The 121,896-nt window shown below is 39.1% G+C and overlaps 7 protein-coding genes across 13 annotated transcripts; 3 read left to right on the forward strand and 4 right to left on the reverse strand.

Moving 5' to 3' along the window:
• Nucleotides 1-5,053: 5,053 nt before the first annotated feature.
• On the reverse strand, nt 5,054-30,350 carry LOC112574420. Of its 3 annotated transcripts, none has more exons than XM_025255489.1 (3): nt 28,710-30,350; nt 27,786-28,291; nt 5,054-7,694 (listed from the first exon to the last, which is right to left on the reverse strand). In XM_025255489.1, exons 2-3 carry the CDS (start codon nt 27,821-27,823, stop codon nt 6,986-6,988), a joined length of 747 nt encoding a protein of 248 aa, XP_025111274.1. In that variant the 5' UTR covers nt 27,824-28,291; nt 28,710-30,350; the 3' UTR covers nt 5,054-6,985. The 3 variants fall into 3 exon arrangements, with proteins under 3 accessions (XP_025111274.1, XP_025111275.1, XP_025111273.1); XM_025255490.1 differs by lacking the exon at nt 28,710-30,350 and adding an exon at nt 8,744-8,907 and having other exon boundaries at nt 27,786-28,640; XM_025255488.1 differs by lacking the exons at nt 27,786-28,291; nt 28,710-30,350 and adding an exon at nt 10,632-11,987.
• Nucleotides 30,351-38,186: 7,836 nt separating this feature from the next.
• On the forward strand, nt 38,187-47,666 carry LOC112573242 (leucine-rich repeat-containing protein 40-like). The gene is given in 15 exon segments (XM_025253436.1): nt 38,187-38,526; nt 39,025-39,206; nt 40,565-40,638; nt 40,881-41,010; nt 42,431-42,554; nt 42,718-42,860; nt 43,110-43,282; nt 43,622-43,712; nt 44,008-44,168; nt 44,504-44,611; nt 46,169-46,279; nt 46,659-46,672; nt 46,675-46,735; nt 47,007-47,192; nt 47,527-47,666. Coding segments are annotated over 15 exon segments (1,815 nt in total). The 5' UTR covers nt 38,187-38,375; the 3' UTR covers nt 47,633-47,666.
• On the reverse strand, nt 47,197-56,026 carry LOC112573241 (amyloid protein-binding protein 2-like). Of its 4 annotated transcripts, none has more exons than XM_025253435.1 (11): nt 55,902-56,026; nt 54,450-55,106; nt 52,788-53,262; nt 52,209-52,442; nt 51,820-51,944; nt 51,258-51,363; nt 50,623-50,830; nt 49,134-49,314; nt 48,632-48,804; nt 48,340-48,448; nt 47,197-48,195 (listed from the first exon to the last, which is right to left on the reverse strand). In XM_025253435.1, exons 2-10 carry the CDS (start codon nt 54,896-54,898, stop codon nt 48,432-48,434), a joined length of 1,968 nt encoding a protein of 655 aa, XP_025109220.1. In that variant the 5' UTR covers nt 54,899-55,106; nt 55,902-56,026; the 3' UTR covers nt 47,197-48,195; nt 48,340-48,431. The 4 variants fall into 4 exon arrangements, with proteins under 4 accessions (XP_025109220.1, XP_025109219.1, XP_025109218.1 ...); XM_025253434.1 differs by having other exon boundaries at nt 55,881-56,019; XM_025253433.1 differs by having other exon boundaries at nt 55,859-55,984.
• LOC112573246 (ATP-dependent Clp protease proteolytic subunit-like) lies at nt 55,511-58,686 on the forward strand. The gene is made up of 6 exons (XM_025253441.1): nt 55,511-55,684; nt 55,924-56,106; nt 56,735-56,831; nt 56,997-57,184; nt 57,831-57,936; nt 58,419-58,686. The coding sequence occupies exons 1-6, from the start codon at nt 55,664-55,666 to the stop codon at nt 58,577-58,579; spliced, it is 756 nt and encodes a 251-aa protein (XP_025109226.1). The 5' UTR covers nt 55,511-55,663; the 3' UTR covers nt 58,580-58,686.
• Nucleotides 56,113-66,286, reverse strand: LOC112573243 (kynurenine/alpha-aminoadipate aminotransferase, mitochondrial-like). Of its 2 annotated transcripts, XR_003101192.1 has the most exons (13): nt 66,186-66,286; nt 64,727-64,804; nt 63,989-64,087; nt 63,447-63,515; nt 62,932-63,064; nt 62,259-62,333; nt 61,744-62,019; nt 61,005-61,087; nt 60,638-60,734; nt 60,011-60,137; nt 59,690-59,898; nt 59,188-59,293; nt 56,113-56,786 (listed from the first exon to the last, which is right to left on the reverse strand). XR_003101192.1 is itself a non-coding variant. In XM_025253438.1 (12 exons), exons 2-12 carry the CDS (start codon nt 64,750-64,752, stop codon nt 59,246-59,248), a joined length of 1,242 nt encoding a protein of 413 aa, XP_025109223.1. In that variant the 5' UTR covers nt 64,753-64,804; nt 66,186-66,286; the 3' UTR covers nt 58,890-59,245. The 2 variants fall into 2 exon arrangements, 1 of the variants encoding a protein (XP_025109223.1); XM_025253438.1 differs by lacking the exon at nt 56,113-56,786 and having other exon boundaries at nt 58,890-59,293.
• On the forward strand, nt 66,200-69,779 carry LOC112573244. The gene is made up of 4 exons (XM_025253439.1): nt 66,200-66,327; nt 66,778-66,923; nt 67,418-67,461; nt 67,865-69,779. Exons 1-4 carry the CDS (start codon nt 66,203-66,205, stop codon nt 68,771-68,773), a joined length of 1,224 nt encoding a protein of 407 aa, XP_025109224.1. The 5' UTR covers nt 66,200-66,202; the 3' UTR covers nt 68,774-69,779.
• Nucleotides 69,780-70,051: 272 nt separating this feature from the next.
• Nucleotides 70,052-121,352, reverse strand: LOC112573675 (contactin-associated protein-like 5). The gene is given in 36 exon segments (XM_025254245.1): nt 70,052-75,445; nt 77,264-77,368; nt 78,049-78,134; nt 78,419-78,539; nt 80,466-80,518; nt 80,730-80,960; nt 81,154-81,325; nt 82,354-82,538; nt 82,968-83,103; nt 85,461-85,493; nt 88,153-88,238; nt 88,622-88,698; nt 89,497-89,674; nt 89,908-90,045; nt 90,210-90,389; nt 90,729-90,884; nt 91,351-91,602; nt 91,818-91,960; nt 92,943-93,047; nt 93,326-93,554; nt 93,888-94,070; nt 94,400-94,537; nt 94,736-94,866; nt 95,156-95,248; nt 95,761-95,995; nt 97,023-97,259; nt 98,918-99,027; nt 99,290-99,426; nt 99,667-99,992; nt 103,474-103,628; nt 107,829-107,986; nt 109,646-109,755; nt 117,986-118,237; nt 118,502-118,675; nt 120,939-121,095; nt 121,098-121,352. Coding segments are annotated over 36 exon segments (5,820 nt in total). The 3' UTR covers nt 70,052-75,142.
• Nucleotides 121,353-121,896: the final 544 nt, after the last annotated feature.

Genomic DNA, 121,896 nt, shown 5'->3' on the forward strand with positions numbered 1-121,896 from the left:
TGTGCAGGACTCAAAAGCACCTGAAGTAATTTGAAGCCGCGAGACACCCTGGGTGGAGCTTTACTCGCGGGTTATTTTTCTTCTATCCGTGTATTGGAGTCAATGACTGCAAATATTGTTGGAAGCAATGGTTGACTCGGCTATACTGTGATGTACGTGGGAGGAGGTGCAGGCGGGGTGCTCCATCATGCACTCGAATGACACCCAGGCATTACTTGTCAAGGTCGACAGAATACAAACATTGGGTAGATAATGTGAATATTACTGGTACGCCAACTGCTTCACTCTGCTACATAGTTATGTAGAAAACAGTTATGTACACACGGTAATATGAAATCTACTTTAGGGTGATGGCTAACTGGGTGGATGTTGCGCTTCATTTGAAACTGAAATAAAGCTTCAACAAGAACGTGCAGATCCACACACACACTACATACAATACGTGGACACCAACCAAACGAATCATGCAAGGACGAGCACAAAAACGCACGCGCGAGCACACACACACACATGCTTTTTGAATAGGTCAAGGCTGGCGGGTGCTAAGTAGCTCTTGATGAGCAAAGCAACACTTTCCGGTCTCAACGTTGTGGCTGTCACGTGCAGACTGGAACAGCTGCGTAGAGACCGCTAGTTCTCTCAATCTTAGGAATTATCGGTATCATCGACCCACAGCTCACAAGGCATTTCGACATTGCCGTCTGCTGCGCCCGTTCAATCTCCATTCCGAGATGTCCTTGTCTCCCCATTCACAGCCTCGCTTTCCTCATGAACATGCTGCTGCTGGAGAGACGTGCGGAAGTGTCCAAACAGAAAGACAAACAAAAATGTGGCGGGCGTGCAAGGAGATGGAGATGTAGACAGGGAGTGTTGGTTCCGAGAGATAGAGGTGTAGACAGGAAGTGCAGAGAGGGCAATCAGCCAGGAAGAGGGCAAGTGTAGACAGAATAAAAGCCTTACAAGCAGATGATGGAGTGCCGACAGGCGTAGAGTGTAGACAGGCTTACAAATGAAAAGGGCAATCTGAAATGCCTGCAACGGTACACGTGCAGACAGTTGCTGACAGTGATGCCCTCCAGCGAGGTGGTTGCGGATGAAAGGTGGGTAAGGATGTTGCTAGCACCATCCCTCTAGTCAGGCAAGCAAGAGGCATCTTCCAGCTATCGCTATTAATAGGCAGAGGATATGGTCAGAGCAGGCAAAGAAGAAGGAGGAGAAAAAAAAAACATGACTAGGAGAGAAAGAAAAAAAAAGACAATGTTAAGAAGATCTTATCGAGAAGAGAGAAAGGATTAAAAGACAGATTTAAACAGAAGATACTGATACAAAACGATACAAAAATGTATTCGGCAAACAAATATAGCGATCACGTCAACGCCTCTCCGGTCTTCTCTCTCTCCCCCCTCCTCGCTACCCTCGTTTGTTCAGCTCGAGCTTGCTGTTCTCTCCTTTCACAAGATGTCAAGATGTAGTCGGATGCAGGTGATCTCTTGCAGGATTTTGGATCGTGTGAGAACATGATCGCTGGTAAAGAAACTGGCGTTTATCTTTCCTTGACCTCAGTAGGGTGAAGGACTTAACCTTCTTCGCAAAAGGCCACTTGTGTCAACACACCACTTCAAGAAGGGTTGTTAGATTCTTTTGGCAAGAAAACGACAAAAAGAAATCGTATAGAAGACACTTCATTCGTGTGTCGCAAGGAAACATGAAAACCTACACGTTTGACCCACACTGTTGAAAACATTCCCACAGAATTCCCACCTGCCCGGAGAATCTTTTTTTAATCGTACCGACATACTTCATGTATTGAAATCATAACTCCATCTTATCCAAGGCTAGTCCAACTAGAGTTTGAAATTATCGATTCGTAAATGTCTGTAAAAGTTTTTAGATAAAAAACCTTCAAACGTGGTCAAAGTTTTGTCCATATTTATCCGGTAAAGAACGGTTCTTTTTCGTTGTTTTCGAGTTTTATTTTGTAAATCAACCTTTGACCTACTTTTTCTTTAGCTATTGGACCACGCTCTGTATTGAAGATTTTTTTAATTAATTTTTTTAGCACAGATAACATTGTTTGAAAGTGTGTTTGTCTGTGAAAATCTATAAATATATCACTTAAAACTAAAATTAAATGAAAGTGAGAAGAGTGGAATGAGATTTTAAGACATTTGTGGATAAGGAATATCACAAAGCGCCGCTACTCTACACTCCACCTTATAAAAGCTGTTCATATGAACCCACTGGCTTATGGTAACGGCTGTGTAAATCTGTTTCAGAACCTGTATATAATGGTTTGAAACAGGATGTTTCCGGATATAATAGAAATCCCTGTTCTTTGTTTATAGCGACACCAGTGTCAAGAGCCCATAATTGCGATTACTCACTGTCAAATAGAATTATGTCCCTTGTGTTATTCTCTTTCCTGCCTTGCCTTAACTACAAATGATATTAGTATAAAAAAAATTGTCAATGTACAACTATTCTGAAAAAGCACAGTGCTGTGTAAGGTATTGTAAATTGCTTTCACTAAATTTATAAGCTTCGAGACAAAAATGTGTACCAGACAATTTTTATGAAGATTGCTTTTAAAGTGTGTCTCCTAGTATCCTATTTCCTGGGGCTAATTTAATATTCCTCAACAGAAAACACACACACAGCTCATAAGAGGACGATCACGATGGAGTCGATATTTAGGTAAAAAGGATCTCATTATTCTCCGACTGCAGAGTTGTTTTTTTCTAACCAGCTGCACGTATTGCCCACAAAACTAATGAAATTCAAAGCATCCTCTAATGCCAGCGGCCTAAGACGATTTCATTTTTTTCTTTTTTGGCAGTATTTAAAAATGAGTTTAATTTCTCCTCTTCGACATTTCCTCCCAAAAAATAGATTGCAAATGAGTTTCTTCTTCTAACAGCCGAAAATAGCTCTATCTCTCTCTCTTTCTTTTCCCCAATACCCGCCATGCCATCTTGTCTCTGCGCCGCTACTATTTTCTCATTTGTTTTGCGTTGCAATAAGGTATGAAGGGATCACGTTAAAATATTGCTCACGTGACCTCATACTTCCATGAGCTTTACCGGAAGGCTCGCGCAGTTTGTTCTCTGCAGCGCGGATTTGTTGACCTAAAACCGTAGAAAGATAATGCGGTCATGCCGTTGCTGCAGCTTCAGCTAAGGAAAAAAAGAAACAAAGGAAAAAATAAATAAATAAAACATGTCTACAGATTTTCTGCTGAAATACTTTCTTTTTTTTTCATTTTCATCCTCGTCTCCTTACTTCGATCTTAAGGCTTCATCTCAATACCAGCATTTTCTTTTTGTTCAGTTTTTTTGTGGAGTTGTTTGTGGGGTGCGGGTTGGTGGGAGGGGTGCGTGTCAAAATGTATTTGATCATCACTGAGTACAATAAAGCATGCTGACCTTGCCGAAAGAATGCGTAAACAAAATGTTTGTTTATTTGTTTGAATATCTGTCTCTTGTCTTTTCGTCTCGTTTGTTGTTCCTATTTTGTGTTCTTTTCCTGTGTCTTCGGTTTACTTTGTAAAGCTTCAGTCTGCGTAAGCCACCTCCCGGTGCAACAGGCATCGTGCAGAATTCAGCTAATGCCACTCAATCAGCGGCTACTTGCTAGAGAAAAAAGCTGATCAAACAGCAAATTTTTCTTTAGTCCTTCACACTGATTTGTCATCGTCAGCTTGTCAGCATCTCTACTGTTAGTGCCTATTAGTGTCGAATGAAAGGAAAGGTCAAGAGCTGAAACAAATATGAATTTTTAATCATTTTTAATCAGTAGAGTAAGAATTTGTAACATTGTTCCTGTTGGACTATAGAACATTGAACTCCACAGTTGTATGCATTGGGGTGCTTAATGTTTGTTCATACCATGAATGTCATCGGTCTGTTTCTTTTAACAACATTATTTTTTTTATTCCTTCGCTTGATTATTCTTGGAAACATAAATATTTGGATCACTTCAGTATCCACATATTTTCCCCTCGCAGTTCACTGTTATCCACTTTCTGAAATAATCTATTTTGAGGTTTTCCCTTCCACCATGGCCCCAAATATTTTTTAGCACACACGAGAAAATCATTATTTAAATCATTATGGATTTTCCATCTCCTTCTAGGCCAGGCAAAGTATCTTTGAAGCTCGGAATATTTTCTCCTTTTTTTTCTTTGAATTCCGCTGTCCTTCTGTCGATTTCGTGTTGTTCCTCTTTTTATCATGGCTGCGAGCTTGTTGACACGAGAAGTATTGCCGGTTCTCAGCCATCTACTACAGATCGACTTTCCATTTCTGTCTGTTGCCCTGTTGAAGCATCAACGTACGAGTTGTTGTCATAGTAACGTCAGGTGTCAAGACTTTCAATCGGTCTGTCTGTTGTTTGGCCGCCGTTGGTAAAGGGGAGAATTAATTGGAAATGGCGACCGCTGTCAGCTACTTCCTTTTGGTGACAAATGTGGATCATAACTGGAGGAGAAGGAGGTTCTTGCAGATGACTTAGCTAGCCAATGTAGTCAGAGTCAATGTACGAGGTCTGAAATTGTAATGATGACAGATGTTTTCCCTGTTGGGTATTTTGATTTTTTTGTTCCATTTTACAATTTTTGTATTAAGACACTCCACTTTCTGAGCTGCAAACCTCAGCGAAAGGTCAAAACATTCAGAAGAGGAAAAACAAATTGCAAGAAAAACATCCTTGTTATCCTTGCCAGCAGAGAAGCTGTGATGCGGACAGATTGTTTTACATCTCGGGATGCGCGCAGGGGAAACAGACATTATCTTGAGGGTGGATGACAAAATTTCCGAAATTTTTTTTTTTTAATAAATGGGAAGGGTTCGAAAAATTGATGGCTAGCCAAGTCAACTGTTTTGCCTTCTTATGTTGTTGCAAACTTTTTCAGATATTAATGCATGCAAGTGTGTATGTATGTGTGTATGCAAGTTGTGATAGAAATGCGAACACAGAAATAAAAACAATCTCCTCCAACCAACCATTCACCACCAACACCACGTGTCGATAGGTTCATTTCACACGAAAAAAATCACATGATGAATGCCAATAAAGACAGTAATATTTACGACATGTATTTATTCAAGTTGGACTCTACTTTGACAAGTTTGTGAACACGCCACTTGTCATAGAGTATGATGTGATCAGTTCCCATCAATGGCCTTATCGAGACCAAGTTTCGGCTTCACTTTGATAAAACCGCCTTAGGAAGCAAAGTTCACTTGGCCTTCACACGGAAGAAACTCTCTGGGGCACTTTTGGACTATATGGTACTGATCTTGTATTGCCTAGCCGAGTTTGTCACAGAAAACATGCCGAATGATGATGATGATGAGGAGGAGGAGGAGGATGAGGATGGAGAGAATGGAGGATGGATTAATGGTGGGTGGATGGATGGATGATGGGTGGATGGATGGTCGATGGATGGATGGTGGGTGGATGGTGGGTGGATCATGATTGGATGATGGATGATAATGAATGGATGATGATGGATGATTGATGATGAAGATTTGAACAAGATTAAGAACAAAAACCATGATCAAGCCGAGGAGCAAGAACACGAACAAGAATAAGAGGAAGAAAAAAAAAAAAAAAAGTTGACATCCCATCTCTCACACAAAATCTCTCTTGTCCTCTTGTTTCTTGTTGTAAGTGGTTATACGCTTATAGCGTTCTTTTTTTATTTTTTGACACATTTAAATTCACTTCTGTTAGCATCAGACTATTCAAATTGTAAGGATATTATTTTACATGTGCCGTTTATTCAAAGAGCAAGTGGTATTCGATTAAAAAAAAACTAACCACTGTCATTCGTTATTTCCTATTAAGCCTGTAGTTAAGAAAAACAAGCTAAGAAGACAGCAAACTCACTATCAAACTCACAGGATTCAAGTTGGGTATTTTGTTGGATTTTTTAAAAGTTTTGTGGTTTTCACCAACACTTTTCGACTTCTGGTCACTCTTGGAGAGAAGTGTGACAGTGGCATGACATCATGGGCTATACCTTAAAATTTTGTGGACTGCAAGTCAAAATGGTGGACCATACAAAACTTGTCCCGTTTCGATTACAGATGAGAGTTGTTGCTGCTGTTTTGAATAGTCTTTATTAGTGATAACTCTATATAAACCTATTTTTCTGAGATTCATTGTTTATTTTATGCCAACTATAAGATAATAAATATTTGTCATTTACTTGACCAGATCAAGCGTGGGCAAAGCAACACACAGTGCAAAAAGCTGTGAAAAGCCGTGCGACACAAACATGGACACGATCTGACTTCTGACACACAAATATATGGTCGCAAGCTTTGTGGAAAGTCGCAATCGCACATGATGGCCTGACACTCACATCTTGCGGGAAGCAAAAATGTCTCAAAGGCTGTCTCTCCTGTGGCAAGACTGGCGGTGGCGCCAAACTTTGTCAAAGCAGTCTCGCGTCACCATGGTGTCACGTGCCATGACCCAGCTGTCGGAAAGGCAGCTGCAGGGGTTGACGACTGCGTCGCTGGGGATGACCTCTGACATAACGAGCAGACGGTTCATTGTAACAGGTACCCCATGCCAACAGGCCAAAGAAAAACAATTAAGCAGAAATCAATTTTGTTTCCATTCTTCGCGAGGACACAAAACTGGAGTAGCTGTAGAACTTTTAATATTCCGAGAGCAAACTCCACTTTGAAAATCACAAACTCATTTCTTGTCGACATACGGTCAAAAGTCACCAGAACACCCTCTCTTTACACCTCGTAAAACGATGATACTGTTTTGTCGAGGTTTCCCGTGCACCAGAAGGACGGGGGACAGTGACGGGGGTTAGGGTAATCTTCCTTGGTAATCCCCTTGTAGCTGTGATTCGGTCTGCTTGGCATCACTCCTCAAAGCACTGAGCACACGCCTCGCACTGTGCCGAAAAGAATGATCAAACACAAAAAGCGATTTTCTCCACCAAAACATTTGGACAAGTTCGTCATAAGATGTCTCCCTCATCCACAAAGCAGATCCTTGTCTTCATTTTCACGTTGTGGCGAGCGGGAGGTGAGGGGGTAGCGGAAGGCGTTGTCATGGGCGTCGCCATGGGAGTCAGACGGTTCATCTCCATTGCAAAGTCCACAGGCAGAAAAACTGAGTCAGTTCCGCCCTCCTCCTCCGTTCTCGCACCGTCGTCGTCGTCGCCCAAACCTTTCTTCAAGAGCTGCAGCGAGCGACTGTCGTCTGAGGTGTTGCCGCCCACGCTCCGCGCGCTGGCGGGGCGCGCCGAGTGCTTCGTCGAGCCAACTTTGGGCTCGATCCGCGGGGTGCCTTTTGAACCCGACCGCACCAAACCTTCTGTCTCTTCCTTGGAGTCGTCGTTCTTGGGCGGCGCCTTGAACTTGTTGGCGTTGGCCAGCGTGGAGATGCGGCCCATCAGCTTCTCGCGCCGGTCGGCCTTGCGCAGGATGGCCATCTCCTTCAGGTAGGCCCGCAGCTGGCAGTCCTGCTTGTTCTTGCGAATGTGTGAGGCGATCATCATGACGATGGATAGGCCGTAGATGAAGATGACGGCGATGACGTAGTACAGCGCTCCGATGTCGTCGTTTTCGTTGTAACGTCGTCGGTCCTCGATGTAGCCCAGCCATGTGTCATTCCCCATGTCATGGAGACGCAGGTGCAGGCGGCCATGGACATCGAGAGCCGTCCTACAAACAGAGAGATGATTAGAAGATAGAGAGATGGTGAGAAAATACTGGTTATGTAAATTTACCTCATCATCTGTCATTCCCTATAAACATTTTATCATGATGCATTCAAAGTGATATCAACATCCAGGTTGTAAGGGTAAATGTATGAGGAATGAAAGAAGGAAACCAACAAACAAGTAAAAATTGTAATGAAGGGAAGTAAGACAAAGAATGTTCCGGTTCCACGAGGATGACTAGACGATCTCAGTTGTCGATGTCCTTAAACAGTCTTTTCCTGTCTTACCTTCCACCTACCCTGTATATAAACTAAGTAACAGAAACAAGTAAAACCTTACTTTTGTGCTTATCAGCGCCAAGTAATGACAAACGAATGACAACGAAAAGGAAGAGGAGGACGGCGATGACGTTTTTGGCGATGATGATGACAGTTATATCCCCATCCTATCACTAGCTGTACGATTAATTCTTGCATCTGCCTCTAGCTCTTCGCCAGGAGATATTTAGCGGTATCCTATTTTCAGTTGCTGATTTTTGAAGCAACCTTTGTGTTAAACTTTCGAAATCAGACGAAATAGCTTTTAACATGCATGCAAAATATTGCATTTTTCACAGAGTATATTGAACACATCAGACGACACCTGCGCGTCAGCCAGCATCAAAAGTGTGTCACGTGGTCGGAACTGCTTCCCTTTGATGATACTCTTCCAGATACCGTCTCTGCTTGCTGGTAATGAAGTTTCACAGAATTATACTATTTTACTTCGTGCTCACGTTTTCTGACAAAACTACAGCGGGTGGCCTCAGAAATTTTGAAAATTCGCGAAAGGAGACTTAACAAATGTCTTTGTGAATTCATCACAGCTGACTGATCATAGTTATCGGACCGCGACTTGAAATAAACCGTTCTATGAAACTTTGTTTTTCACGAAAGAGAGGGATGGGGTGTCATTTTTGTCAGACATGTGCATGGAAACATCTCAATAAAACCACACACGCCAGCACACTGATGGTCATGACTCTCGGGTAAAACAATATTGGATTCGCACCCTTTCTTCATGCTGTCGCCCCCGCTTGCGCTGCGTCCTGTCCTGTCCAGGGTGAGCCTGTCGTCGCTGTCGCTGAGATGAAGCACAACACCTGCTTCTTCCTCTCAGGTGGCGATGAACGAAATGTTACCGATTCTGAGCTTGCCCACGTACACACAGCCTGTCTGGATGACAAATGGAGTGTAAATAAAAGCATGTGATCTGCCGTTCAGCTTTATACCATTTTTTTTTTCTAGGCCATCGATTGAGACTTAAAGTTCACGTGAAAATGCATCACTCGCCTCGGGCAATTACGAGCGCCACCACCGGGGTCTCGGGTGCAAGTGACATTCTTAGCAGCCTGCACGTCAGGGTAGGTGATTCTTGGAGACAAGACTGTCTCACGTGCGCACAGGATCACAGTAGTTTTTTTAATTACAGAAAAAAAGGGAATATTGCATTGCGCCCGCAACGGGAAAGATTCCTGCTACTTGTGGATTGGATTTTTTTTTTGAAGTCGTCACGGCGTTGGAGGTCGATAGGAATGATGGGAAATGCTTTTGTACCCGCCGACACCCGGCAGCTGGCGGTACCCGTGACGTAAATTCTGTTTACGTTCAGTCGAATGCGGTTAAACGTTTATAACGGCTCTCGCACGTCAGCCCTGAATATAGTCTTTCATGGCGAGGTGGGAGGGAGGTTCATTGTCCCTGTGCGTGTGTTTGTGTATGCGCCTCCGCGAGTTCACGAGTGAATGCGTTTATCGCTCGGGCTTGGTGAAGCGAAACCGAGAGAGATAGTTTGTCCTTTGTTGCTCGCTAGGACAGAAGATATGGCTCATTTCGCAACAGAAGGGGAGAATATAATGGTTGCCTGTGATGTCGTTAGCGTGGCAGACGAGGGCTTTCACGAGAATACAAGAGCATAAAGGGCACGTGATGCATAAACAGCGAGTTTCATTAACAGTCTGTGATAATTAGTTAACACCTATTTCCAAGTAGGAATGTTAATCCAATATGATGCACTTTTTGCTGTCCTTTGTTGCATCCTCTATAGGCACACACCATATATTATTGTTTTCCATTGTTTGACACGGCATAGAAATTACGGAAGAGCAGAGCTTAGCTCCCATAATGGATTTTAAAACTAGCTATAGCTTACAGAACTAGAAATGAAATTATTTTCTAGCCATAGCTGTAGTAGGTACAAGAATTCTGAAAATTCATACAATTATAATAGCAGAACTTTATTTCTCTTGCAATAAATTTTAATCATGATCATTAACTACAATCACAGCCATCACATTGTCACTCATAGAGAAGGTTTTTTGTCATGAGGTCAAAGGGTCTTTCTGATATAGTGCAAGGTTTCGTAGAAAACTAAGAATATCATATTCCCGAAAAATCATTGGAAACAGATTCGTCAGCACATAGGCAGACAATAGTTCGGAAACTATTCTAAATGCGACAAGAAAACTAGCCGAGGCATGTGCAATATTAGTCTTACTAATTAAGCTGTGCCTCGTGCATCAACTTCACTGCCAAATAATCTTGGAAAATACGAGCTTTGGATCTGTCTCCATCTTTTCACTGGTATTTTTCTCGCATGTTGGTGTGTGTACTCACGTGGAAAGGGCCAAGAAAAGGGGGAGTTTAGCATGTCTGAGATGATTCACGAGCTTCCAAAAACGAAAATAATAACGAGGGTGAATACAATACTGGCCATCCGTAAAATAAGACATAGAGTAACTTCACTGATTTATATTTTGATAGAAAGCATTTAGAAAAAGTCTTTACCTTACTTTAGCAACAGGAAACGCCATTCTGACACTTAAATCATCACTTTCTAAACCACAAGTTACTTTTCCTTTGTCAGATTACTGACCAGGATTATTTTCTGAAACTCTGACCTTTGTTTCTTAGAAATGTGTCCTCTCAAGTTATTGTGACTGAAGGTCGGACTGCTGACAAGCATACAGAGACCAGAGGGTATGACAGGTCTGTTGCTAGTCCTGCCTGTTGCGCAGTCTGTCGGCCAAAGTCCTTTGTGACCTGAAGTGTTTTTGACGCAGAAGTCATGCGTGACCTTATCGCGCCATGACTGTGGCAGGCTTCCAGAATCAATAGCACGTGATAGGACGTGTACACGAAGCCTTGCGCAATGATTCGGAAATAAAATCAACCTCTGGGGCTACTCTCCCTTTCCTCCCTCAGCAAAATGTTGCTGACACCACAGCGGGTTCCACTGAACACTAAAGACGTAGAATGGACGTAAATGTCAACGTGCGGTAACGTGGCGAAAGTCAAAAGGGCAGAAAAACGCAACAGGAAGTCGATTTCACAAGGTTTGTGAAAGTCAGAAAGTCTTGGTATCACAGTTCAATGAGAACAAAACATTTTCCAATATTTTATGTTCCTCGCGGTGGTCTCATCTTGCCATAAACTCTCAAAGTACAACGCTGACGTAACTGCGGCACGGAGAGAGATCATGTGACCAAACCAGGAAGTGGGCTGTTCACTAAACATCTAGGTATTTTCTTCTTTATCAGCTCTGGGTTCAGACATTTTGACCATAAAGTCTCATATCACAACATTTCTGACAATAACAGCAGTTTTATTTTTTTATTTTATTTTTATTTTTATTTATTTATTTATTTTGCGTCCGTATGCTCCTCAAGGGAGCAACAAAAAATAAACTACTATTCTTTTTTCCGTTTATGGCAAATACTAATTTTAGAGGCCAATTATTTCTAAAGACATTATGCAGACATAATTAGAACATCATTGCACAGGCGATCTCTTTTTTGTCAATTAAAAATCGCGAGGTTTTTAAAAAATTGTTCCCGTTAATGTATTCATTATTAAGTCCATCAGTATTTTCTGCAGAGGGAAATGATAAGACATGATAGTGCACTTGTGTCGAGTTTCTTTCTCCCATGAACACATCTGATAACTGTAGTCCGGGGAAAGCTCGGGACACATAGCAAGTAATATAGCCGGTACTTAGGGAAGATAAATAATTTATTACCTGGAGTATAAACATGTAATGTAGTCTGTGTGGACACTACAGTCACATGATACATCTTCAGGAAGGGAGAATCTCTTCATGTAATTACTAAACAAAACCACTTTAGATGATTAGTCTGCATAAGCAATTTGCAATCAGAACATGCAATCAGATGACTGGTCTACATTTTGTTATCGATAGGTGACCTAGGACTGGAGGTAGCGATTTCGTTCTATCTGATAAATGTATTCTTGGTGCTGTATTTATTGTCAGATGTTTTGCAAAGTTATATGTAGAAACATTGTCACCAAGCTTGTCTGTATTTTAGATATTCAGATATTATTTTGGAGCACAGTGTCGCAATTCCTGTGAAATGTGGTGCTACAGGTGAGTCTTTTAGGTCAGGTATGATAAAGATTTTTTTTTTAAAAAAGGCTGTAAGGGAGACAATCATGCAATAATCTTTTTTGCCGTGTTCAGCGTGATTGCTATCCCCTGAAAAAGAATCCATTGCAGGCAGAAAAATCGAACAGATGTATCAGACATGCAGGAGAAAAAAATTTCGTTACTTTCTCCCTTTGCATGTACGTGACATCAGAGACATCAGACAAAGCTTTGGTGTCACGTGCTTCTGTCATTCCCTTTACAATGTTGCACCTGATCTCGATAAACCTTTCTGTGGCACCTGCATTTGCTTGATGAGAAGGTTGCATGACAGGAGCACTGACGGCAAGCTGGTGCTAATGTCAGTCGATGAGCGTGGACAAAGGTCTTGATTCCATTCACCATTCCCTTCAGGCGGATGGACCTCACGAAGAAATGTCTTCAATCAACTCACTTCGTCACCTGTGTCTCAAGGCTTGCCTCCAAATGTCATGCAGAATATTACCTGACATTCGAGCTGACATTTCATGTGGGGAAGGAAGGGAGAGAGGCAGAGATGTGTATGTGTGCGTGCTCGCTCGCTGGTTTGTATGAATCCACATTCCCTTTTTTCTGCTTGTACCCAGCATTCCTCTAAACTGTAATGGTATAATTATTCTTGTCGTCAGGGAACTCTTAATGCCTGTTTTGTTTAAATGGTTTAAATCGACCCCTCGGCGTAAACAAACATGTTTTTGACCACAAACCTCTTTCGACAGTTTGTCCTTGAGTTGCAGACAAAGGGACACAACAAATATCGTCTAATTCAGACTTGGAATAATGTTTTTTTCTTCTCTGTAATCGGCGATAAAAATAACAGATGGTTTACAAGTGCATCTCCCACTCGACAAGTCTTTGAGCTGTAAAGTACACATATATGTGCAGCCGTTATACCACGTGCTAATCGTATTATTTGACAAGGTCTAAAAAATACCCTCGACAATCAAACCACCTTATCTCACTGGCAAACAATCTGTTGCTGAAAGAAACATTCCACATTCTCCTAAGCGCTGTTGCCTGTAAATCTCGTTGTGTGCTCAAAAGCAGGAAGTCTCCGGGTTCTTGAAGTGGTTTTTCTCCCCCACGTGAAATATTTACTTCATTGCCGAGTTCTCAGAGAGTATTATGTTGCCTTCCTATTTATGTTTGTGACACTTTGTTTACTTCTCACAATGCTTTTTTAACTTGCTGTAGAGAGCGACCTTGTAAGTAGACAATATGTGGGTGGTATGGTCAGCATGGTTGCTTCTGTCAACTAGGGCTGTTGGTCGAAAGGTAGATATTGCTTAAAAAGTCAAAAGTACCCTCCCGCTAGACAGATGATCTTTCATTTTTTTCCCCCCATGCCAGTACATTTTTATTCAAGAAATTTGTAAAAGAATTAATGCATGCGTGTTGTAGAACTTGAGCAGAAAATGAAAAACACAAATGAAAGTAATGAAAACAGACGACAAGATGGCTCCCATGTGTCACGCATGGTTATTTTGGGAAATAGCTTTCGATTGTTTTTCGATTGTTTGCCTCAGATACAAGTCAAGGTCTATGCAAATATTTTTGTCTACGACACTAGTGCCCTTTGGGCGATTTCAGATTGTGGGGACTTACTTCCACAGACAGATACATTTCCCTGTTTCCAGACTATGTGCCCACAGGGAGAAATGTGATGCTGTGTCGATGTACTCCGCCAAGAAAACGCCTTAAGACCGTTGTTGGGAGACAAACATGAAGGAAGGTTTGACCATGTTTGCTAAAGTTCAAGGGTCAAATAAACTATTGACAAACTTGGTCAAACGCTCGTTCATATTTGTCTCCCAACAACGGCGTTGAGATGTGAGTCCGTGTGTGCGTGTGTCCATGGAATGGTGAGTACCCAGTGTGGTGAGTGAGGTGAGCAGCAGCTGCTTGCAGATTGTGTCACGTGACTGGCGTGCTGTCTCTCAGTGTGTGCTCGAGCTGCTGCAGACTCCAACGACTGGCCTAGCTCTCGTTAACACAAGTTTCAAAACACAGCGAAACTTCAATAAAAATACTAAAAGTATTTACAGATATACAGGTTATAAAGGTGGTAATAAAAAAAACCTGAAGCATAGTATAGTACGAAATAGATTATAATTTACATAATATAAAGGACACATTGAACACTGACGGGATAAAAAGAAAATAGCACTTCATCGAGCTTTCAAGGAGAAATGTTGAGCTCTTGAACTTTTTAAATTTTCTGACAGAATAATAAATGTGTAAGGAACATATAAAGCTATTTAAAGTCTTCATCCAGTGGATTAGTGCGCCAACTAGGAAGAAGAACGCATTATTTTTCCTTTCAAAAAAAACAAAACAACAACATAAGAATAGCTAAATGGAAGGTTTCGAGAAAGTTGTGTGTGGTTTTTTTTTTTAACCGAGTGCGTGTTCGCTATTCTAAGAAAAAAGAAAACCTGGCTTCTCCTCGCTTGTTTCAGTGAGTCAGCCATGTTCTGGTTTCCCAGAGAACATTGAGAAATCAGCACCAACAACAAACATTAAATGTTAGTGGCTGGTGTCGCGGTTGTCCCAAGCAGCATTCATTCGTGAAGAGGAAAGGTACAGCTTGTGTGTGAGGAACTACAAGTGCGGATGAATCAAGAGCTTGACGACCGTGCTACCTGAAGACGTTGGCCGCCATCATTGCCCACCCACGGCAGCCCTGCAGCAGTCGGCCCGCCGGAAGGGAAGGGCGGTCTTTATCAGACTTCACACTCTCTTCGCCAGCTCCTTGAGGAAATGAATGATCCCGCAACAGTTCAAAAGTGTAGCCGTCCTTCCATTCCCCTTCTCTTTCATCTCTTTCTCCTCTGCCCCCTCCCTCTCCCATCGGATTTATTTGATTCCCCTGTCCGCCATCCCCTCTCGGCTTTTTTCTCTTTACTCTGTTAGCTTGTGTAAGCAGTGGGTTTGCTGTTTCCATTTTTTCCTCATGTAATAGATGTATTTCCAGAGAAGGACATTGTGTTTTGGATGCTTGCTTTTCACTTCTACTTTCTCCTCACTAAATATCATGGTAAGGATTGCGAAAGTGCACTCCAAGCCAAAGTAAATAAATAAGGATGAGTTATACAGAACAACAGCACACTTAGAAACAAGTATGCTCACCGGGATTTAACCCTACCAATACCCATATCGAAGATGGAAAACATACACAGAAAATAACAGAAGCAAGTTCGGCTTACTTACCATTTGTCTGAGCTGGTTCACTCGTACTGTGTATGAAAATACTGCTCTGGGCGTGCGGGGAATTGTGGTTAGGAAAATTAATTTATTTGTGTTCACTGCAACCGCACCCACAGAACCACTCGTTGGCTTGAACGAACTTCCCTGGAGACAGGGAAATCCTACCACGACACAATTGACGACAACATGAGAGCCACAAGAGAAAAATGTTATCTTAATCCTCGAAAAGCTCCTCAGAAACGAGTCCTTTTCTACGATGAAGGAAATATGACCAGCTTTATTACAGAGGTGTGTGTACTCGGGGTGAAGGCGGGTAGGGAGCGTGCTTTTACAGAGCAAGACTGATGTATGATGAACTGGGTAAGATGCAGGTAGGCCTGTAGATAACCGCTCAGAAAAACGAGAAAAAAAGAGACATTAATGTACACAAGAATTTAACCTAAACTAACCCCTATCCTTCATTCAGTTTCTGTTGTTGTGTCTTTGATTCCTCTCACATCAACCAGAGTAAATCATGAAAACACTGTGATAGTACCTCCCATTCCCCCCAACATCCAACGACTATTCCACTCATGCGTATTAATGGGTGAAAGCCAATCCGTCTGCTCCACAGCAGCCCTTGCCTCCGCAGCATGGCGCTCAGACCGGCGGGAGGATTAATCGCCACCAGCCACCGACCGGCCGCCACACTTTTCGGGGAAAGCCAAATGCCAAAGGTTTGTTTCATCTTCAATCAATGGAAAATGCAGCACGAGAAAAACAGAAAAATAAACAAAAATCGACATGGGCAGGGAGGACGTGGACAGGGGAGATGAGCGGTGTTGCGACAGAGGCTATTTTTCCTCCTTGACATGGTCTTGGGTGTACAAACAGCGCCGAGGGTATTAATCATAATTTGCATATCATGTCATCGCTTTTCGACTTCCGTGATGTTTGTCTCGTGTAACCAGTTGGCATTACCACACTTGTTGTCAGCAACAAATTTGTTACTCGTTTTGTAATATGGAATGTTGATGAATGGTTATCGACGATGTTTACGAATTGTCCTCCATTTTCCTCTTCCTCTTATCCAGTGGCGTAGGAACCACGCACATTTGTGGCCCCCAGACCTTTAGCATCAGTCTGGCTCGTGCACACAGCTAGCCCACTCCCTTGTCCAAACCCAGTCTTTGTTTATGTAAAGATTTAGTGCTAAAAACCCTCGACATAATGCCACTAACGTCTGGATGTTCACTACTACAGACACGTAGGATCCTTTAAAAAACGGAATTTTTGATGAATGTTCAGAAGTTCAGAAATTTTATTTGCAGAGGTGACCTAGCAGGTATTAGTTTTTCTGTAATCGCTTTTACAGTCTTTGTTTCTTTAATGATTGTGTTTCTTCTTTTTTCTTCCATTTTCCCATGCTATGAATGTTATTTTCAAAACAACACTGATGGATTCAATTCACTTATCTCGAGTCATTTCAAGCATTTTGTGGATACTCTTGTACTTTTCTTTCATTCATTGTTTTCTTCCTGCCTAATTTCATTTGTGGAAGCTGTTGCAATTTTCATTTATCCATTTCCTCATTTATTTCAATTTTTCTCGCCTTATTTTTTTATGCCTGATTTGTTTTTTTTTGTCCCCTTTCAAACTGTGTACAAGTGACTGACTGAATACCGGAGTATTTGACCAATCCGGTTAGCAATCATGAGCCGGGCGGGCGAGTGTCACTTCTGTGATAAACGCGCCCATTACCTTCCTCATTATTAAAAAGTTAATTCAGTGGCATCAGTTAGCCGCCCCTGTCAGTTCTGTCGCGCCTCAAGTTGAATGCAAAGATGGCCTGCGGCTAAAATATCATTGCCTCCGTCTTGGCCTCAGCCTCTGCCATTGAGTCATATCGACATCCGAGGCAAATATTGTCACGTGGGCCTCTGCCGCCGTGTTGCAGGTATCGTTAAGGTCTACAGGGAGCAGTTTTTTTTTACAAATGAGTAGACTGATCTCTGTAAAAGATACAATGTCCTAAACTCTGAATGACTTATCCACAACTTTTTTCCAAATCTCTGACATCGCGAAGGTATAAGAATACATTGATCTTGTTCCGGCAACAGCCAATGGGATAGCTCGGATCATATCTTAATTAATTCTCTGGATGAATACAATCCACAATCCTTTCATTGTCATACAATGGTCTTCATGCACAGAAAGAGGTGAAAATCGTGACTCCACATAAATGTACATAAATGCGACTGATTTCAGTTCTCCCATTGGCTGAAATCTTCACAAAGAAAATGTATCCACATACAGTCCTAATATTTGTGTTGCTGACCTCTTTCTGTGTATGGTGATATTTTTAGACGTGGATCTCGAGAACAGAAAGGTGGTGTGGGGTATCCACCCAGAATGGAGAAAATAGCATCTTGCACCGAACTGTACCCGTACAATGAGAAGAAAAACTGCACCAATAAACCTTTACTGGTGCACCAAACGAGGTAGATAAATCTGGAAATAAATGGCTGGAAGCTCGAATGACAAAATAATACTTCCTTTGACAGCAAGGTGATAATTTTGGACAGGGTGGAGGAGAAGGCGCCATTAACCCGCAGTATTATCCGCCCTTGATAGATAACCCTTCATTTGTCAAAACTGCGGGCCACAAACACATTCATCATCATACTTGTTCACTACAATCCCTGCAGCCGGAGACATTTCTCTTCAAAAATATTTCTCTATTCTTATTCAGTCTTGCCTTTTTCAGTGTGAGCGCCATGGCCTGAGGCGCAAGTAAGATTAGAAGTCAAAAGTTTAATGAGATTTTCCTAAAAATAACATATTTTCAACTCCCGCAGGTTTTGTCTTATCCTTTTTTATCCTTTCTCTCCAGCAAATCAGCAGACAATGTTTGCGTAGTTCAGCTGTTTAATTTGTTCTGTTACTAAAGACTGTTTGTTGTAATCAAGCTTACTCCACAAGGCTTCCCGCTAGTGCGTGTTGAGGTTACCAAGGTGACTTGAAAACCGACTTGCACTGAGAGGATGAAAAGTGCATAGCTGTGGTGTTGCTCGGATGTTGTCGGAAGATGTTCGGCTTAGGGGTGGGGTGTGTGTGGACTCTAAATGTTAATAATCACACGAGTGTGTGTGTATGTGTGTGTGATAGAGACAGGAGACGCTGGGAGGATACTTTTGTCAAATCGACTAGTTAAAGCTGTTATAGATATGTCTGTCATGACTGAGTATAGACGGAGAATAGAGACCCCAAACAACAAGTACAGTAGAATGAGATATTTCGCGGCGTGGTAGGGAATTCTGTTTCTTTGAAAATGGTTGAGGGATGGAAGTGTGACAGCTAGGATGTTTATAGCGCACGTGATGACCGGAGACTGGGGGAAGACAGCAAAAAAAAAGGTGACCGACCTCCATGACATGAGCATTCCCTGGCAGGTCACGTAAACCAAAGCCAGGAGGGGATTACCAGCGACCCCTCTCACATTCTCAACCTCAACTGATTCCAGTTTCTCTCTCTCTCTCTTCCCATTCGTTTTACCTCTCTCTTCTTCTCTGACAATTTGTATTTTGTGAAGAACGACAACTCAAACGTGGGGTGGGGTGAGGGAAAAGTATGGAGTGGGGTATTTTTGAGCATCTTTTTTGAGAAACGGCTGTCCTCCTTGCCCTTCTGGTTCCTACGCCATTGCGTTGTCAAGGCTTCAGCCAATAGGAAAGCTGAAGCCATCTGTTCTGTAGAGGTAACCATGGAGATTCTGGACGTCGCTGTTTTTACGTCTTTCTTGGCTTGCAGCTGGAGGACGTAAAGGGTATTTCTCTCTCGTATTTCGAGGAGTAGTGCCGTGTAATGAACTCAGTCTGTTTAAAGGAAAAAAATGATCTCTGGTATTTTTGAAGGATTGATGTAGTGATGAAAGCGGTCATACAAATTTTGTTAGCAACAAATAAGTGGGTTTTATTTCCCTTGGCATTTTGTCCGAGCGCAGCCTTTCCCGTCCTTTCGTCACTCCATTATCCGATCATGAGGAGGAGAAGCCTGCCGCAAACCAAAAACCTTTCACGAGACAGTTGATGCTGTATCCCCTTCCTTCACTTTTTCAATGGCATCTGTTGTCGCTCTCTCGCCGCAGCAGACCCAGCTGCTATCTCCTTGATTTTCTTCACCTTTTCTCTTCTCATGCTGACGATCCACTTGCTTTGATGACTCCACCATGTGATTGTCATTCTAAATTTTGGAAAGGGAAACCTTGGAAAACGTAGCATTTGTGGTGAGGGGAATTTCATTGACCTGGGAGATGGTGTTTTGCTTTAGCCTGGACCTTTCTGTTGGAAAGTGTTTGGTTCCAGATTATCTGCGAGGATCGGCATTGAGTGGAAGGACAGCGACAGATAGGTGTGAGGTCAGGTTACACGAGACATAGATAGACAGTGCTTTCAAGATACACAAACACAAGTAAAGCGATAAGTATTGTTGCCCTTAAATAGCTTGCCACTTTTAAGAAAAATAGTCATGTTTGTGTCGGCTACAGTTTCCTATATTACATTTCTGGGTCTATGTTTTTTTAAAATATTTCCATTTATATTTGCAATAACGTGTTATGTCCATAGTTACCATAGTTACGTCTGATTAACATTGTTTCCAGCTCTCTATTGTTTGTTGAAGCCTAAGAAAGGTTGACATTCATGTCCTGCCCTGTTGTAAACCCCATGAAAGATGACATCTTGCGTAAGAAACTGAACTGAATTATCTGCAAAGATTTTTGGAATTAACACCTTACACAGAATCAAAACTATTACTCTGGAAAACGGTTATACACAATACATCAGGTAGATGACTATGCTATACTATTCTGATAAATTTGTCTTTGCACCTGAAGCCTGTAATTACCTCTAATTTTGTCTGCACAGTCAATAATAATGGTTACATGGTTAAGAATTTAGAGCAGCTTCGTGCTTGCTTATCTTTATTACATTTTTAAAAAAAACTTACACGTGACAACCTCATGCAAGTACAGAAAAAAAGGTGTGAACTGTAGAAAGACCGGGTATTGGAGATCACAGGTCACGTGCTCTGCCTGAGACTCACGCTGGCTGCCTGCCCTGCAGCAAGCACGCATCTGATGGAGCGATTTAAAAGGGTATCGTCAGAAAGCTAATTTTGGGTTTTGCTGGCCCCTGTCGGCAAAAAAAGGGGAAGAAAAGAAGAACGACGGCAGCCTGACCTGCTCCACGCATAGTACTGGACATCAACGTGTCTGTAAACATTAACCGGGTGCCATTTTGAGACAACAGGTAACTCGGGTGCGCAGAGTACAGTGACACACCACAGACACGTGACTGAAGCAGCACGGTGCGCGGTACTTACTTGGTCAGACGCCGTGTGTCCGCCATAAACCGCTCGGGAGCCATGCTGGAGTCGGGTCACGCTGCTAACCCGTATGGTTGCTGGGTGCAGAGGTCATTCAGCCAGAAATCACCAAGCCCACCATGCAGCGAGACCTGCAGCACAAGTGGATATTGGCTCTGTTGGTGTGGCACCCATCTGTAGGACAGAGCCTTAAATGTCTTAGAGAATAATTGCCACTGACATCTACTTTCTTCCCGTCAGATGAGAAAGTTCCTGTGAAAGGGAGTCTACCATAAAATTTGTTTGCCTTAAGCTATGTCGTTTCCTCACTTATTTCCTATTTTTGGACAAAAAAGAACATCCTCTGGAACTTGGAATGTTAGCACAGGACACCAGAGCAGCAAGGAGAAAGAGTGCATCTTCAGAAAGACTTTTTCAAACTGGACAAAAGGTTAGAATTAGGGTGAAGGTTAGGTTTAGGGTTAAGGGGCTGGGTTAGGTCTTGGATAAGGAGTTTGATGATCGTTGGTGTTTTTTCTGTTTTGAAATGCATGTTAGTGTGTCCGTACCAACCAGCATCGATTCTTCGGGTCCTCCAAGTTTTTCCGGTGAGAAAACTCATCAGACAGAACAATACTAGCTGGACGTTCTATGGTCTTTTAAAACTTCGAAGTAATTATGTATTTAATTTTTTAATTAAATTCCTCTGTTTCTTGTATAGATCATGCCGACATTATTTGACGGAATAGATGAATGGACAATCGCTGACAGTTTAATGCAGAATTAGTCCATGTCTAGACAGTGATAGTCTTCAAGATTAAACACTGCTAATTTCCTACTTTTTCATCGCTGTATTTCAAGGGTAGCTAACAGTGGTTCATTCATTCGTTCCTTACACCAAACACTGAAGCAGGAAACAATAATAATAAAACTAGACCGTGAATGCGCGCGCCAGTTAGGTTGTAGAGGACTCCATCTCGACCAAAAGCTTTTACGGGAATAGCACTTGTGGAATCAAGAGAATGTTCGAGAGCACCCGAGGGCTTTTAACGTGCCACGTTGATTAAAGTAGCAAATGAAATAATTGGCAATGCTCGTCACATTCAATAAAAGTTGCATGAAAGACGTCTGCTTCCTTCAGAAAGGACGAAGTAGTTTCATTTTGCGAACGAGTTAACTCCGACCGACCTGGCGAACCATAGCAAGCTGCAAAAACCTGTCAGGTCTGTTTGACCCTCGATGTTCGTGCTGCCTTTGTGCTATTATCGTGGTCATTCAAGCCCGAAAAGAGATTTTTAATGGTTTTATCTTTTTTTTTCCGTGAGAAATTTTTACGCTCCGTCTTTTGATCAATCCACCCCACGAGTGGACCCTCGGCAGAAGAACGGTATGAGCGGAACATAGGAAGAAAAAAAGAGGACGATCAACTACCACTTCTAAAATGTTGGTCCTTACAAAGGTCACATCGATGCCAATGCACAAAGGTCAGAAGAACGGAAGCGATTGAAAGAAGCTTGCTGAGGCGCCCCCTGGACTTGGTAAAGCTCTGGAAACATGAAAAACGTGGTTTGGTCAAATCCTGTGGAGGCTGCACGCATTTGATGTCAGATTCCTCCACTGCAATGACAGTTCCCATGGCAACCTTAAAATGGTAGTTACCGCCATGGCTTTGTTCCTGCGCGTGCAGTTGGTGTCAAACGATTTCGTTCCTCTCGCGGGAGAGAGCCTGATGTAGCAAATAAAACAAAAGAGAAACTAACTCTCAAAGCATTTGGACCTGAAGCTGATGAAGGTGGAGAGGCATACTGTAACACCAAATGCTTGATTCTTTATTTCCAAGGCGGGGAAAGAGAGAGCAATTCTCGCAGCAGTTGCTTCTGTGCGGCCAGCTCTCTTGACAAGGGTCCTCGACGACAATCTCCCGGTCCTCGATGTCAACCCTTACCTCAACCAGCTCGCGCCACTAACCTTTAATTGACATTCTTGCTGACAAATCTGCCGAGTGTTGGCTTTGACGAAAATTTGTTGAAGAAGGGAAATTTAACGGCTGACTGGAGAGGCAAAAATGCTCAGTGAAAAAGATCATTTTGTGAAAATTTACTTTGTCTGCTTTTATTCTACATCCATCCCTCTAAAAAGGAGAGTGGCTAATCGAGAAAGGTTTGTTGACAGGTCTTCGAGTGTTTTCTTACAAAAGTTGTCAAGTGAGTCGCTTCTGCTCTTGTTGGAAACACAGAAGAAAAAGGACCATAACCCTTGACAAGAGGGAGTAAATGGATAATGTTGCAATTTTTTTGTTAAGATTGACGACATTTCTGGTAAAGAAATAAATTATAAATCTGCAAGTCATCTGGATGGATGGGTGGAGTATTTCAAAAGGTTTGCAGTTAACCACACCTGCACCAGACTGCAAAGACTTTGTTACTTGTGGACTTTGCTACACAGCTTCGTGTGTGTGTGTTGTTACTTTCACTGTTGAAAGGAGGCACAACAACAACAACAACAACAACAACAACAACAACAGAAGTCTGAACCAGATGCCAAAGGTGGTCAAGCAGAGATTGTGTCATGTTATTTTCAACCGGCATACATGATGGATGGAGTGGTGGTGATGATGATGATGCCACATGAGTATTCGTTCACAACACACAGCGAAAACAGGTTTTGTTTTGTGGGGGCTTCCCCGTCCAGAGCAGAAATAGAATATTTTTGACAAAAGAAAAATGTGTAAGTTTCGAAACACAAAGCAAGTAAACATCTAATATATATGTAACAAGATTCACAAAATATCTTCAGCCGACAGTCAAATGTTCTTCACCTTAGTCATCAAGATATAAGTTTTTCATGACAGAAAAAAAAAAACAATAACCAAAAACATTGGTTTAAGTATCAGTCATCTGTAACAGGCCGCTCAGTGGCTGGGATAGACCTTTCACTCCATCCATGTTATCACTAAAAAACATATGTTCTCGTAATTTGCTAGTTTTCAAAGTCTCTCGCCCGTAATGAGGGCTCTAATGCTGGTTCAGGTGTTAGTCGGTGACAAAACTCCTCACAGCAAGTTGACGCAACTGCCCCCAGGTGGCGGTCCTTGTATCTTGTCCTGTTCTCAAACATGCTTCTAATTCCACCCGACCCCGATGGCTGCCCAATGTCTCGATAGAGGTGCTAGTAGCTTTCGCACATGTCGCACATGTGGGTGCTCTCGCAACAATAATTAGCCAGACCCCAGGCTGTAAATTCCACCCGGTTACACTTGACACAGGGTGAGCTGCACACCTCTTGCACCACTAAGAAATCATGCGAGCCCTCACCTGTCCAACGTCTCGTCCAGGGCAAAAGTGGTGAGGGGGATGAACACGTTTACTGAAACGACCACCACCCCCATCTATACTCTGAACGTGACAATGATGATGATGTGCTTTAATATTTGGATGACATTCCTAACAGTACGAAAAAAAGTATCCGGTTTTAGCCTCTGTTTCACTCTATCATCTCTGTGCTGATGACATCGCAGCATGTGGCAATGGAGATGCAATGAGCGGATCAATGAACTGGTTGTCACTGTTCTTCGCCTGACCCAGTCAATTAGCAGCAGACAACGGCGAGAAACAAATGAGCTCATTACTGGAGATAATATTAGAAGAAGTCTGTCATGAATTTGGAATGCAGGAGTCAAAGACGATCTTAGCCTGGTTCAGAAATGATTGTGGCTACTAGACAGACACTGCCTGTAATTATGGTGGCTGTCGTCCAGCTTGGCCAGGCCGTGACAGATTGAAGGGAGAGAAATGGATATTGAATGCAGAGAATGAATGAGATATTTGTTCAGCAATGCACAAAACAATGAAGGAGGAAGTACAGACAGTACATCATTGTCATTGCTTTAATTTTTTTAGATGAACATTGCACACGTCGCTCTTACTCCAACACAAATATTTAAAAGATGTAATCTGTTGTAGTAGTTGTAATAATCATCGTGTGTCTTCAAACCCAGAAAATAAGTTTTTCAAGGCAAAAATTATCTATTGACAAAGTGTAGTCAGAAGTCTGGAAATGATTTGGCTCTGTAAGCATATTTCACCGCTTCCTGTCATGCTTAGCTTGTCTGGCTTATGGCGCGACAAGTTCACTTACAACTCGACTTTTCAACATTCAACAGTGCAAGCTCACTCCCTCATCTTTGGCATTTTGTCTCCCAATCGAAGTTTGCGCCAGTGTCTCACGGCCATATGGCGAGGCCTGACGTCGAGGGCTTGCCCACGTCACACGGGAAATGTCAGGCCAATAAACACACCCGTTTCAGCCCTCGGCAGTGTGCGAGGCGTACCCTGTGCTTACTTTCCTTTATCAAACCGATATAGCGTAGTGGCTATCGAATTATTTACTCCACAACCCCACCCTTTTTTTCTCTTGTGCTCCCTTTTTAGGTCAGATCTGAGTGGTTTTGGCTCAACTCCGTCCACCCCCGCCGCCCTGTTGTGTCGGGCCGGCACTGGCGCCTCTCCTGTGGTCCAGGCGCTGGGTGGACGTGCTGCGACCAGTGTAGTCTTCAGGGGGGAATAACCTCAATCTCGTTATTGAGTAAACAAGGCTTCAGACAAAATCAACACACAAGCAGTCGACCACTCCTGATGGAAGGTCGTAGTTGGTTCAGTGTAGCTGCGAGCAAAAACGTCTCTAAGAAATGTGTCTTGTTGTTTGCAATCTTTTACTTCACTCTTTATTTCAAATAACTGCGAAAACAAGATATTTGTTTAGCCTACACGAATGCGGTTTAAAAAATCAAACTTGTTGCTCTAACACGCTCAATGTTACTCTTTATGGGAACAGGTTGTAATGGCCGTTGTGTAGGATAACTAATGAACTACAACTAAATCTGAAATAAAAGGACATGTGAATGAAGGGATAGCTGAAATAAGTTATCATGGACAATAAAAGAGGGGAAAATGTTTAATTATTAAGGCTACGACCATATGGGCGCGCTCGCAAACTCACACGTAAAACAAAGCCAAATGGACAAACAAGAAAGCAGACAGGACCAGAGACATCTGTAGGTTCCAACCACTACTCAAGCTGCCATCAAGTTCTAAAACTCACGGAACCAACCTACAGATTCTCTACAATGTCAGGTGACCCTACAAGCCCAAAATTACATCTTAGTCGCCTGCCAAACGAGGAACAATAATTGGCCTGGTGGTTCGAACCTTCTGAAGACGCCGAGCAGACCATACTTGTCCGAATGCCCGAAACATGTGAGGAGAAAACATTCCACTTAACTTTATAATGTGGTTAAAAATAAGCTCAATCGTCTGTCGTTGGTGTCGTTTATTATTAAATTAATCGAGTTTCTTATTAAACACATACGTGTGTTGATCAACAAGACGACTGTCATTTAGCTTTGTTGCACAGACGACAACAGCAGACACATCCGTTACTAGTGGTCCTTATCTTGTCTTTGACATGAACGGCGCGAACGTTGGATGGAGCCAAAACGCTTCTCAGCTCATAAGGCTAGTCTGTCTTGTTACACCTTCAGTCACTGTTATGCGGAGGGTTTGTCTCCAAACCATGTCTGATACTCTCAGCATCCTCCATACCCCCCGTTACAACCCCACCCAGTGCCGCAGTCTGAGATAGAGACAGACGGCCTAGGGAAATAGGTCCCTCGGTCGTGTGGTACTCTGGGACTAGCTCCATTGCTATCTGGCTATGCCATACTGACACAGTTCTTTGCACACAGCCCTTCTGCACCACGTGACACAACGTGCAGATAGCTACATCTATGAAGAAAATTAATATGTGGTTACTAGTAAAATTAAAACCAGCGTTAGTATAGTGCTGTCTGCCTTTGCCTACAACTAAACAAATAAGTCAAGAGAAAAACCGCCATTAGCATCTTTCTTGCCATCAGCGTATCATAAAGAGCTTATGGAGTGAATCCTGGGATTAGAGACACTGCAGTATTTCACCCTAAAGTATGATTCCTGTTGCAACACCCTCAACCCACGTTGTTGACGTCCTCACGTGACGCAGCCCTCCTCCCAACCCCTAGAGACCGCGCGGACACCTTGTTTACCCACCACAGGGCGCGAACTCCCCCTCGCCAAATCCCCCGAGAGAAGCATCGAGGCTGACATGGTATCTGGCTGATCCTAACGTGTGCAGGCTACCATACTTGTCACTGCAGGGGTCGCGATGGCGATGATAACGTGTAGATGAAAGTTGTAATGAAGCTTCTCACAAAAAAATGCTTTCTTTGATCATTGATATTGAAAGGAAGCAAATATACGAGTTTTCCTCCTCCGCTTCAAGCGCTCACTCCTCCCCCTCCTCTCTCTATAACACACACATGGAATATAGATGTATTGACACACTTTTAGAGTTTTATGTTGTTGTGTCAAGTATTTACTAATCCTGCTACGGACTGACACAGGTCATCTGCAATGTAAACAAGTCACTGTGTAATATAAACAAACATCTGTGTAAAGCCAACAAGTGTAAACAGATCTTTGTGTAAACTAAACATATCTCTGTGACATGTCAATCTGTAGGTTCTCCATGCACGTGGACAGATGACTGAACTCAACAGCAGCTTCTGAAAGGCGCTCGGGACTTGTGTCTTGTGACTTTATTCCCGGCACCCTTCATGCACTTGTCCTCCATCATCAGCAGCTTGTTAACATCAACCAAAGCCGACACTCCTCGGCCTCTCGCGTGACTCACACAACCTCACGCGCTCTGCTAATCCAACAGGACACGAGGACATTGCCGAGGGTTTCAATTCCAGCCTCGTCAACATTGTCATTCTCGGAGACTGCGTTGTATGGCAGATGTTTGGAGAAAGCAAGTTTTGTGAAACAACAAAAAAAGGAAGGAAATTGCATTGAATTCATGTAAGGAGAAGAAAATAAGCCTGATAAATAGAGATGTATGGAAGGTTGCTTCATTAACAGAAGTTTTTTCTTAATTGTTTGAATATATGTGGATGCGTGAATACATTATCAACCGTTTCTCCAGACAGCTGCCAGCTTCGTGCGGGAATGACAAAGCACGCTTTGCGCACACAGTGAAAACGTCTTACCTGTTTCTCTCAGCAGGTTGCAGCACGTTGTCGTTCATGGTTCATGGTCCCGGGGCTGGAGAAGTTAAGCTGCACGACACGAGACACACGGTTAGCATCATCCGTCCACCACCAGCGGCGCCACCGACAGACGCACTCGTCGCGCACACGCACGCGCTCCTCGATAGACTGCAGACACAAGTGCAGACGACACAGCAACAAGCTTGCGACAGACCCTCGACAAGTCTCGTGTAATGCAACAGCAACAACAGCAGCAGCGGAAGCTGCGGCGAGACACAGCAGTTTACTTGCTGTTGACAGACATCCGCCTGTACGTGCTCGCGCGGGCCCCCGGTGTCGCAGCAGCCTCACGACAGGAGTCGTTGTGGAGGACAGCAAAGTGCGGCAGAAGCTGTCCTTTCGTACTACAGCAGTCGATGAGCGTCTCATCAGAAGCCAGAGTATGTCATCGTCAGATTGTCGTCGTTTGTCGACATCATGTCAACTTCTCACTTGTCTGTGAACACCTGTTGCAGGGGGACATTTATTTAATGAAGATTTGGATTCAAGGAACTTCTTGTATTTTGCTCTCTCTCTCTCCTTGCATTTTATGTCTTTTATGCTCCAGTTTCCTTGTAACCTGTTTATCCTTTCCTACCTCTTCCTACTCCTCCCTCCGTACCTCTGTTTTCAGGTAAAAAAAATACAAATATGATCATGTTATTTTATCCAGCAGTTAACAATAAAAACACGATCAGATTATTCTGTTAATTTGCGCCGTTTGCACAGCGGACGTTAATTTTTTTCATCCATGCCTAAACATCTCTCTGGTGGTCAAAATCCTGGAATTTAAAAAAACCAGAGACAAAACAGTTTTTCTTTAAATAACTAAAAAAAAAAAAAACACTTAGGGGGTGAAACGGGAAGAATACAAAGAGCATTTACCTGACAAACGACTGTAGCTCCTGCTTTCGACACTAATGAGACACAGCCTGTTTTTATGTTCTGACTTCCCTGTTTTTGCGCTTTTTGTGTCAGGGGTGAAAGGTGGGGGCAGGGGAGAACCCCGATGATGCTAAGCCCTCGCTGTGGTCGTCTGCATACCTAGAGTTGTTCAACCACTGCGTAGTTTTCAATCAAGCGGCGCTTCGTGGAGAGAAAAAATTTCCATTTCCGGGCTTTTAGCATGGAAAGGCGTGAGAATCTCTGCGGACAAAGGGTGATCTCCCCTGTCGTGACCATTCGCAGTCCGCCTGACGGTCAGAGGAGCCGTTGTCTTTATAATCATCGCCGACACGTACGCCAGAGGTTGTTCTATTCCAGTGTCGACTATGACCACCCTCGCCACTCCTCCAGTAGTTCTGTCCACGTTTCATCGACAAAGGTCGCTGCTTAAGGCAAAGTCCATGGTGAGTCTGCGGCAAAGTGGTGACCAGATTAGGACAAATCATACTTTTATTTTAAGACAAGGTTGTGTAAAGTTTCATGTCTCAGTGACAATCTCCCTGTCGCCATCAGGACTGAGACCCTTACAGCCAGGCGCCAGCATCGAGTGGATTCCTACCTCGTTTTATTTTCATGTTCTCGAAGCATCCCTGGGTCGTGTATTGCTTGAGTACATGGTTCTCGTATTTTATTCTGCAACTTTTTTTCTGGCCTTGTAAATATCTTGGCAAAAAATTTTAATTCGGGTGTGCTTTTGTGAGTACCCAAAATTTGCATTGGGGTTGGTTTTGCGAATCTTCTTCTATCCTCAGGTGATTCGACAGTCTTCCATGCATCATCGGTGAACCTTCCCTAAGAGGTTTTTAAATGGAATTCTTACATTCTCAAATATGTTATCATGTTAGGCACATTTTTGTATTACCATCATGTAAAACATTCGCTAGAAACACATTCGGACAATGTGAAGGCCCTCTGGTGGCGGCCCTTTAATCATCGCATAGAGAGGATTTGTACTGCATTCCCTTATTTTTTTAGTTTTTCGCCCTGAATTTTGTTTTTGATTTTTGAAGCGTTTTCATGATATCGAACTGTGCTTAGCTGCTTGGCACTGGCCATTGTCGTAAATCTCTTCAAGCTCATGGCTGATATTTTTTTCAATACATTTTCTGATCTGCAAGTGGGCATCTGACAGGGGGGAGGACAGGGGTGGTGCAAGGGGATTGATTTAAACAGGACAAATATATCCCACTCCTCCCCGCACGCCGTTGATTATCGACCTTTCAAGACCAGAAGGATCTGCTACTTGCAAGGCTGGATGACATCTTTGTGCCATAAACCAAACGAGAGACAAGTCCCGTGCTGCGCCTCCTGTCGTGTCGTGACCTCAGGTCTTCAGTTCTTGCGACTGGCGGTCGGGGTGACTTTCTTTTTCTGACCTCGTTGGTCTGTTGTTACTGGGAAGCAGTGCAAGCCTGTATGAGCGAGTGTGGTCTCGTCGAGCTGGCGACAGCAAAAATACTTCAATGGTTTCGCATATGCTCTCGTGTTACGTGCGCGCACCCACACGCGGTCACGAGCTCACAAAGAAACACAGACACACGCTGGAGTTTTTGATGATGTCTTGTTTTTGCTGGTGTTGTTTGATGATGATGATGATGATGAATTTGATGGTGGTGGTGATGTGGTGCTGTCAATGAGATCTCATGTTGATTTTTTTCTGTGGATTTTTATTATTATGAAACTACCAAAAACACAGTCAACTTTAATGTCGCACTTCTTCGTCATCTGTGAAGACAGGCTTCGCTCTTGTATTCTCGCTTCATTTCTCTAACCAACGGACAGGCACATCTATTTAATTGATGTCTGCGTTAAGACCAGCCAGCCTCCCATGTCCCCCGCCTACCACACCAACCACATCTCTCTCCTCCTCCTCCTCCTCCTCCCCTCCACCCTCACTTTGTCTACTTTCCCTCCATGACCTCCATGACACCCCTCTCGCTGTCTCTCCCATCTGACATTTTCTCCAGCAGAATGGACGTGATCTGTCCGCAGAGGACCCTATAAAGGGAAATCACTGTCGTCTGCGTCCCAGCATTACCTCGATAACTAGCTTCATTAGCGCAACCATCCTAGCAAGACTTAATGGCGGTCTATGCGTCCTTTCATCGTCATTTCGTCGCGGTCCTTGTGCGCTTCCTTTTCATGTTCTTTTTTTTTGAAAGCGGCATTGCAAAGAGCTGTCGTCACTACCTGTCACATGATCTGTTTTCAGGCATCGTCACTATGCCAGGATTATCGTCATTAACATTTCTCATTCAGTAGTCCATGTTCTTTCACTAACTGAGGATTTTATTTCTTTGCCTATAAAGCTTTTACAGTCGTGAGTAGCTCTCAGTCACATGTGAAATACTGTTTGGTTATATTCGATAAGTATATATATACACATATGTTGTCTTGACACTCAGACTCGTCCTCGTAAAGAGATGTAATATTCAGGTAGTATTTACTTCATAGACACTTCTGGCTCTTACTAGCAACAGTAAAGTGTTTAAGGTTTGTAGGTTCATCCAACCAATGAAGAGGATGAATGATCTGTTTGTATGAAGGTTGATAATTTCAACATGTAGAAAGCCAAGCATCCATTCATGAACAAATCTCAGGACAGAAGAACGAAATGCGCAGAAGACACAAATCTGTAAAATTCGATGCTTATCGCGAAACTGTCACATCCTGGACAACATGACATTTACAGAAAGACAGAAGAAAATAAACAGAAAAAGAAAGATAATAGAAAAAAAAACAGACAGATTAAAACAGAGAGACACAATAGGTTGGAGAGGGCCAGGTGTGAGGGGAGAGGAATTTGCGTAAGAACAGGAAGGTGTGACTATGAAAGTCACGCATGTTGACAAGTTCAGTATTTCTTGTATGGCTTGTCTTGCTCATTACTTTTTGCACGGTCTGTTCAATATCGTGTCGAGATCTCCAAGAAAATAAGAGGGCTTAACTAGCTAGGACCCGTTGGCATTGACAACAGCGCGTGTTCTTCCATTATCTTCACGACTTATTTCGTCCTCGCCTTCATCTGCTGCTGCACAGCAGTCAGAATTAGCAGGCGGTCGATGTCTAAAATGAAAATGTCTGAGATAAGAATGTCCAGTCGATAATTGTCTTCTTACCGTTAAGTTCCTAAATCTGTGAGTATGAGAGAGAGAGAGAGGGTTGGGGATAGGGTGAGGGGAGGTAGGATTTTTTTTTCATCAGGGTTGGCTCTCCTGCTTTTCGGCAGTTTTTTTTTTTTTTTCAGTCTAGTCCACTATTACTCCGGTCAATAAAATGGTCTCAGCAATCCTTCCCCTCCAACCCCACCCCTTCTCTCCGACATAACCTCCTTTTTTAAAATTACCTCCCCTCTTCACACGATAACTCAGCTGGACGGGAAGAGAACCCTGAGAGAATCTCAACCTGGGATTACGACGAACTCCACCAGCTCTACCATCTTGATTATCGACCAGAACTGACTTATCGGCGGGTTAAGGTGAGAGATATTCTTGTCTCAGGCTTTCCTCGTATTTCCTTTTCCCGTCATCCCTAGCTGTACCTGCCAGATTTATCTCCCCTTGACGGAAACTTCGAAAATCGCACGCAAGACGAAGTAAGTCCGCCAGGCTCCGTACGTCATCGCAAGAGCCGTGCGCCAACTGCCATTATCTACTGATGATCCAAGGCCGTCAGCTTCGTGTGCAAGTCTATATTTAGTAGTCGGGTGGCCTCTCTCTTTGTGACGTGGTACGGGAATCAACGCTCACCAAAGCCTTGGCCTCCCTGACGAGCAGAAAGGATGTCGCACTCAGTTTTCACCAAAGAAAATCAGAGAGACAGGGACACGTGTCCTTAGTGTGGCTGATCGAATAGCTAGTCATACTTTCCTTCTCTTTGTCGATTAAAGGCTGAGTCTTGACAGAGAGTCCTTGGGTCGCTTTTTATACATTAAACCCCATAACTGTGAAGGTCTGGAATTTTGAGAGGCATCAGGTTCAGAGAGCTGGCGCAACACACCGTGAAAGGTCATCTATGGGTTCGAAAGAGGATCGTAGAATGGGAATCAGAGGCTATAAAAAATTCATATGAAGTTTCTTATATGTAGTTATTTACTTTTTTCTTGCAAGTTTTGCAAAACCTTTTCTCTTGGTTTTGATTATATACGTAAATTCAATATTTTGTTTTAGAAGAGGGCCTTAAATAAATATGTTATCGAAAAAAGTAAGGGGGATGGGAAATGTGTTCTTTGATGTGCAACAACAATATTGTTTCACGCATCGTCTGATTTGTGTGCGGTGTCAGACTTGTCCCAGTCACCTGCCGACTGCACAGGAATGACTGCGAAGTCTACCTCTGCCATCATGTTATCGTCGATTTGTGATGTCTGCATGCGCCTTAGCAAATCTGATAACATGCATTAAATGTCAGAGGAAAAGCACACTTCATTTTCCAAAAAATATATAGAAAAAATTTTAGTTTACAAAAAAGTATATTCACTGCTGGAAGTCGATCAACGTTAAGGAAAATGCAGTACATGACATGCGCAAACCCAAATGGAAGCGAGCTGGATCTCTCGCGCCAGAACCTTCTGGATACGTGACCTGAGTATATATATATAAAACAACAGGAAAGCTCGTGCAACACACGAGCATCGTGCACATTTGCGTGCTGGCATTTTCATCTGGTAGAAACCTTCGATCAGGAAGCTGCTGATAATTTACTTAAACGAATCAGCGATCGCTTTCTGAAGAACTGGAGATATTATCAAAGGTGGGGGTGAGGGAGGGGTAGTTTAGGAACTAAAGGGAGTATTATCATACCTGCTGCCCAAATGGCTGACATAAAGATCACATCTGTAATTCTAATTGCTAGCAAGAGATGGAGTAGCCTGCATGTGGCGTCTGCTTGCGTGATCAGCACACGTGTCCAGCCGGACAAATGGACTCTCGGCTTACCAATGAGCTTGTCATCCCTCTAACCACCCTATGGCCGTGGCTGTTTCCAAGAAAGAAAGATCTGGGTATGTGCTTCAATTGCATTATGAACAAATGCTGAAGGATACGACTTCGGATATTCTAAATGGAACACAAACCCAATTACAGAACACGGTCGTAACCCTCGTGGGACACCGGGAACTGCTTCTTCCAACAGTCAAGCGGCTCGACCATGTGACTTCAAGGTACCTTGGGGGTAAAATCAACCCCGAGGTAGACAGGAAGAACTAGTTGCAAAGTGGACGAGTCGTCCCATGCAACAAGACCAACCTCAGTGACGAACCTTGTCAACGCCACGTTTATCCACTTGTTCTCGCCGACGACCTGTACCGGCGGACCAGCATGACAGTTTGTCAATGGGTTGTAGTTGATGAATGAATGAGTGATCTTCCCAAGTCTTGGTGAAAAATTGCTTTAAGGCCATTCTTAACTGGCAAAAATGCCGATGTGACAAACATTTGAAGTGCCTTGAAGTCCCATTGTATTGACAAAGGTATTGGTAATGTAGTGGCTCAGCATTTTCATCAAAGATCAAATGTCACGAAGGTTTGCTCAAAAACCGTTAGCTCCTGTGACTTTCACAAACAACTTTGCCAGACTTGGTCGCGTTCGATGACACTTTCTCGGTGATGAAAAGACTTTATCGCTGCACCGACCGACATCCACTGCAGGCAACTCCGTGTAATCGTCTCTATTTTCTACTATAAAAGAGTGTACCTGTCTTTACAAATAAATCTTTGTCCAGTACGACAATTCACTCGTACATCGTCCTCGGCAATGGCTGTTATACTAATGTGCTTGGTTTCCCAGCAAGAGCAAGAATGGAAAAAAATGTTTTGTCTCAACATCATGAATGAATTTGTTTTCTGCTATTTCTTCTTGCACTTTTCTTTTTTAAGCCTCAGTGTCTCACTAGGGCACTGTTCAAACAAGAATGTTCATAGAGTGCAGTGTATCGAGGGCGTGTCCCTGTGCCGTCAATCAATGGACACCCGACCGTTACAAGACAGTTTGCCTCGCGTCTGTGATTCCTTAAAGGGGACGGCAAGTGAACTATTTATCGGGGTGGCGGGGGTTGGGGGGAGTTTTAATTTCCAATCTGCTAGAAGCATGGAAAGCTTGCAATCTGCGGAACGGCAAAGCACACGTTATCAGTGATGTGTATTAGATGCGATCGTTATTTTGAAGATTATTTTAAAATTTAATTTGTAATTTTCAGTTCAAGCTATTCAGGACCTTGGTTTTAATCCGTTTAGTGCAACTTGCTAATGATTGGAGCGTTCTAATCCGTGAGTCTAATCGTGGGTCCATGTAGAAGTTTTCTTAGTTGATATCGATCACAGTCGTGCGGCAATCCTATTGCACGTGGTGTGGTGAGCTTTTGAGTGAAGGCGGTAACATCAAACGCTTGATCGTCGGGTGCACGTGCTGTCATATCACGACGAGTTGTCACTCGCCAAGTCTCTCTCGTATCATTTGTTCAGTGAACACACAATGTCTTAGCCCACACCTTGCGGCAATGTGGGAAGTCCAAACATCCGTTCCTCCTGCTAATTATTTGTAGAAATATTTATGGTCGGCGTCGCTGGTATTGATCTTCTACATTGTGTTTTTCTTCTGACTCTGACGCTTGTCATTAATCTGTCACATTATCTTGATCGAGTGAGTACTTTGTATGATGACATCGTTTGGGAAGCATCAGCATGTAAAGAGACATTCACATGCTTGTCCACATAATTTAATATAATTTAACATCTAGTGGTATTTAATGTAATGCTAAAAATCCGTGATATTGAGTCTATGTGTGTCGCTCTTACTCTTTTGACCCTATTGGCTGCCATCCTCTTCCCCACCCCAACCACCATAATGGTTTGCAGATTGATCATCGCCCAATGCATCTCCTTTAGGTGCGCTTCAATAGTATGATTGATCAAGAATGAAATAAACAAAAAATTCCTTTATTGTTACTGTTTTTTGCGCAATTAATTTTCTTCAAGCTTGCATTCCAGCATCTCCATCTCAAGATTCCATTTCTCTCCTTCCTACCAGTTGTGGGTCTAGTAGACTTGGCTTCTGCTCCATCATGATCTGATCGAATCTAGATTATCGGTTGCAATTCGTTCTGCCTCTAGGCGGTCAGGTGGCGCAACTGTTAGCACCAATACAGTGAAGCTTGGCTGTCCTGGGTTCAGTTCTCGTCTCGGGCACGCTGATCTTTCTCTACACGTGTTTCCGTGATATAGCCTTAGTTGCTGGTTCGGCGTAAAAGCACAAATATCTCCCTCCTCCCCCGTTCTGCTTCTTTATGAAGCCCTCGTCCAACTGAAGTGAACTTTTTTTTTCAGCTAAGCAGGCTCGGCTCATCACAATATACCAAACTATACCAAGTGCCAAATTTTGAGCATATAACCCCATTCGGTTTGCAAATACCAGCAGAACCTTCAATCATTCAACCATCAACATGTGGGACGTTTATGTTTGCCTAGCATTCAGGCACACCGACAAACACAAATAATCCCATTAATGAATAATATGATACTGAGCTGCCATTTGTTCTAGAATGGAAGGGGAGTACTTTTTGCGGCAGCTAATACATGCATAATGTAACAGCAGACACCGCGATGGCTACGGCAAAAGCAGTTATCTGACCACAGCGTGATATTTAACGGCTTACAGCATCGGATATTTCTGTTTAACGACCGGTTGCGGAAAGGGACGATGATGAAACTTGTCAAATGATTTCTTGTACTCGGCAGCATGTTGCTAGAATACGGTGTGTGCAGCAAGCAACAGCTTGCCTGATAGAAGGGAGTTAGTGAAACTCTGGCTGGAATATCATTCGCTTCAGAGAATATTCCTAAGCTTCTTGACTCCCACGGCTCTAGCAGCCACACCGTGAATGACTTGGTATCAAGAATTTAAAAAAAAAAACAGCATTGACACTTGTTGTGAGAGGAACATTGCAACGAACACGGCAGGTGGCATTATATCTATAAGGAACAATGGAATCACTGTGTATTGTAGGGGAGGCGGAGATTTTATTTGGAACAAATGGATTTGTTACTCTGGCGACATGCAATGCCATGAGCCTTACTTGCCACTTAAATTTAACCGATGCAAAACAAACAAAAAAAAAAACAACACAAAAAAAACACAAAAAAAAAAACAACAACAAAACAATCCACCGGTTTATGAAGGTCAGTTCATTAATAGCACACAACTCCACATTCTTCTCAACCGCCATCTCCCTTTCAATCATATGTTCACTCCACTTGGCTGAATTTGTTCAAACACCTTCATACTGTGTCTCGCGTGTCACCCAAATAAATATATTTTTGTGAATGGAAAGAAAAGGTTTTCAACGAGAACTAGTAACAGCTGCAGACACAGCGAGTTCAATCAGTCGTCAAACAGTGAAGACGTCAATGAATAAGTTTAGTTGCTTAGCAACCGCAGTTATGTGTAGGATACAGGAAATTAGTGTTTTACACCGAACCAGCAAGAAAGCCCTTACCACGGCTGCATGCAGTTTACAGAACTAAAAAAACAAACAAACAAACAAACAAAACTCTATCAGCTGTACATATCACCAAAGATACAAAAAAAAAAATCTCTGAACACCTGAAGGATGCCCTTTAATTGCACGTATGTCTGTCATGTGAATGTCTTTGTTTTTCACCTAATAGTGTATGTCACATACCGTGTCGCTGACCCAGTTCCTGAGTACGAAGAACGCACAGGAATGGAAATCGGGCAGAATGTGACCTGCAAGTGAGAATGAGGTGCGACAGAGTGAGTAATAGATTAAAAGAAAGTATCCCCTGCTGCTAGTGAGAGAAAAAGCGTGTAAAAATAACAGTATTTTGAGAGTGTTGTCTGCGTCGGTTGCATGTTTGTGTTCTTCGTAGAACTTATGCTTTTCATTAAAGAACAATTATTTCTATATGTATCCGATCAGTTTATTAAAGAATTGGTATTGTTGAAAGATACTGCCGGCTTCTTTTCAACAGTTGGAAATTCAACTTTGATGCAGATCGAGTTGGAAAAATGTTAAAACGGGACTTCTCTCAGGGTACGAGCAATTAAGTGACAGACATCCCAGTGAAGAAGTAAGATGCTCTATCAGCTTTGTGAGTGAGTGGGTAGGAGAGACTCTATTCTGACAGTAAACGAGATTCACATTCGTGTCCCCTCAGTATCTTTTTTGAGGAGGCGGCTGCCCCTGTGCCCCCTAGTTCCTAGTACTGTACTATTGTCGCTGTCTGCAACACGACTGTACTGTTATAGCAATAATGTTGTATCACCAAGAATGATAACGGATTTACGTGAGCTGCGTGAAGCGATAAGGAAACATATCTAAGATAAACATAACTCGATACAGCAGTGCAAAACGGCAGGCTAGGTACATGGATGTAAACAGATGCAGGTAAGTAGCCACAAGGGGCGGTCACTTCGCAGCCTATCGCGTTCAAGGGAAATAACTCCATACGCTTGATGGTCAAGCTGTGCGAACGACTTATTAGTTTCATTTTTCTGGTTAAATCATGCGCTCACCAGCCTGTTGCAGCTTCTGAATTTAGTACACCAAGATAATATAATTATAAGCTGAAAAATCTACATCTTTGCGAAGATGGCGTCCAGAGGAAAAGGGGTTCCGCGAGGTGGTGCGAAGTTTGGTATTCAAAAACCGCTAGAAAACTCCAACAAAATACACGATTCCATTTTGAAACAAGCTCGTCAAAGCGGCCAACTGAATCTTTCTGGCCGCAACCTGACAGAAGGTGACTTAAACCAACGTATAATAAGTCTGGTATCTCTTTGTAGTTTCTTATCCAATCCCTCCCTCTACCCCAGAGTGTTACCTAGTCAACGGTTGCTTATTGTGATTTACCAGGGTAAATTGGAGTGACGTCGTTATCTTTAAATTTACATTAGTAGGTGTAGTTTTAATAAAAGATTTTTAAAAGTTATCCTTCCGTCATTTTACCCGTACCTCCACACACGCGCACAACACCTCCAACACAGACGTGCAGACAAATAATTTCGAAACTGCTGACAAGACGAATCAGAAAAAGGTTAATAAGATTTATTATTGTATGGCAAAAAAAAATTTACATACAATAAATATTTCCACAAACCAGTGCACACAAATTATTTAATGCTCCTTAACTGCCTTTTGAAAGTTTATCTGCATTACACACTTGGACGCTATATATAATGTTGCTTTTCAAAAGTTTGTTCTCTGATCTTATGCATACAGTGCTTTCTAATGTTTCAAGTACCTGAGAATGTGTGGCGAATCAACACTGATATACCAGAAGAGACACGCAGTGTGTCCCTTGATAATACCGAAGAACGTTGGTGGGAGCAGACAGAGCTTACAAAACTGATCTTGGCATCCAACATGCTCAAAGGACTAGGAGAAGGGCTATCTCAGCTTTCAGCTCTTACTGTTCTTGATGTGAGTCTTATATATTTTTCTGTCATACTGTCTATTGACTATACTTTTGTTATACTGTTGCACTTGCGCTATTTTGTATACTCAGATATTTTCTGGCTTCTGGTTTGCTTCACTTGACTCTGCTAAAGAGAAGTAATGAATTTCATAATCAAAAAGTAATACCTTTGTTACTTAAATATTCTTCATCTTTTTCCCTAAACGTCTTAAAGTAAAAATAGAAAAACTGTATGTCTGACAAGACCAGTTAAATTTGTTAATCCCAGACTATATATACTCTTTCACTCCTCCTCTCTTTGATCTGTTCTTTCATTCTTTTAGACCAGTGATGCCCAACCTTTTTCGGCCTGCGGGCCATATCCATTTCGGAATGCCGTGTCGCGGGCCGTATCCATTTCAGACAGCCGTGTCGCGGGCCACTTCACCGCAAAAATACAAAAAAGAAAAAAAAAATAGAGCAGATAACATTTTTTTATTAGAAACAAGTTGTACTTACCATTAATTATGTAGTAATTAGTGGGATATTTGAAGTTGTTTTCCCGAAACCAACTTCTGAATGTCCGGCTGCATCATAGAGACACAAAGTCGGAGCACTGAATCGAAATGTTCGTCCATCGAAAAAAAAAGATTGAGAAGCGCCCCTACGTAGGGATAAATACTTCTTCTTCCCTTTTTTCTTTTTTTTCGTGTTTTTTTTTTTTATATTACTAACATGCTGATTTCCTGTACTGTAGGCAGAAGTTTCGCGGGCCGGATGGCACCGCGTCGCGGGCCAGATATGGCCCGCGGGCCGTAGGTTGGGCATCCCTGTTTTAGACCCTTCAACCTCGTGTTCCTAAATTTTGGGTTTTCTCATAAAAATTTATTTTTAAATTATAGTATTGAAAATCAATGCAAACTGTTGTTTTAACTTTAGCTGAACTTTAGTGTTCTTTCTTGCCTGTATTTCACTCCTTAGTGTCTTTTAGTTGGATACATTAAGTGAAAAAAAAAATTGCACAGCCAGTGCAGATTTGCTTATGAAAACTGTCCAGATGTTAAACTCATGATTTATATAGCACATATGCTCGTATGGAGGACAGAAAGATAAACAAAAGTACTGATGACTGATAAAAGAGGATCAATAAAAGACAAACATAGAAAACAAAAAGAGGAATTGAGAACAGGAACTTAATATATCTTAACATATCTTAATCTTTAGTAGAATGAGAATGAGTAGCTTTCAGAATTAACTATGTTTCTAAACCGAGCAGCTCAGCTCATTACAGACATTAATGAAAGTGGGCCTGTATTGTAAGTGTAAGATGCCGATTTACTCCCATGATTTATTTATGCTATGTTAATATTTTGCCTCTTCTCAGGTTCATGACAACCAGTTGACATTGCTGCCAGATGCACTGGGCACCCTAGAGAATCTACAAAAACTCAATGTAAGGTAGGGTCACTGTACAATTGAGAGTCAAGTCAGTTTCTCACTGGCTTGAACATCTGAAGGTTGGACAAGGTAAATAAAATCTGTGCTATTTATGTGGGTATTTTGCCTACAGAAACAACCTGCCTGTAATTTCTTTTCTTGTTGAGAGGTACGCTTTCTGTAAGTTACTAGATTTTAAATTGGCTTCATGTTGTAATTATGGGTGTTTATCATTTTGTTTGTATTAACAATTTTTTGTGCAGTCGCAACCAGCTTCAGGAACTTCCAGCATGTTTGGGTTATCTTCACAGTTTAGTCAGTCTTCATGTAGAGCAGAATAAACTGCAGCAGCTTTGTCCTGAGATAGCTCATCTTACAAAACTGGAAGAACTGGTAAGTATGAGTTTAACTCTACTCCATCACAGACTGCATCATGATGTATGTATGTAAAGATCTTTCCATGTATTTTTACTAATAAATAAACACACTAGAATGTAAAATCTCTTTAATAAGATTTTCCCAATTATGACCCCCCTCTTAGTTATGAGCCAAAATATTTTCATGGACATATTTTGCTATGTAAACGTCATCTCTATTATGACTACCTCCCCAACCCAACCTAAGAGAGACAGTTTGCACTCTATTTCAACTTTTTGTGCAAAATTTGCATGTTAAGAAAATTAAGAACATAGACTGCTTCTGGCTTGCTCTATCTTTGTTAAGATTTGCTGCAGAAATCTTACAAAAATAAATTAAGCATATGTTGAAAGAAACTTCTTCTGTGGGTCAGTTGTCATTCAACCCAAGCCATATCACAGCAGTCGTAGTCATCCCATGTTGTTCCAACATTGAAAGTCAGATCTATCCAGACCCAGAAGACAAGTCAATCTCCTATGACAGGAGTAAATATTAACCTCAAATATTATCAACATAGCCATTAATTGTTCAAACAAGTTCAACATAAACAAAAATGGCTGCTTGGCAGAAGACTCTCTTTGCTAGGATATATATAGTCATGGCGGGGTTGATTTTACTCAGGCTTGGAAAATCTATTTAGCTGGTGCAATATTGTTTTTTGTTGAAATGACCAGTTCCCATTCATTGTTGTCTCTTTACCAGCACACATCAATTGCGCTTTATTAACGACCTTTTGCAGAAGTCACATGTTTATAAAAAATAAAATTATTATGACCAACTGTTTGTGATTAATTGTGACTTTTTGCAGAAATCATATTCAAAAATATGAATAGGGAATTTTAAGAAAGCATCTTTGTCTACCACAGTGCCTGTGCATTAATTGATTGCTCTTACCTGAAGAACTAGTTCTCCAAAGACTCAAGTCAAGTATAATAATGGCTTAATAAGCATGACCACAAGAAAGTGAAAGTGACCCTAAAATGGCATTATGATATGGATTTTAAGAGCTCTCTTTCAACATTTAAATAAATGAACTTGCATTTATAGGTGTCATGGTTTATGGAAAGAAAGCAGACTAGTTGATCTCCCTATTAAGCCCCTCTTATGAATCAAATTTTGTTGGATTGTTGGGAGTTTTTAATAGGGAGGTTTTACTTTACTGTCAAACTCTTGCTTGTTGAAGAACTGTTTACCTTTCCTCATTTAGAGGGCAATCCCACCACACTATAGTGTATTAAAAGAAGTATCTAAAAAGCCAGATTTAGGGGGAGATCTGTTCACATGGCACATTGTCATTGGCCATGAAAGTTTTTAAAATTGTATTTGTCTTTAACTTTTTTTATTATGTTGCATATAAATTTTAAATAATGCTGTTCAATTTGTATTTTGCTGCAAGGATGTGTCTCACAATGCTATTCAAGCATTGCCCCAAAATATTGGCCATCTGTCTCATCTTGTGCGACTGAATGTATCCTACAATCAGCTGTCTGTTCTGCCTGCAGAGATAGGAAGTATAGATGGTGAGACTGCTTCATTAACTAGCTTAACAAAAAAATTCCACAGGAGAGCTATTGACTTACTTCTTTGTACAAACATTAACAAAAACTTGTTAATTAGCTGTTCTTCGGTACTTGTATTGCATGATGTAGTGTTTGAGTTTTTTTTTTTCTTTTCTTTCCCCAGGTTTGCATTACTTTGATGCCACCCACAACGAGCTTGTGAGGCTTCCAGAAGAATTTGGCTGTCTCAGAAAACTGGAACAGTTGTACTTAAGGCACAATTGTTTAGCTTACCTTCCTGTTCTACACAGCTGCATCAGTCTGAAGGTGAAGTAAAATTGTCAACATGTGAAAAGAACAACCTGGCATTCCCAGAACCACCGGAATATTTTCTGTCTTGTGTCTGTAGTGTGTGGAGAGCTTGATTTGGCTGAGATACTGTGCCATAAAAGCTGACACTATTTTTATTACTAAGTTGCATAACAATTGTTGTATGGGTAATCACAGAAACACCTGATTGATTTTTATTCATTTTACTGTTACGCTTTCCTCATTCAGTCTTGCTTGTGTACACAGGAGCTTCACTTGGGCAACAATTCCATCATGGGCATCAGTCCTGAACACTTACAACACTTGACCTCAATCACATTCCTGGACCTGCGTGACAACAAGATAGCTAAACTGCCTGATGAGATCAGTTTGCTGCAAGGTCTAGAGAGGCTAGATCTCAGCAACAATGACCTTTCTGCGTACGTCATGTTCTCACAGTAGAGCTGATAGCAGTCAACAAGTTAAAAAACTGCAACAGAAAAATCTGCATAATTGAATTATTTGCTAGCAGTTGATTGACACTACTGCATGATGGGAAATTGTTGCTAGCATTGAGAATGGCATGAAATTTGTTAGCCATGTCTGATTCAGATTTAACTCTTCCTATACAGTGCATATCCATAAATGCAAGTGTTTTCATAGCTATAACTCAATTGCATCAATTACCCATATTAAATGAGTTGATTTCCATCGTGGGGAGTCATATAGCATCCTCTTGCATTGCCTTGAAGTGCCAATGTTTCATTTTGAACTTTCAGGTTGCCTTATTCTTTGGGAACAATCTCCTCCCTGAAGTCAGTCGTCTTAGATGGAAATCCCCTCAGGTCAATTCGAAGGGACATCATAATGGTAAGAAGATTTAAAGAGTAGAAGTTTGCAACAGCCTTGTTTTAAAAATAAATTTGAATTGCAACAATTGCCATTTTGAAACTACTGATGTAGTCCAACCTATTGCTGCTCCTTGGATGGATCTGACTTGGTGTCATTGCAATAGTTTTGATCTAGACAAGATGAGTTTTTCTCATCCTTTTGTTAGTAGGAATGCAAAGTAATACTTCTCCTCATTACTTTTTACCATTATTATAGAAGGGGACAGCTGAGACATTTTGCTTTTCATCTTTTTTCCATTGTTAACACTTTACAGCGTGGTACTGTAGAGCTCAAGAAGTATCTAAAAAGCCGGATTGAAGAACATGAGGTTCCCTCTTCGACCAGATCATCAGCTAGAGAATCCATACTCCCCATGGCCTCTGGGGACAGTGCACTAAGTCATGAGATGCAGCAGTCCAAAATATTAGACTTCAGGTGTGTGAAGAAGCATTGTGTCAGGCACTAGCCATTTTAAAAATTTCTGACTAGACTTGAATATTTTATAGCTACAGAAGTGCTTTGCTACTTCCAATCTCTTATGGATTTTTATTAATGGGTGATTCCCTTTTTTCTATTGTCTATTCTCATGAAATAACTTTCACAAAAGAATTACTAGGAAACTTACTGAGCCCCTGTAAGATTAGGGCTGCCTCTCTAAGATAAGAATGTTCATTAATATATAACATTTCTTAATGTTAAGAAATGCTAGCTTGACTTATTGTTCAGATCTTGCATCAAGTTCAATTGACAAAGGAAAAAATATTTTCCAGCAACCAGAAAGCAAATGATGTACCGTCTGACATGTGGGACAAAGCAAAGCAAGCTGCAGTGACTGTGGTTAACCTGAGCAAGAACCAACTGACGGAGCTGCCAAGCAAGTGGGTACTAAATGCTAAAATAAAACCTTTTTATAATTTTTTTGCAGACACAAATGTATCAGTTTAACATGCAGTAGCGATAGACGGTTCCAAAGGGGATTCCCTTTATTCCCCAGTGTGCATCAACAAATTGATATTAAATAAAAATAGTTATTTCAAAACTCTTAGTTCGCCTAATTCTGCCTGCTATTTAAGCATCCTTTAAATTCTGTTATAAGGATGTTCTTTCAGTGTTAGCATAGTTTGTAAATATTAATTGGGCCCAGCAGCCCCAGCTCCTCATGGGATGGATACAAGCCTTTTTGGCTGGGTGACTGAGCTAGCCCACTCCTTTATCTTTTGCTTTTTGTTTTCTCTAACTTGCTGGTCCCTTCCCATATGTTCTTTTCTGAAAAACCCTCTCCCTACTCAGTTGCTTTTTCATCTTTTCTATCCTGTCTTTACTGGCTTTTCTCCTCTCCTCTTTTCCCCCAGTAGCCTTAGTTGCTGACACGAGGTAAAACACTAAAAAACAACAAACATTTTTCAAATGAAATCTTTTCCTTTGGTTTTCTCTTCTCTGTTGTATGCTTTACGTCCCTTGTGTTTACCATACAGGCCAATCCATGTTTGAGGAGAATAGGATCCTAGAGTTGAGGTCCTGGGTTGCAGTCCATTATACCAACACACCTCTTAGACTTGGACTTTTCCTAGATGGGAGGTTGGTGTGGCCCATGCCAATATGCTGGTCCTTTTATTCCCTAGCTTTGCTAGAAGGCTGCATCTTGGTCAATCTGGTCTCTATATCTGTAGGCCAGAGTAACTTCTTCTGAAGCCCTTCGTAGATGGTATGGAAAACAGTTCATTGATCGACCCATTAAAGGTCAATAGGTCCCTTAGCTCCTCTAGTTGAGGATGAGGTGAGAGGAGTGATTGGTTGTCCTGACCTTGCTGGAATCTCACAGCTCAATGTTAAGTCCTTGGGATTTACAACTGTCCATAATCCACCTCAAAAAGAGATTGAAAATCTGTACCCACAGACACTCTTTGTCTTAATTTATTTTTTCAAAATTCAGGTCATGTATCTGCAAGTCGGTGTCTCTTTTCATCAATTCTCCATTGCCTTACTTTAACTGTCAGCATTAGGCCACATCACTAGCTTCTGTGAGTTCCTGTCTTGCAACTTTTGATGTGTTGGGACTGACCATGGTGTAGCTGATTGTTCTCTAATCAGAAACTGTGACAACTCACAGCCATTTCAAAAGTTGCCCAAAGTGGAAGGAAGAACCAGACATCCAATGTATACATGTGAAATCTGCTGTGTGTAAGACAAGATGTTTACCATCATGTAGTTGGCGGCAGAAAAATAGAACGCTCCTGCCAAAGTTGGCCAGGATCAGACAGTTGAAGCTTTGCATAGATACCACGCCCTCTGTACAGTCGCACACACATTGTCACATGTATAATGCATATACTTACATTTTTCCACACACATGCCATGGAATGAATGACTCCTGGACTGATGATAATATAAACTGTGTCACAATCACAATATTAATATTCATGATTTTTTTTCAGTTTGACAGTTTTGAAAGCATCTGTCACTGAGCTGAATTTGGGCTTCAACAAGATTGCCTCCCTGAAACCAGACATTGGCCTTTTCCTCAAACTGGTTTTCTTGGACTTGAGGTATGGCATAGGAATAATATGGCCAAGTACCCCTTCACATGAATCTTTTTATCTCCTTTCCCTGTAGTCTTGGGATCTATTCCAAAGTTTGCTTATACGACTACAACTCTCATGCATCATGTAATTGATTTTTACATCATTCATGTTTGCCTCTACCCTTTGCTTAGCCTTTATGACAAAAGAATGCACCAATACCTTTAGGTAAATCACAAGATGTACTGAATGCAGACAAATGTATGAACAAGTAAAATCATGAAAGGATTTTAAGACTATCATTAATTTAGGGAGAAAAAAATTGTTCCAAAAAATAATAAACTATAACATCACAATTATTGGACACATTTTGGAAAAAAAGCCAAAAGACTTTTTAACTTTCCAGGAATAATGGTCTGTCTACACTCCATCAGAAATCAGCCTGCTGCAAGCATTGAGGGAAGTCACTTTATCCTATAACAGGTGAGATAAAAATAATCAAAATTGATAAAGTACATCTATTGCTAAACTGCTGTCTTTGCTTGCATTGAGTCTAATCCAAGGCAATATATAAGAGCATTGTCATCATGTAAACTAAAGTCAGTTTATTTTTGCTATGATGTCAAATTCATTTTAAAAAAAAGACATGCTAATGAAATTAATACAAATGATGCCTTTTGTAAAAATTATGCATGGTTGCAAGGTTAGCTGCTAAAATGTAACGAAAAATAAATTTAGTCTATTGTATGCATAGGTTCACAGAAATTCCTCCTGTACTGTACCCGCTCAAGAAACTGGAGATTCTGTTCCTGAATGACAACAAGATTAATGATATTGATGCTGTGGGGTTACAGCAAATGCCAGTTTTGGCCACACTTGATTTGCAGAACAATAATATAAGCCAAGTACCTCCAGAGCTTGGAAAATGCGCTTCCCTCAGGTAACCACCAACTTGTGTATAATTCGTAACTGCTAGGAATGCAGTTATCCTTCAGTAGGTTAGGTAAGGACAAAACAGCCCAAAAGTTTTTATGTCTACCCAGTTGTAACGTTTAAAATATTAAACTATCAAGGACTTAGTTCTGATAAAAACAGTATATCTTGTGGGTAAATGTGATCTTTTGCACAGTTTTGCAATGTCAAGGAATGGGGCTGATTTTTGTGCATGTGATTTTGGTGAACGGCTGTACTTAGCAAAGCCACATTGTTGCATGGTCTTTTGCTTTGTTAGATTGAATTGTCCAGGCTGAGACCTTTCATTCCTTCTCTTTCAGGAGTTTGCAAATAAGTGGAAACCCCTTCCGCAATCCACGACCAGCCATCCTTGCTAAGGGAACACAAGCACTTTTAGAGTATCTCCGAAGTCGGATTGTAAACTAGCTTCAAGTGCAGAGTGAAATATTGGAAATCTGGGATATCCCGACATTTCAGAACAATTATGTTGTGCTTGTCAATGAGCAGAGAAAATCTAACTGTTAAAAAGTTTTATCGTTATTCATAGTTTGAGGGAACTTTTGTATTGTAGCTCTATATTATCACTATGTACATGTATTACAGATGTTATGTGTGCTGTCATCAGTATCATTTTACCATCAACTTGACTTGGTTCTGGAAAGAAATACTGAAGATTTCTACCCTCTTTTTAGCAATTGAAAATAGAGTAGAAAATTCTACGGTGAAGATGTGCCAGTTGATGTATGTTATGGTTTTATTAAATTGCCAGCAGTTGTCCACATATACAATCAATCTGTTTGTGAAGGAGGCTGAGGAATCAAAGTGGAGTTGGTATCTTTAAGTCTGTGCACTTTGTGAAATGCTGTCACCCAGGAGTCGAACTTTTCTCGGAAATCTTGAAAAGAGGGTGGACTACTGGTCAGCAAAGTTGTGTTGACAGGTCTGTCATCATCCTTGGGGTTGTCTGCAAGCCACAGGGACAGCTGTTCCTACAACACAGTACAGAACACCATTTTGCACTGTAATTTAACCTCCAAAGTTGGCATTGTAAATTCAAGCACAATGCAAAGTATAGGTGAGTGGATGTCTGTACATAACTCATTATAGGACATTTATAAGTATGGAACAGCTACCTGAAGTCTGTTTATGTTGGAGGAAGCTTCTGCAGTCTTGTCCTCTGACTGTAGCAACTCGATCAGTGTCTCGAAGCAAATGTGCACCCACTTCAGATACCACATGGCTCTGAAAACAGTGTATTAAATTTGTTTGCATTTGCGGAAAAAGTTGTAAATAATGGGAAAATGGGGCTTTTTACAAAGGTACTAAAGTAAAACTTAAACTGTCCTGACTTTTGCATATATGGGATATGGATTGGGACTGGCAGTTCTCTTGCACTTTTACAAAGAAAAAAAAGCAGATAACCACCTATTAGCATGACAACTTGTTTCAGGTGAAACACAGCCTTGTCAAATTTTCCCGTCACTTTAAAGAAGGTCCCTAGCGTGGCATGAGCCAGTAGCAAATAGTTGCTGGTTGGTGGCTGACAAAGCGTGAGATAGTCAACACTCTGAATAAGATATTTCTCTGCCTCCTCTAATCTGGAACCAGAAAAAGACTGAATACAGCACATTATACATGTATCTGATATGTTTGAGAGGTGTGTGAAGTATGTCAGTATTAGCAATACATATAAAATAGGATGGCATTAAGTACTTTGTTTAACAAAGTGAACAGCTTATATGCAAGTCCATGTTTGTGAAAGCTCACTTTGATTTGAATGAACAAATAATTTACAGAGTGCCTTTTGCAACCTCTTTCTGACCTTTCAAGAAGACTTTTGGTCCTAAAAATTTAGCAGTTAGAACTACTTGTCACTGTGTTTAAATGCAATAGTGATCAGTGTCAAGGAATGTTTTGGAAAACTCACTTGTTCATCTTAGACAGGATCTGCCCCAGCAGGATGTAAATTTGAGCAGCTCGAAGACTTATCTCCCCATGATGCATTGAAACTATCATGAGAGCTTGTTTGGCCTCAGTTTCTGCCCAGCTAAGTGTGGACTCTCTGACTTCTTCAGGACAGCTTAGTGACTTCCACTGTAAAGCCATTGCTGCAAGATGTAAAATGAAAAAATAAAAAGTTGTAAATCTTGCAGTTTATGCAGAAAACTCTTCAAGATTTTATCCAGTGAACTTTGTTCATGTCTCATCCTTAACCCTTCAGAATGCAAACTTTTACTGCCATCTAAATGTGATTCTTGCTGAAGTCTGCATCGGCGATTCTGTGGGTGTTTTTTGTCCATAGTCTTCTTTTAGGAGTCTTCATAATTCTAATTTATTAGTAATAATTCATGATACAGTGTGTTACTGCGTATTCCTATCGCGAATGAGTAGTTGACCATCCAGTAGCTTCTCATATTATTATTTTTTTTCCAAAGGACAAATCAAAAGAAAACATCTTGGTCAAACAACAAGGCTTCTGCAACTCAAAGAATATTACCATTCTCAACATTTCCCTAATGAACTCGCTGAATGTATGCAAAGCATACAAACAAACACCAAAGGTCCTGACATTTCCAACAAAATATGAAACTCAGCACTGGTCACTGCAGAAATACTGACCTACAGATATAAACTAAGTATTAATAAATCACACTTTCCAACCACACTAAATTGAACAAAAGTTATTTGATTCATAAATCGGCTGACATAAACAATGCCACAAACTATTGACCTCTCGATTCTTTCATCACTCTCCAAGCCCTTGGAAAAACACTTGCCTCCAAAGACACCTAATGAAAAATAAGCTTACCCATACCAATCAATCTGGATTTAGACCCACAAACACTTTTGCCACACAGCACCAATATCTATAGCAAAACAATGGTTAAGCAATACAAACGATAATATACTGCAGCTTGTTAGTAGATATAATTGATCCTAACTATCGGAAACTGTTCTATGCAGCCTATATTCAGTCGACCATCAATTATGCTTCCACTTCTGCTAGTGGTCTTTTGATGAGGCCTCTTGTTAGCTAGCATTCAAAGAAGAGCTATCAAATTGGTGCTTCCCCCTCATGGTTTCTTGTCTCTAGGGGTTCTGCCTCTAATATGCAGGCTAAAATACAATATAAGTATGCTCGTTTATAAAATAACAGGTTAAATATCGGTAGACCTGATACATTTTGCTCATTCTGTTACCCTCGTAAAGTTATGTCTCTATACCTATATCTAGTACAACCTATAAAGCTGGCTTGTACATTGGGGAGATGTGTTACATACATTGGCTATTATAATAATACCAAGACTGCATGATTTCCATTAAGAAAGTTAAAACACATGCATAGGAATGCCACATCACTGTCCCAACGTTGATGACCAAACATTAAAAAGGTAGTCAAAGGTATTTTGACTAACCAAAATTAGAGAGGAAAGGATGCAGCATGGGGTGCCCCGGTGACAGCAGACTCCGGGCAATACGGATTGCCTCCATGGCATGATGGTAGAAGCTGTTGCTGTTGTAGAAATCCTGCTGAGCCATTATGGCTTTGCTGAGGACTCGATGAGCTTGTGCAAGGTGTAGTGTCTCACATTTGTATGTCTTTCTTGTCAGCTCTACCAGTTCCTTATCACAGAGTTTGTGAACAAATAAACTTTCAGCATGATTATCCAAGTCAGACACCACAAGTTTGCACATAAACTAATCTTCTATTCTGTATTTTTAAAAGTCACAAATATTTCATTACACTCTCTTAGTATGTACTAGTTTTTCTAATGGGGATTTTTTTTTTCTTTGAGGGACAAAATAAATCTGGTTTTTACTCCTTTAACCTACAATACCAATCATTACAATGAAATGTGTAATGCAACACAATATTCAGTATACTGTACCAGCTAAACCTGGTAGAGAAGTTTACTTCTCCTTTTAGTTTCAGGTTAGATATATTCTCCTATTCTTATCAAAGCAAGCTTACTCATACAAGATTCGTCACAAATATATTTTCCTCAATGCAGAATACAATATAAGCTAGCAAATAGAGTTGTCTACTTACCTTAGCTAGTTCAACTCCTGTGGAATCCTGCTTGAACTCATTACAGAAATGACACAAACTGTGCAGAGCCTTTAAGTACAGAGGATGCAGCTTCCCATACTTTTCTCTACAAAAAAAGTTGTTCAATACTCTTTCAAAGCCATAATGGGTAGCAAGATGATGTGTGCAATTTTTCTTACATTTTTTTAAAACATGGGTCATTAACTTCTGCATGAAAATTGTCAAAGAAAATGCATGTATTCAAATGTTTGTATCATTAGGCATAAATTAACATAAAATGTAGTAGACTGCTCCTTCACTTCTAACCCATTTTTCAGTCCCAGGATTGTTGTGCTTGGTTTGAAGAAATAATACAAGCATGACAATTTGTGCTATGTACATGGGCAATGGCAACAGGCCTATTGTTGAAAAACAATACATATCTCCACATTAAGTGTAGAGATTTGTCAGCCAGCATACAATGTGAATGAAAGTGGATGTGCTTGTAACCCACATCTCTTGTTGGATTATGTGACCAGTCAGTGGTCTAGACACTGTAAATTCATGTTATGACAAATCTCACCTGGCCAACTGAACAGCAAACACTGCCAATTCCTCAGCCTTTTTCACCTGCCAGGAAGCACAGTGAGCCAAGACAGCATGACTGACAACTTCAATCACTGACTCATGGTCATTAGGATCCACCTCCTGTGCAAGACAAAACTGAACAGTAACTGTCTGAAATGATAGGAGGATGGGGGGGGAACTTCCATGGAACAGTGGCTTTTCATCTTGAATGATATTTTGCTATTATTATCTTCAATTAAGATCATGTTAGGGCAGCACAATACAAGACACATTAAGGTTGTGATATTCTAGGGGAAATTATCCTCAAACATATGCATGCATCAATCCAGCTACATGCAGGTCAGAAACACATTCACTCAACTTCAAATATAAACACATGCATACCTGTAAAGCTTGTCTTGCCCATCCCAGTGAAGAGTTGATTGAACCATTCTCCAAGAGCATTGCACTAATTTCTTTATGCAGACGACCCTCAAAGACTAAGCGCTGACCAAAGGAAACCAGCTGAATCTGGTAGGTCAGCTGTGTCGCAGAGAAATATGAACTCTGGGCCTCATTTAGTTCACACATGTCATTATGGAGACCCATCATCCGAACATGAGCATTGTATTCACTCATCTGGAACAAAAAATAGTTGAATGCTTTAGCTATTGTCATTCACCTTTTATTTTTTTAGTCAGAATTGCTATGTTATGCTTTGAGTACAATCCAAAAAAATAGAGTAATTAATGTTGCTATTGATGGAACAAATGCTGTGTGATTTTCATTATGGCAGATATGCTTAGTTTTTGTTTTCATTTTGTTTATATTTTTTGGCATTTTGCTTTTTGGAAGGATGGATCAGGAGTGAGGGTAGGAATTAAGTTTTGCATATTGGATGTTGATTTGACACTTTAAGTTACTCTGTTTCACACAGATCGGTAACAGAGCAAACATTAGAATGTGAACTGAGTGTGCACTTACCCAAGTCTCCAATCCAGGGTTAACGTTCAGGAAGTTAATGATGGCAACAAGCATCTCCTTTGCCTGGGGAAGCATCTCAAGAGCGGCCAGCAGGTCAACCAGACGAAACCCTGTGGCCACTGTTTGCCGATTTATTTCAGAGGCTGGGTCCGCCGCCAACACCCCCAGTACCGACTGGTAACTGGCACAGATCTCTTTGGCGACATCTATGTCCGCCTCCTGCAGGGTTCGCACGTGTTTGAGGTACAGGTGAAAGGCGTCGCGGTCGCTCAGCATCTCCTGAACGGCGTCGCACGTGCAGAGTTCAAAGCCTGGCGGCAGCTGGCGGCGACGCGCCAAGGCCAGAGTGACTTCGATTTTTCGGAGAATGGTGACAGCGCGTCTCTCTCGTTGAAGCTGTTCTTGGACGTCGTGTGGGTTTGCTTCTTCTGTAATATTCTGTGCAGGTTCAGTGGGAAGGTCACCAAGAAGGGATCTGCATAAACGAAATCGAGTCTGAAAAGATACAAAAACTAACAAACAAACAAACAAATATATAATTCATGACTGAGAATAACTAAAAAAAAAAAATCAAATCTTCAGAATAACAGGCTTGTCTTGTCAAGAAATTTCTTTTTTCTTCTTCCATCGGGCCGCCGATTCTGTGTATCTGCGTGCAGGACCAACAGAATGAGGCTGTCCTTCGTGGTTTCGGGCGTGCGACTTGTGAACGACTGAATGCTATTACTGTGTGCGAATGAATGTCGCTCCTAAGCACTCCTGAATCCAAATGTATGATCGACAGTTATGTTGTGGTATTGTTGTTTTGTGTAATTGTTTCTACACAGAGCCTTCACAGCTTCACTAATTACTCTTTGGGAAAAATCTAGTCTTTATCAAAAACTAAATGAATGAATGATCTAAAGGAAAACAAGACAAAATCGGAAATTAAATACCGTATCAATCTACTAGGCATACTTCGGTGAGGAATAAATTATATACTCGGCGACTGTGTATGGTTACTGGAGAGTATTTTTTCTTCCATTTTCCCGTGGATGAATTAACAGCTTTTCTGACAATTTCCGGTCTTTTTTTTTTTTTAAAGGAAAAAACGTGTTTCTCACAAGGCATTTGTTTCATCTTATTTACAAGCCTATATCTGAGGAGAATCAATGAAAAAAGTTCACGTACGCTGAACAACTCCAACGCAGAAGCGGGAGTTTTCATTGTTGCACGTGCAGCACTGTCAGGATCACGGGAAAACAATGACCAAACATGCTGGTACAATGTATGTCCCGACACAGAACAGTACCACTAATTTCTGCCACAGTTATCACTGACAACAGGCACAGACTTTTTATAAGTTACTTGAACGGCAAGCACTTGGCTACCAAAGCTCAACGGTCTCTATAGTATATGGTTGAAATGCGCACTATTGTGAACAATGTTTATAACGGGGTATTCGGTTTAGACACCACCAATGGCATCAGAAATACTCACAACCAATACATCATGAACAATGGTACCTCCCATTGTAATCATGAGTTAAATCATATAAAACCATAATGGTTATAGTTATATGTGAAAACAAATCATTTGCAGAGCAAGTAAACAATTTTGGTGTTCTTTTAAATCTTATCCTAATATTACAAATCAGTGACATCAAATTTTCAGAGTGCCTACCTGAAGTTATTTGGAACTGGAATCCACTGGTGGAAGAGGCCCTTAATTAGCACCATAGGTCTATGGCTATCTTTCTTTAGGCTTATTGAAGAGTTTATAGTATCCACTTCTTTGGTGAATTCCGATTCAGAGCTGGGCGGTTTGATGAAAATGGATTCATCCTTCTCTTTTTCCACATTTAATACATCAACTGGATGCTTCTGTATATCTGATATATTTGGCAGAGGGTCAAATCGGGGATATTTCGTTTGCTGATCATGATTCCGTGCTTCGGAGAGCCTGTCACCCTGAGAACTTGGTCGGTGGATCAAAGTATTGTCCAAGAACTCTACGAGAAATCTGTACCGTTGCTTCGTAACATTCCCACCTTGAGGATTCAACAGAGCGCCTCTAAAGTTTTTATACCAGTCCGTAATGTTGGTCTTGGTGGGAAGAATATCTAACAACATGCGAGCCCTGTCCTGGTCAGTTCGGCCGCGGTCAATCGCACATAAGTCGCTGTCAGTTAGCACTCCGGCCACTTTCAGATGATCAATGATGTGCTCCACACGCAGCTGTTGCACTAGGGCTATTCGATTGACTTTAAGCCGCACGAGGTTCTGGCGATCTTTGTTCGATACGTGTCTCCTGTTCAAGTTCAGAGGAGCCGGTGGGATGCTGCAAACAATACACGCAGTTATCTTACCATTTAATCAAAAGGAATTCTTTATAAGCAAAAAATTACGTTTTATCTATACTCATCAATAAATCAGCTGTAAATGCATGACATGAACAATCTAGTTTTGCGATATGAGGTATATTAATATTGACTATATATATATTGCGCGTGCGAGCATGCAAACACGAGATCGAAGTGTCGTCAGCTTGGAGAACGAAAAAAAAATATTGCTATCAAATGCCACTTACTCTGAGACTACAAATGTATTCTGCCTAATGTTTGCAGCCATTTTAGCAAAAATTATTCGCTGTTTTTCATTCAGGTCCAACCAACAGAGTAATCACGAATCCATGGGGTAATGTTTACAGGCGCCATAATCTGGTTGCCGGTAGAAACGGGAAGTCACGCGCCGGTGTGACGTCTAGCAAAGGGAAACCACTCGTATTGGTTTCCGTATTACTATCTGCAGACGAAACTTAAATTTGCGAAAAGCTTTACAGGACGTCTGAGGCATCAACAGTCTAAATTAAGTCTGTATCGAAGACTTTTATGCACAATGAGAACATCACTTCTTAGGGTAAGTTGTATTGCTAATAAAAGTTGGGCATGACGCTGCGTGTAATTAATCCACAAGAAAACAATTCATATTTTGCAATAATGAACAATGTGCGTTATTATTATTAACCGATATTTGTTCGCGAAGAACATGTCATGTATCAGGGGTTTTTGGTTCTTTTTTTGTGAATAGTACCATTTTAAAAAAATGACGTAACTCTGAAACACTGTTCAGTTACACGATTATGATTTCCTCTTCAGCCTTTGCAGTGTTTCACAAGACTACGAAGGTCAAGTCCAAACCATCCTCGTCATTTTCACCGATCGCCATGGCAGCACCATCCCTTAGTTCCTATTGTAATTGAGCAAACGGGACGAGGTGAAAGAGCATACGATATATATTCACGATTATTAAAAGAAAGAATCATCTGCGTCATGGGCCCGGTAAGTTTCTATACTTCTTCAACGACGATTTTAGTTTTGGTTTTAGCACACCGTTAAGTTTCAGTATGAGCCCTCCGTTGTTCCGTTATATAGAACTGAAATGTAAGGTCTCAGACATTTTCTACTAAATAAATGTATATTTTTGTAGTATGCAACACTATTTATCATTCCTTACGAAACGCTACTCAAAATAAGCAATATGTAAATGCTCTTTTAAGGAAGGCAAGAAGAAAAAGAGACTGAATAAAACTTGTAGAGGGATGACTTTTTTTTTGTTTGTTTTTGTTTTAATGACTAGGTAAAGCTCAGTACAAGATACTATTTTCACTGAAAGAGGTTGAATTCATAACATCACATTTGTACGCAGCTATGCCACAGTAGCAGATTGTCCATTTTCTCATTCGCAGCATAAATGGATCCATGTAGAGTCCTGACATATGTATTGTTGACCTCTTTCTATGCTTGGTGATGTTTACATGTAGCTCAAGAACACAAAGAGGAAGTATTCACACACATTTGGGAAATAGTAACTTACACTGAGCTTTACCCAGTCATTTAACCAAAAAACTGTTCCCCACTAAATCTTTATTACAGAAAAATTAACTTTTTTTTATGTTACTCTCCTTAGATTTCTGACGATCTGTCAAGTCTGGTGGTGGCCCAGCTCTTGTTTCTTCAATCTGAAAGTAGTAAGAAAGCCATCCACATGTACATCAACAGTCCTGGTCAGTACAGAATCTACCATAATGTATATTGAAAGTTGATGTCTGCTTTTAGTGTTAATAACAGTTGAAAAATTCATGTTTACTAGGTATACATATGACATGCTTAAAATATGTTTATGGCTTGTTCTAAAAGTAGATGCATTTTTTTTTTTAAAATCTTCTCAGGAGGGTCTGTGACAGCTGGCCTTGGGATCTATGACACAATGCAGTATGTTCAGCCTCCTATTGCTACATGGTGTGTGGGCCAAGCATGCAGCATGGCATCATTGTTGCTGTGTGCAGGAGAACAAGGGATGCGTCATTCCTTGCCAAACTCTCGTGTCATGATACATCAGCCCTCTGGCCAGGCAGCAGTGAGTAGAATTGTAGTTGTCAAATTATTTTTGGTATTGACAGTAGACTTTTGTAATTATAACATAACTGTGTTTGAGAGAGAAAAAGAATGTGAAATTCTTGTTCTAATTTTCTTAACCTATCTAAGCAATAACAGCAGGACAAGCTTTTGTGATAGCTATGGGTTTTGTACTCGCTATTCTTCTGCCCTCCTAAGTAACAGTTGTACACTTTGCAAAAATAGCCTGCCAAAAATCACAATGACCCTTTTAAACTGAGTTGGTATACAATTTTTAGTACACATGATAGCCTTTAAGTAACAGCTGTAACTTATTAGCTTGAACAAAAAAAAAAAAAAAAAAGAAAGGAAAGGGGGGGGGGAGATTAATAAATTTTGGTGGGTGGTGGTGATTGTTTTAGATGATAGCACTTGGGAAAGTGGACTGTCAAATGGTTATAGTGCTGGTATCCAAACTGAGAGGCACACAGATTCAATACTCGTGTAGTGCAGCAAAATTCCCTTAGTTGACCCAGTTGGCAGAAGAGATGGGCACTGCCCTCATATAAAGCTGGCGCCTGAGAAAAGTGAGGTTGCTAACATCTCACTCCCTAACAAACTGAAAAGGTCAGGGGATGACCTTTACCTTACTCTGATGTTTTGTTCAGGGTCAGGCCACAGATATCCAGATCCAAGCAGAGGAAATCATAAAGCTGAAGCAGCAAATCAATCGGATCTATGTCAAGCATACAGGCCAACTACTAAGTGTCATAGGTAGGTTTTTCCCTTCACATGGTCGGGTTGATCTTTTCCTCATCACTTGCTAAATATATTGACTTCAACATAAATCCTTACTGACAACAACTAAAACAAAAAAACAAAAAAATGAATATTTGTGTTTCCACTTGTGAGCTGGTAAGTAACAAAGTAATTCAACTGAAGATCGGTGTAATCTAGCTAGATCTTATTCTCTTAAAACACTCTGCATAAAAAGAATGTGTGATGATTTACATTACTAGTAGCATAATAATTATTGTTGAAATAAATTCCCTACAGATGAACATTAATGTAAGCACAGTTCTAAAGAACAATGTGGGGAGGAGGATGGCCAGAAGATTGAATTTTCAGCATAACTATTCCCATCTCCAGTCCTCCGTTTTGTTTCAAATAATGACAGTCATGTATATCCAACTCCTCCTGCTGCCACATTCCCATTTCTCATTATGTTAAGACCTTATTTTAATATACATTTACAGAAAACAGTATGGAAAGAGACCGTTTTATGAGCCCACAAGAAGCAAAGGAGTTTGGCTTGATTGACAAAATTCTAGAACAACCACCAAAGCTAGAAGACTCAAGAGACACATGGTCATCGTCTTCACAAAATGCTTCCAGTGGCCAAGATTTGTGTAACTAAAATGAGAGCAGCACAATGGGGGGACAAATAAAAGTTTGTTTTACTGTAAGTATTTGTTGATGACATAGATCTGGCTGTTTTATGAAAATAAAATCTTTGTTCAGTTCTGTTTGGGTTTTATTTTGTATTGATTTTAGTTTTCACCATTATTGCTATTGTCAGTCAGAATAAAGTTCTGACCTCAAAATGCTCCACAAAATGGTACAAAGCGTATTTTTCATTTCAAGGATGAAATCAAGGGAATTTCTTAGCTATCACAGATGCAGTACTGGGGAGATTTCACACTGATTCTTTCGCATAATTGATCACAAAGATTTTATCATCATTTACTCTCTCTTTCACATGTGTAAACATCAGTCATTTAAACATTTGCAATGGACATCAAAAAGTATATGAAGATATATTGCTCAGAAAAATTCCTGCGAAACCTGTAATTGCTTAATGCTTCAAGGACTATTTGTCCAGATAATCACACTGTATAATCAATACAGATTGGTTTGTTATAAAGTTACTACTACTTTCCCTCTGGGATAAATAAAATCATATCTTAATGCTGATGTTCAAATACTGGACCTCGACAAAAGAAAAAAGTTAACAATGAAAAATACCATCTGAAATAATAGTTGACATTCTTCATTAAAAAACAACCAGCTAGCTGGTTATAATTTAATGCTTCGTTTCTTCTCGAAGAAGCCTTGCAAGGCGCTCGAAACCCTGAAAATAAGCAAGCCAACATTTCCTCATTTTCCCATAGATGTTTAAGTTCTTAAAAATGTTTATTCTTTTTTTATTCTGCAATCTGGTGCAGATACATGTTCATAACAGACCAGACAAATATTAAAATAGCCAAATTGTTTACAACTGACAAATTTCTGTTTTAAATTGATGGCTTGTAATTATCCGTCTTTTCATACCTGATGACTATTTTACATATGAAAACTTATTTTCTGTGGTTGCGTACAACCACAGAGATTCCTGTATTATTATTTTTAACAGCAAACAACCTTTCATATAAGAGTGTGAAAAGAAGTAGTTTACTTATACAAGGAGTGTTTAGGATTTAGCCTTGCTGATAACAATGCCCACTTCTGAGCTATGAATACTACAAACCTTATCCATAAGTTCAGGGGAAACCACTGAATAGGAAACTCGGATGTATGGTGTAGCCTTTGTGTCATCAGCATAAAACACTCTGCCCGGTACAAATAAAACCTCTGCTGCCCTTGCTTTTTCTGTGATGAGTGTGTAACTGTCTTCAATGTTGAGAAGTTTCATCCACAAAAACATGCCTCCACTTGGTGCCGCCCATTCAGCAAGACCTAGGCAAATTCAATACCAAATGCTTATATTCTAAGTCAATATCAAATACTTATTTTCTAAGTCACTACTACAGCACTTTTTCAGCCCCAGAGATTACATTATAAATTTTACCTGTTAAATGCTTCTCAGCAGCAGCCACACAAGCCTCTGACTGTCTTCGATAGAAGTCTGCTACTTTTAAAGCATGGTTTTTAAACCCCTCAAGACCCATTGACTCCAAAACAGTGTGTATGCAGACCTAGAAATATAACTGATTGTTAACATTCATATTATATTTTTACATGGTCAATTATTCTTTTAAAAAGGAAAAACAAATGAATAACCATACCACCAGATGTGACTGTCATTCAATAAGCATGATGCTACATTAAACTAACACATGTATTAAGCTCCACAATTAAGTTTTCCTGCTAAAATGAACTTGGTTTGCTTTAGGAGAGGGAGGGGGAATTAAACATATAAGACAAATAATAAACAAATGTTTTTCCTTTTTTTTAGTCTTATACATCTATCAACTGGTTTCACTGGACTTGATAGGGTAGAAGTAGTTTAATCTTCAATAAATATATATCTTCTCAACCATCAAAATTTCCTCTAATCAGATAAATCTAAAGACTTTTTGTGTAAATGTGCAATTTCACCTGACAAAGAAAAATGAAAGATTGCCCAAATGTTATCCACAATTTTTTAAGCCATACAAGAAAATACTGAATCACTAACACTGCAGTAACTACTTGCCTGGCTTAAACCACTTGCATGCATTACTGAGACTTGCATGTGAAGACCAATACGTTCAAGGACAGCTTTTGGGCCCGTCACAAAGCCTACACGTGCACTGAAGACAGAATTATTGGCAGTTCACAGATACCTGACTAATGGAGAGGAACAAAACATGATAATTTTTGAGAACAGATGCTTTAACTAATTATCTTGCTGCATAATTCAACATTCTGATAACACAAAAACCATTTCATTAATAATCTGCACTCACTTGTATGGATTTTAACACACATTTACTGCAAGCAATCTTTCCCACATTACATGCTCCCTCCATTATACATGCTGCATATGCACAAAAACATTCAACTGATGAATATATTCTCACCCTCCTGAAAGCAGCTTTGAAAAGGAATCAAATCTGACAACTCGTCCATCTTCATCCATGGAAAGAAAACTTGGTATATAAGGCTGATACATAAAAATGTAGAAATCTTTAAATTTGTGATATTGCAATAAAATAACTTTTATTATTTCCATTTATTCTGTCAACATACTTTCATCAGAATGTGTCCATTATCATGGCAAAATACAGTAAAGTGGAAGGCTTTCTCAAAATGTCTGATAACATCACTTATGTTGGCCTAGTCATAAAAAAAATATCTTTGAAACTGCTTTACATTCTTTTAGATTTTAGGAAATGTAAATTTAAATTAACTCACATAAACTTTAATCAGACTAGATTCAATCTTTGAGGCTCAAGTGTTTTGGCAGCATATGACTACATTTTTCAGCCTGTCACTTTGACTCGCTTTTTCACGTTTTTGGTAGAAGTTAATATAAGAAAATCTACCAGCAAAATCCAGTTTTGGTACAAAAACATTACTGGCAAAAATAGATTTTATTTTTAACACCATACATCAGCACTCAGGATCCAGAGTTACAAGCTTACTTAAACACATTACACTGACACATCCTAGTAGGATTTATTACACAACAATAAACTTGAACAGCTATTTAACTCAAGAAGAAAAAAGATGAAATGCTACAAATATCACTCAATATGACAGCACACAACACATCAAAGACTACATTATAGAACCATTTTAAACTGGAAAATAACTCACATTGTTGAACTGTAGATAGAAATATGGATCATCTTCCAGAATCAAAAGATCATATGTCTGGGCAATCTTGTAGATTTCCTTTTTCCTTTTTAATGTCAAACTAGCTCCTGTTGGATTTCCACCATTGGGAATTATGTAAAGCAGTCTGGGTAACTCACTGTCCTTGTCCTTTGCATCCGACGGATTCCACTTAGAAAGAATCTGCTTCAGATGTGCTGGATCTATGCCATCCTTGTCACTTTTTACCTCTATAATATTAGGGCCTAAGGGTTTCACCTGAAAGTTCCATCTGAAGTTAGACATTTACTTATGGAAAGAAGCTGATATTTTTTTAAACCAACAAATGCATCAAATTACAAGAACATATATTTTTGCATATCCTGATGCTCTTTGTGTGTTAAAATACACTGATTTAAAAAGACCACTAATTTTTGTTCCTCTCAGTAAGAAAATATTAAGTTTGAAAACATTATCAATAAACACACTTTATTCTTCAAATAAAAGATGCCACTCACAATTCCAAGGGTGCCAGGGTAAGATGGGCATTCCATTAAAATATTTTGTCCCTTTTCAATACAAGCTTCCATTGTCTGCAAAAGACAATGAACTATTCATCATCTGAACAGTTGGTGTTCGAGGCACATTATCACTACCAGTATACAGAAGAAGGTTTCTGTGGCTATACATGTGCGATGTTTGTGTGCGTATGCATGCATGTATGTGCATTCATGCTTTTCTCAATGCAACTAATTACTCTCAAGCAGTTAGAGTCAAGGACTTGAAATACGTTTTAATTACTACATTTTGAATCTAAAATACTCTTTTTTTTTTTTTAACTAAAGCATGTTATATAAGATCTGAGAATAAGGTAAACAGTTATCTTCAACCATCTGTTATGTTCATAACAAAAATTCCTCAATTTCTTTGAATTTGTTTTTGGACAGTTGAAGTCTATTTTCCTGTATTAGCTGTCTTGAACAAGTTCTTGGATTGTCGATACACAAAAGTTTGTTCCTTTTAAACAGTCTGACATATTGTCATTTGTCATCAAACTGATGCAGTCTAATGAAACAATTTGCAAAAATTGAAACACATTATATAGATTACTGAATTCTTGAAAAGGAAGAAGCAATAACAGAATGTAGCATAAATGCTTTTAAACACAGAGAGAACAATATTCTAAATGACCTTGCAGATTGCATCTTGGCTTCCTGAAGTGACAAGTACATCTAGTTGTCGCTGTGGATCAGTGATGCCCATGGTTGGGGGATTGTGAATTGCTTTCTGTAGCATCTTTATCCACTCCAAGAGATCTGCAATTCTGTAATAGGTATGTAAGTTTAATGACAACCAGCAAAGGAACCCAAGAGATAGCAAGAAGAATAATGGAAGCTTTTTGGTAGACGTATGACCGCCATGCAATGAACAGCTGAAAATGTTGCTGTTGCCATCACCATCATCATTATTATCCATTAATTGTTTTCATCATTGAACTGTCATCATCCTTCACCACCAATATCATTTGATGTTTAACCTCTTCAAAATAATAATTATTAAAAAAATTGCCAGTAATAAATAAAGATTATCTTACCTAGATTAATCATAAAGAGAACATTTTAAGGGGATTATAGTTTACAGAATTATGTTTTGTGAATAAGATATTAGAGCTTCTAAAAAAGAAAGAAATTATAATTTAAATTTACCCTGGTGTGGCAGCATACTGCAGCCCTTTTCTCATAGTCTCTGAGTTTATATGAAGTGTTGAACCATCCCTGAAAACCCATGAAAACATGCTCTATATATCAAGCATGATAAGAAAGCAAAACAAAAATGCCTGATAAAAGCTTCCAAAGATCTTAAAACTTACACAAAAATAAAAGCACATAATTTAGGTTTCAATATATGTCATGACAAAATGAAAGCAACCATAAGTTATACTTTGGTCAAAGTGACACATTCTTTGGTAGTTAACTGGTTATTTTAGCATGCTACCATCTGGCTGAAGTATGACTGATGGTGCTGAACATACTCCCAAAACCTTAATCATAACTCACAGCTGCATTTACAGTGATGTTTCCATGGTTTTGAAGTTGCTGATAAAACCTTGTTTCTTGCAAAACACACATTGTGGCTATCTTAGGAATGCTGACAAAAGTAGTGAAACATCAAACCTGTTCATATAAAATAAAATACACATACTACATAATATTCAAATATATATAAAATAACCAGATTAAGTGATTACCTAAGTTTAAGTGTGGCTTCTTGTATTGGAAAAGATCTGGATTTGGCATCCCTCCTGCCATAGATATAAGTGACGGGGGACTTGAAGCCACAATTGCAGCTAAGAAATAAACAGAACCAAAGAAAATAAATATGAGACAAAACTACATTCAGCTGAATAGTCTTTGTAAATAAATAAAAAAAAAGGCTGATGATATATTTTCATCATGAGAAAATGTGAGTGTGGGTGGATATCTCCATATGTTTATGCAGGATTAAGCGCCAGTTGTAGTATATTTCTATTCTAAATATTATATTGCTGTAATCTTTCAAACATTGGGAATTGTATGCAACAAATTATCATTGTTGTTATTATTGCTACTAGGACGATGATGATTTACGAAACTGTCTAAAAATACTCTATACTACAGTGGATGGACTGAAAAAAATATCAACAATAAGCTAAATATACGCTGAAATCAAAATCAGCAGACAATGATGTAAATGAATAAAGAAATTGTATGTTCTTGACACGTCAATGAAATGCATAAACCTAAGCCTTGCTAAAAGACTTGCCCTATGTCTCAATTTGTAGCTTTTTATCATTTTGTCCCTTTGTAGTACTAACACTAGTAGCAATACTAGTATATTGTAGTGTACCAGGTATTGACTTTTTTAAAACTCTTAAGAGGCCTTACTGACAATGCAATTATACTCTTAATAATAATTTTTTGATTAAAAATTATTTCAGGACACTTACTTAATACACGTATAGCTGAGGGACATCTTGCCAGACTTGTAGAGTTAAAGAATCTAGTGTAATTCATCTTACCTGCAACTTAACAAAGAAAAAAATGTAAATACAAAAATTTTCACTGAAAACCTAAGAATTTTAAAGTATAAGGAAAACATTTTACTTTAATAATAGTACTGGTTGCTGCTGATATATCACAGATGTGACTACTGAGGTGTTCTTATTACTTCAAAGTTTATATGATAAAATATTATTAAAACATTTCTTTAACTATTGTCTTCTTTATAATATACTTTTGATCCTGTTGCAGAAAGAAGATATTAACATTGGTGATAGAATTTGCTAGCATCAGAAATCATATTCCTGGTGGTTACCATAATAAAACATGTGTGAGTTCATGTAAAAGAATCCACAAATATGATAAAGGGGTCTGGAAATGTAAACAATTTGTGTTAGAAGCACAAAAACATTAGGGTCTGGATTTCTCACGTATAGCGCATTTTGAATAAAGCACACTTATAAAAATTAATATTTCATCAATACTTGTTATCAAACATCAGTAACACAGTTTGCCATGCATAAAACAGATGGTATAACAAGATCATGATACCATTAGCATATGTACATTGGTATGGGCATTTTTTTATGCCTCCGATGATTTTATCTGGATGTCTGGAAACCCCCAACAGTTAATTGAAGGTCTGAAAACCCATGGAATTTTACACATGGAAAGCACTCAACTGATATATTAAAATCACTCTAAACAATTAGACAACAATCCTAACCCCAACTCCTTTTGATCTGCATGTATGATTATCTAATAGCTATGTTTTATTTCTTAAGATATGCACAAACACACACACTGTAACTCAGAGCCAGTGTGCGGTAAAATGATGGTGATAATTTCAGTACTTCAGATATTTTTCGGATGGGATGCGCCTGTACGAACACTTAATATGGAACATAAAATATATGTAGTTTTTTAAAACCATTTTATATGGCTGCTTATTTTTAGTTTTCTTTGGATAGTAATTTCCCCAAACTCTACATTTTTATGGAAAATTGACACTTGCATACTGAACATAAAAGTTACCATGTGAATAATATATCTTAAAACAGTCGTGTCATGGAAATGTGTGTAGAGGAGTGCCCTACTTACCCATTAACCGAGAAAATGTAAATGTACCTAAACCTGTGGGTATTTATTCTATAACTGAATTGCATTTTATCTGTATTTGCTTGGCTTTTCTTAACGCTGACTAGACTCCGATGCTCTGCACTTCTGTCAGAAGTTTTAATGCCGTTGCTGTCAGCTCTCCATCTCACCTGACAGATGACTTGACTGTGTAGTAACAATGCAAGAACAGAAACTTTTGATGACCTGGAAAATTTTGTTTATACGCATGTAAATCTGTTCGCCAAAAAAAGTGAATATAATGGCATACAGAGCTGCATAATTAGATACCTTTCGATACTCTGGAGATGTCTTACAACTACAACACAACCTTTCGAAGATGCAGCGATGTGCAGTTTACAAAGGGAAATAAGCTGTCAAGGAGGAGTTATCCCGACGATGGCCACGAATCGCACTGTCTTCGTTACATTCGGTATGATTTAACAGTAACAATGATTTCATATTCGTTTTTTGTTTCACTGGAGATATTTAAAGTGTGATTTTCTAATTTTGAGCTTTTCAAATCTCACGTGAGATACTAAATTATTTACCAGGGTGTAAATTGGTAATAATGCAAAAGTAACTCTTAAGGTCCGCGCACAGTTGCATTAAGTTTTGTGGTGTATAATCATTTGTGAACAATCATTTAATGACTTTGTATTCGTTTCTTATTCTTAAAAAGTGGTTGAACTGTTATATATTTATTTGTTTTAGTTCATCGTTTGATAGAAACGCTCGACGGTTCTTTGTGTGTGCGTGAGAGAGAACTTCCTGATTTGGCTTATGTTGCATGGTTGTGCTTTTTCATTGGTAGCTTTCAAAGCATGCATTTACTTTTATTCTTTTTTCCAGTATAATTCTTATATTATTTTTTCTGTCTTAGCTCACTTTATAAAATGCGGACAGCCAAGTTCTTTCACCGCTGTATTCACGATATTCGCCTTTTACTAGTTTATCGCCAGTATAGTCACCGACGCTTGCTGACTTTACTTCTGGTCTGTGTTCTGCTATGGATATTTTATAAAGGAGGTAAGGCTTCTTTTAGTTGCAGTAAAACTTACGAAAAAACACACCACATAGCAAGATAAAGTATCCCTTTTTTCAATATTTTTGATTATCCAGCCTACACCAGTCTATATGTCATGTTAAAACTTGTTTTGCTGTAAGTAGAGCAGGGGTAATTTTCCTTATCAGTTAGGCAGATGATGTCCCCCAATTAACCCTCCATCTTAATCACATTATTTGGTTCTATGCCTGTGCAAATATGTGTGAAATCGTGGATTAGAACAAACCTTATAGCTATGTCCCTGGTATATACACAGCACAAAATATGACAGCAAATGGAAATTATATTATTAGTCAGGGTTTATATATATATCTGCTTGACATTAACAGTATAATGCAGGCATCAGAAAAGCTATATCACATCAACATTACATAGGTTGATTAATTCCTGCATCATGTATGGCATCAGAAATTCACATCATCTGTGTCATTAAACTCTTTTTACTATACATTTTCAGTGCACCATATTTTTCATGAGGAAGCTCTTTCTAACCCGAAAGTGGTAAGACTTTTTTTAAAAACTTATTTAAGAAGTACAAAGTAGGTAATGTGACCAGACATTTTGGAATCAGATTTTTAAATACAAGTGGGACATTGATCGATTTTTTAGATGAAAGCGGGACATTGGGTGTCCTGTCGGGACATTTTATGTGCAGGCGGGACATACAGTCAAAGGCAAAAGAACATGTCTAAATTGGGATGTCTGGTCACCTTAAAGTAGGTGATGAAGTTCTGTCAATGACATATTTTTGCATTCAGAACTGAGAAAGGGGATACTCAGGCCCTTTGGAACATTAGGGTAAATTATGTAACTGGAGAGAAGTATTTCTCACTCAAAAATAGGATTTTTTTCATAGTTCTTTTGTTAAAAACTGTATTCCACATAGTTTTTTGTTTGTTGCTAGGATCATTGGTGTGACAGTGAGGAACTTCCATCCTACTTGCTCAAGCAGGATCCAGAAGAAATCACCATAGTCACTGCATACTTCAACTTGGGAACTTACAGAAGTGGTTCAGGATACTGGGACTATGCTAGCTCTCATCAGATAAAGCAGCGAATGCGACCCCTTGGCAAAATTGCCAACCCTGTAGTTGCTTATATAGAAGATGACAGTGTTGCAGAATACTTCTTAAAAATTCGCTCTTGTTTTCCTCCTTCTCTGACACGTGTCATCAAATTAAACAGGGAGGATTTGTGGAGTTTTAGGCTGCAGTCACACATAGAAGTGATTTATGGTCAGAGTTCGTACCCTAAACATTACCCCAATACTGTGAGTGCTGAGTACACGTGTGCATCTCATGCTAAGTATGAGCTGCTTGAATCTGCCAGTAAAGAAAACTTCTTTAAAACTCCTTTTTTTGCATGGCTGGACATTAACTACTTTAAAAATTTAGATGAGACAAGTTTTGAAATTTTTAAGCTTATCCCTCCTGGTACATTTAATGTGGAGATGATTTCCATGTCACAGGCATGGCCTCATGATCCAAACATCCCTGTAAAAGAAGTGATTGAAAACAACTTGGTGTGGGTTTCTGGAGCCATGATTCTTGGTGTACAAGAAACTGTCCTAAATTTGACATTGAATTACCGACAAACAGTGGAAAAACTATTAAAAAAAGAGTTGTCTGCCTCTGATGAACAGATTATATATATAATGTTTTCAGCACCTCTAAGAAAACATGTTAAATTACACTTGAAGACATTTCTTTGTCATGACGGTCAGCTAGATTTGTTTGGAAGGGATGCACGGTTTCTGTGCCTTGGTTATGTGTGCAGAAATGCCTGGAATAAAATCCACAAACCAAGTTTATAGCATAGAAGAAATGTAAAATTGTAGCATAAAAATGAACCAAGGGTGTAAATGTTTTAACTTGTTCTGTGGAAAGAACATATTAGCAATTATGGCAGTAGATTTTTGATGGAGGGTTACATTGTCAAATGTGTTGGCACTAAATTTCAAAGACCAAATAAAAGAAAAATAGGGAGATGAAAAAACAAATGCCACATCACTGGTAGCTTTGCCTTATGTGCTTACTAGTATTAAATTATTTGTGGCTTGAGCATTAACTTTTACAGATTGTTTACTGTAGATCGTTGTTATGACTGTCATGCTTCTAAATTTTGGTTTTAAATGTTACCTTAAAGATTAATTTTGTATTCTTTATAAATTTTAAAAAATGTTTATGCTAAACTTCCACAATAGCAGCAAAGATTGCCTCTTAATCATTCAAGATTGTGGAAGGAATAATCTAATTAGCTTTTTCATTTATATTTTAAACATATTTGTATATCATTTGCCCTTGAAGGATAATATACATTGTATGATGATAAACACAATGTTTTAGGTTGTTTGGACCATCTCATGAGCAATTAAATGCATTGCTAAACATGTCTTTTTGAAAGCTTAAAGCACTTGGAACTTGATTGTGTCATGATCACCAATGTGCCACACTACTGGTGCTAGCATATCGTATTCAAACAAGAGTATCTACTAAACCTTTTTAAAATCTGAAATCCACAGTAAAGGCAACATCATTAAATTCAAGATAGTTTTAAGATGATTTTTAAATATAAAATATTCTGCTTGGCATGATGCAACATTTTTTGTTTTAATGTACAAAATATTTGTGAAGGAGATTAAGCAAATGGATCTGAGATTTGTAGTCACAAACTCATGTAAGTGGCTCACAGGCTGTGAGTTTCATGAATCATTCTCACATTATAAACATTTGATTTATACAAAATACCTCTACAGAAATAAAAATAAACATCAATTTGTAGATGTAAGTGAAGTACCCAAATACACTTCTTCAGCCCTTTGTTATCCTTTTCTCAGTGTTGTTACTTCTTGTGAAGTGCAGACCACTAGTTTAAGGCCATGTTATTAATGATTACTTTTTAATATGGTTTAAGAATGGCTTAATCAAACAATGGATGTTTTTTCAAGGTACTCTAGGTGGCATTTTTTTACAGTCTTATACGCTTACAGAAAAAAAAACCAACTGCTGCCATAGTGATTTGGGCAGTCAGCAACCATAAACAACAGCCAAAAGCTACTCTCTCATCTGGTTCACCTTTGTACAAAAAGGCATTTTTTATATTTAAACTGTATAAAAGAAGTAATTCCTTTTGCAAATTTCTGAAAATTACAACTTTAATCAACATAACTTGATGCAAAACATAGATAACTTACAAAATATGCACAACCACAAATGAGTTCTGCTTTAATTGCATCCCTGATATTCACAAACCAAATATGCCTGTTCTACAAGATGTAAATGGACAAACATTTAAAAAAAAAAATCAATCAAAATACAGAATACTGTAAGTTGGGGATAAGGAAAGAAGTAAATTGTGGAGACTTATAAAATATACACGACAAAAAGAAAATGATAACAAAAACTGTAACACCACAGGAGTAAACTTTTCAAACCTGTTTGTACAGACTTTGAGAATTCTCGCTTTATTTGTATCCAGACTTGACTTTCCCATTAGCTCTAAATACTGAAGATTAATGAACAGCTTCAGATATATATAAAAAAAGGTCATTATTTCCTCTTTCAAACCTCTGTCTAAACTGTCTACATAAATACTGACACGACAAAAATATTTTATATTGGTAATATATTTGCATGTTATAAATATGTAACTTTCCCCTACCACCTATTTAAAAAAAAGTTCATAAACATGGGTCAATAATTAAGATTTACTTAATGACTGTTCAGCAGCAGTGTCAAAAGAGCTAAACTTACATGAACAGGGTTATTGAGTAAGCTTGCACAGTTTAGTTTGAATACTGATGCAATAATTTTCATATTATGTAATGCCTTTCATTTTACAACATGTGCTGCTTTACTCTTTGGCCATACAATTCATGTATCTTGTATGAGTTATCAAGAATTACCAGGTGAAGCCATGTAAAACTACAATATACTTTGATTTGACTGAAGAAGAGATCTACATTTAAAAAAATCAAATTTAGGAATTTAAGCAGTGTAAATAACAGTAGTTGCGTAGGTTGAGCTATTGATGGAATAATAGTTGGTAGGCTGATGAGTAAGTGTTTAATTTTTTCTCAGATCAAAAAGCATCAAACATATGAAAAGCATATGGTTTTGTAGATATGCTCAGCAAGGCTTCATTCATTTTATTTGTTTTAGTCTTTCAGTGGGGTGCACAGCTAGGACTTGAATTAATTAGGGATAAAATCTCATAAAAACTTACACTTTTTAAGAGGGAATAGAGTAGAAAGCAGTTCTAAAATCAATTTGTTTTTGAAAGACATTCTGGCTTCATTTGCATTAAAAACTAAAATGGGGAAGGCAGGACATTAACAAAAAACGTTCTTTCTCAAAATCCAAGAAAAGTGTATTCATAACAATATATACAGTGGACCATACTGCTCAGTAAAATACAAAGCAGCACAGTTGTGTGTGCCATGATTTGTTAATGAGCCAAGAACACATACAGTTCATACAGATAGAAGAAGCCAACAGCCATTTGTAAAGAAATGTTTAAGTATAGAAGGTAAATCAGGTAGCACTTGGCATCGTGCATAAATCTCAGCTAAACCAAATGTATTTTGCCCTGGATTCTGGGGAACTAACATCTATACCAGTGAAATAAAGTTAGGATGATCAGGTAAAGATTGGCACAAAAAAGCCCTAATAGCTCAATTATAGTTGTTGAAATTGCCTACTAAGCTACACACAGAGCTTGTTCACATGTCTTGCACAGATTTACTTCTCTACTATGTCTCACACAATGCTGTCTATTTTCAGATTTTAGTACCAACTGAAAGCTTTAAACATGCCACAAATTAGTCCAATATTTCACACGAGCAAGCAAAGACAGTATCATTTGTACTACCAAAATAAACCATTCCAAATTTTTTTTTTTTAAATTCCAATTTTTCTCCTGTGCCTTGTGTAAAACTAAGATATTTGTCAGCATGAAGTTTAGAGAAGAAATGATATCAACATCTGATGTACATAAGAGCGTAAAATCTTTCTATTGCTCTCTCCTATATACATATTGTTCCCTCTATACCCAACCCGCTTTCCCTCACTACTAACATAAAATTTGATCGACCAACAAACATCCAATAAATATAAGAAAAAATGCTCTTTAAACATAAATAAAAAAGGAAGTTTTCTCTTATGAAATTTAGCATATACAGAATACAGTAAGTCCTAAAGAAAATCAACTTAGAGGCAGCACTATATCATATTCTTCCACTCCTATACTAAGTTCAGTTACAAATAGGGTGCAAATAAGGATCAAGGCACAACATCAGTTTCCAGGCAAGAAATGTAAACTTGGCTTTTGTATCAACCACATTCCACAGTAACAGGATCCCGCTGAAATCTCCCCCATAAGAAATGCCATAAGCCAGTTTCAAGATTGCACTTCAGGTTACCACAAGAGTTTTCAGATACATATAAAATGATTCTTTCCTATCAAAAACCTATTTTTAAAAAAAGTTATATATCCACAAAGCTACATAGTTTTCAAAAGTATTTTGAATCTTTGTCATCAATTGTACAATAATTAGATATCACCACACTAGTCAAACCAAAAGACATGTTTTAAAATTTTGTTAAGTTTTACAGCAACAGTTTTACACATAGCAAAAATTACTGCAAGATAAGGAAGCAGCTAAAAACTTTGTACATCCAATATCAACATCTTCCTGGTGGTTAATAAGAATAGTTAAAGTATATAGACACATCACAACATCACATCACAGACAGCAACATAAAACAATTGCTAAAAACTGTTAAATATGAATAAGGTGGATTCTAAATGCATACAAAAGGATAAATTATGAGGAAAAGGCAGTATCACTATGCATAAATCATTAGGAAACAGTACGTACCTTGCTACCACTTGAATTACATGGACTGAAGGGTAGAATAAAAACATTTCCAACATGCATTTTTCAACAGCATCTTAACATACACGTTTTGATCCAGCTTAATAAATAATAGAAAAGACTTTCAAAAGACAAGCAAGTTGTTTTGCTGTTTTATATAATACACAATAAATAACCATGAAACAATGCATTCCTATATTGTTCCAAGCCTAACAATAATTATAAAATAGGGCTAACATTGAGGAGCACAATTTAAAACTTTTTACAAGGAAAGCAGAATCTCACCCCATCTTAAAAGTTAGAGATGCATCATGATACAATCATCTTTGATGAAGACTGCCTTCACTCTAATCTATATTTTCTTCAGTTTAGCATGCACTGAAAATTTGCAAGGTATACATGACTCTACAAACTCAAAACTGGATTCTCCTAAAACTTTAAGGAGACATCCCAGATCACAGCAATTGTTTAAGATAAACAGCAGTGAAGAATTGCAAGCCACAACAGCATTGATTCTAGCCTTTTAAATAATGAAACTAATACAATGTGCTTGTTACTTTGTGTGGCTATAAAAATGCTGAATTCATTTTGCAAATATATGCAGGAATCAACATGCATCATCATGAAAAAATTTGTTTAGGGCTTTTGCTGGTAATTATCATGCAAGAAAGTACAAACAGGACGAGCCTCCTTGCAAACTCACACCTTCATGCACATTTGCACAATCACTATTGTCCATCTACTGCAGGTTCAATTACTATACTGGATACATTCTCCTCCATCCACTGAATGTTCTATTACTGTATTTGGATGCATTCTCTATCCAATGCACAATTATTTATTGTATTGGATACATTCTCAAAGCAGTTAAGATGATGTTTCCATTTCTCCCTTGCCTTCGCCATCAACTGACTCTGCCTCTAATACTCAGTTGTTCTGATTCCAAGAGGGAATGAATTAATTGATGAATGTGATGAACAGCAAGAATACATGGTTTGGTACTATCTGCTTTAAAAAATATTATGGCTGGAACAGCAACACAGTACTACAAAGTAAAAATAGTAGCAGCGCCTAACCCTTGAAAGGATCAGCTCTTTCAAAGTAATGTCATGCAAACATTTGCAGTTTCAGGTTCTCAGTGCTGCAGCAGAGAATTACAGCTTACAACAGCAACCATTGGTCCCAGACTTGAAATTTAATAAACAGAGTTATCATTTGAAAAATTGTTAGATTAATTAAATTAGGGAACCAAAGTGTGACCATCTTAAATGCATTGAACATCAACATATTTTTCTTGGCACAAAGTCAGTGAGAATCTCTGCAAGGAGAAAATGAAAAACACAAGTATCAGAGTCACATTAATCAGGACCGGCTCCCTTGTCTTGAAATTATAATTGCAAGCTCACGTGTATCAGGGTTTGGCAGTTCTCTCTCTCTTGATTATTGTAAGGCTCTTACAGTGAAGGGCCAACAAGTGCAACATATATTAACAGTAATGTTAGCCTCAATAACAACATAAACCACCATTTGTTGTGGCATAATAACAGCAAAGCTGTCCACAGAAACGAATCAGGAGGGTTTTCAATAAGAAAGCAAGCTTGTCCTCAACAGTTCTGAGTACCTACATACCATTATTTTCCACCTTACAGGCAGACATCTTCACCACAGAAGATCAAAGGGAAGAATGTGAATCATGCACACCTGTCCCTCTTTCAATCTTCTTTTTCCTTTCAGAGATATTTAAAGGGCTGTTCAACAATTGTCAAGAGTGGACACTTCACAAACTATACCAGGCACCCCAGGGTAACAATGAATGCTAACATATGAACCACTGGTTCTCTTGCAGTCTCTATCATTCTTATACCATTTTCCCTTCTTTTTTTATAATTCCATTCATGCTAGGTTTGGTATTTAAGGTGTACCTTTTAATCACTCGCAATACAACTTACTTCACAAAACATCAGAATTTGGTTTTTAAAAAATCATTTGGCAAACAAGATCACGCAGCAATTATTTTTGTGTGATGTGAGAGCACACTGTAGGTCCTCCGGCACTCCACCACTCCAAGAATGTCTCAGCATATCAAATATGCAAACTTTAGGGCTCCTTCCTCCCTACTCTTGTTATACCTGTTCATCTTTAAAATTCATAATCTGAATACTGCTAGTACACAAATTATGTAATGAAAACAGATACAATCTTTTGTTTCCCAACAAAATATCCTTGTTCCAATGATTCCTATAGGTTTCACAAAAAGACATGAAATACTGTGTAGGTGGATCCAGGGTGAGTTTTTTTTTTTAAATGTTATGATTCCTGACTGTTTTCCTTCAAAATGTGTGTGTCAGGAGAAGATAATATGGGTGAGTCTTGATTGTCAACATTAGAAATTAACAGCTTTGAAGGTGAAAGGTCATCACATTCATTTAATTCATCTGCATCATCATCATCCTCATCATCATCATCATCGCCATTGACATCTGGTGTAGAGTCTTCTTCTGTGATTTCAGGGCGAGACTCTGCCTCATAGCCACTGTCCCCATTACCTTCCACCAAACTATTGTAGTTGCCATGAGATTCATCAGCCGACGGGCTATTGTCTTCTGGTTTCTGCCCAAAATAATGAAGAAAAACCAGAAAAATTAATCTAAAAAAACGATAATGGTATCATTAATTTTTAATTAAGAATCCAGGAATATTTGCTTCTTTGTTTTGGCTTATGTTGGCTGCTGACTGCAGCAAACTAAAGTCACCAATGACATAAACCATGAGGAAGAAAAATCCATTCATAAAAATTGTATTAAAATTTCAAAAAATTATATTTCTGTATTTTGCCTCCCTTTCTTTATAAAATTGAATAAGTCTGCATCAATAATAATAATAATAAAAATTAAAGACTGAAAATCTTTCATGAAATAACAAAGCATTATGCCGACAATGGAAATCTCTACTCTTCCAGAGACTGAGTGGGTTGGTATGGTTAGTTTCATGAACTAATATTCCTGGACTGCTGGCAGATGATTTTTTCCAGTTAACTGCTAAAAGGAGGCATGAGATGACAAAGCTTCCGGTTTATTCACATTTCAGATTAACTACTTAAACGAGGCATGAGACAATAAAGCTTCCGGTTTAGTCACATTCTTTGTTATGGCTCGCCAAGACAAACAGCGGATCAGACAAACAGCAATCCACCTATACACATCCATGGTAAGACATACATAGTGACTAGTAAAGGCCAATGTTACATGATATGGCAGCACTAAGCATAAACAATAATGCCAACTCAAAGCAAACCTGATGTATGAACACAACACAGCCATGCTATTCAAACATGCAGCCTACCTTAGAAATGTATGAATGTGTATGAAGTCAGTAAGAAGCACTATTTTGGTAACATAAAAACTACTCACTGAGGATGATATAGCATCCTTCAAAGATATAGTGGGGTGCAATTTCTCAGCAATCTCAGTGCAAGCTACCACTTTCCCAAGTCTAGATGAATACCCCCTCAGTCTCCACCCCCCACTTCTTCTGTTTTCAAGAACATCAACAACCACCATGCAGGCACTGAAATAGTCCAACTTGTGAGGTTGTCTACAGAAAAGCCTTTTTAACACATACTGCCACTCTTCCATTAGCTGTTGCATACCTATGTATAATCCTGATGTCTGTGCTGTTGACCCCTTTCTATGCATGTTGCTGTTTGTAGATGTGTATCGATCTTTAGAAATGTAGTGGGTATTCACCCAGATCCTGATAAATAGCATTCTCAGTTTTACTCATTAGAAAAACTGCACCCCACTAAAAAATAGAGTCAGCATCTGAACATTAAAAGATATACAAGGACAATCCACAGCAGTTCCTCCTATATGCCAAATAACTAACGAGCATTAAAAGCTGAACACAAAAGCATTAATTTGTTGACATTCAACATTAACTCATTCAAAATTAACATCGAAAATGATGTTTCAAAACATTCAAATGCTGATACAAGCAAATATCTATTTGGTGAGCACATATATACGGCTGCACAAATTTGAGCATAGCTTGTAGATTATACTATGAATGTTTATATAAGTGTCTGAATTTTATCCCTATAGTCGCTGCACTTTCTTTTGTAGCATTTTAATACAATTACAAGTTTTATAGTGAAACTAGACAGTCTATCAGCATTTGGATGGAAATTTTAAATACTCAAAATTCTGTTCTGAGTAAAACCTTGAACTTCCTAGAATTTTATCTGACATTCTATGAAACTGCGCCCTGTCTCTCATTTTTAATGTGTTTAAAGCAAAAACTACTTCAAGCATCATGTAAACATGCACAAAAGCTCAACTGTACTGAAACTCAGTATTTATTTTCTTCTTGTGGATTCCTGTTAACCCCTTTAAGCTCATCTGAAGACTTATAAAGTGTTGTTATACAAACCTCTTTTTCATCAGTATTTTTCTCCAGGAAGCTACCAACATGTGAATCTTCGTTTTCATCCACAATACGTGCCAAAAGAGGAATGTTGAAAAATGTTATATCTGCCTATGAGAGAAGCACAAACAAAACATCACAGCTAATACAAAGACTAAACATGCAGTTCTATGCAAACTATTTAAAGCAGACACCATATCACTCATTTGTGTGCTGGTAAACAATCATCTATTCTTTCACAGCTCTGAGTAACTGTCAACACAGGAAAAGCACTGGTTCAGCAACCACATTCAATCCATGTTGTTTGTATGTTTAGTTTCTCAACAAAAGTTTTAAGAAAGTCTTGTGGTTGTTAACCAGAATCACAGATAATGCAGTGGTTAATAAGATGAAAAAAATGTAGTAATATGAAAATGGGAGACGTATAAACAACATGCACAAATACACTGAACACTTGACAACAGAATGTAATCAAACATGGTCACGACATTTTGCCACTGGTCTTTCACCCTTGAGATTCTATTCAGCCATCTCATCAAACAACTGGTGATACATTCTACAACAATAAAATGTTTAAGCAGTGCTGAATGCTTACAACAGAGAAAATAACATCAGACATAGACACTATAGAAACATGAAAAAACATCCAAGTTTTTACATAAAGCATAAAACTTAAATTCAATGTACTGAGAAGGAAAACTTCATCATTACACTTTCAAATGTTTTAACGTATATACAAGACCAAAAGAAACAAAAACAAAATTTCATGTGATCATGACTATCAGACTCACATAAGTTAGAGGAGCGCGATCAGTCTGAGGATCCCATTGCGAGTTTTCCTCTCCACGGGGTTGCCTCAAAATTTCCTCCTTAGAGTCTGGCCAAAACAAGAGCCAAAAAGTACATGAAACACAGGATACAGCAGTGTTTTTAAATTAATCTTTTATTTTCACAATGATATCCAAAATTGTAATAAGATTTGAAGATTTTTTAAAATTTTATCTAACAAATTCTTGAGAGAATGCAGAAGCAGTGTTTTCCTCTTTGCAGTTCTCATACTAAGCAATCATTCATATGAATGAGTAATATAGTGTTTAAGCATTGTGCTTTTGCTTGTTTAAAGAAGTACTAAAATAATCCTCTGATACAGTAATATAGTACCAAGATTTTGTGCTTGCTGTCTTCTCTCCAGCTCTTCAAGAACTTCTGAAATAGATGATGCTGGCCGTTGTTTTCTCTTGTTGAAAATGGGGTTGATGTAGTCGGAGTCTTCCATTTTGCCCTAGTGAAAAGAAGCAGATTTGTCTCATTTTACACCTCTGTCATAATAACTACAAGTAAATTAAGGTGACCAGACGTCCCGCTTTAGGCGGGACAGTCCCGCTTTTGACCTCTTGGCCCCCCCTACTCATCGGGCGGGACGTCCAATGTCCCGCTTTCTGGCTTTCTGGCAAGTCCATCAAATGTCCCGGTTGTCTTTATAAATCACTTTTTTCGGCGTTCTTTGACGGTGACGACACCATCATCGGCACGTGTCCCGCTTTCGCCCCCGAAACATCTGGTCACCTTAAGTAAATAAACTTTGACTGTTTTTTCCTAAATAGATTTGAAGATTGATTAAAAAAAGGAAGCTGTCATTGTCTCTCTGGCTGGATATGAATTCTCTTACTTTTAGGAGACTGGGTTAATACGATGAAGATGAGCCACTCAAGCATCATTTATTTACATATCTTCAACAAGAAGGGCTACTGACACTGGTATTTGGTAGGCCTACAATGTGTTATCATTGTCACTGTTTTATTGTGGTGTTTGTTTAGAGTAAAAAAGACAATTCTATGCATTTATATATTTTCTACTGCACATGGATGGCTATTATGTTTGTTAATATTTCAGATGCAAGCTGTACATTGCTGTCACGGACTAGTCCGTGCCTCCAGTGTTTCTTCACCTGGTATGGTAGAAAGAGGTGGAGGGGAGCAGGGTGGAGTAGCCCGCCCTGTGTGTCGCCCCTCTGCCATGTAATTGTCAACAGTGTAAGAGAGGACGGATGGAAGGTTGAGAGCGAGATTGTCCTGTTGGAAATCGTGGGTCGCTGGACACCACGTGTATTTCGGGCACCACGTGAGTTGTGGACCTCGTGAGCGAGGCATGAAGTGCTCACCCTGATCGAGTGGGGTGTGACAGGAGTGTATATATAGACGAGAGTTGAAAGCCTAAGGGGGGCGATCTTTGGATTAACACAGACGGTGTGTAAACGTGAAGAAGCTGTTTTGGAAGTTGCTAGCTGGAGCAAGGTGTGTCGTGAGACAAGAAACGAGTGGGACCAGAGAGTCTCGCTGCAGTCTCCAAGAAGCTCTGCGATTGTCTGCGGAGAAGTGAACTCTACAGCTGTGTGCTGGGAGTGAGGCGCCGCTCGAGACGGCTAGAGGTTGGACAGCCGGAGTCGGTGCGACGACGACGACGACACCTGCAACTGGAATGATGGTGGCCCGAGTAGAGGAACCCCCCCACCATCCCAAACAGCTAGAGAAGGCCTGTCTTCAGCAACTCTACAGGAGGAGCGAGGACAAGAGCCGCCGAAAGGAAGTCAGCAGAGACCTGACTACACTGAAGCAGGTGCCGAAGGACTGAGGAACCCATCGTCACCCACGTGGAGGGGACCGTGAGTCATTCATACTCCTTTGAAGAATGATCAGGGTAAGAGCCCATGTTTGAACTGTTTAAGAAGACAGAGACACTGTGAGAAGCGAACTTGTAGGGTTGGACATTAGTAGTAAGTAGTGGTGCATATGCACCCTAATTACTCCTTGATTTGTGTTGCCGAATATTTGTGCACGTGGACCTTTCGTGCGATTTGAAAGGTGCTCTTTAAGACGTATCTTCACCAGTGCCTTGTTATTGACAGATTGTCGTAGCTACCAGTGGATTTAAGTTAACAATTGTGGAAACTGCTGTTCTCCTGTGTATGCTTGTTTATGTCTTTATGTGTATCAGTAAAAGAAACGTCCCAACCTGGAAGTGATCTCGTGTTTTTCGTAAAAGAATGCGCAAGTCCGACGTCAGGTCGTGACAATTGCAAATCTGAAAGTCCATGAAGTACTGCCGTATTTCAACGCATCTCCCTTTCAGGAAAGTATCACAAAGTATATTTCTCATTTTATGTATGAAACAAGCTAGATAAAAAAAAATATGAAACCAAATTACTCACAAAGCTTCCACTATTCCTGTTGTTGTGGTTTGGTGCAATAGTCTCAGTAGTATCTGTAAAACAAATCCACAAATAGACTTTTTTTTTCTTTAAAATGGTATTGACTTACCACTCCCCCTACCATCCCCATTCCAGATAAAAATATGATGGCATGCAAAACAGAATGAACTACCTGCATTCAAGACACAATAAATTGAACAGAAAATGCAAATAGGTCTTTGCAACAAGATATTCATTCTGCATTTATGACACAATGCTGCTTACATTTTGGACCTAAAATAGCTGTTATCATGCTGAACTCATCCAGTTTAGCAAGATGATCAGGAGGAACTGGGCTGGATGGTACAAGGACTATATCATGATGATTGAGAGGCTGCTTAAGCTCTATGTCTTCTTCCTTGTTAAGATCATAATGTCCCCTTCGCTTGCGCAGCAGAAGCAGTACAATCACAAGTGCTAGCAGAAGAATGCCTGCTATCACCAACACTGCAACAACTGATAAGGTAGGAAAGAAAGAAAATGTCTATAAATTTTATCAACTGCAATTTTATAAAGTTTCTATGATTAAAAATTTCTTATTAAAAAAATGATCTTAGCTTCACAAGACAGCTGTACTCTCTATGTTTCAGTTGTGATGCAAGAACAAGTCTTAGAAGCCTAAGTTTAAGGTCACCCATAAATAACTTACCAACTGTTACACCATCAACATTTGTTCCTGAGCTCATAGTAATCAGGGCTTTGGTTTCATTATGCCCTAAGGAAGGGTGAGAGGTTGTTACTGGTGTTGGTGGAACCACAACTGGTGGACTTAAAGTCACCACCTCTGCTGGTCCAACATCCCATGCAGGCATTGTTAGCTTCTGAGAAAATACGAGAAAGCAGTATTTAGGTTTTTAAATATCCTCTCTGGAAATCAAATCATGCAATAATCAAACATCAAAACACCAACATCAATAATATTATTTCACATGACCATAAAATAATGAACAGTAAAAACAGGACCTAACTGTTTAATTTGGCTTGTGAAATCAGGTAAAAAACATGTTATTTGAAATAGGAACCAGAACCAACAGTACACTGCTTCTGATAGATGACTAACAAGACATTCTTAAATTCTAAACTTATGTCTGCTAAAGTGCAAAATATTTTCACCTGACTAAGCAGGATTATTTCCCAAATTCTGAGTGAGTAAACACATTTCCATTCATGGGATGCAAGAATGGAGTAAAAGATCAAAGCTATAAAGTTGTCATTGTTCATGGATATGGACCCTAATTAACATACTTTTGGCTCTCTCACTGGCTGTAGCCTTGTATCTATGTGTATTCATGATAGCAGCCTCTTTCTGCTTAAGCTATTTGTAGGTTTGTTATACCGAGAGTGGAATGGAATTAACTGTTTAAAAACAGAATTTTGAACTGAGCACAGACCATAAGAAAGAGACTGCATGGTCTGGTATAATGTTAAGCGTAATGCATGCAGGGCAACTTGTAGTATAGTGGCTTAAGTGTTTCTCACCACAACCTTCATGACCTTACACTACCTTAAAAAAGGTGTGTGCTTGTGCATATATGTGTGTGTATGTAAAGAACTTTGAGCCTGGCTGGTGCTGGGGAAAGGTGTTATATAAAACTAAAAGACAAACCATAATGTCAATATCAAAGAGAACAGGTGAAGATTGACTGCCTGTGGGAGCAGATTTGGTAAGAAACCACAGTCTGCCTGGTATGAAATGCCTAGCTTAGTATATACTTGTTTCACATGTTAATTGCATGTTTTTCCACAATTCCTCAGTGCGCAATTATAGAACAAGCTTGCTTCATCACAAGTTCCTTTAATTTAGTAATTAAATAATGCCAAATTGTATCTGTTAGCTTATCTCATTTACCTCATAATTTTCAGTTGTAATGAGAGAATCCAGGGATAAGTCAGCAGTAGAGGTGTCAGCCCATGCCGTGGCAGAACAGCTGGTCACTTCTGGTCCAATTACACTGACATCTTTTTCATTTAAATGCAGATCTTTAAGTGTACGAATCTTTATGTGTTGACTTGGTGAAGGAGTGAACACTGCATCTAGATGATAACATTTAAAATAAAATTGGATTTAAATTTTTTAAAGTGCATTTAGGTGCTATAGTTAATTTTATCTTTTGAGGAATCTTCAAGATTTATGACATAAAAGAAAGAAAAATAATAAGGTACCACAAGACCACAGAAATTGTTAGAAGAATATCTCAAAATGATTAATGAGCTATTGTGCTTAAAGTTTGTGTATGAGATAGAATTGCATGAAATGTTTCACAAGATCCTATTTTTCAGTTCTTGAGATATGAATGAACAAAAACAAGTACTTGAATCCTAGAAGGCTCTATGTTTCTTAGTGAGGCCAAACTATGGTGATAAGTATATTAATTGTAGCAGGAAGAGGAAAACAAAACATGTTGATATGGATCAAGTCATTAACAAGAAAAATGCCTGGAAGGGTTGGAAGGACAGACATACTTGATATACATCCTGTGAAGTTAGCAATGTTCTCAAATTGATTTTCATCGGGAACAAGGCCACCTATAAAGATGGTGTCAATCTTGTCAAGGTCATAATGGGGATAACCAAACTGTGCTTTTCTGATTCCGTCAACCTGCAACAAGGTAACTTATTGCGTAAAGTCTGTAAGGAAATAAATTGTATAATGAAAAGACATACATACAATGCTGTAAATGATTTGTTACTAGAACATGGGCATAAATACTGGGATAATCTTATATTTCAATTTAGCATCATATCATACAAACACTAACACTTAATTGTAACCTCACAGTTCTGTTAGACTGTGCCACATTAACCACTTCTAGTTGATATATTGATTATAATAAGGAAAATGAAATTAATATGATTAAAGATGTAATTTTGAGACAAACATTTCTGCTGGCTTAAATTCGTCTTTCGAGTTAGCAGCCATTACATAAAACTTGGCCAAAAACACAATAAATTACACATTAGTAACTTCTGTCTAAATTAAATAAACAGTTGATTCTATTAATGTATTGTTAGGTATCATGAAAAAAGTGGATTCTTCCACTACTTCCTTAAACATAAACAGCTCTTACACAGTAAAAGGGGTACTATCTGAACAATAACCAGGGATCATCATCCACAAAACAACAAGCCATTATTAACCAGACGACATCTTTTTTAAAGTTCATTTGCTGAATAACCTATAAGTGTTTCTTTTCTTCTCTAGAATGATTTATATAACATATTCTCACTTTATTCATGGGGCATGTGTGCCCACAAATAACACTTTATGGTGGAATCTCCCTCTGTAGAATTAAACTTACCAGCCCATGTGACTAGACTGCAGCTTAATTTATGTTATTTTCAACCTTGCAAAAATTGTGTGCATGTGTATGTGTTGGGGGAGGGCCCCATTTCATGAATTTAAAATATGGGTGCTTGCAATTTCCCATTTCTAAGGAAATGCACAGATATGCATAATGCACATAGATATTATTAAATGTGCTCAATATCAGCATTCTGATATAAAAAGATGTTCATTTAAATTTGAATTATTACTATAAAATTAGTTTGCGCTAAAGATAATGAATAAAAACTGCTCATATCTGTTAATTAAAAGGACTATGCATTACATTTCAACTTTTTTTGCTGCTAGTTTTCAGTGTAGTTCTGATTTGTGACAACATTTTATAAGATATTATATTATCTATTTAATATATATATTAAAAAATCTTATCCTTCAGAAAGTAATACACCACTGAACTACTGCACTAGAACACAAAGTTTTCTGGATTTCCACGGAAGCAACAATGCAAAGAGAAATAATTAAGTGCCATCAACAATTTTATTTTGTGCTGAAGTGTTCATCATTACCAGATTAGAAAAATAAAAAAAAGGTTGTTAAAAATGTATTACCAATGAATTAAATTGCAACAATTTTTCTTCTACAGGATTGCAAATGACTCTTATTATTTTTTAAATGTCAGAATAAAAGAGTAAAATGAACACACAAAAATCTTAAAATTTTGAAGCAAAAATTATGTCACAGATTGGACAATGAGAGAAAAAGGGTTTTAGATTAATTTTGTTTCGGTGTTATCTTGTTTCAAAAATATCAATAAAACAAGTTTTTTAAAAGAATAAGTACTTTAAACTTCTTTACTCTGAGTGACTGTCCTGCTTTCATTTACTACAAAAAAGTTAGCCTTGTATTGTATGAAACAAAATAAATGTATATTAAAAAAAAAGTTAGCCTTACTCATGTTCTTTGTTAATGTTATGTCTAACATTACACATGTTATTTTAACAAGAAGTCATAGACATCAAAGACCCTCAGAAACACACACATGCATATATGCACAATGCATGCACCCACACACTATGTTCCTGAACTCCCATTAAAACAATTTCCAAGTTGAAGATTATATCTCAACAGTCATCGTTCAGTAAGGATCACATTGTTTAGGTTTTGAATGATGAAATTCTGTGAATTTCTAGCGTTAGAGGGCTCAGTTGTTTTAGTTATAACCATGCATGGATCTCTCGGTATGGTATACTTTTGCTGTAAAGAAAATTAAATGTAGAAAGTACAGAAAAAAAATTATAAGACTGAACAAAATTAACTGTTAATTATGATTTAAAGTGATAAATCATAATATAATCAGGACAAATGTTCTTCGTTAGTATCACAGCATTAGAAGTGCAAATAACTTTTTGAGAGTGTGTATATATAATAAAGAAGTGTTAATAAAAAGGTTAATAACAAACCACACCAAGCTACCATATTAACTTTGTTGTGATAGGTTAAAATATAATAACATGCTTTTTTAAAGAAAGCAAGCAAGACCAACTTGGGTGAAGCCTGTTGCTTGTTAATAAGCTTTCTAAATGAGCAAAAGCACAGACATTTGATATGCTGTCCATTTCAAGCCATAATAAAACAAAAGAAAGCTTCTGACATAAACAGATTCTATTACTCACTATCTGGTTTCCCTTTGAATCTAGAGGTGTGACCTGAGGGGTTAACGAACATGTGTAGAAAGCCAGTCAAACAAGGAAAGTGTTCAACATATTATGAGGAGCAAATCAAAGATGTCTAAAAAAAAATAAACAACTTCAGTAACCTCAAATAAAATGATTACAGAATAGCCTTTAAAGAAAATGTGGTTCAGCCATTGGAAAAAAAAATAAACAACTGCAGACAAATGCAAAAGCTCATGCTCTGATAACTGAGTTCTTGCTGCTTTAAAAACAAATTGTAACTTTATGGTCTTCATGATCTTGTGTCACAAATTTAAACTTTTATGTAAACATAAAACAAATAGAAAATAAGCTGAATTTATCTGGAAGCCAATACATCTGTATTCATTTACCTGTTTCATTGCATCTGGGGTATGGGCATAAAGCAGGCTGCTATTGTCATTATGGGGAGTTAGCAATTTGGGTTAGAATTTCATGGGCAAGTGAGGGAGGGTGGAGGTATGGGTGAACATTTTTTTGAAGAAACTTAAAAATAATGGTAATTGGATAATATAATATTCAGATTAAGAAAGGACCCAATAGCCAAAAGGTATGAAAAGTGCAACCCTTTACATCTATAAAGAACCAAAATCTGATAATAGTTGGTCAGCTAATTCTTGGGCACTATATCTTCTAAGAGCACACTAATTTCTGAGTGTTCAAAATAACAGCTATCAGTATTTTTATGCTTAACAAAGGTAATATCCTCTAATACCCTTTTTTTCTGCACAATGTATTTTTTAGTAAAATTTATGCCATTAGCTAAAACTATATAATACTGCAAAAGAAAAGGGTAAGCAACTAAACATGATTTTACATAAGCATATATATATATGCATTAGCTATAATACAGTGTAAATGCCTAATGTGCACAATGTATGATCTACTTCCTGCAGGGGTTTTATTTATGTGCACGAAAGTTTTCCCTATTATTGCATGGATTTCCATTTCTCATAGATGATCAAAAAAAAGGCATGAGCTTCTACCAAAGTTGATAAAATCTTATATGAAAAGTATGTTTATTTTCTTCAATGCAATTTTAAAAACCACATTTATATATGGATTGACACGGTTAATATATTTTGTTTTTGACTTGCCTTTTGCCTTTGTGACAAAATTACTTGCATTTCTCTTTATTTTACACCTTAAAAGTAAGTTTCTGTTTCTTATCACAGCCAATGGCATAACACATTAATAAGCATCAATATAAACAGTAATAAATCAAACTGCATGTAGAAAATATGGGATACAAGAAGTACATTAAAAATACCAGGGTTTTCCATCCATAAAATGCAAGGGGTCTTCAGATCCCAGTTTTGGTGGGGGTTTTAGCCTACTTCTTTCAATAAAAATATTGCAGGTCTTATCAGTTAGGAGAAAAACTTGTCTGGTGCATCTGTCCTTGTGACCCTCTTACAAATTGACCTCTCTTCTTGTTCTTAGCTTACTGGAGGTCAGAGACTACAAAGAAACCCCTTCACTGTTACCACACTGGTCTTCAGAAGAAACCTATTCAGAAATCTAACACTTCCTTCTCTGCCACTACTCACTTTTGCAGTTTAATAAGCAGCCAATCTGTTGGTCTGAGCAGGCCCAATCTAATATCAGTTGTAAAAATTGTACAGCGCAGTTCAAGCTGCAAGACATTCAGATTCTGCCATCTACCTTGAGCTCGTGTTCACCTGACGACTGTACCTGTTATCTCTTCAAGTCTAGATGGGGTGCTTATGATCCTCTTAGGTGTAGAGGTTCTAGTTCTCTACCCACAGTCTGTGGTCCAGTTTCTGTGTCTAAATGCACAGTCTTGTGAAAACAAAACTGTTGAGATATGTGACTTCATCAATGATGGCGATTATGACCAGGCTTTCTTAAACATGGTGATTAACATGATGTATGAGGATATATTCTGCGTTCTGTGGCACGTCTGGTACTGGAGTAGGCCTGGCTAAGACCCCTTAAAGTGGTGCCATCGACCCTATGATTTTATACAAACAGCTTTCATCAACTTTTGGGGTTAGGAACACAGCACTCAGCTGGCTTGAATCATACCTCACCCAATGTACACTCGACTGGGTAGCTGCTGGAAATGTTAGGTCTAAATACTACTTCTCCTTAGGTATGGTGTTCTTCAGTGATCTGCATTAGGCCCAGTTCTGTTCACAAACTACCTGCAGTATTAATGACTTGTGGTTATTGTTACCATCCCTATGTGAATGATTCTCAGTTGTATAGTGCTGCTGCCTTGTTCAAAATTTCTGGTCTTGGTGAGATCTCAGAATGCCTTTTTGTTCAGAATTTCAAATCAGGCATGATTAGACCTCAAACCTAAACTGTTCTGTTTTCAGATCTCTGATGACAATAGTTAATGTTTTTAAATCATGTAGGCAAATTTTTTTCATATGTTAAGGAACTTTTAAATATGTTTCTGCACAATGGAAAACCCTGATTACATATAAAGTGTTCTAAGAGCCACACAGTACTCAAACAAGATGCCTTTAGCTGTAAGAAAATGTCTAAAGGCAATAATCCTTCTACAGAAACTGCTTTTTAAAAAACTGCATCAATATCTGAGGTAATAATACAACAACTAATGCATGCAAATAAGTGAAATTGTCATTTTTATTTTGATAAGAAGCTGAAATCTTCCACTTACTGTTAAGTACATGCTTGTACCTTTTCGAGAATACAGAAGTTGATGCAATTCACCATTTGCAAAATTTCCTGATATTTTCATTCGATCTGAAATCAAAAGCACCTGAATATTATAATACATCAGACACAATATATGACTCAAATTATGGTTCCATTAAACAGCATTAATTTTGTTTTAAATTATATTACTATTTATTGCATTTATTACTAACCTTTCCAAAAATTTAACTGTTCCACATTCAAACATTTAGTGAAATATTTCCCCTAGGCTGAATTACTTGCCACAGTCAAAGTAATGAACATAACATAGTAGTGAACCTTCACACATTTTGCTTTGAGTTTTTTGTTTAAATTATGCAAAAATGGGCCATGTACATGTAAGCACTCTCCCCCCTCCTCCCTGCATTCGAAACTATTGAAAACAAATGGTATTAAAATCTTAAAGATCTCTAGCGACTAATACAGCTCACATAATCCAACTCCCTGATTAGTCTCCATCAGGATGTTTCCTGCTGCATCTAATCTGGCCAGGATGTAGTCACCAGACCTGAAAAATGTTCCCTTATTACTACCAATTCTCTTATCATAAACTTACCCTTGGATCATAGAGACTTGTCATCTATCACTGTGGAAAATGTATACATCTATCTGAAAGACAATTCTGAAGATCATTCTAGTTTAAAATTTAACATCTTCAACATCCTTTATGACGTTCTAACATAGTGTTGTCGTTTAATCTAAGTCAGAAGTATAATTCATACATATTTTTCAATACATAGCTCCCTGAAATCAAGTATATGTAACCAGCACGTCAGTCCCTGATGGCTAAGTAGGGGTGGGCTAGTCGTACAAGAACACAACAAAGATGAAAATTACCGCACAATGTAGATTTTATTCAGTCTCACTAGGGGGCTGGCCTGCCATCTCTCCACTCTCACTTCCAAATCCAAAAAGCCTCTCTAAACTGTAAAGCTTCACTACTTATTCTATCTTAAGTCGAACGTTCCAGAACCATCCACTCCCTTTTCCCACAGTCTCGTCACGACCCTTCTCACGACCCCCGTGGTCACCCCCACCCTGCGCTATCTGGTAACGGTATCCCCAAGTGGCTCAGGCAACTTCGTAACTTTTGGTGTAACAATAAACCCAGTAGCCAGCAGCCAAGAGTGGGCAGTTCAAGGCTGGCTATTACACACGCAGCTGGCATGAGAAAGGGACAGTCCTGGGAGCTGTTCCACCCCTACCCTCTACAAAGACATAACTTAGTACAGCACTAGAGTGCTACATATAACATTATGATGTCTTGTAACAGTCTACAGGCATCTTGCCATCATCCGCCACTTACTGAGAGCTCTTGACATAAATGAGTGCCATATCCACACGCTGTCCCCTTTCATTTGTTGGTAGAGGAAGGTTTGTTTTGAAGGTGAGTGTCACAACCTCTGTTGTGGTACGCTGAGCTAGCAAAGGCAACTCAAATTTGTGCTGAATGACTGACAGTCCATTCAGCAATGCTGATGCTTCTGAAGAAACAAGAAATCATAGCAGATAGGAAATTGCAATTATAATGATATCCGATGGAGTAGAACTATGGAATTAAATGGAGTTCAATGCTCAAGAAATTAGTGACTGCATACATACTAATTACATATAGTACTATGTATCATTTTAGTACAATAAAATCAATTTTATTACTCCAAGATCAATGCACTGCACTTCAGACTAACAGTGTGACTGTTACAGGAAAACGTCTTACCTTTTTCACAGTGTACTCCAGAGAAGTCACTGTTTGAGCAATCACATGAGAAGTTTCCATATTTCCAATATTCAAAGCACTCTCCATGATTTAAGCATGTATTTGCTTTACAACCAGCCACACACGATGGAGTTAAATCTGACAAAACAAAAATCACCAGCCATAAGAAATTAAAAGGCTAAACAACAAAATTTAAGTGCTTGTTTTAATAAATGCCTAAATACAACTAGAAATAAAATAATTGGTCAGAATTATAATTCAGCCATCTTCAGCATGATCAATATACAATATTTATGGATCACCTGTGATGTTATCCCTGCCTTCTATTCCATGAGCTAGTTCTATCTGAATATCTCCCATACGCATGCCACGAATGCAGCCTTTCAAGAAAGGTGTTGAAGTTCCCCCATCGTCCACTCCACCCACATATAAACGTATAAAAGGCAGTGGTTCTTCATAGGTTCTGGTGATAAAAACAGTTTCTGCAAGAGAAAGAGACAGAAAAAAAAAATAAATTGATATAATTATGGACAAGAAATAAGCTATATGACACTATGAATGATTGCAGCCTTTTTTAAATTTCTTAATATGGTTTTAAAGAAAGAAGTGAGTAGTAATCAGTTAGTTACCCAATGTTTTTGCTGATTGTTTAATCATGTACCCTGTTCAGTTGTGCAAATGCATTGCAAAAATTCTGTTTTTATCTTATTTACCATCATTAAGCAGCGTATGTTTTTTTGTGAAAAAAGCAATTCCTTGAGAATATAGCATAAAAACAGGCTTCAGTCACAGAAGTATAAAGAAACAAACCAAAATGTCACCTTTCTTTATGCTGTCTTTAAATGGATCCACAGAGTAGCTCCTGAGCTTCATTCTTCTGAACTCTATTATTTGTGACTGGTCACCATATATAAGTTTTGTATTGTTGTAGTAATTCTGAGCAATTATTTGTTTCCATTCTCCATCATTTAATTTATCTGCAGATAAAAAAAAATGCTTATATTATTTCACTGCTCTATACTAAAAATATACAAACTGATGCAAATTCCCAAAAGTAATCATAATTCCTCCATTGAATGTATAAAATACAATAATTAGGTAATAAACTGTTCAAAATAAAGAGTGAAAGCAGCATATTTTCCAGGAAATGTGCATAGCATTGTCACATATATATATATCTAAAAAAAGAAATACTAATTTAAGGGAGAAGAAAAAAAGACATGAACTAAAATCTGCTTTAAAAAAAACTACAAACTAAAATTTTGTGCTTCCAAAAATCAAACTTTCTAAAACTCAGTACTAATTATGTGTCACTAGAGGATACTGCACTCAAGTTTTGTTTTTTAAAATAATTGCAAACATTTTCACTTAGGTTTGCTTACCTTTACCCAACTCACTATAGCCTCCATTATCAAACTATCAAAAACAGAATTTCAAACCTGCCTTGCACTGTAATTGATCCCCTGACAATGGTGTGGAAATTATTGTAGGTGAAAACAATGGTCTTCTCCTGGTGCAGTTCCATTTGCAGAAAGTTGGAGAGGTGGTCATAGGCATACATCAGCAATGCATCTGCCTGTTGTGTGCGAAAACTCAGCACAACAGTTTTGTCCAAAATATCAGAATACTTGCTGAGATCATAAAGCAAGTAGGAGTTGGGGCCACCACCAAAGGTCACTGCATCATCATTGAGATCTGAAAAATCAGGAATTTGATGTTGATTTCAAGTGTCATTTATTTCTGAAGAGTTCTCTAAACAAAGAAGTTTTTAATACTCTTATAAAAATATGTAAAAAATAGGAGAGGTGGAAAATTTTTTTTCATGAACAAAATGCTAACAGTACTTTGGGTTTGGCAAACAACATTGAGACAAATACAGAAATCAAGAAAAAGAGGTTAGGTTTACTCACTGCGCTCACAGTTCACACCTTGATGAGCCCAAGGATCTTGACAGATGCAAGTGTAGTTGCCCCACTGTTCTTTGCATGTGCCTCCATTTTCACAAGGATTGGGCCAGCAAGATGATCGACAGTCTGCAGACACTCCACTAGTGCTAGGAACAGAAACATTTGTTTAGTTCAAGTTTGTATACTATTTTGAATGATCTGAAGATACTCTGTTTTAAAAACTCAACAATTTGTGGCTGTCACCTCTTCCACAGTCTTAATTATGCAGATGTGCTTGTATATTCTTCGGGTTTGTTATTAAGTGCTAAAATAGTAATATCATATAAGCTGAAAAAAATGTAAATGTAAAGAGTCCTATAGCCTAGACACAGGGGCAATGCACCATATTTAGGGTCTAGCTACTCTAGCATATTGCAGCATATTAGGGTCCAACGCTCTTCTTCTTCAGTTTTCTTCTTCCCTGATAAATCAAGTACCCACTCCTACAGAGCAGGGGTTGGCAAGGTAAATTTTCTAGCTGTGGGTCTAAGCAGGCCTTCAGTCAAGGACACTTTTCTCTGTAACTACCAGGCTATATTCCTCAAATGCTGAGAAGGACATGTAATAGGCCCTTGAAACCGGTTTCAACGTCTTGCAAAAGGCACATTATACACAAGATTGATCTATGATGTCAAAAACCAAACCAAACAGTTCAACATTCAGCAGGCAAAGGCTGACTTTGTTTTAATGCAAACCACAAGCTAAAAATCAATAAAGATCCATAACACAACAAGGAAATACACTGTGCAGCATTCAAAAATAAAAGGCTGACCTTGTTGTGATGCAAAAGGTAGGCAAAAAATCAATAAAGGTCCAAAGCAACATATTTGAACAGCTTACTTCATGCAATAAAGAAGGCAATTGGTCTTAGCTTTGCTCCTGCTCTCAGAACTTAAGCATGGTTAAAACAAAGCAGAACAACTGCTTTAACCAAGAATGTTCAACAGGACAGTTCCAAAAGTTATGGTTTCAACAGCTGTAATCAAATATACCAAACCCTTGACACAATTATTTGGTACTGAAATAACAAGTAATAAAACATTTTACAGTCATTCAAATAAAAACTAAAGGCATTAGCGCAACACCTACCTCCCATCTATGAACTGTGTAAGTTCCACAGCTTTACCATTGTACATAAACCCTCGGATACAGCCAGTAAGTCCAGGTCTGTTTTCCCCTAAACTGCCTGCAACACTGAAAAATAGTGGATACTTTAATTTGATTAGAGCTGTTACCCATTTTGTACATAAAAAGTAGTCAACCATGATACCAACATTGAACAAAAAGAAATAATGTCTGTTTTGTACTGATGTCATTAAGAGCTCCTACAATAACGATTAATTCAAAGACATAAGACTGAAACATTTTCCATCTAGGAAAAAGGTTTTTATCTTTGGTGCTTACTGCTAGGAAAGCGATCAAGCATGTCAACATGCTTGGTAAAGAAAAAAGAGTTTAATGCACACACTTACTGTGAAGGCAGCCCTCCTACATAAAGCATGCCATCATAATCGACAACTCCATTGATGGATGTGTCTAGCCGAATAAGTCTCTGCACTTTATCAAGCCCAAGCCGAACATCAAATGGGTCATGATCAACACTTATCTGGTGCCAATCACCTTGGTTCAATGAGGTAGACATTCTAAAAACTTCCCTTACTACAGTGCCATTGATCAAGAAGTAAAATTCAACTTCTCTGCCTGAAAACATAACAAAACTTCTAAAAAGCAAACACACTTAAAAACACACAAGAAAAGACAAAAAAAGCATATAAACAGTCATTACCTGGATCCAAGGGATAATACCAGAATGATTTTAAGTAATGTACATTCTTAAATTTAGCTACACACGAGGGCTAAGTGAAAAGTTAAAAAGGAAATTCACCCTCCACTTTTATTCAGTTATAATGTCAAGTGCCAAAAGCTGATTACTGGAAAGTTGATAAAAATTAGCCTTCCCATGGAGAAATGCACAGGTTATTAAGCAAAGATATAAAGGCCTTAAGATACTTTTCATTAAACAAATCTACTCACTTGAAATGATCTTGATGGTGAACCTGTTGCCTGTATCTGAATTACTGGAAGTCTGCATGAGAATGAGAGCATTGTCTTGATGTGTTTTAAACTGCAGTCTCAATTCACCATGATTCCAAGTGTCAATCTTCAAATGACTTTCTGAAGTTGTCAGGGTGATGGAACTGTCCAAGGGCTGCAGCTCTGACAGATGATCATAAATATTGGGTTATATCTTTATAATGAAATGGTCTCATAAACAATGGGGGTATGCTATACTAAATACATCAGACAACCTTTCCCACTGCGTCATCCACAAACCACAACTAAAAAGTAAATATGATCTTTGTCACCAGCCTAGTTCAATAATTTTAATTTTTAAACAACTTTCTTAATAATAATGCTTACTTGTGAAAAATTCTACATTAACAACTAACACGGATATCACCCCAAATAATTTTTTAAGCATTACCACAAGCTCTGATTTCATCTCAACATCATATTAAACTACATATCTCCTCAGCTATAAGTACCATTTCCCCAACACACAAGTGGTCCAAGAGTCATGTTGGCATAGCCTTGATGGTTCTGTAGAAAAGTCATTTCCAAAATAGGAAGCTGTTCTTTAATGCGGCTGAATCCCTCATCTTTCCTGTGTTTCCTGTTATCTGCTGCAAATCAGGAATCATTGTGTCAAAAGAAGAGAGGCAGTCATACAACTCTTTTTAAAGAGAAATACCTAATAATGTCTTAAAACTTTCATCTGTAGTCTTTAAAATGTCTGAAAACTTTGATTAAAACATGCATTCTAACTTAGCAGTAGTTATAGCAGCTAGAAGCAGATAAACCAGAGAATATATGCCACTTACCAATGTCACAGTAACATCTCTGTCCTTCACAAAGGTTCTGTGAATGACAGGTACAGAACCCAGGTTGTACTCCTCCCAGGTAGTCCACAACCTCACCACCAACTGCTTTAAACCAAGTTTTCTTCCCAAGCCTTATTGATGCACAAAAAACATAAAAAAACTCATTAAAACTCAAGAAAGGTACCACATGTTAAGTCTTTTTTTTCATCTCTGACTGCATAAATATCTTTGTTCTATGCAAGTTCAAGGACATAATGATCAATGAGCAGAAAACGAAGCACACTTTTTGTAATTAAAGTAAATGCATAAGACTGAAAACTTTCTAGGGAACTGCTACAAAAGAACAAATTAAAACACAAACAGACCTGAAGAAATTACAATTTTTGGCAAAATACATAATAAAATTAGAAAAATACTTACAGAATAGGTGACTGTTCACATTCATATTTGAAATATTGCTCACAAGCTGCTGAGGCTCGTGCAAGGTCAATTAGCTGGCTTCTAGTCATATCCCTGCAGCAAATCAAGTACATACAGTTTTTCAAGGATTCAGCCAATAATATCACTACCACTTAACCAATACCACATCCACTACAACTTTTTCTAGTTTTCTCTTCTTACTTGTGTTATTCTGTCAGCTGCTAAGATTATTTGCATTTATTATTCAGCAACTCTTCGTCTAAAGACAAATTAAAGGTGTGAATCAAACTGAAACCACACCACAGTGTTTTTTTTCAGTTTTAGTCTGTGTGCAATACGATAAGGCTTATTACTACTCTTGGTGATGTGGCATCGAGACATATAGTAGCATCACCAAGATCAACAGTGAAATTTCACAACTATGTCAAAATCTTTTTAATACCATTTAATGGAAAAGTGTATGCTCTTTCCCCATGCATAAGTTTACTCTTCAATCACATCAACACTTTATAATTATTTCAAAATCAATAAAAACATAACAGCTCACACACCTGAGGGCTCAATAATGGTGTTGACAAATACACATCACTGTTTGCTCTTCCTACCTGTATGTAAGATGATACTGCCTGTCTTCTAGCAAAGGAGACCTGACAGCTGTGCTGGAGGCAAAATTGTGATCTACTATTGTTGCTCCAAACAGATTGTCATCCTTTTTCACTGACATTTCGCACTTAACATATGCAGGACCCAAAGGCCCAGTGCCATCTACATCAATGAGATAGATGCCAGATTCTGTGTGTCCAAATTGGAAGTAGTCATCACAGTTTGATTTATATTTGGCTGCAAAAATTCAGTAAATGTCAAATTTAGATATTTACTTGGCTTTAAAAGAGAAATTTTATGTTGTGTTACCATATCTGCATAAGAGATTTATAAAGTTTACACTTTTTAAACGCATGTATCACTTGTGTGTTGTAGAAATATACTGTCAAAACAAGAAGGGAAATTAAAGAATTAAAAAAAAATATTTTCAGACCCATGTAAAGGTTGTTTTTGCTAATACTGATCTAACTTAAATTTTTATAAAGAGGCTTTTTAGAAATTACTCTATCAATTATATTGTTATGTTATTTATAAAACAGATGAATTTTTTAATTAAAAAAACCCCCCAGCTAATTACTCAACATTATCAAACATTTTAAAACTTGATTTAATGTTATCTTCTGTGTGTAATGTTTTTCAATGAGATATATTCCTAAAAGTGAATGATATATAATCAAAAGTATATAAATATATTCACATATTGCTGAAAATACACAAGTATCTCAACAATGGCTTTTTGTTAAGTGTTTAAAATATATATATGCTCCCAAACTATAGGATTTCTGAACTTGAAATTCAAACACGCAGGATTTAAAACTCATGGCCATGCAGTGATTGGATAGTGAATAAAGGCCTCATCCTTTAGAGTGGAAGTAAATGCATGGTTGTGCTTTTCTGGATTCCATGCCTTAGGTACAATGAACCACTTTCAGGTCATTGATCCTTTGGGCAACTAGGCTATGGTACAAAATATGGGATTAATAATACCATGTAACACAGTAATTCTGGCAGCTGCTGCTTTTTCCCCTCTCGTGAGCATATCACTGATATGTGCTCTGCTCTCTCTCTCTCCTGCTCGCTTGCTATGTATACAAATAGTGCAAGAAAGCTGGGAAATAAGACATAACTGCTAGCAATATGAGGAACAAACTGGGAAAAACTTTAAACTCAAAAATCAATTAAAATTTTTTTTTTTAGTTTCCAAAAAAATTGAGTTTGGCATTTAAAATGATCACATTAAAAACAAACAAATAACAATACTTACAAAAGTGGCATGCTTTCCCTTCATAACTGTTGTCTTGACAGTTACACTGCACACCGTCCCAGTCAGAAAGGCACTCACTGCCATGCTCACAGAAATTATTTAAGTTGCAGTAGTCTATCAAGTAGCAGCCATCCAACTTTAATCCCACAGCATCATCTGACTCTACTACAGTGATTGGGTCCAAAACGATACCCTGGATTTTGATTTTTTCCATGCATCCAACATATCCCTCATGCTCTGAAAATCATGTAATTTAAAAAAATTCCAAATGTCTTTAACAAGATGAAAAAACAGTTATGCCCATTAAGTCACAGGACAAAGTTCTTTGTTAATTACTGTTAATGAAAAAGATTATTCTTCTCTACAACCACCATAAATTGTTGTTGTTTCTGCAGCTTCAGGTGCTGATGTCATTTTGGTTGCAAGGACAGCTTTCGGTTCACATTCCTTGTAAATGACACTGTAAATCTTATTATTCACCTTTAATCTAATATGATGGTCCATAAATGAATGGTAAACTGATAGGGAGGGAAGTGCACCAACATCCTATCTTACCTCTAACATGATAACACTTGCAAAGCTTTGAAAGTGTTAGGTGTAATGGCACACAGTCTGTGTTCATGTCCTAGGCTTCCCACCATTTGATGTTAATAAGGCATACAAACATCTAGGTTTGTTTTTGTAAGTGTCACATGTTTGTTCAGTGATGCAAATCTTTCCACATGATGGGAGGGTACTACAGAGACTGGATTTTTTCCCCAGTGCATATAATCAGTTCTACACAGGGCAAACTGTCATTAGTAGGGTAGTTAGGGAGCACAGACTGATAATGCAACTCTCCTCTTTGATGCCAAGGCCAGAACAAATCAATAATTACTGGGAACTAGAAATGATTTATGAAACCAGGGAGCAAAATTGCCTATTGCTCATAACAATTCTTGAAAATGGATTGTTCATTTCAATATAAATGATACGAAAATAAAATTGTATGGTTCATGCATTGCATAAATTTGGAGTGATACAGATTAGCATGTCCCATGGAAAATATAAATGTAAAAAACTTTGCAAAAGTTGCATCGAATATTAATAATCCTCATGTAAAATGTTTCAAAAGCTGTAGTTTTAATAACAATGTAAGTGATGATTACATTTTGTTTCTTTTGCATGTTACTGGATCACATGAAAGTCGATCCTTGTTTACTAAGAGCTGATCAAAGCAAACCATATCAATCTGCTATGTGATTATAGAACATAACATAGAGACATTTATCCATTCATTTGTCACTTCATATGAACTACAGCATATGCATCCCTGTTACCATGGAAATAATATTCTGCATATATGCACATGCTAAATGACCCAAGCTAATCCATATCTTAAACTGTGTGTGCATATTCACCTTTAATCAGAGAAGATGTAGAGATTATTAATATATAGCATTTATGAACTGGATTAGTTCAAGCTGAAAAATGTTTGCATGATATAATGATGATAATACTGCTGATGTTGAATAAATCACTATGTCTAATTAAGTTGCTATGAAAACTGCATTAACTTCATTGATGTCAGTGCAATATTCATATAATTTTAATGTCTTTAGTAGTAATCTGTCATTTGCACAGCTGAAATTTTTTTTTTTGTGTGTTAGTAGGGTGGAAGTTGTAGGTTGTTTGGTGCTGATATATATGAAGGCTTTAATTAAGACTTTTATGAGGTCCCTGGGCTATGGACCATTTTTTAACAGGAAAATATAACTACATATGCATAGACTCAAACATAATGTTCCTTTACTATATAAGATGGAAGCACACAGACAATAAAAATGTTTTAATCTAGCAGGAATAAACTACTAAACAAAAACATTTATAATGTCATTATCAAAAGTCATACTCACCTTTATATCTGCGCAATCCATAACCAAGAATCACTTGTCCCCTGTGCTCCAAAATTTTTTTGTATCTCTCAGTGCTCCTTGAGAACGAGTCAACTTTCAGATGAGCAATGCTGCAAGGTCAATAAAAACTTTTAAAAAATTATAAATTTATGACATCAGTGAGCTCATATTCTGATAAACTCTAAAATACTTTTGAGGTAATGATAAAGGAGGTAGGGAAAAGGAGCAGAAAGTATTTCCATTTCATATTTTTCCGGGGAAGACTTGCGCAACTAAAATTTGATACTTTTATTACATGTGCTTTTTTTCAAAAAAAACAATGTCACTGAGATAATGCCAGAAGTGTGCAATGCAAATGCCAGAACTACTCACCTAACTTCCAGCTTAACCTGCATACTGTGCCACTCTGCATCATTCACAATAATGGGTAAGGTGATGTTTACATGTGAAGAATTCTCTCGAATGGATGGAATAAATACCATCATTGGCTGACCCTGACTAATCCATACCTGAAATTGTGTGTGCAAGTTATATTATTCAAACTCAACTATGTTGCATAAGAGTAATGTCTAGCTCTAAAGTATGGAGAACACAATGGCAATTCTTAATATAGCTGTCCAAGTGAGGCATCGACAGGCGTGTTTGTCCATCAGTTGTATTTGTAACAAATTTTCATGGTACAAAATGTTTCTTGATTAATAATGTTAAAGAATGCACATGCAAATGCATGTCTAAAAATTCCAACATACCTCCAAAATACCATAATCATATCCACTTCCTCCCTCCTTGACTGACAAAAGGTCTACATAAAATAAAATGCTGTTCTTCTGCACTGTTCTAAATGAAAAATCCACTGTTAGGTTTTGGCTCCTTGAACCAATTGTCCACTGTAGCGCTGAGGCAGCTTTAGGGAAAGAAATGGGTATGTCTCGTACAGGGCTACAGCCAAATGTTGGCCTCTCTCCTCCATGGTACTGGCAAGAATTGTGCTTTGCAAAAAGCTTGTACAAGACTGACTGGTCATTAATGTAGATGTTTTTCAGGCAGCCATTGAAGTTTCTGGTCACAAGTAGCCCTGAAGATAGAACCCAAGATACCAGACTGTGAAGGCAACCATTATTTTGTTCCCTCCCTCCCCCTCATTGACAAGAAATACAATGCATGTGTATAATAATGTCTCATTGTTGTACATACAAGTACTGGTATGTACATTAAACCTTAACCTGTAATATCTTATTTACATACAACCTCCTTCTACCATACATTAAGATAATTCTTTTTTTTACATCTTCATGCTTTCAGAGATTATTCATACTTTTCCAATGTTCACTTATCTAGATTCCAGCCCACCAAAGTAAATAGATGCTTTTGAAATGTGATCATTTTCAGGTCACCCAATTCTTGAAAACCAAATGATGTTGATCTAGGTGCAAGTAAAACATTAGCAAACAATCCTGGCAAATTATTGTTTCAGAACAGAAAGACTGAAATATTTTTATGAAAGGTAAGAGGAAAAGTACAGAGGAAGTTGCTACATATTCATAGCTCTCAGCAAAACGTATGGCATAACGCAGACAGAGAAAAAAAAAGGGTGGGGGGAGCCAAGTTTCTTTTAAGTTATATTTTTCCCTGGCTGCAGTTCTTGGCTTTGAAGTTTGGCTGTTTGCACCTTTTAACTCTTTCTCTCCCATCGTCTGCTTCTCTCTCTATGTGAGCTGTTTTGGCAACATTCTGCCAACCACTGCACTGATGGAAAACTATTTTTCATTACCATTCATCTTTACTTTGATTTCCTTTGAGGTGATATTAGCTTCTCTTGCTGACATTAGTAACATTTATCAACTCCGAAAACTGTTAGTTCTAATAAAGGTGTTGGAAGTGTTACACTTTGTGAGAAAAGAAACAACAAAATTAAATGTCAATTAACAGAATCTGTTAAATGTTCTTTTCCTACCAAACAAAAAAAAAAAAATAAATAAATAAAAATAACGCCGTGCCAGCAACACCAGCGGCATCACGGCGAGAAAACGGTGCATAGTGTCAAAGGGTCGTTAGGAAGTGAGGTGATAAACATCTCGACCGTACTTAATTATTCGGGAAGCAGCCTTTTTTTGTGAGGGCTGTGCGCATATTCTTTCCTACTCTTCTCTCCCAACCCTTTACGGGATCGGGTACCCTTTCAACAGCTGGGTCAAAGAGGGGATGGGGGATGAGGTGGGAGTATTCGCCACACAGTTATCGAACTGACTAGTGTGAGTGTGTCTCTGACAGGTGCTCTAACGACTTGGCTATCCGCTTCCCCTCCCGTTTCTCTTACGACGGTGGCTTTTAAAGACTACTCCCACCCTCCACAGATGCTCTAACGCAGGGGTCTCAAACACGCGGCCCGCGGGCCGAAACATTTTTGTGCGGCCCTCGGCCACGTCCGCGGTGTATATGTATGTTGTGCTTGGTGATTAATTCCCGCAGTGAAAATTACCCCCGTTATTAGTGACAGAGACAACGTCAACTTATTTTAATAAACTAAACTGCCTGTGCATGTAATAAACTACTCTAAATGTAATTAATAATTATAAAAACTATATTTTAGCATTTAACTGCAGTGACAGTAGTGTTCGTAAAATTTAATGAAAAAACATTTTCTTTTCGTGGTGCGGCCCGCTGACTGGCTGTTACTTTCCACTGCGGCCCACATGCTAATATGAGTTTGAGACCCCTGCTCTAACGACTTGGCTATCCGCTTTCCCTTCCGTTTCTCTTATGATGGTGGCTGGTAAAGACTACTCCTGTCCTCACACACACCACAATAAGAAGAGCTTGGGTAGGAACTACATATATAATTGACTTTAGTCTTTCAGACAGCATATGTTGGTACGTTAATAGCATTTTTTGGTGTTGCTGAATTTACATTTTTTTACGTCTGGTTAGTGAAGTATACAATAGCAAAATTTAACAGAGTAATAATGTGTATAAATGTCGTAGTGATATACAAAATATGCCTGCTGCTACAAAAATAGATTTTATGCTGTTGATATTTTGGCAAGGTTTTATTGAGTGCACTCGTTTCATATGCTATGGGTTGCTTGCTGTCTCCAAAAATCAATTTTCTTTTCTTGTAGAAACTTAAGCAGGAACTAGCCTTCAGTTTTCTTTTTTTTTTTTCATGATCTATTGCAAACAAAATATAACAAAAGAAATGTTTAAAAAATGTAACGATCTGTAGTGTCCGAAAATAGTTTTGCATATGGCTCTTTAACTTAATTAAATCATGATGCTTCGTATAACAATCAAGTACTGATACTATTAATTTTTTGGATAGACAAAATGCTAGTATTTAACTCTAACCCTAACCCTGTCCAGTTAAATATGTTACAGGACCATCTGCAAAACAGTGCGTATAGGTCAACCGTTTACAGTTTCTCTTTACAAATATTGAGGGAAAACGTTCTTGGATAAGCGATCTGTTTTGGTTTTTGCTCCATTTCAGGCTGACTTGGTGTGGCAGAGATAGAAAAAGGCAAAAAAAAAAAAAAAGTGTATGCTCTTACGAGTGCGTGCGAGATGAGATGCGTACTGTGGTAAAAGCCTTTGCTGGCGTCAACACACTATAATATTGTGTATATTATAGGAGCCTTCAGTCACATCAAGAGTGAGCAGTCGTCTCACTAGCATGACGGTATGACCAGCAGTGTCTAGGTTTTCATCCAGACTCGGAAGTGCATGCGTGTATGCATGCCTATATCTTCATATTTTATGCATGAGGACATGCTCGTGCACGAACGGATCAACATTTGATGACAAGCGAGATTGCATAGTCATCATTTACTCTGCCGCGTCTATGTGCTTCTCCCCCAACGACCGGTACCAAGTCAAGGGACGAATGAATGAAAGAATGAATTACACTGAAGCAATTAACCTTCCGGTGGTGAATGACGGGAGGTGATTAATTCGAGTAAAGAAATTCACAAGTCTTATCTGGACTTGTGTAAGACCAAAGCGCGAGAAGCATGCATTGACCTGATGGCCTTGTGCTCTCTCTCTCTCAGAGGGCAACAATACTCTCAGCCTGCCGGTCAACCTGTACCAAACTCCATTCTGTCGATCGATATGGCTGCCAAAGAGTTCCACAGTTGTTAGAACACGGTTACTGTGGTCACGTGCTGCTCCAGCAGCAGCGATAAAGATTCTCATGGCTTCTGCTGCCGATGATTAAAACCACCATATAAGGCCGTGGTCGTCTTTTTAAAATTAGCACAGGACTTACTTTGTTCAGTGGACATCGTGCCGTGATAAGAATTTCTGGGACCGGTCGAGTTCACGCTGACGGCAAACAATTATACAGTTATTCTGCGATAAGCCAACTGACATCATTAAAATAAAGAATTACTTTATTTGTTGCATTATCTTATTTTTTAATAAGTCTGCGTTGCCAAATACACTAACACTGACGTAGACACACACACAAGGGCAAGCGCGCGCGTTCGCGGATGCAGAGAGGGAGGGGGGAAGGCGAAGGAGGGCAGAGTGACACAAAATGTGCAAAAAGTAAGACCCACCTCTTGTCAGAACGAAGTTGTCACCGCCACCAATATACACTACTGGATCAAGACTGAGGAAGTAGTTACTGTTGTTGATAGTCTTGCTGGTTACGTCTCCATCTAAATACACATCCACGGTTCTACCATGATGGTGAATGGTCAAATTATGCCACCTGCAAGTGTCATCGATTCATTATACATATATATAAAACTATAAAATAAAAAATAATTTCAAGGAACATACTGTCAAAGGTTGTACTTGAAGAAATTAGGTATATCGCGTCTTTCAGCATATCGTAATCAAGTATAAGCCCTTAACGCAGCGGTTCTCAACCTTTTACTTGTGACGCCTCACTGACGAACAAAGAAAGGTAGGTCCGCGCGCCCCCCTTAGCCAGCAATGCAAGCTAATTTCACTAATACCGGTATAAGAAACTTTTAAAAAATGACCACCTTCGCGCCCCCCTTGTAAGCACGTCGCGCCCCACCGTTTGAGAACCGCGGCCATAACGTTTATCTCTTCTGTCATTTAATTATCTGCTTAATAGCTATTTAACAACATCAATAAAGAAAGATGATGATGACGACGACGATGATTAATGATGATGATGATGACGACACGATGATGATAATGAATAATTTCCTCGTCCATGGAGTCAAAAGATAAAATCACAACTAGAACGGACTAAAATGTCAAACAGCAAATTTTTTTACGATTATAATTAGCTTATAATTCATCTATATTTGGATTAGACAGCATTTTCTTTTATTGTCTGAGTATCTGGGGAGAGGGAGTGTTTATCGTGATTCTCTGTCCAGCTCCGCTTAAGTCTTAAAATTTAAACCAAGTCAATGTGCGTAAGTGAAGTGTACTCCTACATAACAATTTTTCCTCTCCCTTGTCTTCGCCCCCACAATCTTTAAGAAGCGCTGACAGCAATCTGTCTACAAAAAGTGCGCGCTCCTTACATCTGAACTTTGGAAGCCTTCCTCGGTATAGGCTTCTACTGTACTTGGGTGCATATGGGAACTATTGTTTCCCTGACTGCAGTAGCTTACGCATCCCCCTCCGAAAAAAAATTGTGCGCGCAATATTCAGATCATTTGCCCTGCAGAAAAGGGAATCGAGTGAGATGCTAGTCCTGTAGAACAGGGGTTTCACCTGTCTGTTGAAGTGTCATGTGCACGAAAATAGAAACCTGAATGCAGTCAATCGTGTGCTTGTCCAAACCAGCGGAGAGCATTGAAGGTCATGATTGATGCCTAGCTTGGCAAGAAGCTACTGGTCACGTGTCCCACAATACAGTATGATTACTCGTAGTCTGCAGGGGTGCCGGAACCGCTTATTTTTCTACCAGCAAAGGAAAGAAGGTCAGTAGTGGATGTCATCTGCCATCCACTGACAATCTTTTACAGGCAGGCCAGTCAGGGTTCGCGTAAGACGTGCTGGAGTATCTAGGCACTGTCTGGGTCACCGCGTGACAAGCAAATTTGGAAGTGTGCATCTCACCCAAAAAACAACAGAAACGAGCAACTGCAATTTTACACAGAGTCAACGGGCAAGCCTATAGCGCTCCATCCTGCTCTCAGCTTCGCGTGGACCGGAAGGCACGAGCTGTCTGCTACCACTCCTGCTGCTGGCTCGTATGGACAGGCTGTCGTTCATTTTTCAAGCTCCACGTTCCTCCTCGTGTTAGTTTCTTGGGACTGGAAAGGCTTCGTCACTATTTACAAACAGTAGAATATACAACAGGAGTGTCTTTGACAAAACTACAAATGAGGAGGGAAAAAACCGCCAGTAACAGCAGCAACAATTAATACGGTGTTAATACGCTCCCACAGGCTCAGCCTTAGTAATAACGACATTTGATATCCCCAGACTGGCCAAGTAGAGAAGCGTAGCAAAACAATCGATTGCTTGAGCTACCTGCCACATACAAGCGTTGTTACGAGGGAATGATAGAGATTGTGTGCGTGTGTTTCAATCCCACAGCCGCTTTATCCACTGGGCAGAAATCCGTTCACACCATTCTTTTATGGGCGCTTGTTAGACGTCTGCTGAGCTCATGGGTACGGAGAAAGTAGAGCACCCTTTCCCTTTCCACTGTCAGAAATGTGGCCAAATGATTACGTGAATATCGGAAAGCCATATAAAAGCACATTCGCCAGTCCTTTTGTTGACAATGTCTTCTCAAGATGAGCTTCATGCACGGCTGCCTGTACTGCCTGCGCCACATCTGCGGTAGAGTCCATTATCCGATCAAGGACGTTCTTCCCTAGTAGAAGCGACACGCGCCTCCTGCGCTCACTTGTGACCACATCGACCAGGTCCTTGACCACCAGGATAGGAACGTCCTCAGACGCTGGCCGTAAACATGTCCACCACCGCCACTCCTGAGTTTGTTTTAGCTGTAAGTCCTGTATGTGCCTCGTGCCCACTCGTCAGTGACCGTCGTTACCTCACTGCCGGTGTCGAGCAACGCCATCACTCAACTGCCATAAATGACAACCTCCGCCGTCGGACACTTTCCAGTCAGGCCAGCTACACTTTATTTCCCTGTCATCCTGTTACGGACGACGGGGACAGTCACTTTCCCTGACCGGTCGGGCTGCAGTCCTCCGAGATGGTGTCAATCGCCGCCACTTCGACGCTCTGCGCCGCCTTCTACCTCGCCTGCTTAAATTCTGGAGCTTCGCGGCGTATTCGTCGACCACCTCATCACGTTGCTGTGGCACTGATGTCGACATCTTTCCGTTCGCCGTACGCCTCCACTAGGACACCCAAGATCTTTCTCGGCGTATCTCTTGTGTCATGCGGAAGCATCAACACTCGACGTCTGGCAGGTCCTCCAGCGAGCTCAAGATGTAACCACGAGCCGCATTCTGACACATCGGGTTTATGGCGAGAGCTAACTCGACCTCTGTTTCAATCTCGTCGACACTCGTTGGTCCACCGGCAAACTACTGAAAGCGGACTAACTAGTATGCTCGTAGAGCCTCTGCCCACCCAACGGATAGCATCATGGTCCTCTCTATGTACTAATCTTCTGTCGTGGGCTTCTGCCCGTGATGAACAAATGTTTCTTTTTGTTCAGCAGTGCTTTTAGGCCCTTGGTCACCCAAGGTTTGTTGTTAGGATAAACATACACTGCCTTGATGGACTGGTGCAATCAACACTATTTTACTTCTCACTTTTACTCCTAACTGTGTGTTAAATGTCTGTATGGGTATGTGAGCAAAGACAAATTTCTGTCCTCCTGGGCAGACAATAAAGTCTGTTTTGATTTGATTTGATTTGATATGGTTAAGATGACATTTAGCTCAATTTCCTTTGTTTTCTTTCTTGTCTCCCTGTCTCCTTTCCTATTCATATCCGTGTCTCTTCAGAGTTTTCTGCTGAAGCTTCCACTCTTCTTTGGCATTTGTTTCCGTTACCAGCCAGTCCATGAATGTAACGCGTATTTGTATCGGGTAATGTTGAGATCCTTCTATTGCCATTTTTTTCCCCTGAACTGAACGGGCGCTTCATCATCACTGCGAGTTGGACGCTCCAGTTGACTGGAGCCTTTGTGTTGCTGCATAAAGCGCGACGTCCGTGACTCACCTGTTTCAATGTCGGTCTGTCTAAGGATCATACTCTAAGCCTACAGCGGAGAACATTTCCACTGTACTGCGCAGAAAGGAGTAGTTTTACTCAGGTGGTGTACTTCTGTTTTGCACACGTGGACTGCTAAGTACTCTATGTGATTTCTTGTCACAGAGTTGTGGTCTACGTAGAAGTGGATATAGGTTTAAACATGCCAGAGATGTTAAAAAATAATGTCTTTTTAAGAGATAATTTTGAAGGCAATCAGTTCAAGTTATTTTTTTATTCATATTTTTATTCACGGCCCGATTATGGAGTCTAAGACTTTAACCATTGAAAAGCTATCGGGGTAAAAGACTACTGGTTATAAGAATATGCTGCTGCTGTGTGTTGCTAGATGGACACGCTCTCTCTCACAACACACACACACAAACAGAAACTGTCATTAACCTATAGCGCTACCAAAATGTTAAAAATATAAAGACATGACATTTTTTAATCAATGATATGTTTAACTTGGGGAAAAGACAATGTAAAGGACAGCTATAGAATAAAAAGAGCTTCTGGCAAAACAGCCGAAAGCAGGAACATAAACAAATGCACCTGCACATAACCCTCGAAGTGTGCCAGGTCCTTGCTGCTTTCTCGTGTATCTTTTGTGAAGAAGCACCTGCATACACATTCTTTTTTTTTTTTTCTTGCATTCATTTCTTCCATTTTTCTAGCCAGACACGCAACGAACCAACGCTTAACTACTGAACGGCAATTAGAAATGATACAACGTCACCTGTCATAGTCAAGTCCTATGCCCAGAGGAAAGTCAAGGTCGTCGTCTCCAAAAGCCACAGACACGTGCAGCACGCCGGAGTTGATAGAAGCGGTGATGTGGTTGTGATAAGGCATGCCTCCCACTGCATAAAGAAGTATTCCCGACGGCCTTCCAGTCTATTCAAATCCGTGCAAAGAGAGCATTAGAAAAACACTTCTTAGGTGACTATCAAAGGATAAGATTTTCTGAGAAGGAAATAATAAAATATTCGCAAATAGTTTATAAAAATAGACAAAATAAAACGCAAACAACAAATAAGTAAAAAAACAAAACAAAAAAACAAACATATTGACATCCACTTTCCGTTCCGCTAATGTTCTTTAGAAATATACGATACAGAAATTCCGAAGTAAACGTTAAGTCACATTAGACATTAGACTGTCGTGCAGAACGCGCTTAACTAACGATGTGGCTGCCCCCTCGCCTTTTTTTTTTTTTTTTTTAAATCCGCCACCCCGACTGTGAACAAGAGGCTTCCAAATCTGCATTGCATGGTCTTGGTTTTGTGAGGTAACGCAGTCTTTAAACACTTCCGCCCTTCAGGCGTGATTGACTGGGGGTATTTACTGCTCCTGCCAGATGCCAGGCGTCTTCTGATAAGCTGCTTCCCTCCTTAAAACAAACACTTTTATGCCCCAGCTCTAACAAGCCTGCAACGGCCATGCAGGTATGAACATAATGGAACCCAGGCGTCTGCTGTGAGCAGTCCAAATATTTTTTCCCCTTTGCGAATAAAAAGAAAGAGGAAATGCTTAGCCATATCTGACATGGTACATTTAGTCTCGTGAGCTTTGCAGAATAACAGCGTTTTGCATGTTTGACAAAATAACTAAATGAAAATCCTTTCGTCAACGCTTACAGTTTTTTAACAACATATTTTATCTTTTGCTGTTTTCGGGTGATCTAAACAAGCAGTGTTCATCACATATAATCTGACAACAGGGCAAAATATAACTTAAACCATTTTAAACTATGCTTAAATTACCTACTTAATGTAGACTGCTGTAAGTAGTAAATAAGTAAGTAGTTTATCCTAAATGCAGAATACTAGTGTTCTGAATCTTTCATCTTTCCCACAATGTGAGTTGTACATGTTCCTATGCACAACAGCTTGTAGCAGTACAAAAACCGGTCTCTTCATGCCGCAGTCTGCAATGCCAGTTTAGGCAAGTCTGTGCATTGTGTTACGAGATGTCCAATACTATCACACCTCAAGCTTAAAGGATCTTATTCCCACGACCAGTAGGGATGAAAAGAACCTTTTTTTCTGTGGCATGACTGTGTGCTTAAACAACACTGATCTGGCAAGACAGAGGTCAAGCCATGGCGGGTTCGTATCAACAAGGAAGTCTCTTGGCTACTTTCCCTTAACTCGCTCGTTATTGCAGGCACAGAGCGTGGGCGAGAACTGAGAGTCCTCCTGCAAACACTGGGCTTTGGAGGCACTGAACTAGAACTACTATGACCCATCTGACAGCTCGTTAAGGATCGCACGCTTCAATAAACTTCAACATGAAAAACGACCAAAAATATAGCGACAGAGGTGACGCAGTTCAAGAACATAATTATGTTTGCCCTGGTAATGTTACGCATATAAAAAGATTTTTTTTTTTGACATTACTTTTCCGACCCGTAAAAATCGTTAACATCATCAAGCATCGCTTTCCTTTCATGCTACTACTGTTTTACTGGTATGGTGGGTCAGCATGAAGTGTGGTGTGTGCATGCGGGCGTTCGTACCCTAACAATAAAAATGATATGAAATAAACAGTTACCTTGAATTCCAAAGCCACTCTGTTGTTGTCAGAAAGGAGTCGATCTTCCTCTCTTTCGTACAGTTTGTACGTAACCCATTCATAGCCGCTGACAGTCAGAACGGTAGGGCCTGCAACAAAGGGACGGGAGCGACTTCATTGTAATACATGTAGCACTTGATAGGACAGAATCGAGCTTATTTGAAACTCATCTCCCTCGAAAATCGAATTCTTCCGGGAGAGTCGTCCGGTCGAGCTGCCCTGCGTAGGCTTGCCGTCTTCAAGGGACGGGAGAGGGGGAGAGGAGCGGGGAGGTGAGGGAGTGGTGGCGCTGCACACGAACAGCAAGCGCTCGAGGTCAAGCCTCCTGGAAATGTTTGATCAGTCTGATCGTTCGTCAACTCTTCATCACGCCATCTCACTTTCCCTGCTCTGTCTTCTTCTGTCCTTTCATCTCTCGCTCTCTCTCACATACACATGTATATCAATGCCATATTCGCTGCTACCACGAATTGACAATATCAGGAATGACATACTAATCAGTTTTATAACGCAAGGTATGTATTGAAGCTAATGGAAAATTTCTTTTAAATCATGTTGTGTACTATATAGATAATTGATAGCGAAAGCCCTTAGAAATGCAATCACGGCTAACTGCAAACCAGTCAATAATGGCCAGAAATATTTTCCCAAATAATGCATTCTTATTACTGTATGACCTCAGTCAAACAGAGAAATGAACGGGAATTTCCTTTTGCTCCGACGTCAAAGGTCTCAGTTATAGAGAAAAATTACATATCTATGTAGGCATTTTCTCCCCCAACCGCTCGAATGGCTCGTGAAAAGGTCGTAAACATGACGTCAAATGACATATAATATATAATAAAGAGAAAAAAAGGTAGAAATAATCCAATATAAAATGCCACTACCCTTTTCCTCTTTATTCGGTCGTGTGCTTTATCAAATATACGCCGCGAAAGATTCGATCGACCTTCAGTGTGCTCAAACAATGTTTGGCAACTCAGTTATGAGCAATTAAATAGACGTGCGTCACAAAAACCATGAAACTGTTGTAAAACAGCTGTTTAGTCTAACAGGGATACTGCCAAGTGAACTTCACCAAGGTTAAGTTAGAAGAGCGCACATGATAAAAACATGCCAGATGCGCCAATGAATTTCGAATCGTAACCATGGAGTTGAGGTCCCTTTTTTCGGAGGATAATTTGTTGTTTTTCAATGCTGCTAAATGAAGTAGAGCTTTTCTTAGAGGCTTTCTTCAAACGTAAATGAACTTAATCTTATTTGTTTCATCTCTGGTTTGAGCCAACCGATTCTGTGTCTCTGCCCCTAATACTAAAATGTACAAATGTTGATCCTAGTACACACATATAGCAATCCAACCCTAAGAATTAGTCTTCAGGACAAGACCATATCAAACGACACACGTATACTGCAAAGCCATAACCGTATTATTTCACTGAAATAATATGCTAAACTAGTTCTTTGCCACTCTCACATTCACTATAATACAGCTCATACACCTATAAACTCACTAAAGTTGTCGATATAGCTACCATAAAATGTTACATGTCCAAAACTCGCAGTTCTTTATTAAAGGTTTCGTTGTTCAATTAAAAAAAGAAACATTACAATATTTATGCATATCGTTTACATGTTACAACGTTTGTATGTATAATATTCAGCCAGCTATGAAAAAGAATTCAATTGAAAAAAAATCGGTATAGGTCACAGTTCCTCTTTTACTTTCTGATATACTGTTATGTTACCTCCACCCCCTGCCAGGTGAGTCAGTACAGAATTGTAAAGCCGCTAGCTTGTATTTGTGCTGAGATTTTAATTCTGTGCCGCGTGCAGTCTAAGGCAACTGAACTACAAATTGAATGCTGTGATACTACTTTGTGATCGCTTTAGCGGTAATATGTTCCACCCCCTCAAAGGCTTTCAGGCAGCGAGGGCAAGAGCGATTATAAAGTGTGTGTAATGCATAATAAACGTACCGCTCAAAAGGGCGAACCCTGCCGAAACCGTGCCATCCAGCCAGTCGACATAAATGTACTTCTCAAATCTTTTAAAAAATAATTTTAGGCACAGGGGAATCTCAGCTCCTATAGGTTGTATTTGCAACTGCTAAAGAGTAAGCACTACCTGAGGCTATAAGAAGCGCTCTTTAGGTAGCCAATGCTTCATTAAGAACACTGATGGCTGTTTTAGTCAGTTAGACTACCAAAATGGCGCCTGATAATGTCTCGACCCTTTCAAAACAGACCACGCCAAACCCCCTCAATAAACAAAGAGAGTAAATATGTGCCACTGTGTCACGTGCCCGTAACGAGGACTCCATGAACAAAAATCAATATTTCTACAAGGCCTGTGTATTTTCAGGTCTCCCACGATCCATTTCTTTCTTTCTTTTTTCTTTCCTTCTTTCGTTTAAACTTAAACTTTCCATTTTACTAACGAGAGCTTTAGAGAAAGTCATCGACATGAAAAGTAAAATGTATTTTCCCAAGGAACCTTTTTGTAAATCCTATAAAAGGTGACTTCAACCAACCAAGCAGTCTAAATGAGCAAAAACAGAATTTTCTGGAGAATTTTGAACAGCAGACGCTGATCTGGCTACGGACAGTATGCAGATTAGTGCCTGTTGAGAGGAGCGAGCAGTTCCGGAGGTCTGTAGAATTTCGCAAGAAGTGCACGAGCAGAGTCGCACGCATGTCACTTGTAAGCAGAGTGCTTTCGCGACTAGGTCATTCTTCATCAACGCTACAGTCTGTTTCACATCTTTCACAGGCTACTCAACGATTCTCGTCCGGTTTACGGAATGCCCATCCCACCACAAGGGATGTTTGCACGTCTCTGTCCGTTTCTTCTGTTAGCGCATTAAGAACTGTCGCAAACATTACCTCGATATTGCGGGCTAGTTGAGAGGACCTAAACTAAACAGAATTACCGGATACTTACACCCCTCTCCCCAGACCAAAACATCCATGGGTTCTGTTTAACCTATTTATTTACAAACCCCCAATTTTTTTTAAAGGAACTTCGGAAAAGTTATCACAAACTATAAATGCAACGAGTGCATACCAGTAGATTTTTTTTAAAAGCGAGCTAATTAAAGAGCTTCCGCCTAAACCACATGGAACTAGGATAAAGTCACATGACAGAGTGAGAGTGGGGTGCTCTGAAACATATTTTGAACCTAAATTGCAGTTATCCCTATGTTACGAACTCAGACGTAATTGCTCCAGGCAGCTCTTAATTATGTCTTTATCGTCTGCCAATAATTACCACAAACAGAGGAAAAGGCGACAGAAAGACTGTAAGTCGGCAAAGTAAAATTAATGAAAAAGAAACAGAAGGACAGACAAAACATACGCAACTCTACAATATAAAAAATTGCGAAACATAAAGATTTAAATAATTAATATTAATAACGTAATATCCCCTGGGTATCATTGACTTTGCATGGGTTGAAAAGAAAAAAAAATACTATTGAAAACCTATTATAAATCTTTGGCCTCTGGTATTTGTGGCTTTTTTCCTCCTTTGAAAAGAGGAAAGTTACAGCAGACGCCACGGCCACAACGTTTAAGATGCTGCTTCTGCAGCTACTGAAATATCAGGCACGATCTTTCTCCAAACAGAAAGTAAAAGTCGGTGAGAGGGAAGGGGTGAGCCGAAAATTATTTTGCGACACTTTGTCTTTCGCTGCCCTTCCTATTTAATCAGTGATGTTCGTGTGTCAGCTAAGCGATTAGGTTAGCATGCCGGGTGTAAATTTCTGGACGGCGGGAATCCAACATGAGGAGCTTGGTGAAGAAAGGTCAACGAAAGCATGTGCAGACAAATATAGGTCACTACTTGCATCCACTCTGGCCTGAATTCCTGAGTCTCGTGCCGACTGAAATCTAGGTCATGGTCAGCCAGGCAGAGAATCACACACTCATACACTAATGAGCTGATCGTGGTTTAGGACGGCTCGAATAGATGAGTGAAAACAACGAGGAAATGGTGACCCTTGCCGAACCTGGAATACGACAACCTTTTGAACGCATGAGTTAACACTGCTTTCAAGCTTTTACTACTTCACTACTCCAGTACAAGAAACTACTAATTACAACTTATGCTAGACAGAGATACTAGTCATTTGATTTTTCTCTCTCTCTCTCTGTACGGAGCTGTGTGTCAGAAAATAACAGTCTGTATTAAATACTACTGGAAATTTGTTATTCATCACTTTGTTATCACTTGTGCTTTTTGCCCACACATACAGATATTGTACTATTATCCTGCAGATTTAGTTTCTTCCTTGATCTTAAGAAAATATAAATAAAATGAAGAATAATAAAATATTTCCGTAAATATTTTTGCTTTGAATAGACTACAAATAGACTTATCGCAGGGAGAGGCGCACGGACATGAGAAAACTATATCTGCAGTGATTCGAAACGGTCTAAAGGCAGTCCACCTACGGCTTTTACTGACTTTGCACTGGAAAACTTAAGCGAACTTCCCTGATCGTGTTGGCGCGAGCTCAACTTTCGAAAACCGGACACATGCCGAGAGAACATCCAGGTGAGACAAAGTCGTTAAAGCAGACTTGGTGGAAGGCCCTCCGCTGATAATATGTTTTCTGCCAGGTGCAGTGGTAGGATTGTCATAAATTGAACCTATGCTCTGCTTCCACTCAAGTATTCTCCAGGAGCGAGGAGCGCAGAACGCTGCTGGGTGTTACTTGATGAACAACACGAGGCAGTCAGCTAAACTGCTTATGATATTTTCCTAGTCGGGGTATCAGGCGTCGACTGGGTGTTTTGTCCCGCAAATCTTCCACTTTAATTGAGTCAAGCTTAATGAGTAAACGACATATGTATTGCTAAATAGTTAACACTTGTATCTTACACTTGTTTCACTCGATTTCCATCTCCCAACTGAGATTACAATTACGATGTTCTCAGGTTCATCGTGCGTAGGTACGCAGTTGTACATTTTTCCAATTTGGAACAACCGGAGAAATGGAGACAATAAACGTGCTCCCGTGAAAAGTTCGCCAGTCTTCTTGTAGACGAAAAGAATATGACTGCCAAATTTGGTGAAGATTGGTCTATGTGGGTTTGTGTGAGGTCCGACTCCGAACAACAGATACATAATACACCCTTCATAGCACCCTTTATTTATAATATTCATTTAACAGACTACAAAGTGTTAACCGTCCAACTAGCGCCCTAACAGCGTTCTGTGCACCTGGATCCAGGTGTTAAGAAACAGCTGGTTCGTTTAGACCTATAGGCTTGGCAGGAAGGTCTTTTGGCTAATACAGAGTTGTGTTTTTTTTTTTATAGGAAATAATGGAAACTTTATTCGTTCCAAGCCCCATGCTATTTACTAGCCTAATTGTATATAATTGTAGAAAAACATGAGTCTCAACAAGGAAATAAACGTGTATTTCATAAAATGTACTGTACAGTACAGTAAATTGTGTTTCTTACCTGTAATGTTATTTTTTTGAAGAGTCCTCTTCAATAAAACAGAGGGTAACTGTTTCGGGTGTTTCTGTTCTCTGTATCTTTTGCTGAGGAGAATCAGAAAGTTGTTGTCTGATTTCTTTACGGAAAGAATTTGTCAATTGTTTGAACTGTTTTTTTCTCCTCTGCACTCACACTGCATGATGACGCAAAGCAAGCCTAATGAACATTCGGCTCAAGATCTCGGATTCGGATGTTCGAGTTCCAAATATTGTTCGGATTCCAAGACAAAAATTTTCTCGAATTTCCTGGTCGAATACCGATTTGGTCGAAAGTCAAGGCGTTCGAGAACCGAGGTATCACTGTAGTTGTGTTTTACGTTATTTGCGGTTTTAATAAAATGGAAAAAGTATACTACCACGGATACAAAGGATTAAAGGAACATTCTCGAGCTCTTAGTGACCACATTGTATTCACTAAGCAAGGGTACGGGAAAAATCTCTGCAGGGCCACCATTCGTCGTGCCTGTGAGATGTGTATCACCGCGGTCTCAAAATCACGTCTGTGTCGCCTCGCCTAATGGAGGTGACAACTTTTGTATTATTACCTACATACAGATGAATAAGAATTTCTGAATAAGGTTTATGTACTTTTGTATTATTTACCTAGACAAGAACGAATGATGATCGTTATCACGTGTGGTTTATCCGAAAATATAATTTATTGTGAAACTTTGTGCTATCTTTATGGAAGGTGTATCGAAAAGGGACGAGTGTAATTTAAGCATACATAAACTATGCAGTAAATTGTAATGCTCGATGTACAGGTTTCTTTTCCGGGCAGAATATCTAAGGACAGACGTGGTGTATACCTGCGTGCCTTGGAACACGGGTCAAGGTGTTCACCCCTGCTCTGATTCAAGAGCGTTGTGTTTGCTCCCTATTCCGATCATCACTAGGCTTTGTGCTGAGCCCTAGTTCATAAAGAGAAATCAGCTTCAGTGACCCTTAGAGTGCAACGTCAATATCCGGTGCGTGAGAAGGATCTTGGAATGTCAATCCCGCAGGAAACCCACTTTCCCGTGTGGCGGCACTCTGAGGCTTCGTCACTGTGCTTGTAAACACCGCCGAAAAATCACTTGACATTGAGTGGAGCATACCAGTGAGTTTCACCGATGTCTCGCTATCATACCTCACTCGACTGATGTCTTCTGAAAGAAAACTTCGAGCCCGTGTCCTAATTACCAGAGCTCTACAAAGTAGGGTTAACCTTTTGTTAAAAGAATGCGCATGTGGCACAAGTAAATGTGGATTAGTGAACATTGCTTGAGACACACGCGTTGCATAAATGTGTGAACAATTTTCTGTTTGTAGAGGTTCAATGCCAGGTACCTTATAAGCTCAAAAATTAGTTCCACTACCTTTTTGTCAAAATGGCCTCTGGACGTCAGTCTTCTTTTTAGGATCCTTGTCTATCTACCAAAATCTGTTATGAAGAAATCTGCTTCACTGCTAGGCCAAATTAATCCCACAAACAGTACGAAAATAAAATTATCTGTTTACTGGAAATAGTATGTGTTTCTGTTAAGTCTAAATAAGCTAGTATTTGTCCATCGTTAAACGATAATAAAAACTGTTGAATTATGGCGTTTGTAACACCGCCAGCATTTACAATGCTTTGATTTTCTAGTTTCTTGTGTGTACCAATATTATTAAATGTTCCTACAGCAATAATGTTTGAATTTCATTATAAATATATACCAAACGCAATTAAAAGCACTAAATCATTACCGAGAGATAACGATTTAAAAATTGGATGTGGACGTTTTCTCACATTTCACTTCAAGTTGAAGGATGCTTTGTGTGCTGGGAGTTGGAGGAGGGGTACTTACACGCTGACACAAATAAAGCCTTCATGAGTCCGATAATCATGGGCGTTTTTTTTTTCATAGTAGTATTCCTCAGCACTTAAGTGCCTTGACAAGTGTAAACGCGCTAGATTCGCACATCGCTGCGTCCACAGGAGTACGGGGCTCCTTCAAAGGTGCAGTAATGACCTGGGAGTGGAAGCCTCCAGGTGACGTTTGAATCATCGTTAACAAACTGGTCTCTGGGTCCCTGGATGCTCGGCGTGCATGCGTGTAACTTGTGTATGTGTAAGTGAAAGAGAAAGAAAATTTCACACCTTGTGTCACTGACTTTGTCATAATGACATGGAGACATTCTAGCACAGCAGTAACAAATATAGGAATCGAATAAAAACCAACACTCAAGAATCACCATTATCATTACCTATCTGAGAATACATCTATGACCATCAGGCACAGATATACAAAGATGTATGTGTAATCCTTTACAGTCATACTTGGGGTACATATGAGCGAGCGAGAAAAAGAAATGTGATGAACAGTCTATATGTTAAACAGTTGTTGTGTTAATAATAACAATTAAAAACTCTTCCACCATCCCGACCCTTCCTTTTCCTCTTTCCTGATTCCGTGCAGCGTGATGCGGCGAAACTGAGCAGCCGGGTGCTTATTTAGCATTTCACTCTTTCTAGCAAGCGCTCACTGTAGTCTCTGGCACACTCTCCCCCGTGGTTTCCATCAACACGATCTGCCTAGTAACGGAGGTAAAGTGTCGAAGAGGGTGTAGGAAAATTTATGTCTAAGACAGACTTAGGTAATTAAGAAAATGGGGAAACAAAGAAAATAAAAACAAAAACTTCAGGACAAAATAGAAAAACACGCTGAACGTAAATCAGTCAGCTGTATGGTATTTGAATTTATGCACACCACGCTCGCTGCTGTAGTGTAACTATCCATAGAGCTATATTTGTAGTACATGCATTGGTGTGAAACGTATGCCTGACTTACCTTCTTTTTCACAAAATTCGCCCTCGTGGTCTGTTCCAAAGCAGTCACAATGAAAGTCAGCGTAGGTGTTTATGCATTTTCCACCGTTGACACACCTTTTGATCCCTTGGCATTGATCAATACAACCTTCTAACACGCCTACTGCTGAATGGATTGGAATGTATTCCATGGACTGACCGTCTCTGGAGTATTTGAGATCTCTCAAGCATCCGATAAAAGAGTAGTAGTTCTGAGATGTTGCGTTTGTAACCTCTGAAAAAGAATATTACTATTGACTTAAAAAACTGAATGAACTTCGCAGACATATGGTTCAAGTGCTTCACTCATAAAAATAAATATTTGCCATGGCCTTAAAGACTATGTTTAAGATGAAAGTCTACACACAGACTGCCACACCAGCAACAAGATTAAAAGAATGAAATGTAAATATATCAAAGTTGTAACACGATGAGGGTGTAAACCTCTGTAGTACTATAAACATGTAATATGTGTGTTCTCGCTACTGGTTGTTTTTACCTCCATAGGTGAGCCTTGAATGGAGTTTTGACCAATGAAGGATATTTCCTGCATTGCCCCATAAATAAGCTTTTAGGACTTGCATCTTGGAATAGGAGTCAAGCCTAATTATCATTTCACCGCTTGTTGAGTTTAGCGTCAAATCCAAGGTATGCCATCTGTCATCATTCAGTGCTGTAAAATGTTCAAACAATGACATTTTAAATAAATTGTAAGCGTTATAAAATTAAGAACATATCGTTCTAATCACCTGCTTTTATTATGCATAATGACTAAAAGTTCAATGTTAGCAGTGCTATAAATTTACAAGGATAATAAGACTGTTCCGTTCCTAATGGTCATGTTCTATTCTTTTCGTTCCATTGTGTTCGTTGTTAATGGGCTTTATATTCAGAAAACTAGTGCTGTCTTGCCTTAGCCAGCGATTGTCTGTAATTCTGTAATTTGAAGTACTGAACGCAAGGCGAGTGGGGGAGAGGAATATAAGGATAATACAGGAAAAGCAGAATAGTGTACGAACTCTCTCTCTCATGCGTGCGCGTGCACACACACACACATGCATGTAGTGAGACTGTCATATGAACATAAAGACATTGATACCAATGACTGTGGTCCATCATCATAGCAACTGTAGTCTGCAAAATGGTTGTTTCTGAAAACTATTTTTACAAAAAGTAGTCTACAATCATACGCCTTCTGTACATGCATCTGTTAATTTATGGAAATACAAATAGAAAAAGAGTTGGGGGGAGGGGTTGGGGAGGATGGTGCTCTACGCAGAGCCAGGTGGGGGGGGGGGACAAAGAAAAGATTCGTTAAAATGTACGTCTGCGATAATCGAATGGAGTGATCTCTACTTCTATTTTTTAGCAGAGTAAAACATTTCGACACAATGTTCTTGCTATGGAAGCACTACTTATTAAAGCATTGCAAAAGATGGTCGGTCTACACATTCCACCCACGTTTCCTGTAAAACGTCTTCAAACAAGCCCTTTGCACATATTTAGTGCGTGGGAAAAAAGACCCTATTCTTAGAAATTCAATGAACGTAGTAAAGCTAGATTTCGAATTTCAATGCTGATGAATATAACGCTGATGACAAGCACATAAAAACTGCTTTCCTTGACTTGCGGGACTAGTTCAGCGATGATGCACTGGGGGACGAACGACTATCAACCAATACGAGTTGACTACGCCCAACAATCTGATCTCATGAGTTTTTGAGTCCCTTCCTATTTCATTCAACTGCTGGACTGGAGTGGTTTTATGTCAAAGAAATGGGCCGGGTTTGCATAGTGACACTTTAAATCGTGAGACCTGCAATAGCCTGGTGCGTTTCTGTCACTTCCCCCCTGTTCTGAGCTAAGATGTGCCATGCCGAACAAAGTTCTTGACACTTTTAACTAGTCCACGTCTAGGGTCAGGAATGGTTATCGAAGAACAAAAGCCTTAGGATGATAACCATGCACATATCAATTTATTGTTGCAGGCTATTAAAAAAAAAGCAGACAGTTGTTGATGTCGGCTAGTATTTTATCTGGGATTTTGCGGCTTGAAACATTGATCCCTTTTTGTTGACGAAGTATTATTAATTGGCTCGTGTTGTTTAATACGCCGAGAAATACAGCTGATCATTTCGAACTTTATAACACCGCTGTTACATGTACACGAACAACCCATGTAAACGTTTTGTTAAAATGACTGTTTTTCCCCTCTCTCTCAAACGACAAGGACACACGAATTGTAACAGGTTTGAACAGCTGCCAACAAACACAATACAGCAACAATGGCACTCGTCTCCGAGACACTACGTCATTGTGTTAATAAGTTGACAAATGTCCGGGCCCTCACTGGTTGTGACATTTTGTGCCTCACGCCGGCAGTTGAAAGTGCAAACAGTCGCCATTCCGAGAATGACACTTGGCGCTAATGCTGTCCCCTCTAGAGCTCGACAGGAATATATTAAAAGTGCAAGCTTGAAGATTCAAGGCGTCTTTAACTGGCTTAGATTAGTGGTGCAACAGTCGACAACCATCCAGTCTTTGCTAAAGGAGGCGTCTAGATGTTTACATTTGAATTGGACATCCAGGGTTTTGACTCGGAGACTGAATATAAAATATGCTTCTACAAAATAAATGCCATTTAACCACTCTCCATGCCTTAAACGCACGAATTAAAAAGGAAAAATTAAAACAAAGCACGATAAACCAAAAGAACGTGATTTCTATCGTGCCTTTAAGATAATACTATGCATAAAGACTGATAACGTACGAGTGTTGACACATTCTTCTTTGCCCACAATCATATTTTTCAAAAGACCATCACGACCACTACATCCGCTAAATACGGTTTTATTTTATTTGTGTGTGTGTGTGTGCATCATGTTGCAACTCCCTTCCCACTTAAAAAAATGGAAAAGAAAATATAGTATGCTTACCTTTGCCCATAGGAAAAGTGTCCTGATAGTGATTGAGAATGTATCCAACTAGCAGACTGCCCTGGCGAATCTCCAGAAACATTTCATAATTAGCAAGCTGTGGAAACACCTCCTTGTCAAACTCTGTCACCGTGTGATGTAGAAGCAGTCCATTTGGTTGTTTCGGGTTCTGAAAGTCAACTGTAGACGTAAGATTTTATCGTGAAGTTGTGGCGAGAAGCTGATGGATGACGTCCCGAGAACGTTAAACGTCCATGTGGTGACTGCAGAAGTGGTTGGTGATCTGGCTGTAGTAGTCGTGTATTTGGCGGCTTGTGCATTGATCCTGGTGGGAGCAATGGTGACGACAGTCATAACTATCACCATCACTGAACTACCCACCATCAACAAGGAGAGGGTGGAGAACTTCCTCATCCTGTGTCAATCCATTTTCTGAATAATAAGTACGCAGAAATAGTATATCCAAATAGAAAGAACAATTCTAAACTTTAAAAAAAATTGTTTACATTAATATGCTTTCCGAAAATTACTTATTACGTGGTTAACGTTTCTAAGTGTGCACTAAATACTTTCTACTCAAATTCATAATTGCCTATGTACAGTATATTTCTAGGATATTACTTTTTTTTAAACTGCATTACTCTCTTCTACAGAAAACACTGACGTCATGTGAATACAATAAATGAATCTCAATCTCTTGATAGGTCTTTTTTATTAACAATTTATTTATTATTTGACTACCCATTTAATAAACCGGAAAAATGGACTAAGCCACTAGCAGATATTGTATGCAACAGAAATCCCTAACAGCGAAGCCTGATTCCTGTTCAGCCACATTATTGTCTGTGGGCCCGGACAATGGGCTATTCACCCAACGGACGAAACACCATTACTACTACTACAACAAAATAACAACCTGTTTTGAATCATCGAGCGGAAGTACTCACAAACAGTTAAA

This window comes from Pomacea canaliculata, linkage group LG10 (assembly GCF_003073045.1).
Source record: "Pomacea canaliculata isolate SZHN2017 linkage group LG10, ASM307304v1, whole genome shotgun sequence".
NCBI classification, from domain to species: Eukaryota; Metazoa; Mollusca; class Gastropoda; order Architaenioglossa; family Ampullariidae; genus Pomacea; species Pomacea canaliculata.

Coding starts and splice junctions, on each gene's coding strand:
- LOC112573243 (XM_025253438.1), bottom strand. CDS start 64,752: ATGTCCCTCAGCTATACGTGTATTAA. Junction 60,735..61,004: donor TCAAAGCTGCTTTCAGGAGG/GTGAGAATATAT, acceptor TTCTGTCTTCAG/TGCACGTGTAGGCTTTGTGA. Junction 59,294..59,689: donor CCCCTGAACTTATGGATAAG/GTTTGTAGTATT, acceptor GCTTATTTTCAG/GGTTTCGAGCGCCTTGCAAG.
- LOC112573246 (XM_025253441.1), top strand. CDS start 55,664: ATGAGAACATCACTTCTTAGG. Junction 56,832..56,996: donor CATGTACATCAACAGTCCTG/GTCAGTACAGAA, acceptor AAATCTTCTCAG/GAGGGTCTGTGACAGCTGGC. Junction 57,185..57,830: donor AGCCCTCTGGCCAGGCAGCA/GTGAGTAGAATT, acceptor TGTTTTGTTCAG/GGTCAGGCCACAGATATCCA.
- LOC112574420 (XM_025255488.1), bottom strand. CDS start 10,696: ATGCTTGTCAGCAGTCCGACCTTCAGTCACAATAACTTGAGAGGACAC. Junction 7,695..10,631: donor CACATTTCTAAGAAACAAAG/GTCAGAGTTTCA, acceptor CTCTGTTTGTAG/GACGGCTCTCGATGTCCATG.
- LOC112573241 (XM_025253432.1), bottom strand. CDS start 55,396: ATGGCTGCAAACATTAGGCAGAATACATTTGTAGTCTCAGA. Junction 55,107..55,355: donor AATACATTTGTAGTCTCAGA/GTAAGTGGCATT, acceptor TATTGTTTGCAG/CATCCCACCGGCTCCTCTGA. Junction 51,945..52,208: donor GGGCAAGACAAGCTTTACAG/GTATGCATGTGT, acceptor TGTCTTGCACAG/GAGGTGGATCCTAATGACCA.
- LOC112573244 (XM_025253439.1), top strand. CDS start 66,203: ATGTCTTACAACTACAACACAACCTTTCGAAGATGCAGCGATGTGCAG. Junction 66,924..67,417: donor ATGGATATTTTATAAAGGAG/GTAAGGCTTCTT, acceptor ATACATTTTCAG/TGCACCATATTTTTCATGAG. Junction 67,462..67,864: donor CTCTTTCTAACCCGAAAGTG/GTAAGACTTTTT, acceptor GTTTGTTGCTAG/GATCATTGGTGTGACAGTGA.